Raw genomic sequence first — 108,007 nt, forward strand, 5'->3', positions numbered from 1 at the left:
AGAAAGATTTTGTTGTGGCTGGCTTTTTTGTTTGTGTCATTTGAAATTTCCAGTTTCTTGCTTCTTCAGCACCATCTGGATTACATGTATGAGTCAAAAGGAAAACACAGGAAACGCATCACTGTGTTTTTCCTCAAATCCCAAGGTCTTTAGTCAGTCTGCCTACTCTCCACCTTTCCCTCTTAAGTTTACTTTATATATAATGCCCAGAGTTTTCAGTTATACTGAAGGGGAGGACTGGAGAAAAGGATGCCTACTTAATCATTCCAGAAGTGGAAGTCTGCCTAAAGATCACTTTTTAAAGTTGGCTTTTCTCATTGTAGGTTTTTGGACCACATATTGGCAGGCTTTTGCATCCTAGAAAGGAACAGCTACTTTTCCAAAACCAAGGCTTCTATATGTTTTCCACACCTAAGAAATAGCATTTCCCATTTTACTTAAAAAAAAAAAAAATTCACAGTCGTGCTTCTTAAGTAGGTGAGCATATTCCAGATTTTCTTTTCTTTTTTTAATGAGGATCCTTGCCACAGAATGTTACTGTTACTGATGGGAGGAATCTTTGTCCTCAAGGGTGTGGGGAGAAAAAGATGCAAATCACTGCTATAGAGTCTCAGGTACAATAAAACATTGTTTTTTATGGCCTGTATTTATCACATGTAGAAGTCCAATTCTGATTTGTTAAAATCCCAGAAATTCAGATACTTGAAAAAAAAGTATCATTTTATTTGTACACTTAAAAAGTTGCACATAGAAACTTGTAATACAATTCTGTAAAACTGAAAGAACTGCCAGGGAAAAAGGAGGCTGTTACCTTTTATTGATTTATCATTAAGGAAGTTAGAGAAATAAAACAAAAACACAATAAAATGTTTAAAAAATTAAAGAACATTTTCCAGGTACAAATTTTATAAATACAAAACAAATTCACAAATTACTTTGAATGCTAAATAAATATCTAGTTAATAAACTCGGACTTAATACCTCCAGCCAGCACTGGTACAGCACTTCAAGGATATAAAATTGGATTCATTCATGTGTAGTGTTGAAAGAATGCTCATGAAACATTTCTTAGACGTATACACTTTTTTCTAAACTGTGCTATAACGGAAGATTATCTGTGTAGATAAAATCCCCCTTAATACCACACTTCTAAAAAAAGTCAATGACAAAATAAATCATAGGTGAAAAAATATTTTCTGACATACTGGGACACATGAATGATCTCAAAATGTACAAAAACCTCTGTAAACCAGTACTGTATCCAATACATCTATCAAACTTATTAGATACTGAACAAAACTGTAGCAAAGGAAATCCTTCCTACATTCTCCTGAGTGCTTAATATTAAAGTTGAGAATATAGTGCAGGCCACATTTCAATGTGGTCAATCAGTTGTTATTGCTTCATACATATATATCTGCTTTAGAGCATGATTTAATGTTCCATTTTCATGAACAATTTGTTTTCCTCAAATATATCCTTTAGAAGGACAAAATTAGATTCGTGACTTTTTTGCAGCCGGTGGTGTGCTAACTTGATCCACATTCCCAGGTGTGACATGGAGTCCAAGTTTTTGAGCCTGAATATGAAAAAATGCTTGAAGCCTAGTTCCAGCTTTTGCTTCACTTGTGTTACGAGGGTTGTACTCAAAGCAGTTCGAAAACATTAACTCAATATCATCGATAAACTCAGCTAGAATGGAAAAACCAAATGAGATTAGAAGGAAAGTAAATTATAAATATAATTTTTGTTTGTCTCATATCTGGAAATGTCAATAAGAAAATGGAAGTCCACTTTTTTCTTTAAAAACTGAAGACTGAAACAAGGTGGCAGAAATGAAGTTTAAAATTGTTTAACTACAAATATTTTAAAAACTTTTATTGAAATTTGCAGTTATTTAATTAGATGCACTTTATATAATTATAAAGAATGACTATTAAGATCAGGTTCTATAAAATGTCTTTAACTCATTCAATCCTCATGCATCTTTTATCTCTATATATGCATATATAAGCATTTTAGGGATTTCTTGGGAATGCCATCTAGACAGTTACATTCCTATACATCATTTAAATAAAAACAGTCTCTATCTCCTTAAGCAAAAATAATTATTAGACAAAAAATATAAATTACTCACATGCTAATTTATATTCACATTTGTTCACTTTTTCACGAATTATATTTAAGGCAATGGGCTTTTTGATGATGTCATAATAGTCTGGGACCTGTAAAATAATTCAAATATATCTCTCCTATCGAAAATTTATTGGAGATAAGTAGTCAAATATATGCAAGTTTTGCACTTAAAAGCAACTGAATATTAACCTTTGAATACTATTATTCCATTAAAATTACATAATACATTTCAGTCATTATAATGTTGTGAAGTCTATTTGATAGTATAAAACCCTCTGCTCCATTCAAACTATGCATCATTCCCATATTCTCATTTGTAGGTTTTTAACTTATTGTTTCCTCTTCCTGAAATGTCCTTATTACATCTCTCACTATTGATATTCCATCTTTCTTCAATGACCAGACCAAATAGTCCTTCCACACAAAAAAAGTCCCTAATTCCTGCTATTCCCACCCTCTGAAATGCTCAGATCAATTGCCTGCTCTTCTCTACTTCTGAAAGACCATCGTAACTTCTAGTACAGTGCTGCAGCACTCCCACCTCTGCGGCAGCACGTCATATCCTGCCATACGTGTCTAAGTAACCCAGCACCGTCTCAAATCCCTTAGTCAGGCTATGCCATCTCTATTATTTAAGAGTGGCTATCCTTACATCAATGTTTCTCAAACTGTAGTCTCTGGACCAACACCATCAGCATCATTTGGGGACTTGTCAGTAATGCAATTGTTCCGGCATCATTCTAAACCTAGTGAATTAAGAACTCTAGAATGGGGCCCAGTCACCTGTGTTTTAACAAGCCCTCTGGTGATTCTGGTGTATGCTGAAGTTTAAGAAACACTGTTTAACATAATAGAAATACCAATAACGGTACTCGGTTGAATCAAGTCTATTCCTATTCATTACATAGAATAAAAACAGTCAGGCTATTTCAACGCACCGTCATCACTGATAAGAACCAGTCACAGGGCTAGAAGGGACTGAGGAGACTATGCTGTCTAACTCCATGTTTTTCAATATAGGAACCCACTTTCCAAGTTTTTTTCCCCCTAAGTAGACAGTGACTAAATAAGTATTTTGACTACCTCAAACTTGCCATGCAGACTGAATCAGATAATAGGTATGAACACATTTTATAAAGTCTAGTAATATTACCTGGATTTTAGAAACAAGTTTCAAAAAAGGCCAGCTGTCGTCATGCCGTACCAATTCCACAACAAGCTGTTCAAAGGCAGACAGTTCATGAACTCCTCCCTGTCGGCCTGAACTCCTTCGATTCAGTGTCATAGGGGATGATTCTGAATAAATCATTATATTAATTTTAGGTGATGACAAAGCGAAATATTTGATCACCACAAGCAAAGCAGGGCATATAAATACGAACTGAAAACAGGAAATCAACACTGTACACACTGAGATATTAAACTAACATACATTCTGAGATACACGAAAATCTGGACCAATTATCCATTATTTCCTTCTTGCTCTTAAAAAATGTCTAATTGAAATGAACATTCATTGGGAGCAGATTATAAAAAGGATATAATACAAAAGGAAATTCTAGAACACAAGGTTGTGGATTGTTTTTTACTCCATTTTATTAAAAATGTGTTTTCAACTATAGTAAAATGAAAGCAAGCAATTCTTTGGTATTTCTTGAAACACATCTTTAGATCTAGAAACTTAGACTCTTTTCAGATCTAGAAACTTAGACTCTTTATTACCTTGCATAATAGAAAATATCTCTCAATGATGAACTAACAGATTCTTATATAATTTTATATGGAGCATTTGCTTAAAGCAAAATGTTTTTTTCATAAAATGTCAGGTGTATAATGAAATCTAAGGTGTATAAATTAGTACAAAAAAGCAGTACAGTCTGTATGTGACTTCAGGAGTTTAAATTCCCTGCTTAAGTCAAAGCCCACACTCCCCTCTCACCTGTCCTTAGCACCAGGTGAGTTCACAGATCAATTAACAACACTTTTTTTCTCAGCAGAGGTTTTTGTTTTTGTTTTTATTTTTAATAAAAATGCTTCAGCTGTGCTATTTTTTAAATAGCTTGGAGTTTAGAATTGGGAAAGAGCGAAACAGACAAGGGGATAGGAAAAACTAAATTAGATCTTGGTCCAAAGTTACCTGATATTCTGTCCTCTGCCCCCCCAAACTGGACAACCTGGTAACTGCGTTATGTTCTTTTCTTTCACCAATGAATCACTTAATCCTGTCACGTGTTTGAATAATGCAATATAACTAAAATTCTTCAAGGAACAGTAGTAATATTTTTTATGCTTAACTTTTTTTTTTTTTGAAATATCAAAGGTTTGTTATACTGACAACAAAGAAAAAAGAGGATAGGACTGAAGAGATAAATAAGTAAAGAGATTATTATATGGATAAATATTACTGTAAACAATAATTATCAGAATTAAAGACAGAGCTGGTGATCACTTCCTAATAATATTACTGTTCTCAACTCTTCCTGTCCCTAAATTCAGTATGTCAGATGGGAACCTTACCAAGTATCTAATGTAGCTTGTCCAGGTGATGATGAGTGTGTTTTGAAGGAAGACAAGGTGGAAGAGAATGAAATGTGTTACAGTGTGATATACTGAGGCTGTTCATTGGCCAAACATCTCCATGAAAAACAGAACACTGTTTGCAAATTTCTTACAACTATCCTGCTGCCCTAGTAAAAATACTAGTAATGTGGTTTACCTTTATTCCCCAAATAGCTGCCCCTTCCTTGAATGTTGTGCTTCAGGTCAAGTTGTTCCCTAATAACTCTGCATAGAGACAGCTTTTCAGAAATGATCCAAAATGCCTCAACATTAGATCTTTCCAAATTACTCGATTTTCTTTGGTAAGAATAGTTTAAATAAGACTTCTTCATACCTGTAGATTGTCTTTTCCTTCCTCTTCTCTTGGATTCACTATCTTGGAGAGAAAGTTTGGAAGCAACGTTTAGAGATCTTGACTGCTCACTCGACTTTGTGGCAATGACTCTGAAGTTAGGGAAGCTGGGACTGTTTTCTGGTGTATTATTAGCACTTTTCCTCCCTCTGCGTTTTCTACGAGGACTAAGTAGTTCCACGAATACGTCTGCTTGCAGTGGGCCGTGACTCTGGCGAGTAGAACGACTGGCAATTCTTAAAGATTTAGTTTCTGTAGGAGGAGCAGATTTTATCTTTCGTAGGTTTCTACCAGTAGTTTTAGAGGACACAGTTGTTTTGGGTGTACTCTGCTGACTTCTTGAAGTGTATCTTCCAGGATCTTGTCGTTGGCCACGACTTGAGAAAGAAGAGCTAAGTCTCCCTCTTGTTTTAATTGGCAATCTCACTTGAGGTCTTCCTCGTTTTGGTGGGCTATAAATAGTGTTAGAAAACAATTATTGTACAGAGCAATGATGGACATATGGCTAGTTCTAGTCCCCTTGTTCTACTATTCAGCCAATGAGTTCTACACACATAACTTTTCTATGTTACTGAGACTTATCCCACACTCAATTCTTTAAACTTACGAGCCAACAACTTTTTTTTCCTTTTTTAAAAAATATATTTTTATTGAAAGACAGTCAGTTTACAATGTTGTGTTAGAGCCAGCAAATTTTTCTTGGAAATCTAAAATGTGCTTTCATATATTTCTTTGTAATACAAAGAGAATGTTAAGTAATTTCTGGGTAACTCCAGGACATCATCATAAAAATCAAATCCTAAATTATGATAAACTGTAATAAAATCCTCAGGAGAACCAAATAAATGGACCTAATCATGTTGTAAAACTTAAAATGCAAATCTTCTGTCTCCTTATGCTACAGGAGACTGTCACTTTTCATTACTATTGATACTGAGGTAACCTATAGTTTTGGCCAATGGATGCCACAAAAGTCAGCCTTAGACCTACTGTTCAATACCAGGCCAAGAATCTCTTTGCCATCTTCTGATTCTTACTGTAGGATACAAAACTAGATTTAACCTTTTAATTGCCTTTAAGTTGTAGACAAGGATGAAACAATCCAATTAGGCCCCCTTTTAGCCATCTCCCCACATACCTGAACTTCCAGTTTACCCAAAATATTTCCAAGAATTTTCCAAATTCTTTATCACTTTTATGTTTAAAACAATACTGCTATTATAAGCTACAGGGAAAATGGCTCCTGCTGATTGTGCTATTAAACAATAGAGGGTGGCTCTCTCTAATCATCCTTCTCAGACTGTGGCCTTTTTTTTTTTTTTTGCAGGGGGAGGTAATTAGGTTTACTTACTCGTTTAATTTAATGGAGGTACTAGGGATTGAACCCAGGACCTCATGCATGCTAGGCATGTGCTCTACCACTTGACCTATACCCTCAACTCTCAGACTGTGGCCTTTCTAAGGTGCTGTGTCAGTTCTAGGCTGCCCTTGCTTCACATTTACTTTCTTGATTCCACATGAACAGAGTTCAAATGTTAAAAAGAGGGGAAGGTCTTACGGACAAATAACGGGAGACTGCCCCAGTGCTGCCACAGCAGGAATAACCAAACCTATACAGTAAGCCTCGGCAAGTTGCAGCATACTTGGTTATACAGTAGTACAGAAGTTGGTTCTAGGTGCTGACGTGGTAGGAGTATAAAAATACAATGTTCTTCCTGGCATTTCTCTTTCTTTTTCCATAGATTGCCAAGATCACCAATATTTGGGTATAACCCCGTGAGCAAGCAAAAGAGCCTTTGGGATGCTGCATTCATCTTTATCTCATGAATATCCTATGGATTGTTTATTTGCTGCTTTCGGTAAAAAATTAAGTAGTATCTACCTGGATGTGGCTCTGAATTGACATTCCTGTCCAAACTTGCACTCATACTTGGTTTTATGATCTGCCTAAGTTCACAAAGGGACTAAACTCCCTTGGGAAAAATTTTACATGTTTACAATATATAAAAGGCAAGGGTAACTTTATGCTACCATATTGTATACTAGTTTTAAAAAAATTATGGACCCCAGCTATTCTATTTGTATTTGAAAAGTCAAGAGACTGTCTAGCTAAGACCCACGAATCCTTATTTTATTGCATGTTAGGACTTACCTGACTTCTTCCTCTTCTTGAGAATCATCTTCATCTTGTTCTACCTCATACTCTTCCTCCTCACTTTGACCCTCTTCATCATCATCAACGTCATCATCCTCACCTTCCATACTGTCTTCCATTTCATCATCACTTTCCAAGGATGGTCTCTGTCTAGAGGAGAGTCTTCTAGAACGTTGCTTTGGCCGACACTCTGGACAAAACCAATCTCCTTCAGGCACAGTCTGATAAATCACATAAATAATCATTAATCATCAGTCACTCAAAATCTCAATGTCTCAATTCTAATCTGAGAAGTAGAAGAAGAAAAAAATACCTTGAGCTTTGGTCGAACACAGTAGGTATGATGACCGCGATCACAACCATCACAAAGCACCATGTTTTCAGCATCGCCCTTCTTTCGGCATATCTTGCAACGGGCATTCATTATAGATTTAGACCATATCACACTACGATCCAAGGTGGAGAGGTGAAGAAAGACTTGGGATAGACTAGCAGAAGAAAGGAGAGACTCTCTCCAACGGTCCAGGACTGTTTTATAAGAACGCCCACTGTCACTGGCATCTTAAATGAAAAAGGAAAGCAATTAAAGTTCCTAGGCAAACCCTAGACATCTCCTAGAACTATTTTCTTGGTAGTTTAAATAGCTTAGATTTTTACAGTTCTTCTCCTTAATAAGTCACAAAAAGACTGTGTTGATATTAAAAACAAAAACCTCACATTAAAGAAGATATTTGCTGAGCCACATCTTGTTTATGATATAAGAAGTTACTTAAATCCATAAACCAAATGCTTGGGAATTTATAGTTAAAAGAGAAAAATAACTTAGGCAACATGTTCTTGATCTAGTTCTTCACATCTAAACTTGATCTAAAACTGCCTAAATATGATTACAGGCTAGCTACTATTCATTTGAATCAAAAACATTACTTTCTCATTTTCAGATAAAAGATGGACTGCTCCCTAAGTATCAATTGTATATGAGGTTTCTTTGGGGGCTGATGAAAATGTTCTGAAACTAGAAAGTGGTGGATGGCTGTACAACTGTGAATATACTAAAGCCCACTGAATCATATAATTTAAAAAGGTGAATTTTATATATGTGAATTATATCTCAATAATACTGTTATTAAAAATATTAATTATGTATAAAATACCAACATTATCTTCTATACCTAAGAAACTATTATTTTTAAAATAAGGTAAATTAAAAAAATGTTAATACCCCCTTAAAAAAACTTTCAGCATCAATATTTATACAGAAACATTTGAAATATTCTGTCATTAATCACATCATTTCTTTGTCTTCTGGACTAAAAAAAATCTATTAAGAGTCATTTAACTAGATGCCATCAATCTAGCCAGTCTATCGTTTTACAACGGCATGTAATTCTCATTTTTAATTGACCTTCAATATTGCAATGACTTTTGTTTTCCTAAGACATCATACTTAATTATGAAGGGCCTACACATCATGTCAAAATTCTGCAAGATATATAAGACTCCACACACAGTTTGGTCCTATCATGCCATATTTTCTACCATTCTCAAATAAAACCTCATAGGCAGTAACACAATGATTAAGAGAATGTGGGCTGTGGAGTCAGTCTGTCCTGAGGTGAGTACTAGCTTCCCAAGTGACCTTGGGCAAGTTACTTAACCCTGCTGTCCCTCAGGGGCCTCAGCAGTAATACGCAGTGAGTTTACACCTCTGTTGGGAAGATTAAATGAGATAATACACATAAGATATGTAAACTGCCTCATGGAGTAAATGCTATTGTTGTTATCATTGTTCCTGCATCATACTGTTCCTCCTATGTGCAGTAGTTCAGAAAATATGAAACAAGTCTATTCTATGGCCCCAGCCTTTAAGAAAATTTTAATATAGCTCGGAGGGTGAAGATACACACAATGAACTGAAGTCTTAAAGCAACAGACCTGCCACACTCTAGTGGATCTTGAGCTCCAGTTTGACTTGGGCAGGGAGGGAGAGAGAGGACATGAAACCTAGGGCAATGTTATAATTTATATAATGTGGTGAGTCTTCTCTGAAAAGCTAGGACCTCTAAAGGTTACACTTGTAACGGTGGAAATGGGTGCTGCAAAGGAAGAGGCAGCAAGGAAATCTGCTCATCTGGACCCTGGTGTTGGGTGGAAAGGGGAAACAAATCTACCCTGAGATTAGTTAACTACAAGCAAAGCCTGTTTAAAACCTGAAAAAACACAAGCTAAGATTTTAAAGTGGTCCAGGGTTGGTAGTGACCTCAGGTGAATGGCAGAAACAAGTGCAAATCTTTGCAAAATCTCTCTGAAGAAACCTCCATAGATTAAGTTATGAGGAATGAGAGTTAATAGTCAAAACCCACAAGGCACGTATGGAAACAAAACACTATAAGCAAAAGCTTGCAGAATCTGACCCATAAATACTTAAGACACAGAATTAGACAGAATATAAAATAATCATGTTTAACATGTTCAAAGAAATAAACATTTGAAAATATGAGTAAATAACCAAGCAGTCTGAAAAAGCATCAGAACCTCTGAAAATAATTGAGATCTGTACCGCAATGAGAGAGAGAAAAAATGGATGAGTCAAACGATTCTTTAGACAAAACTAAAGAGAAATATTAGCAAAGAGGGAAATAAAAGCAATAATACAGTCCATTTGACTTATTTCCATGCTTTCATTTTGTGCTTCCTCTTGATCTTGATTTTCTGATATAAGGCTTCCTGAAAAGTTCTGGCTTGAGTGGAACTTCCAAGGAAGAAAGCAACACGAATTGCTAGTTCAAAGATTCTGAAGAAATCTTTCTGGATAAATCAGAGGGTATTCTTACTGGTAAAGGCAAGAAATAAAGTTGCAGAGGCCAATGTGGAAGGGTGGAAGAAAAGTTATGAAGTATCTTTGGAACCTTGAAAGTCAGTTTGAATGGTTCTTAATTCATGGGTTGGTGAAACACTATGGGTTTTGATCAAAGAGGTGCTTTACGAAAATTAAACCAGTGATAGCTCAAGGTCCAATTTTTATCCCACTTACTCCTACCTATTCAAAATATTCTAAATATAAAATATAAATGTAAATGGATGCCCATATTTTTCTATTTTCATATAAGTACTTAAAGATTAAAAAACAGTATGTATAATTGATTCCATTTTTCTGCTAATTGTTTTCTTATCTTAAACCTTGTTTCTTCTCCAGATTTCACAACTCTCAAGGGCAGAAATCTTTTTTTCCCATTATGCCACCACTGATAAATTCCTCAAGAAATTACTAATTGAAAGTATTTTACTAATATAAAATAATGATAGATTCGTATGATCAAATATCACACTGGGAGATCTCATACTGTTAACTGCCACTACACAGTAATCCATGTCACCATGCCATGTAAGCCTCACTAGGAGATAAAACAGTAACATCGCCTACTTCATAATTCTCCTTATGCTAGTAAAGGAAAAAAAAATGCTGTGAATACTATCTGCAAAATAAGTACTATATATTCTGTAGCTGTTCATTCTTTTAACTAATAACTAAGTATACTAAGATTCAACAATGTAAACCTTTTATATACCAGTTTAAAAGAATTTGATTAGCTGAGGTATGAAATGTAGAAAAAAAGTTAGAAAGATAATATTGTTTTATAAGCTTGCCCCCAACCTCATTCTCTTCCAAAAAAATCAAATCTAAGGTTTTCCTTCAAAAGCTAAATATATAAACCAGTATTCAGCAATAAAGTAAAATCATTATTTGTCAAAAAGACAAAATTCTTTAAAAATTTACCATCTTCTCTCACACTAGATTGATCTTCCTCTCTCTTTTTCTTGTCCTTTTTTTTTCTACCTCCCTTTTGATCTTTATTAATTTCTGTGTTACCTGATTTCAAATTGATAAAGTTAGTTTGAGAATTTTTTCATAGCTCAAGGGTTTAACCATAAGCATGACTTTATAAATGATTAAATTATCAATGCAAGCAAACAAGTCTCACATATCTTACCTAAAATCATTAGCTAAAATATTATTATCTTCCCCATGTTAAAAAAGCCTAGATTTATCAATGTGATTGGTCACTAGACTAAAAGGGACATACTAGGGAAGGTGGAACATAAGCAGAAATTTTATTTCTTACTTGCTTCATCAAGAAACTGAAATAACCTCTGAAGCTAAACTGGGAAAATTCCTACTATAGTTATTTTCCTATGTTGAAAATTATCAAGAGAATGGAGAATTTTAATATATATTCTCTCTCAAATATTCATAAAGTGGAACTCTCTTTTCTCTCTTGGATTAAGGATATTCTTGATCACCTTGTTCCAAATCTTTAGACTATCTTAAAACCCTAGAGGCACCTCCATGTCCTGCTATCTCATTCAAAATAGATCATTCAAACAAAGGCTTAAACAGAAAGAGTTACAGACATCAGTTCTTCTATTAACTTTGAGTCAGCTATGGTAGATGGTAACATCCGTATTATAAATGATCAACATTTTACTTTAACCAACATTTACCACCAAAGCAAGTAAGGTAAGGTGAATTTATTTCATTTATATTTTTAAGATCCCAAATTAACAGTTTCTTTTGTATCTCTCAGGATGAAATGAATGTTCTAACACTGCTGTATATAAACAAGCATAAGAAACACCATAGTTCTCAGCTCTTATAAAACCTACTAGATAATAAGTCGAAACATCTCCCAGGGGTAGCTTTTTTCTTTGTCTAAATATTTAATAAAATGTACTGATGAAAATATAGATACACTAAATAATTAATTTGATTATCCCCCTGAATTTATAACTTTAATTGATGGCAATTTCAGAAATGGAAAAATCAGCAGAATTGCATTTTATCCCTTACTTCTTTTGGATCACAGAATTAATAATAAGATCTTACATTTTAAGAGCACTATGACTTACAAACTTTTAACTGAAATTTTAATAGGAGTAATTGTAGATTCACATGTGGTTATAAGAAATAATATAGAGATCTCCTGTATACATAATTTGATTTAGACACAGAAAATAGTAAGAAATACTGAAGATGAAATAAGAGTGATACAGCAAATACAAATCTTTGTGAGCTGTGATCATATGTATTTTTTTCTTACAAGTGCTACTTTCAATCTGAAAACTGAGTTATTAAGCTTATGGTGGAATTATCAATTTATAAAAAATATGGATAGGCTTATTAGAACAATGAGATACTGGCCACAAACTCAATTTAAAAATAGACATTTTACGAATACATTGACATTCCAAAATTGCTCTGATACCACCATATATTTATGAAAACTTTGTTCTTACTACTCAACAAGGTAACATTCAAATCATTTTTAAAGGATTTTAGTCTATTCAAATTGCTCTCTTAATATGAGACCAAAAAGATATGGTTTTAAAAAATTGTTTCTTCTAGTACCCCACTGTTGAGATATAAACTCTCAACATGATGAATTATAAATTAATTCAATATTTCAGAAAGACCACAGGGAAGTAAAGGCAGTTATGACATGAAAATTGATATGGAACTTGAAACACGTATTTTCCTAAAGACATAATGATTATGTTCCTAGATTAGTTCCTAAAAGCATATTAATTTCATAAATTGCTGAAACATGATCCAGATAGCATTATTTCTGTCATTGTAACCATAAATTACAGAGTATTTCCTCATCTGCTTCTCTTTAACATTTGGTATTTCTGATTTAGCACTTCTTATACAGAACTCAGGTTAGTGACCCACATTATGAAACCTTATCCCTAACTGTGGACATTTAAGTACCTTCTTTGAGGTTCTGTTTTAAATAACAACAACCTTATGTATAATCTTTGATTACTCAGGGTCTGGCTAGTCACAGGTTTTGGTAATCTTTCTTTTGATGAAATATTCACAAAAGAAAAGATTGACAGAAATAGTTGAAAGGAATGAATGCCTAGAATAAAATTTAAAAAACCCCAGTATTTAAGTATTATTACAAAAACTCACCTGAAAGAACACATTTTAAAACGGAAATGCAATCTCAAAAATCTTCACATTAGTCAATGAATTTTATTACGTCAGCCCATACAGTTGTTACTTAAAGAGCAATTCAAAAGCATTTAAAATATAACTAATATTTTGAGTTAAAAACAGATACTTACCAAGTGGAGCTTTGAGAAAACGCCGCTCAATGCCCTGCTCTATTTGAAAAAGTGCCATTGCAAGATAATGAACCACGTTGCTCACTGACTGCGGTGTACTTGCATTAGTTGAGACAGTACTTGGAGTTTCTGTTTTTATGCCCAGAAGTCTACAATTAAAACATTGAAGAGTTTATAGTACTTAAAAACACTACTGGGTGAAACTTGAGCCCACTTATTCATCCAAATGCTTTCTTATACCCGTGTAAGAAATAGTTTCCTCAATCTCAGAGAGTTCTCATAAACTAGTAGGAAAGGGAAATAAAAACATGGATCAAGAGCTAACCTAACTATTGAGTCATTTAAGGATGTCAGAAGGGCGAATATCTGGAGGAGGGAAGGTGGATGAGACAAGGCTTGGGGGGAAGGTTTCAGAGACGTGATACTGTGATGGGCCTTAAGGGGTAAGTATCTCAGGCAGCTAATCTCTATTTCTCATGCTCCAACTGTTACTTATACATAGCTGCCTCCTAACTAACTAGTTCGTTGGCCTCCAATGCTACTCCCTTTGCAATAAATCTCCATGCTGCAGCTAAAACAGTCATTTAAAAGTGCAAGTCGGTTCACTCAAAGCCTTTGGTACAATGCCTTCCCTCCCAGTTTCATATCTTCCCCAACTTTAGGTCTCAGGTTCACAGTCACTTCGTCTCGCGCTGGCTTTGCTGTCTTCCGTATTCTACCAAGATAAGAAGCCCTCCTATGTACTACATCTGCACTGGGTGTTTACTTCTACCAGAACTCTGACCCTGTTCTTATAATCTTTTTTTAATTTAAATTTTTTTTGGAGGGGAGGTAATTAGGTTTATATATTTAGTTATTTTAATGGAGGTACTGGGGATTGAACCCAGGACCTCCTGCATGCTGAGCATGTACTCTAACCACTGAGCTATACCCTCCCCCTTGACCCTGTTTTATAATTGCTAGCATCATGTCCCTCCACCATTTCCTTCTAGACAATAAACTTATCCTTAAGGGCAGACAGTATCTAAAATAACTCTGAAAAAGTAAAAGTATCTGTCTGTAGATATATAGCTTCTGATTAATAGCTCAAGTAATAGTTCAGTCTACTACAGTTTACTAAGTTTTCCTACAGAACAGAAAAATGGATAGTATAAAGTTACTTTCTGAAATTAATAAAACTTTAAGCTCAAAGACTTTTAAAAAAACTGAGTAATTGTTATTATCCTAACAAATTGTCTTTGGCTTCATTAGTACTAAGTGGAGTAACAGAGAACCTGAGGTTTAACAAAATCATTATTTCAGTGGTTACAAACATTAAGGTCCTCACAATAAGATTTTAAAACAATTTTCTGAAGAAAAAGAAACATTTATTTTAAAAAATGGAAATGGCAAGGAAAAGTGATGATTACTTTAGAAGAATCCCTTCTGTACCTGTCTTTTACTATGACCTTTGCTTGCTCATCAATTTCCATCTCTTCTACGTCTTCATTCACAGTTTTAATTATCCCATTTTCCTTGTTTTCCTCACTTAACAGCTCATATCGGCCACTTTCTAATGCTGATCTCCAGGTGTGTCGGTCTGTAACCTGTAACAAAACTCAAATTTACTAACTCTGAAAAATGGCATATGTTGTTCCTAAGTATGAGCCTCAATGTACATACGAAAAATTCATGAATATCCTAAAACAGATTGTGAATCAAAAAGGGATCTATTCAATCCCCAGTACCTCCGCTAAAAAACAAAAAACAAAACAAAAAGGGATCTAAAATAAGGTTACTAGGTGGCCAAAATGGAATTCACATCATTCATAAACGGAAGCTTTAATACCTTACTGTCTATGTAGGGAAATCTTAAACAATTCTAAGATTGGTAACCTGATAGTAGCAAAAAAGTGACAGATGATAGCAAAGGAATGAATAAAACACACATCAAGCACGAATTACTTACAGATTTTAAAAAGGTAACAAAGAAACCAATAAACAAACCAGACTCAGCAGAGCAGGCAGGAGCTAGTCAAGGAAGAAGAAAATATCCTTACACATTTCAACATCTCGGATGAAAATACCATAAAACAGATTTTTTTTAAGTACTAAAAATTAGTACTAAAAAAGTCAATTATGTTCAATTAAATTCTGTTTAAGAAAGCAGATAGTCATATAGTACATTTTAAAAGATTTCTAATTATAAATATTTTGATACAAGGGAATAAACTTAGTTTTCATTAAAAATATATATATCTCCCTGGTATTCATTCAGAACACACATGCCCTATATCAAATGTTAATAAACATGACCAAAATTCTGGTAATTAGGTAAATTAAAAATGGGAACAGATACAAACCTTGATGGCTCCTAATGTTCCTTGGTAGATTCTGTCTTCAATATCCAAAAGAAAATCTCTCAGCCTCAATTCAAGCTGCCTTTCTGCAGATATCTGAGATGGATCATATGTATTGGAAGATCTTCCCCGACTACATGTAGGTTTGCTATCAGTTTGAAGTTTGTCTGAAATAATTATCAAATATCTTTATTATGATTTTCTTATTAAAAATACAATTACCCATGTGACTATATGACTGTGAGATAATAAAAACACTTAGTAAATCCTCAATTGCATAAAAAAAGGAGAAAATGCATATCATTTATCTAATAAGGGACTTGTATCTAGAATATATAGCGAACACTTACAACTTAACAAAAAGACAAATACAGTTAAAAAACAAGCAAAGGATCTGAACACACTTTTCTTTAAGGAAGCTATCCAGATGGCCAATAAGACCATGAAAAGATGCTCAACATCACTAGTCATTTGGGAAATGCACATCAAAACCACAATGAGATACCATTTCATACCTCTAGAATGGCTAGAATCAAAAAGTCAGATAACAAATGTTGAGGACATGGAGAAATTTTAACCTTCAATATAGAATGGTGAGCCACTTCAGGAAACAGTCTGGCAGGTCCTCAAACAATTCCTCAAACAGAACTATCATATGACCCGGTAATTTTACTCTTTAGTATATATGAGAAATGAAAACATGTTGGCAAAAATTTGTACACAAATGTTCATAGCAGCATTATTCATAATAGCCAAAAAGTGGAAACAACAGAAATGTCCGTCAGTAACATATGGATAAGTAAAATGTGGTATATACATACAATAAACATTAATTGTTCATAAAAAGGAATGAAGTACTGATATATGCTACAACTTGGATGAGCCTTGAAAACATTATGCTAAGTGAAAGAAGCCAGTCACAAAAGACCATACATTATATGATATCAGTCATATAAAATGTTCAGACAGGGAAATTTACACCGACAGAAAATAGATTTGTGGTTGCTTATGTCTATGGGAGGTGGTAGCTAAAGGGTACAGGGTTTCTTTCTGAGATGATGAAAATGTTCTAAAATTGACTATGTGATGGTTGCAAATAAATATCTATGAAAATATGAAAAACCACTGAATTGTACACTTTAAATGGGTGAATTGTATGGCGTATGAATTAAACCTCAACAAAGCTGTTAAGAAAAGAATTGTGATTTATAGTTTTTAATCCTGAAGAGAACTAAAGCAGTCATGGTAATAATATGCCCCTGAATTTTAGAGTTCTCTATCTAGAGAGTCTCATTTCATAATACAAAACCTTACACCTAAAAATGCCTACTGCTTTCTCTTATCTGTCATCAATAGACCAGTCACCAAATAGGAAACGTTGCTACCTGACTGGCCCTTGCAGCCCATCTCCAAAGAAGTGATCAACTAACCAAACCTGTCCCTGGACCCTGAGCCTCACTCACTATTGGGTCTCAAAAACTGATGGTAACCTTAGTACCTTGGGTATTCAGTCTACTGATCAAGAAATGAGATCAGGAAGAATATATAGCTTCTCATATTGCTAGATATGTTTCTCATAATCCAACTGGAACCCAATGGAATCTAGAAAACCTTATTTCTCTAACTGGCAAACTTTCCCTAACTTAGGAACTAAGAACATAGTCCAAATGAAAGAGAAGGTGTTTTCAATATAGCTCTAATAGCTTGAAAACTGTTTAATCCTGAACCAGAGATTACTGGGAAAGAAAAATAAAGGAAAAAGGTTTCACTGAAAATTTACCTGAAAAATGAAATTTCTCTTCAGAAAAATGGGCTAGCTGTGCACATATTCTGCTTTTCTCTTGCAACAAAGTTTCTTTTAAGGCACTTTCTCTATGTCCTCTAGAATTAAGAGCTTCAATAAGCTGGTCCAGCTGTTCACAAGAACTGTAAAAGCACCACCGATTTGGCTTATGCACTGGTTTTGGCAGCTGCACAGAATCATCACATGGACCTTGGTCAGTGCCGGAGGTAGATTCAGACATCAAAGAATCTCCAGTTTTAGTGGATACCTGAGGACCTTGAGACTGTACATTATTCTGAAATGATGAAGGTCGAGGCAACAGCATGTCTTCAGTGAGACCAGAATAATCTTCTTCAATAAACAATCCAGGAATAGAAGGGAAAATCCAATACCGCCTATACATGCGGTCACGGCCCAAGGGAAAAATATTGGTACATGCTATGGCACTTTGGATTTTTTCCAAGAGCTCTTTCTCTTTTCGTTGGTGTTCTTGTTTTAAAGCTTCTTCCTCATCAGCAGTAAGAGGCTCTCTTGTTACACAGTTGACCTCTTCCTGCCTTGTAAATTCTTTAAATCCATTTTGCCCCCCTTTCCCTATAATTGAAACAACATTTGATCACCATTAGCATATTCTAAATTTTCCTTACAAAAAATACAAGGTACCCCAAGTTACTATATGTTATGGACTAAATTGTATGCGCCCTGCTTCTCCACTGACCCAACCCAGCCCCAAATTCATCGGCTGAAGTCCTAAACCCAATGTGACTGTATTTGGAGACAGGGCCATTAAGGAGGTAATAAAGGTTAACTGAATTCAGAAGGGTGGGGCCCTAATTCAGTAAGACTGGTGTCTTTAAAGAAGAGGAACAGAGACCAAAGTACTCTCTCTATCCACATGTGGGTACAGAGGTAAGGTCATGTGAGGACACAGTGAGAAGGCTCTATCACCAGCTAAGAGAGGCCCCACCAGAAATCAACCCTTTTGGCACCTTCATCTTGTACTTACAGCCTCCACAACTGTCATAAAATAAATTTGTTGTTTAAGCCACCCAGTCTGTGGTATTTTGTTATGGCAGCACGAATAGACTAATATACTATGTTAATAAGAAATTGGTATACTTAGGGGGCAGGGTATAGCTTAAGTGGTAGAGCACATGCTTAGCATGCACAAGGGCCTAGGTTCAATTCCCAGTACCTCGTCTAAAATAAACAAATAAATAAACCTGATCACCCCCCCCAGTAACAACAACAAACAAACAAACAATAAAATTTCATCTTTAAAAAAAAAAAGAAAAGAAATTGGTATACTTAAATATAAGGGGCCACACAAAAATCTTCCATCTCCATACTGGAGAGTGTGGCAGAGTCTGTTAGTTATTCTGCAACATAGATTCATTCCTTCCTCTAAGGCAGGAGTTAGCAAAACACTTCTATAAAGGGTTAGCTACTAAATATTTTAGGCTGTGTGGGTCATATGGTTTCTGTCACAGCTACCCAACGTTGCTACGGTAGCATGAAAGCAGCCATAGACAATGTTCAATAAAACTTTATTTATGGTCACTGAGTCTGAAATTCCTATAATTTTCACATGCCACAAAATATTATTCCATTTTTAATTTTTTCCAACTATTTAAAAATGTAAAAACCCTTCGTAGCGCATGGGTTACATAAAAACAGGGGGCAGGGCAGATTTGGCCAGTGGGCTGTAGTTTACTAACCTCTGCTTTAAGGTAACAGAGCACTTAACTGTTAGCAGGCACCTAGCAATCCAAAAGAAGGACAGCACTTCCCAGACCCTCTTTCCCCGGTAAGCATGGCTACATTAGAAACTTCTGGTCAAAGAGATGGGAGCAAAAGAATTATATGTGACCTCTGGGTTGTGCTTCTTTTTCTTCTTCCCCTCGTCCAACTAGCTAGAATGGAGACAAGGTGATAAATCATTTTGGAACTTGAGGATGGCAGCAAAACCCTAAGGATGAAAGCACCAACAAGACAGAAAGAGCCTGGATTCCTGGTGACCTGCCTGGCCTTCTGTGCTGTGTTGAAGAATTAGACTTCTCTCTTGTTTCAGTCATTGTCAAATTGCTTAAATAGTTGGGGAATGTTTCTCCTTTCTATTTTTTTTGCATGAAAGAGTTTGTACAAGATTGGAATTACTTGCTTCTTTAAAATTTGGTGGAATTCACCATAAAGTTGCCTGGAACTGATAATTTCTTTATAGGAAGGCTTTTAATACTAATTCAAGATCTTTAACATTTTAAGACCATCCACATTTTTTTTTCATTACTCTATTTTTATAATTTCCATTTTTCTAGGATTTTGTTCATTTTGGACTCTATTTTCTAATTTATTGCTATAAAATTGTCATGTTATCCCCTTGTCTTCAAATTTCTTCTCTGTCTGTAGTTATGTTACTCCCGTTTTCAGTCCTAATTTGGTTCATTGTGATCCCCCACCCTCCTAAAAATCAGTTGCAACCAAAGTTTGTCTAGTTTGTGCTTTTTTCAAAGAACAAACTTTTGGCTTTGTCGTTCTTCTCTACTGCGGTTTTATTTTCTATTAATTTCTACTCATATCTGTTGTTTCCTTATATTTGGGGAGATTATTCTAGTTTCTACCTCTAACTTCTTAAATGAATATCTAGCTCAATTTGCCTTCTTCTTTCCTAACATGTATTAAAGCTGTAAATTTTCCTCTAAGAAGAGGGACTGTATCTAACAAGTGTTAATATGCAATATTAATTAGTTTAAAATATTTTCTAATTTCCATTATGGTTTCTCCTTTGACCCATTACTTAGAGATATGTTTTAAAACTCTAATAACATGAAGTTTATTTGTTTTGGGTTTCTAAATCAACTGCATCATAATCAGAGAATATAGCTTCCATGAGGCAGGATGTTTTCTGTTTACTTCTAATAATCATTTAGAAAATAATGTTGGGAAAAAAAGATACTATCTAAATTACAGGAACAGAATAAACTTAAGGATCTCCTTTAATAGTTACCAAATGAAGATGGTAAGAGATCCTCAGAAGCTTCCAAAAAATGTATTTCCTTTGATCTAGCAAGTTATGAAATTATCTTAAGGAAGCAGAGATTTCCATTCTCAGCAATATGACACCAATTATAAGCATTACTGATCTTTGTATCTCTAGCGTCTAAGAGGTATACAATGCATGTTGAATGAGTTATGTTATAGAATAAAAATTTCTATTTGGTCTAACATAAAGTAGTAAATATAAAAACTCAACAAAACTCAGTGACCAACCAAAAGTTGGAAGTGATGAGAAACTGTCCCATTAAAGAGATAAGAATATTGTCTGTTTTCTCTAAAGTATAAATGACATGTGAATAAAGACCTAATCATAAATATACTACTGTAATTTCATAACACCACTTAAAAAACTTATCAAAGCTATGAGCTGGGCACTTAAAAAACAAACACACCTTGGAATCACAAATGGAAGTAATCTATTATTTCAGAATAGTGAGTTAATAAAGTGCCTGTTTAAAAATAAGCAAGCATGCCCTTAAGAAATTCTGTATTACCTCTTCTGCCTCTTTTATGTGATCCTGGGTCATCTTCATCTTCAGTGACTGTATCTTGATCTTGATCTTGTTCCTTTTGCTCTATTTCTTTGCTCTCAGTGCTAGTATCAAAATCTTCCCTTTCTTCCTCCCTTAAAGATAAAAATAAAAATTTTATTTATTAAAGAATATATAATTCCACTCATGAAGTATTTATTGCCTGCCTAAGTAAAGTGCCAGGCATTATGCTCAGAAGTAGTGAGCAAGATGACACACAGTTTACAGTCTTGTAGAGAAAACAGATAATTACATAAACCATTGTAAAATTGAAATATGTAATAAATACTAAAAAAGAAGTTCAAAGTGCTACCAAAGCATTTCCAGGAGAACCAAATCTAGTGTCAGGGATCAAGAAAGGCTTACTTGCAGAAGTGATATTTAAACTGCGAGACTAAGGAGACTAGGGAGGGGTGAGATGACAGACAGGTAAAAGAAAATCTCCATTTCTAGCAGAGGGGATAACATATGCAAAGGCACTGAGCTCAAGAGAAAAGGAAGGAGCTATAGAAGAACATAAAAAAAAAAAAAAAGAAGTAATCTAAGATATGAATGAGAAAAGGCAGGGCTAGATCATACTGAGCCACGTAGGACATTATGCAAAAAGCAATGGGAAAAAAGAGGATGAGTTTAGAAAAGGAAATGATATGAGGGAAATGATTAGAAGCCACTCTGGCTGCTATGTGGAAAATCATGTGGGAGAGAAAGTAGTTGAGGGGAGGCCAGTAAAGAGGCCGCTGTAATATTGTAGCTGGTTGGGAGGTGACTTTGGCTCAGAGCATAAAGGAGATAAATAGACAAGCAGTGAAGGAGAGAACTAGACAAATTCAGAAACAGTTATTAGGCAGCATGAACACAATGTGGATGTTTTACCTAATCCATTATGTTGTCCAAATTAAAAATAACATTGTATGAAACTTGAAATAAATTCCACCATTTATGTTCTACATTCAAAGCAAGTTTTGCAAACTCAAATGTATTTAGAAGCCAGAGAGATAATGTAAATGAGGGAGGCTAGATGAGTACAAAGATATAAAGTGGTGGGATCTATAACATGCCCTATTTTTCCTTTTTTAAAAGTTGAATTATCACAAGGAAAAAAATTGTAACTATGAGAAGTGATGGATATTAACAAAACTGTGGTAATCATTTCACAATATATACATACGTCAAATCATTGTTTTGTACACCTTAAACGAATACAATTATTTTATGTCAATTATACCTCAGTATAATTGGCAGAAGTTTATAAAATGTAAAAACATTTGATATATAATTCACATACCATAAAAAATCACCATTTTCAAGTGTACAATCAGTGGTTTTCAGTATGTTAACAAGGTTGTGCAATCATTGCTTCTATCTAATTTCAGAACACTTTCATCATCCCCAAAGAAAAACCATATAGCCATTTTCATTTCCTCTTCCCCACTGCCCCTGGTAACTGCTCATCTACTTTCTGCATTGATTTGCCTATTCTGGACCTTTCCTACAAATGGAAACACATAATACATGGCCTTTTGTGACTGGCTTCTTTCACTGAGCATATTGTTTGCAAAGTTCATCCACATTGTAGCATGTATCAGAATTCCATTCCTTTTTTACTGCTGAAAAACAACGTTACATGGATTTAACACAGAAGGAGTATATCATTTTGTTTGTCCGTTCATCAATTGACAGACACTTGGGTTTTTACCAGTTTTTGGCTATTGAGAATAATGCTGCTATGAACTTTTTCATGTGTACATTTCTGGGTAAACATAGATTCTTAATTCTCTTAGGTATACACCTAGGAGTGGAACTGCTGGTCATGTGGTAACACACAGTTTAAATTGTTTGATGAACTGCCAAACTTATCCAAAGCAGCCACACCATTTTATACATCCCTGCCAGCAACGTATGAGAATTGTAATTTCTCTGCACTCTCACCAACACATGTTTTATGACTAATGATGTTGAGCATCTTTTCGTGCACTTCCTGTGTATCTTCTTTGGAGAAATGCCCATTAAAATCCTTTATTCATTTTTTAATTGAGATGTCTTTTTATTATTCAGTTGTATGAGTTCTTTACATATTCTGGATATTAAACCATCAGATATGTGATTTGCAGTATTTTTTTCCCATTCTCGGGGTTGGTTTTTTTTTTTTACTTTCTTGATAGTGTTCTTTAATCTTCATGAAGTCTAACTATTTTTCCTTTGTGCTTTAGGTGTCATATCTATGAACTTCCTTTAAGGCATCCAGATTCAATTCCTTAAAGTGTTACTGATGGCCCTGGAAAATACAGCTGTTGCAAGTTTGTGACCTATGATCTTAAGACTTAGGTATTTTTACATGCAAGTATAATCAAAAGTGTATTGACTAAATTTTTATAAGTAAAGTTTTTATAAAATAAATAAAACTTTAGTCAATACATTAAATTTGGAATACTGAGATTTTTGTTTAGAACTTCCTTTGCAGATTTTATTTTAAAATGATTATTTCTGCTAAATTTGAATATAATTTGCAATCTGCAATATGGAGAAATTCCATTTGTCTTCCAAGCTAATCTATATCTCCAATATTTGGAAATGCAATAAAATACTTAGGCAGTCACTAAATTATTTAAGTAACTAAAAACTATTTAACTAAACAACAGAGGATGCTGACATCCTCTCCCTACACCGTCTACCAAAACCTCCTGTCTCATCTCTGTTCCTCAGTAGGCTCCAAGGAGCTCTGTGAAACAGTGTACAACTGTGATGATGTTGGTGGAGGGGGAGATACTACTGGTAATGCTAGAAACTAGTTAAAAATAGCCTATTGAAAGTTTTCTGGGAAATTATAATTTATAACATCAATTACATGAGAAAATGAGTTCTAGACTCCCTAGGAGTACTTTTTTTTTTTTTTTAACATAACACATGTGTATCTGAGGACTGTCTATATGTAAACTTCACAGGCTTTTTGACACTATTATATACGTACAGAAAACTACTTTTCTAAAAATTTTGAAAGCACTGCAGAGTTTAAGATGCTGATTTTTATTCTTTATATAAAGCCAGATGAGCACTGTAATTCAAACCATACCCAATAGATACATCTGCAACTGAACTTCTTTGCTCATCTTCCTTTAGTTTTTCTTGTTTCTCCTTCATTTTCTGTTCTTGCTCCTTAAGTTTTTCTTCCTTCCTTTTACGAATTCTGAAAGTTAAAATAAAGTATTATATAGTTCTGTCCCATACTTTTAAATTTTAGTATCTTGCTTTTAATCATCAAATTATAAAAAATGCTCCAAATGTTATCACAAAACCATAATGTAGTTGTAATCTATTCGTAATTTCTTAGTAAAGCCATCAAACAGCATGAGCCAATGCCACATTGTAGCCCAATATGAAATATGGTTTTACTTTTTTATTTTTAAAAATTTTTTACTAAAGTATAGTCAGTTACACTGTGCCAGTTTCTGGTGCACAGCACAATGTCCCAGTCATGCATATATATACATATATTCATTTTCATATTCTTTTTCATTAAAGGTTATAACAAGAGAAATATGGTTTTAGATGCAAAGAAATAAACAGCTTTTATCAGCACAACTGAGATAATTATCTCTCACCTAGCAGCTGCTTCTTCCCTCTCTTTTCGATGTTGTTCTGCTTTTAACTCCCGGAACTCCTGCTTTGCCTGTCGTAATATGTCAACATAATCTTCAATGAAATCCCTAGTAGAAACCAGGGTCAGCAGTTTCCCACAGAGAGCATGAAGTATCTTCATTTTTTCTCCTGTCAAAAATTGGTAAATAACTTATGGATTATCAAGGACAAGAAAATTTTAAATTTGTGGCTCAGTGTGAAAATGCTTAACAAAAAATAGGGAAAAGTCTCTCACGATTAAACATGTTGATGGTATGTCATTGGAAAAAAGTAACTTTGAATCCAATTTAACAGTAATGTGATATACAAGGCATTTCAAATACTAATGACTATTTTATATACTAGTTAAACAAACATGAAAAATTTTCTAATTGCAAAGAATTATTTTTCAACTTTTAATCTTTAGGATTACGTATAAAGTTCATATCAAAACTAAGTTATTAACCACATGAATTAAAAAAAGAATGGCAATAGGCAAATTGCTACTCTGAAAAGACTACACAAAAGCACTACCATAAATTACAAAAACTATACGAACGTTAGATCGACTATAACTCAATAAAATTTTTTTAAAACTATATGAATGTTAGGAATTAAGATACTCTACTTTCATTGTATGTTCTCTTAAATAAGCATATTAAATTAAATTCCATAGATTTGTACATTATAATTTTTATTTAAAAAAGGAAGTGAAAAACAACTTCATCTTAATTTTATATACTGTTTCTCATATCTCACTTATTCAAGCAAGTATGAGAATTCAGCAGCCTCAGCTATACTAATATGCTAAAGGTGAAAGCTCGCTAATTCTCATTTATGAAATTGAAAGCTCGCTAATAAAGGTGAAAGCTCGCTAATTCTCATTTATCTTACTTAACTTAGTAGATGTAGTAAACTAACCACAAACTTCTAAAATAATAAAAAATCCAAATGAAAAAGAAAGAAAACCATAAATAATTAAAGCTAATATGAGTAACAACAGTAGTTTCAATCTAGGTACTATCTGAATTCCAACAATTTTTTTAGAGACTGTTTTCTCTTTTAAAACTGAATATCATCTAAAACTTATCGTCAGCTACTTAGTTTTCTTGGCATAAGAGGATAAGAGGGTAGGAAGTAAGCAGGTTACACAAGTTTCAACTTGCAAAGTTTACCTGGTGTCAAATCATACACTGAAGTGCTTGACAGTTTCTTTACTAGACCAGGATTACTCAAACGAAGCTCCATACAGGCATCATCTGTAGCATCAAATCCTCCTCGTTTCTGATATCTGTACTTCGCATTTGCTGATGTTACGTCAGCACCTGAAGCTAAGATGTGTAGTCTGAGGATTTCAGAAAGAGTGCAGCTATCAAGATCCAAGCTTTTCAAACTGCAACCTACAGTTGTTAAAAAGGAAATAGTCATTTAGAATATAAACAATAAATCCTCAGCAGTGTAAAATATACCTTTATAAAATTAAAAATAAAAAGCCAATCAAAAAAATAAAACCCACACATACCCTGGTGCAACTGCGGCCATGCAGCTGCCAAAGATGCAACTGCAGACAGTGCAGATTTTGTGGGGTCTGCATCTTCATCCAAAGCCTCTGTTAAATCTTTAAGGAAATAAATACTTTATTCTAGTGCAAATCAAAGCTTGAATATTTGGGAATAATGCCCTTTTAAAATGATGAAAGAAACAGCAAACAGCTTAAAATTCAGGAACCTCAAAAGAACCAACACTAGGTACAACAAGCATCATTCACATTCTGCCCAGTCTCCACCTAAAACTATGAATCCCAAGACATGTACTACACACTAAATTTTCCCTTACTTAACATAGAGAAGACAACTTTCAAGTTACCAACAAGACACACATACATTCCAAAAAAATGGTAAAATGCACTTCAGAATGAAAAACAAATCTCCTTGCTAAATACAAATTTAGAAAATTCTACTTTGAAAATCAGAATCTATTTGAAGATACCCAATCTTTCAAAAATAGTTGGGATTGAATCATAACAAAATAAAAGTTGTAATCATCACAAAACCGGCACAGAAAAAGAGCTAAAAGAACTTAAAGACAGCACTACTGTCACTTAACCATAGATCTATCGTCTTCATTTAAATTGCCTGCTTTCATTTTGAAAACTCTCTGATCCAAGAACCAGTAGGAAGATCTTCCTGTATTTTCTAAGTAAATTGTTTTAGCTTTGAAAATAGTGCTTAGCTTACAAATAGGACTAAAGAGAAAATCTACTGGCACAAATGTATTTTAAGAATTAGTGTATAATTAATTAAAGATTTAATGTACAATTATTCCTGACAAAGATAACAAAAAAATTAAATTGTCACCTATGAAAAAACTTTAAGCTTACAAAAGCTCTTCTTTTGTATCACAGTACAGTGGACACCACTTCAGATTAAGAGTCAGATAATGTACATTCTATTTCTAGCTCTGCCTGTCCCTAGTTCCTAGTTATGTAGCTTTTAGACAAGTCACTTAATCGGCTTCATTATTCTTAAAGGGGTAGTCTGGATCAGCAGTTTTCAAATTCTTCAAATATTTCTTGGAAGACTAATATAAACGAGATAAAAGATGCCCTTATTAACGTAGGGTATGGAGATGATAGACCTGCCCATTCATCCTTCCAACTACCTTGCAGCAGAATGGAGGAATCCCTGTACAACCTGTACACTCCACAGATTAGAGCTGGAAAATCACTGGGCTAACCTGGTTCTGTGGTTCTTTAGCTTTCTACTGTATGATTCCCTCTCCAAAGTTCACAAGCTAAAAAAATGAACCTTAGAGAACAGAACCGCTGTCCTTTACACTAAAGGAAAAAGGCAGCCCTGGGATTATTACTGATTACAATCACTGACAATTTTATGGCATATAAAGCATAAGTAATACCACACAGGAGAAGTGACCTGAGTAAATGTTGCATGTATGCGGTAGTTATTCCTACCAGGCCATGAGTCTAGTCGAAATGACAGGCATTATATTCTTTCTCACCAGGGAAATATTACACCTAAAACTGTTTCAGTTTTCACTGTACATATAAAGCCTAACAAACTTAAAATTAATAGGCACTCTAAAATTAGTAACAGTCCTAGTTGCAGAGCTGTACAAGTGTCCTGGCTCTCTTCCTTTGCAGCAATCACCACATTCAACCCATTTTACACATAGTAAGTTATAGTTTCCTAGGACAAAGGCTATAAAGGCCTTAAGAAATGGACAACCAACAAAATGAGTTTACTTTTAGTTGTGTTAAACTTACATGTTAAAATACGTATTCTTAAACTCAATCATCTACCAAATGGCACACTCAAGAAACTGCAAATATAATTCGAGGATTTGCTGAGAGACAATCACTTTGGTACATCATATCAAGATGAACCATATATGTTATTACTACCTGAGACAGATACATTTATCATCATTGCTATCAAGAATTAGGTACACACAATTTCAATACTAAACAGCAACATCTCAGCAACTACATAAGATTATTCTACATAAGAAGGATGATCTTGTCCCCCTACTTCAAAGGGTGTTTAAGTTCATAATATAAGACTAAAGAGAGGAATTGATATTTTTAATGTAAGAGTTAAAAAATTACTGGTCAAAATTTCCAAGTTTTGATATAAAAACAGAGATTAAAGGTCAAAGAAATCAGATGTTCTTGAAGACAGATAATTACTTCTTTGCCATGTTATAAAGCAATATTAATGTAGTTTAATGAGGCTCTATCTAGACCAGGGTGCCCGAATTTGTATACCATCACTTTCTTATTAGCCATAAGTCTTTGGGCAAGTTAATTCAACTCCTTAAGTCTAAGTTTCTTTATATGTTAAAGGCAGAAAAGAATTACATCTACCTCACAGGGTGGTATGAGGATTAAATGAAACAACAAATATATAGTGTCTTACTAGCTATGTGATCACTTACCATCTATGTGATCATCAGTAAATAACCTTACTGAACCTCAGTTTTCTCATCACTATGATAAATTCATGCTTTTGTCTTCTGCCCAATTTCCCCATTTCTAAAAATAGCAAGAACCACCTTATATAATAAAAGACCAGATAATGAGGAAGTAAAAGAATATTCAAAATCCCATTTGACTATTCAGTTGCTTTTAGGAAGACTATGGAAAAGCTTTTTGTTACTGAGATGGGAAAACATGAAAAATACCCGGGGGAACAGTCCAGGGCTCTTAATCAAATAGAAATAACCATTTACAACATGGCCAATAATAATAGGGAAGTGAGAGAAAGGTGAAAAATTCTAAGTCTTTTTCCCTTCCCTAACATTTAAATAGTTTCAAAATGAGCATTAAAACCTTTATTTAATGGCCAGCTTATTCAGAGGTAGACTTTATAGACAATCCTGTACAGGAGTAGAGCTATAAAAATTACAGATCAAACAAATCATGAGTAGAAAATATAATGGCAATACAAACGTCAACAGTTACATGTATTTCTCCTTTACACTAGCTGATTTTCCAACACAATTTCCTTTTGACCCCAATTTTTGTCATCAGGACTTCCAAAACTACAAAATTCACCTGCTTCCAATTCTGAATTAAAGCTTTATGTCTTGTATTAAGGTCAGAATTTGGTCAATAACCCTGTGATGTTACTGGTCATTAAGACAACCTAATGGCTAAAAGAATGAATATATCTACATTGTCTACCTTAGATAATCTATCTTTAGTGCTGGTACTTTTCATCTTAGAAAATCTTTAGATATTTTATGAATGGATTTACTCTCCTGTCTTCCCTTTAGTAGAGTCACATTTAATTAACTAAATTGTCTGAGATGACAATGAGGATCACACTGCTAAAATGGCCTTGATAAGGGACTCGTGGTGATTAGCAGTCAAGCTAGAGAATATATTTTGCTTGAACTCAGGCTGTAAAATCAAAAAGCAACCAACACTGGATACATACTCATCATTATCCTATTGCTTCAGCAACCAGGCATAAAGGAAATTAGCTCAAATTATCTAAGGCCAACCATACTATCTGAATAGAGGAATGTCCCATTTTTTTGTACTAAGATCCTGCTATCAAGATGTCTCCAAATAGTTATTTCTTATTGTAAATTTTTATGCAATACACTAAAGTATTGTTTAATGGTCCTATCACATATGTAGCAAAATTCAGAGTATTATTCAGGAAGTCATATCCACCTCTTAATATAGATGCCTAACAATTTCTCTAACTGAGATAAATCCTAAATAAAACAGTGAACATACTCTGTATTAAAAATAAAAAAAGGTTTCCCCAAGCATTATTCCTACATTAATATGTACCACATTGACACTAGATACTTAACTGCATAGAATTTGAAGAGCAAAATTTCTAGTTCAAACTAATTAGTGAAAGTAAAAAATTAAATTAAACTTAACTCTGATCTAAAAACTATCAGATTTGAAATGAAAATAGTAGTAGTATTTTCAATTTAAAGTATTATTAACAACAATTAAAGTATTTCCTTAGATGCAGGCAAAAAAAAAAAATCAGTGTTATTTAGTAGTTTCTTGAAGCTACAGATACTAGTCAGTGAAATCTGTAATGCTCCTAAATCACAGATGAAATCTAAAGGAATAAAAAGCAAGATAGAATAGGTGGGGTGAGGGGAGGAATTTTTAAGGTCATCAGAAACAGGATACATTAAAATAAAGTTTTTATAAAGCAACTGATAATGTGTTGTTAGTACATGACTCAAGAATCAAGTAACTTGAACAATCATACTGTATAACTGTAAAAGTCAAGTTAATTTTTTAAAAAACTTGAAAAATTAGTTTCACTACAAAGCTACTACCAGCAAGCAGTAACACTGAACTCTGACCTTTGGTGTCAGCATCAGTTATTTGCTCTTTGGCTACTTCCTCTTCTTCTTCAGCTATCGCCTGGAAGATGGCAGTCAGGAAGAAAAAAAGCAATTCACATAGTGGGCCTTCACTGTCATTTCCTACAAGAGCTTCCTCTAACACTTCTGTGAATAAAATGTTTAAAATGAATTTAAAGTTCTGGTCATGTAGCGAAAAAACAACTCCACTGGAATAATAAACATTTTAATCAACAACAGCCTGTTAACTATTTTCTTAAGTGCCCATTTATCAAAGTAGAGCCAAGCATTATTCAAGGTAAAATTAAAAAAGTATTTTATAATTATTACAATAAAAGACAATAAAAGCATAAGCCAAAATCACTGCATTCAAAGAAAGTCAAATGAGTCTTAGTAGATTAACATTTCATCTAGGTTTCAATTTGAGATGCAAATTAAGGCATATATTAAAAATTATAATTTATTCTAATTTGAATAACAATGCCAAGGATTTGTTATTGTTGTCCCTCTATTCTTATAAGCTATGTAGGACATTACTATTTATCAAACAGTGCACAGAAGAGGTAACTGTCACCATTAGATGTAATCCTCATATTGTATTCAAGTCATAAATGTTTCTCATTTAATTCATCTTAACCTAAAACTTCTTATCTAAACTAGCACTATTTAGGCCTTCCTGATCTGTAAGGCACAATGAATCATGCCTCACTCAGCTCATAAAAGGAAACGGAGGGAATCTGAAACCCCTCTTGAAGAATAAATTCATTAAAATAAGAGTGACATTATAATTCTGTCTTTGAGAGTCTTTATTTGGATATTAAGAAAATTATTTTACTATTTGTCAGCTAAAAAACCAAAATGGTATCTAAAGCCCTTTTTGTTCTAATTTAGCTCTTATAAATGATGTTTATACAAAGTAAAATTATGTAAGTGCAGAGGCAAAACAGAATCACAAATTAAAGTTATGGTGGGGGTGGTTATTGCTCAAGAGGTAGAGTGCATACTTAGCACGCATGAGGTCCTGGGTTCAATCCTCAGTACCTCCATTAAAAAAAAAAATCTAATTACCTTCCCCCCAAACAAATCAATAAATAAAAATTAAAAAAAAATTAAGGTGTGAATACCTTGTCTCCAAATATAGCTGATGTCAATTCCTTCCCTGCCTGCACTTAAATACCATGCCGCCCTCAGGAAGTAAGAGTCTATTCCTTCACCTCTTTGAATCCCAGCAAGCCTAACTAATGGAATATGGCAGAAAAAAGGCTTGGCTAGTTCCAGGCCTGGCGTTTAAGAAGACTGGCAGTTTCTGCTTCCTGACTCTTGGAACTCTCAGCTGTGTATAAGGAGGGCAGGCCACTCTGATGGAGTGCGCTGCTGCTGCCGTGGGGAGGAGCACTGAGGCACCAGGCATATGTGTGTGAAGAAGCCACCTTGAATATCTGTCCAGGTACGCCTTCAGGTGACTCCAGTTCCAGTCGCTATCTGACTGTAACCACATGAAAGACCCCAAGAAAAGACTGGACAGCTAGGTCCTGTGACTCCACAGAACTTCGGGAGAAAATAATTTGTTCCTTTAAGCTGCTAATTTTAGAGTGAACTGTAACACAGCAACAGCACTTGCCTAGGGTTACTCCCTCAGGAAATTCATCCTGAAGATCAAAAAGCTCCCCAAATGCATTAAGGAACTCCAAAACCATCAGAGCATCACCAAAGATTTCAGGAGGTAGTCTAGTTTTCACTGGCGTTGGTTCTGGAAGTTCCTGCAAGATTAAACAATTCATATAAATATTTGAACTAAGTACAGAAAATTGTAAAAGACAGATATGATATACTCTTTACCTAGTAAGAATTATTTCATGTGGTTCTCAACTCTAGATGTTTATCACAATCACCTTTGGAACTTTTAAAATTATAGAGCCTGGCCTTATTCCCACTTCACTAAATCACAGTCTCTAGGATATTTTTCTTCACCAAACTAACAACATAGCTTTAGGCAGAAGTGTATTTCTGACTACATTTTCTAGTTAAGGGGAACTCCTAACCTAGATTCTAAGGTAAAGGCATTAGCTGCATCAATAAGGCCTTCAATGCAGTATTTTCCTTAGAATATGGAACAGAATTAATCCATCCTCTATTGATGTAGAAATGGTTCCTTTTAAACTGAGATGAATGAGTTTGGTTTGGATACTTTGGGAACTTCTGGAGATAGGCAGAATCTATCAACCAAAACTAAAACAAGCATGCCTGGCCCCAGAGGCTACTGGATTATCAAGGATAGCACAAACGACCAACTATTTCTACAGCATAAGAATCATTATCAAAGCTTGTTATAAAATACTAACAATGGAACTCTAAATACAAGCATTTGCTCAATTGGCTATTTCCTCTGGTTCCATAGGTGTGTGAAACATGCTTATACCTTAAGATCATCACATTCCATATCTTCTCTAGGTTTACTCCACTGTTTTAAGTATTCCATATATTTTTTCTTTTCTTCACGTAATTTCTCTCTTTCCTAAAACAAAAGGTTAATAAAAATTCTTATAAGAATTTGGAAGGCAGCATCAGCATCACCTCAGAACTAGGAAGAAATACAAATACTTGAGCTCTACCCTAGACCTACTGAACCAGGATCTCTGCGGTTAGGACCCAGCAACCGATGTTTTAATAAGCTCTTCTGGCGATTTTGATGCACATTAAAGTGTTAAAACCACTGATCAAAACATTGCTTATCTGATAGAACTGAGATAAAAAAGTCTGACACATAGTAGCTCCTGCATAAATATTAATTCAATCTGACCCTGCAGCTCTCCTTTAAATCAATCAGATCCTAACTTAAGAAGTAAGAAATTATTAGAAGACCCAAAATAAAACCTCCCCTTGTATTTGTAATACATTTATTTTCAAGATTCATTTAAATCTGACTAAATAGCCTAGGGACACAAAGAGGGGACAATAGGTAAAAGTAATACTAGAATATAATTGGTGGACTTTTCTTTCTTTTAATCTGTTATTTCTCTTGCTCACTTGGTCTTTTAAAACCCTTACTTCCTGATTCTCGTATTTGAAACTGCAAGATAAATACTAACCTTAAAAAGTCTCTAATAAAGCAGACTGTAAATAAAATATCTTATTGTAATTATTTTCCAATACATATGTTAACACATGTAATAACATATATATTTAATATATGTTAATATTCTCTTTAAAATTTAGCAACACTGAAAGGAAACAGATGTACACTTATCAAATTTAACATAAAACAACCACATAGCAACAGAACTTACTAGCTGTGTTTTGAGTGGTCTGCTGAAATAAGTTCCCCCTCCCCCCAAATAATTCTTGTGGGATGTAAAAAGATGGGTATTTTCACTCATTGTTGCTAAGAGTATATATAAATACAACATGTTTGGCAAACAAATACCCATGTATGTGTATAGAAAGTTTTTAAAATGTTCCTACCTTTTGACCTGTTATTTTACTTCTACAGATTTACACAGAGACATAATCCAAAACCAGGAAATATTTTTATTTATAAATCTGAACAAAGTATTATCATTTATGAGCAAAAATTTATAAACTGCTTACCCATCTCTTTAAGTATTATATGTAGTTACTAAAAATTTCACCTTACTTATTTAGTTTATTTAATAACATGAAGGAATGTTTATAATAATGTTAAATAAAAAAAAAATATATATATACAAAACTATAAATGCTGGATCTTTTTCTTTAAGGCCCGTAATAAAGATTAGAAATAAATTAATCCAAGTGTTAACGCTATCTCTAAATGTTACCATTTAGATTAAAAGTAGTGTTTTTTGTTTTGTAGGTTTTCTTGAGTAAACATGTATTATACACTCCCCATCCCTACCGTAAGGACTTATTTGAAATAATTCAAGAAATACATGTAATTTAAATGAGCACAATGTGTGACATGATCACCTAAGGCCACTTGTGAATATCCAAGAAAACCAATGACAATGACAGACCTTAGAAGAAACCAGCTATAGAATTATCTGAGGAGCATCTTCCACTGAAGATTATAACCCAAGATTTGCTGAAATATCCTATTATCACAGATGATTTATTCTACACAGAGAATAAGAACACTGTAGCAATTCTTAATCATAATTTTATTGTATTTTTCTAATGATGTATTTCACTTTTGAAAGTTTTATGTATATTGTCTTTCCTAAATATGTAAGTCTAAATAATGAAGAAAATCAACTTCAGAATTGTACTTTAGAGAGGCTTTGAGGGGTAAAGGCATGCATATATGTTGAACCTTAAATCATTCATCAAATTTTCCAAAGCATCAGAGAGATAAACCAACACTGTTTATCAGTGCTCTATGCACAACTATAAATGTGAAAGAAAGTGGTAAAAGTATTTGAAAATTAACCGTAAATTTAAGTATGTGAAGCACTATTTACTATTTGTGGAGAGCATAACTAATATACTTGAATAAATACCTTCTCTCTTTCTATTTTAAGCCTCTCTTTTTCTTCTTTCTTCTTCAATCTCTCTTCTTCAACAATTTTCTTCAATTCCTCCTTCTTTTTCTCTTTATCTTCCTTTTCTTTTTTCTTTGCCTCTAGGGCATCTGCTTTTTCTCTTTTTAATTTAGCCTTTTCAAAAGCTGTGGAGAAGGTCAAACTTAGAACTGTACACAGACAGAAAATAACATATTTTGTAATGTAACAAAAGAATCCTTGAAATACCTTAAGGTTAAATGATATCATGAGACTCACAGGGGTTGTAAATTCCTGGAGGGAGTCAGCAGGTGATTAAAATGGGGAGAGCGAGTTGACTGTGTTTAAGATAAACTACTGCAAACATACATCTGCCTTTGAAAGCCTTGCTACTCAAAGTGTGATCCTAAGACCAGCAACAAGGTATTACCTTGTTAGAAATGCAAAATCTCTTCTCCCACCCAGATCTACTAATTCAGAATCTTCATTTTAGTAAGATTCCCAAGTGATTTATATGTACAGTCACATCTGGGAAGCAGTGTTTTATAAGGCTGCATGAATCAAAACAAAATGGCCCAGAACAGTTTGTAAGCCCTAGAAACTCCCAACTGTGTTTTAATGTAGCATTAGGTCAGTTTAACAGGGGATATGCTGTATACCTTGAAATATTATTTTGGGAGATGAACAGAGGTCTTATTTACCATAAAAATCAATTGATATCTGAGGGGGAAAAACTATGCATAAAAAAACCCCCCAGAAACATGCCATTTTAGAAATAACCCCTACGTGGGCACAGAGAAACAATCTTTCCTATAACTAAATAGTTTTCAGAGAGAATGTTAAAACTCACCCAGCGACTTCATTTCTTCTTGTTTCAAAAGTTTATCTCTTTCTTTAGTAGTTTTGTTCCTATAACCTGTGATAGTCTGTTTATTAGCAACACTGTCCTCCTAAAAAAAAAAAAAAAAAAAAAAACCAAGAAACTAAAGTTACAGAACTACAACTTTTACAAAACAATGGTCTGCTTTGTTCTTACAGTAATAATAAAACACAAAAAATATAAGAGCCCTCATTAATTATACTTTCTTTATACTGAGGTTTTTATCCTAAAGTATAACTGAACTCTTAGTATCTCTAATCATAGTAACATACAGAATGTGAGTTAATTCTATTTTACTAATTTATAGAACTAGAATTAGTTCTATAAATTAGTAAAAAAAACTTCCCAGGAAAAAGAATCAGTAATATATAAAGAGAGCCTTAAAAATACGCATTATTAAAAAAATCTTCCAGGCAGAGAAAAAACATGTCAGAGACATTTTTGTGCCTAATGTTAAACAATATCTAAAGTTTATTTTTACTTCATTTCTTGGGAGATTAAGGTCCTTAACCTGTTTAATTGTGACATTATTAACTCATTTTTTAAAAAATGTTTATTTTTAATTGAAGTAGAGTCAATTTGCAATGTTGCGTTAGTTTTTGGTGTACAGCATAGTGATTTAGTTTTTTATATATATATAATATATTCATTTTTTTCATATTCTTTTTCATTATAGGCTATTAAAAGATATTGAATACAGTTCCCTATGCAATTCAGTAGGACCTTGTTGTTTATCTATTTTATATATATAATTAGTTATATAATAGTTGGTATTCTGCAAATCTCAAACTCCCCACACCCTTTCCCCTTTGTTTTCATGTCTGTGAGTAACTTTGTTTTCTATGTCTGTGAGTCTGTTTCGGTTTTGTAAATAAGCTCATTTGTGTCTTTTTTTTTTTTTTTAAAGATTCCACATATAAATGATATCATATAATTTTCCTCTCTTTTTCTGGCTTACTTGATTATCTCTAGGTCCATCCATGATGCTGCAAATGGCATTATTTCATTCTTTTTTTTTTATGGCTGATTAACTCTTATATTTTAAATGATCTTTACATTTCAATTACATAATTTATTTCCTGTGTTTCATACTGCTTTACATTTTACTAATTGCTTATATGCTTGCTTCCACTTTGATATAAAATCCCAGTGGCATGACAGCCATGTCTAATTCACAGCTGAAACTTTTACAAGCCTCACTGCTGAGCAGTCCTATACTATGTACCTTCTTTGTGTGTGAAGGAATGTGCTCCTTCCTACAGGCTACAGGGGTGAGGGGAGCCAAACACTACTCTTGATTTTGATTAACTGTATTAAGAGCCACAATGTAGTTTTTCTCTATTCTCTACTTACCTGATTAACAGATACTCGTTTGGGAGGTCTGCCTCTTCTTCTGTTAGCAGGACTGAAGATAAATGTGGGTGGATCATCAGGGAAGAAATATGAAAAATCTTGTTCTGCTATTTTGTATGTTGAAAGAGATGATGCCTTCATGAAGAAAAGACATATGGTGCAATAACAACACATGAGTAAACCGTATATAGATATGCTGCAACATGTCACACAACTACTGTTAAAGACCAGGTCAAAAACATTAGAATTTCATTTGTATTATGTAGTAATACATCTTTTATTACTTGATCCTTTTAAAAACAATCAGCTTTACCAGAAAGAAAACCATAATTCAAAGGATTACTTCACTATAAAATACTCAAGAATGTTTCAACAGTTTCTTGAATTCTAAAATTTCAAATTACATTTATACAATAATCTTTTTTGTTCACTTTTGACTAATTTTTTATGAGATTCTTCTATGTAAATAATCTACAGATTTAATATTAAAAATCCACTGTATTACCAAATAAATGTTTCTTAGCCATTTCCTAATTGCTGAACATTTAGATTTTCCCCCCAGTTTGAAGTGACAACTTAAAATACTTTTATGTATCAAACTTTAAAGCTAGTCTAGATAAAAGCAGATATATTGACAAATTCCTATAAAGTTTCAACTCAAAATTTAAATTCAGAGAAGTCACCCTCAATTTTACCAGAAGTGGTGTGGTTTTAGGATAATTGCTAAATTCAAGAGTTTCTCTTTTACTTTGTATTCAGAACTTGTTCACCTTTCCCCCATGTCCAACTCTAGACTTTTTATTTTTGATTAGCAATTCTGAAAATTATTTTTTTGTCTAACAGCCAAGATCATAGTTCTTTCTCTCGAAAAAAACAGGTGTAATTTACAGAAATACAGAAAATGTGTAAGAAAATAATGACATAAAATTTTAAACTATTAACAAAATAGGACTACATCCACAGGGAATTCAATTTGCTATGTAATATTTTTATTTTTGGTAGATAACAGCTTTTACCACCTAAAATTCAATCAGTTCCAGCCATCACAATAAATCAAGAATCCATTAAGATTTTACATTAAAGTAAATGCCATTAAGATGGCTGTCTACTATCCCACACACACAAAAAAACCCCTCAATATAGAGACCTGCCCTTTAAGTATGAATGGGTGGTTTCTTCTCAAATACATAGTCGAAAAAGGTAAAAATAGGCTTTAATATATTAATTGCCATGGTGTCTTTATTGACACACACGACACACACAATAAAAAAAATACTACATCTCTGTGTTCTTGCAGGTCCTCTTAACTACAGTCTACACTCACCACACCAGCTATCAGACTTTGTTGCTTTGAGGGTGTTTGTATATGCAAGTATATCAGAATATCCACTAACAACTTTTTGTTTTACTCTAAGAGAAAAGTGTTTACTGTCACCTTAACTTTCATTTATCCATTAAGTAAAGTTGAACTTCTTTTCATGTTTACTGACTGTTTATTTTCCTTGGTGAATAACTGCTGATGTCTTTCACCATTTTTTTCTTAATTGGGTTATTTCTGTTTGTTGATATGTAAGAGATCTTAGAAAATTAGGGGAACTGGCCAACTGGCTGTTTATAACACACACAGGCAACTCACTGCCTAGCACGTGTCAGACACTGTTGCAGCCACTTATCACAAGTGTCTAAATCACTTTTTACAAACATCATTTTACATGGCTACCTGATATTCAGTGCTATAGACAGAAGAATGCTTAAACTATGCTCTCTTATCAAGACAAATATACAGATATGCTCACATTAAAAAATTATTTCTTTCATGGGGGGAGGGTATAGTTCAAGCAGTAGAGCACATACTTAGTGTGCATGAGGTCCTGGGTTCAATCCCCAGTACCGCCTCTAAAAATTAACAAACAAACTGAATTACCTCCCCCCACCAAAAAAATAAAGAAACAAAATTAAAAAAGAAATTTCTTTCAGATGATTCTATCTTATGTTTTCAAGTTTTTATACTTCATTCACTGTGAATTTTGATCATGTCTATTTGTCCATTTTTCTAATAGGGTGATTATGTTTTATAATTGATTGTAGCTCCTCATTGTATTCACTGAAAGTATTGTTCCTCCAGCACTTGCCCTTGAAATCTATTCATCACATTTTAAAACCCACGTGAGTTTATACTGTCAAATCAATCTCATCTGCAGTATTTCTTTTCTACCGCTCCTCCTGATTACTTCAGCATGAAAAACATCATGTCCTTTTTTTTCTTTTTCAAGTCAGATATAACTTTATTTTTTCAAATAGTTAACCAAGTGTCCCAGTTTTATTTATTAAATAATCTATCATGGTCTCTAGAGATTTTCTACTTTTCATATAGAGTAAAATCACATATTCTTTTTTTTCGTATCTTTTCTTTGATGTAACATTTACACATAATAAAACACACCAATCTTAAGCATATAGTAGCTATTTCTGATACATGCATACATCTCTCTAACCCGTTTTATTGCTTTTTTACTTAAACTTTCTCTCCCAATATGAGTTAAATGTTTCTCATTAAAAAGAATTAGTTTTAGTTTGACCATTTAACTTTTTATTTAGTGTACAGTGTGAGGTATCTATACTTGGTACTTTTTCTCTCTGAATGTTTATGAATAAAATATAACCTATCTGCTTAGTACTGGTCTCTGATGTTCATATATATATAATATATGTTCATATAAACATATATATATTGTTTTCCTATCTAGTAGGATCTATTTTAGCATTGCTCTTTGAATCTGTTTTTGTGAGCCAGCACCACACTATATAGTTGTCCTACTCCCATAGCTTTTCTTTTTCCAAGTTTTCCATATATTCTCATCTGTCTTGGTTGATCTTTTTTATACAAGGAAAAACGTGGAAGTACTTGAGGCACCTAGCAATTCTAACAACTGAAAACACAGTATATAATCCAAACAAATACAAATAAAATTACTAAAAATTGGCTCCAGATGAAAAGAGAGCTGTTTTCAACCAACTTTGCAATAACATTTCTGCAGTGTTACAGCTTTATAACACTACTCATTCTTTTTTCTTCTTTCCAACAAATAATTCACTGTTCTGATTACCTTAATTTTAATGACTCCATCTTGTGGTTCACAGTGTTGCTTCAGAAAAAGCTTTAGTTTATCACGGGAAAACAGGTGTTTTCTCCGACTATAGGGGAAAAAGACGGAGAAAGAAAAAAGTGTTAATATCAAAGAATTCAATCTGAACTTCATAATTTCTATAAATCTACAAGCTCAATTTCAAGCCTAGGGAAAGAACAACATTTCATTTCCCAATAGTATTTATTTAGAGATTATGAGAAACTTTATATAGAAGTACCTACGTAGAATGTTATAAAATCTACTTGAGTATATCTATCATAAAAGTCCACTACAAAAATAGCATATGCATTTGTTGTTAGGAACCACTTAGAAATTAAATAAACCTCAAGAAAAGTATACTACAGAGAGTAAACCAAATTTTATAAAATCAGATGATTATTCCTACAAGTATCACCACTAAAATTCTTAAAATAATTAAAATTAGTAGACTACCAGATATCATATAGTACTATGTAAATCAACATTCAAATGAATATTGTGAATAGAGGTGAACATGGGGTTTTTATTAAATTCAAAAACATTTTGTGTTTAAATATCATATGGCAGCCAACAAATTCATAGAATTAAATGTAAAAAGAGTTAGAACCATTAAAATTCTAAAAATATATTATTTTTTATTCTCCCTTGTCCCTGAATTCAAAAACAATAATACAAGTATTTCTAGAAAGGTTCTGGAAAGAAAGCAAATGCTTCAATTGAACTTAATGTATTCCTTTCAAGAAAAAGCCAAGTTAAAAGCTTCTATGAGTAAATAAGCAATATAGGAGTTCTTAAGTAGTGGCCCTCCTAAAATGTATATTCTTTTCCTAGGCTATAGGAAGGACTATATGAAAGGATTCTGGTTCACTGCTGTATGCTAGCACCATACAGTAGCTGACAAGAAGGTAATCATCTTTTGACTATTGACTAACTATACTAGTCCTCAAGAAATGTACTGTCCTACATGGCATCTACTAGCCACGTGTTTTTTTCCTTCCAATAAATAAAATTAAAATTAAAAGTTCAGTTCCTAACTATTACTAGCCACATTTCAAGTGCTCAATAGCCACATGTGACTACCTGCGACCACACTGGATAGCACATATATAACGTTTCTATCACTGCAGAAAGTTCTACTTGTCAGTGCTACTCTATCATATTAAGTCTTCCTTACAGGATTGGTACCAGGTCTTTATTATAGGAATGGTACTATCTTTTGATCTAACAAGGAGCTGCAAGCCATTTAAGTCTTCTATTATCAAGTATAACTTTCCAACCCTGTAATTCTTTGGCTCACCAATTAAGAAAAAAATGAGTTAATAAGACAGTAACCAAGATCTAGCAGAATTGTATTTAAAGTATAAGTCAAAAAGTAAGTAGAAAAGTGAAAAATATTAAATAGGGAATTACACTATATAAAAAACATAACTTGAACTAAAAGAAAAAACTCAACAATGAGTAAGGAAAACACTGGTTGTGTCAACTTTACTTTTCATTAGCCCATAAACTGGACAAATTCAAAAGTTTTGAATAATCCATGAACATTATCTTGGGAAGGCTATTTTGCAATATACAATAAAGTGCAGAATGCTCTGGAGATCTTACATTAACGACGAGCCCCCTCTTAGACAAAAAAACAAAAAATACACACATCCATATAGTATAGAAAGTAGTATATCTGACTCAGGATTCACTCAATACTTGTATGATTATCACTTTTCTTTGGACTCATGAATATATAGGTGGACAACAGGGATGAGAGAGTAAGTAAAATTCTTTCACACCAAATGAAATGTAAGACTGATTCCTAGGTGGCAAACTGCTAGAGGCTGATAATGTAAACGATTTATTTTGAGATGACTAAGAGCCTAACAACCAAACATCAACATGGATTTTCCTAAAGCATATCAATGTAACCTAGAGCCAGGCCTGGTAAATATTACCATTCACCAGCTCTCTCTTTTGATTAGGTCTCAAATAAGAATTTTTTAAAGGTAATTCTGTTTTGTTAATTTTCTTAAGAAATGGGGAGAGACTGATCAGATATTTGTATCTGATGAATATGTATCTGCAAATGTGACATATTTGTAAGCACCAGACTTCTCAGCTTTGAAAACTGAGTTCTTTCAGGAGAAATACTTCATAAATAGGATCCTTCTTAGTTTTTCAGATGTGAAGACTATTTAGGGTTAGTTACTAAACCAAATAAAGAGCTCATGGAGTCCATTAGGATTCACATTATCAGTCTATGAGCATAAAAATATACATCTATTTTAAAAAGGGAAGCAATCACATGCAAGATTACCCATGTGTTCCACATCCAATCTTCTTAATCAACATAATTATCCTACTTTAAACCAACAAGAGAAGATACCGAGTTTTACCTGATCTGTGTTGCTTTAACAATAGCACACTCATACAATTCTTTTTTAGTGGGTTGTACCTTGTACTTGAATAATAAAGGATCAATTGTATCTTTTTTCTTCCTAAAAAGAGCAAAGACACAAGTCAGTTAATAATTTGTTTTGAAATGTGATATTTTAAATGAAATCTAGTTTCTAAGAACATACTATAACAGAATCTAATATATTTTTATTTTAGTTATGATTTTATAAATTACTGATATGCTTCACCATTCTATTAGCCAAAACAATACAAAGCACTTTTTTATGTTAGGTAGGTACTTTAATTACTCATTCAATAAATTTTCTTTGAATGAAGAAATTAACTCCAGATGAATAAGGAGAATACCCAGTTTAGGTCAGACAAATTTATAAACAAACAGCTGTCTGATCTGCTTTTAAATTTTCTTCTTCACAGCTATGTAATCCAAGGGCAAAAGTGTACAAAACAGAGTTTTGCCTGTTTTGAGAACTGGCAAAAAGGCTACACATTTTATTCCCTCCCCAACCAACTTCTTTTTTTTTCTTCCCTTTGAGGGTACATACACTCATTCACCCATCCATTCAGTAAAATAGCTAGAGCCTACAATGTGCCAAATATTAATACAGATTCAGTGGTGAACAAATAGATATACAGTGAGGAGATACAGGTAACCAAATAAACAAAAAAATACACAACAGGGTGGGTGGTGTTATGAAGGGAATACAGTGCAGAGTGGAAAAAGGTCTCTATTTTATATAGGATGATGGTCCCTGATAAACTGACCAGGTAGGTCTTCCAAGAAGTTAACATTTAAGCAGAGATCTGAAAAAAAAAAAAAATGAAGGAGCAATCCATGAGAAAACCTTGGGAAATGAGTTTTTAAAGGAAGAGAGAAAACTGTGTGTAAAGGCTCCGAGGGGGAAGCATGCATGGTTTGCACAAGAAGCAGAATAAATAGGGTGAATGAAAGGAAAGAAGGTTCAGTCAGAGAGGCAGCAGCAGGGCCAGATTACAGGCCATCACCAAGGGCTTTAAATTTTACTCTGAGTAAAGACACTAGAGGATTCTGAAAATGGGGTGAAAATGCTTTAATTTACATTTCAGAAGGATCATTCTAGCTGCCACGTGGGGCATAGACTATGCGGCAAGAGTGCAAACAGGGATACCAGTTAGAATGTTAATGTAATAAACTAAGTGAGAAAAATGATGGCACTACAGACTAAGAGGGTAGTGGTGGCAGTAGAGAGAAGTGGTTAGAGTCTGGGAAAACTGTCTCTGCATGCAAGTGTATATGTAAAGGGGATAGAAGGGGGGCTAGAGAAAAGGAAATGACAGGAAAGGATGATAAAGAGAAGTGCTGGGCAATGAAAGTAAGCTATAGTCAAAGTGATACAAATGCTGTACACACACCGCAGACAGTGCCATTTTATATAGATTTTTCGCCAAGAGCACTCAGCTGACCAATACTGTCAATTGACTAAATTTCAGAAGGTTACAGAGCTTCTTCACCATATGCACCACAAAGTAACTAATAAAGTACAGAATGAATTCTCCCAAGTAAACGAAAGTGGAATGTATAGTATAATTGAATGAAGTGAGCGTCAATTGCTCTTAAGCAGCTGACTAGAATTAACTATTTATATTAAAATAGTTCCAATTTTGCAAACTCTAACACGTGTTGTTGAACCACATTGCTCTGATGCATAGTATCCAGTGTATGACTAGAAAGGAAGAAGGGTGGGATTAAAGAAAAAATTATTTCAATGGGATATCAGTAGCCAATCTGATATATATTTAAAAAATTAATACAAATCACTTACCCATTTTGAAAAGAACTGTTTTGTGTTTCTGAATCATCACTATCACTGATGATAATAGTTTCTCCATCTATACTGCTGACATGTCCATTAGCAAAACCATTTTGGTGAGATGGAGGGAGGACTTCCAAAATCCTACATTGTAACCTGCAAGAAAATGATTCATTTACAAATGCAACTCATCTTTTATTGTGACTTCTGATCTCTGGAAAGCTTCCTATTTACTAACTCTGTTAACCTTATTTTGGCTTCCTTTACCTCTCCTCTCCTCTATTTTATGGGCTGCAATTTCAGACTCACTCACCACAACTGAAACATTTCTCAATCTCATTTTCACTGTGCCAATTTTCAACTGATAAATAATTTAAATTTGGCATATCCATAAATGGAAGATTATTCACCAAAAAAAAAAAAATAGGAATGAAATACTGATACATGATATAGTAGGGATGAACCTTGAAAACATGCTAAATTAAAGGAACCAGACATAAAAGGCCATATAATATATGATTCTGTTTATATGAAACATCCAGGATAGGGAAATCCATAAAGACAGAAAGTAGATGAGTGGTTGTGAGGAACTTGGGATATAGGAGGGGAGGGGAGAGGGTGAGGGTGAGAGGAGAATAATGGGCAGTGGCTGCTAATGGGTATGGGCTTTCTTTTGGGGGTGCTGAAAACGCTCTAAAATTAGTTTGCAGTGATGGCTGTAAAACTCTAAGAATATACTAAAAGCTACTGAACTATACATTTTAAATGGGTGAATTTTATGGTATGTGAAATATATCTTGTTAAAAAAAAGACAGTCACAAGTATAGCAGGGAGTAAAAAAAGAAGAGAGAGAGAGGGAGCATTGCTGGAATTAATCTATGGCATCTCTACAACTCTTAGGCAATTCAGGGGTTTTATTAACTAAGAATATATTAAGCACATATATACTTATCAATGGGTAAATTCCTATTCTCTTAGAAAAACTGGCTCAAGATTAGACAATCTACTCACGGTTATCATTCATTTGGTTATCTCACATCATAAACAAACTCTGATATATTGTGGGCCCTACTCTTCTAGAACTTCATTCTCCCCATACTCCACTTTTTTTCCACATAGTAGGAGTAGAGCTGGTATGTTCCCACAAGACCCTGGCCAGAGTCAGTTGATATCAGGTGGGTACCTTTTTGCTGAGCCAATGCACCTTTCCCAAGATTTTAATATTTGCAATCTAGAAAGTAAAAATCAGTCCTTTTCCTAGCATGAAATCAGTAAGATATAAAATTCTAGTGCTGCTGGCCACCATGTTTTCTGCCACGTGAAACAGGCCAGTGCGCAGTGAGAAAAGAGAGGAGAGATGGCAGGAGTACTAGAGGCAATTTGTTCTCTTATTCCTGTTTTTCAGATTTAACTGCACCTTGCCCTATCTCAGATTTAGCTGTTTAATCTTTCCCTTGATTCAATAAACCGATAATTTGCCCTTTTGCCTACATGTTTTCAAAACAGAATTTTGTCATTCACAATCAAAATAAACAGAATCATATAATTCCAGAAAAACAAATAGTATATTTAGAACTGATTCATTTTGGGAAGCTGGTGGTTTTTTACAAGATAATAGCACTTATTTTCACTAGAGTACATTTTAGCATATGCTTGCTTATATTCTCCTTTAGGAGAACATCTTTAGTATCCCCAACAATATCTAATTTTGCTGTTAGGCACAGAAAAAATCAGGAGTATGGATTTCCTGTTAGGAACTTTGTACTATATACAAATAGAAGAGAGCAACAGCATTATTCCACAGCATCTCAAGGTTCAACAATCAACAAAATGTAGAGTATGTGGGTGAATCCAAAGCCCTTAAAGCATCTTATCTTCTTCCCTCAACTAATTTCCTCATTCTGAAACTTATAAGCATTTGATTAAAAGTATTATATATGATTCCTTAATAATTTGCTCCTAAAATAAAGAATTGAGGTAAGAGAGAGAAGACTCAAATTACTAAAACCGGAAGTGAAAACTGGGAAAGATTATAAAAGAATATCATGTACAATTGTACGCTGACAAACTAGATAACCTAGATGAAATGGACAAATTCTTAGAAACACACAAACTGACTCAAGAAAAAATAAAAAATCTAAAAGGATCTGTAACTATTAAGAAGATTGAATACGTAATCAAAAAGCATTTCAACGAGGAAAAGCCCAAGACCAAATGGTTTCACTGGTGAGTTCTACCAAACTTTAAAAGAATTAATACCAATTCTCAAAATCTTCCAAAAGACTGAAAAGGAGAGAATGCGTCTTGACTCACTCTATAAGGCCAGCATTACCCTGATACACAAACCAGACAAAGACATGGCAAAACATATAAAGAACTCATAACCCAATTTAAAAAAATCCTATTCAAAAATCAGCAAAGGACCTGAATAGTCATTTCTCAAAAAGGATACAAATGGAAAAAATGCTCAGCATCACTGGTCATAAAGGAAATGCAAAATCAAAACTGCAATGAGATACAACTTCATACCTTCTTAAGATGGCTATTATTTTTTTTAAATGGAAAATAAAGAGTGTTGGGGAGGATATTAAGAAATTGGAATCATCATGCATTGCTGATGCAAATGTAAAATGGTGCAGCTGCTGCAGAAAATAATAATATTAAAAAATTTAAACATAGAATTATCATATAACCCAGCAATTCCCTTTCTAGGTATATATCCAAAAGAATTGAAAATAGAAACTCAATAAATATTTGTACACCAGTGTTCATAATGACATTATTCACGATAGCCAAAAGGTACAAACAACTCAGATATCTATCAACAAATGCACAGATGACAAAATGTGGTATGTACACATACAGTGGAATAGTATTCAGCCATTAAAAGGATGAAATTCTGATACATGCTACAACACAGATGAAGAACCTCAAAAATATTATGCTCAGTGAAATCAGCCAAGTACAAAAGGGCAAATAGTGTAAGAATCTACTTATATGAAGTATCTAGGCAAATTCATAGAGGCATAAAGTAGATTAAGGCTACCAGGGACAGGAAGGAGGGAGAAATGGGGAGTTATTGCTTAATGAGTACAGAATTTCTGTTTGGGATGATGAAAAGTTTTGGAAACAGTAGTGATAGTTACACAACACTGTGAATGTACTTAATATCACTAAATTATACACTGAAAAATTATTACAATGGTGAAGGTTATGTTTATTTACCACAGTTTAAAAAAAAATTTTTTTGGTCCTAACAGTTAAGCTGAAGAAGGCCTAATTACCAAGCCTACATTGGTAGCAAACGGAAACGGTGTCAAAAGAACAGCGGGCTAACTTTGGCTACTCACTGACAGAAATAAACCAATGTTTCTAAAGAGGAACAACTGCAGGAAATCATATCAGAACTGGTTAAGCAATTATGTAGTCTAATGGTAAAAAGATTCTGTAATTTAGTGACATATAAACTGCACAAAAATAAGCAAGGAATGAAATGGACCTACTTTTGAAGGGTCTAGGTTTAACATTCAAGAATCCTATGGCTCAGGGTTCAAGGAGGTGATGAAGAAAGCTTTTCAGAGAACCTGTGACAAGGTTCTTCAAGTTAGAAAAAGAGATGGTTTTCACTGGCAGAGCTCATGTGAGTACCTCTAAGTGGCAATGGTGGTGGTCATCAGAGAAAAACAAAGTAACTGGGTCTATGCTGCGCACAGGAATGGTTGGTGTGGTGCCTAAGATGATTTAATGGTCTACTGACAAGAACAGTCTATGATTCCAGGAAAGCCTACAGAGCTACAACAATTTAAGAATTACTTTACTTAAAACCAACAGAAAATTAACAGATAGAAATACAATTCCCTGACAGAGGAATAAGGGAAAGGGAAACTAGTACCAGTAGCATGGAGACATTGCCTCTAATGTAGGAAATATGTTTTATATATAAATTATATTAGTTATTATTGGGTGGAGGGTATAGCTTAAGTGGTAGAGCACATGCTTAACATGCATGAGGTCCTGGGTTCAATCCCTAGTACCTCCTCTAAAACTAAATAAGTAAATAAATAAGTAGACCTAATTACCTACCCCCTCTTAAAATTTATTTTTAATTAAAAGAATATATACTAGTTATTATCAATGCTGTTGCTAACTTTGCACCCAAACCACAGGTAATCTATTTCTTGCTAATCTAATTGATGCTTGGCCTCTCACTGATGCTTAGCTAAACTTCAGGTAACTACAAGATGTCAAATCAACACATTCTAATAACTTCCAAAGAGACATAGTCTATGTCTTTCAAATCCACTTGCTACAATTTCTTGGTTCTAGGGAGTCCAGAGAAGACTAGGGTATAAAAAATGGTTAAAGAATCATGAATTAAGACCCAGTTAGCAGGTCTTGGAGAATACAGAAACTCTAAATTGAAGTTATGCTCCATTATTTGAGGACAGAGTGGAAGTTGACAATCAAAAGATGGTCCTTATAATTATTAGAGTTCCTGTGTGCCAGGTAAGTATATAATATATACATATTTCTCTCCTCATATCAACCCTGCAAGTTATACATTTTTCAGCAGATGAAATTCAGGGTCAGAGAAGTTAAATCATTTGCTTATAGTCATACAACCAACAATGGTACAGCCAAAACTTGAACTGTTTGACTCTGAAGCCCACATACTTTCTAATCTTCCCCTCTATTTATTACTGGAGTTGAGGGGGAACACAACAATATACTGACCCAAGGGAATTTCAGAGCTTTAAGCCCAGGCAGTCAAGAGGCACTTTTGGAGCCTCTCTGAAACACATTTCAAACTTCAACACATTTCATAGTGAAAGGAAGTTTGTGGAACAGCGGCAAGCACTGAATGAGGATACAGCAGAAGTTAGCCATAAATCTCTGATAGTGACCAGCTAAACATGGAAATAGCCTTTTATAAGAATATTCCGGAATGGCATATATCACTTCTCCCAAAAAAGCTGTTTTTGTTTTATAGTCATTTAATAATAGCTATAGTTCAATTTACATCTCAAAATACAAATTCACTAAAACAAAAGCCAGTTCTGGAATTTAAATATATGCAGAATATTTATAAGGCATTTGGGGTAGAAGATAAATAATTAACAGCAAAAGGAAAGAAGACTGGAAACCTGGGGCGACCTAACTGACATAAAGGACTGCCCCTCTCTGGGTCTCTAAAAATGGAATATGCTGAATCTATGGCATGCTTCACACCTGCTCACCCGTGCTGCTGCATTAACCTTTTATTTTCTTGTAATACAGGTGCAACAACATTTAGTTTAAAAATACTATGCTTGGATAATTACTTCAACTTTATGGGTAGAAACAGAGCAACGCTCTTTAATTTGAAGATCAGAGTTTAAAAAAAAAAAACAACTCAAATTAAGGAGGTTAAGTGATACCTCGTTTTAAGTGGAGGAAACTAGACCACTCAACAAGTCTGCTACTTCAAACAGAAAGACTGTGAATTATGTTGATTACTTGTCAGTTGAGAAGAAGAGGTCAGAAAAGGCTGCTTTGTTTCTAACTCCTCACTTTTTAGACAAGTGGATCAGAGTAGCTCAAAGAATGTTTCATTTTGAATTGTTCTGAGACTCTATGGACAGAGAACCATGTCTTATTATTTCTCCAACTGGCATTTGATCTATCATAAGCCTAAATAACGTAAGACAACAAGACTCATTAGATTCTTATTAAAGACTAAATCTATTAAAAGATATATAATATAAATAAAAATCTTTGGAAAGAAAATTCTAGATATAAGATATATGGGTTAAAGCCTACATATCTCTAGTAAGTTTCAAGCACTTGGTTATTATCAGCATACTGTGTAAAATTAAACTCTTTAGTATTCAAAATTATCATCTTAAAGCCACATGAGTTAATTTGGCTAAAATGTCAACCAAATTAATGAAAGCTTTACCAAAATACTTTCAAATTCCTACTAGCACATTCAAATTAATAGGTATTCAAAATGTTTGCAGACTCAGCTTTATGTTGACATGGCCTACTGACGTCAACAGAGTTGATAACCTTGTGCGGAGGCAAGACCAACATATACAGATCAGAGAAAACAAAACATTAAATACAATGAAAAGCCACCACAGATTTAGCAGCGAGTAACTTTTGTTACAAAATGAAAATAGTATTTCAGAACACTCAACTTGGCCTCATGGTGGACGATGGATAGGAAAGGAAGAGAAGCAGGCTCCTTGCCTTTCCTCTATCTCACTGCCATCCTGAACAAGGGAAACAATGGTTACAACCTTGGGATGACTGAGCAGAAAACAGGAAAAAGCCTGGGTTCCTGACAACTTTGTGGACCTGCATACCCAGTCCTAACACTAGAACTTCTGTACTTAGTTCTATATGAGTGAGAAATTTCTATTTTGTTAATGCCACTAAAATTTTTTCTGCTATACGCACCTAACTCAAATCCCAGCTGATAAGGAAAAGCAATATAAGCAATCTATTAGGTATCCTAGGTGTTTTCATTAAATAGTAATCAGTTTATAAACTGATAGATGTTAAATTTATTGAGTCAGAGAACTGTATTCTTCACTTCAACCAATACAAGCTGAATAAGATTTTCAAACTTGAAAGTTTCCTTGTCATTGGCAATACAGATTTTTCAAGTCATATTTGTTTCAGAAAACTGATAGTGTAAAGTAGGAAAGTAAGTTCAACAACACATGATTTGTGGGTGTGGCATAAAGGAGCAGTATGAGGGATATCTGTAGCGATAGAAATATTCTGTACCATGACTATATTAATGGCAATATCCTGGTTTGACACTGTACAACTGGGGGAAATTCTGTATTATTTTACAACTGCATGTGATTCCATAGTTATCTCAAAATAGAAAGTTTAATTTAAAAATGCTAATGATAAGCATTAGGAAAACACTAACTCCAATTAAAAGGATTGATTTCACATATTATGGGAAAAAATCAATAAAAGATGAAAGTAATGTATATGTATCACTAAAAAGCTACAGTAAATAATGACACTATAGTATTGGCAGAAGGATAGCCATACAGCTCAATAGAAGGGAGACCAGAAATAGAAAATTCCATTTATGTTTATATTCTGGAAAGGGCAAAATTATAAGGACAGAAAACAGATCAGTGGTTGCCCGAGTTTAGGAGATATGGGCAAGGGCTGATTACAAGGAGGCAAAAAAGAAGGTAGTAAAAATGTTTACGTCTTATTGTGATGGGTTACATGACTGTGTCAAAAGTCAGAACTATACACTAAAAAGGGTAAATTTTATCATAAGAAAGTAATGTACTTTAATTAAGCTTTATTAGTTTAGACTACTTAGGATAAAGGCCTATCTGAATGTAAGTTATGTAATTTATTCTTTAATTTAAATATAACTAAAAAATTAAGATAATAAAATTATACTTATTACTCCTCGCATTCTCAAATTCAAGCTGGAAGCTCAAATTAACTTGAGTATTTTTTACTATCCTTATGGTTAATAAACATTCTTAATATGACAACAATGAAGTCAACATGCTGAGTGATTCACTGACTAGAAGCAGATAAAGAAAGATACAAACATATCTTTATCAAGATAATTCAAAGATAAACACCAACCCATTCGAATGGCCAATCATAGCACATTATTAATGAAGTACTAAATTAATTTGGCATTATAGTACCTTTTATTCATTCTATTTGAATATTAGTGATATACTCACTAGCAGAGTAAGACTTACCTGTGTCGTTTTCTTTCCAGTTTTATTGAGAAATAATTGACATACATCACTGTATAAGCTTAAGGCATACAGCATGGTCTGATTTACATACATTGTGAAATGACTACCACAGTAAGTTCACCTAACATCCAGCATCTCACATAACATCCATTATCTCATACAGTAAAAAGAAAAAAAAAATTTCTTATGATGAGAACTCTTAGGGTTTATTCTCAACAACTTTCCTGTATATCATACAGCAGTGTTAACTATAGTCATCATGTTGTACATTACATCCCTAGTATTTATTTATCTTAAAACTGGAAGTCTCTACCTTTCGACCACCCAATTCTTCCTCCAATTCCCCTCCCCTCCTTGTCTTCTTAATGCAGTTATCTTACTCAGTTCTTTATTAGTCATTCATATGTATTTCACTTATCTGTGCCCTGTACATTCTATCTCTGCTACCAATAGACTATATAATGCTTGAGAATAAGTACTAATGCTTTACTCATATTTGATTATCCACTTGCATCTAACAGTGGTTTTCAGAGAAAACACTGAATTAATTGGCTATAACAAAAAATGACTCAAACTATCCCATCAAGTTTTATTATCTTTATAGCACTGATCAGTATCTGAAATTGTCCTGATTTGTGTATTTCTCTCTTGCACTTGAATGTAAGTCCCAAGTCTTTGTCTTACTACCCTCTTCCCAATACCTATAACAGCACCGAGCACACAACTTATTGAATTAATCACAGAAAATTGGTTTTGTGTCTACTATAAAGTACTCAGTCAGAATATTCCCTACCACCTCTATGGAAAAAAGTAATAAATAATTGCATTTTTCATCCCTGGAAACTGTGCCAAAAGATAGAAAAAAATAAATTAATTAAAATTCTATTTTCTCCCATGCTTGCAGTCACCTTTTGTTGCCACTAGATAGCATTCTTTCATCTGCAAGCACAATATTTGAAAAGAAGAAAGCTTAAACAGCTTGGAATACTGAAGTAAAATAATTAAGGCATCTCTAATAAGTACAGCCAGGGAACCTGTTTAAATACAGGGTCTTTTTTCCCCTTGAATCAATGATCATAAGATGATGCTGATTTTCAGACACTCAACAATATGACCTGGATCACTCTTAGAGTGACTGAGCAAAAGCTTAAAACTAACCACATTATATACAATCCTATGTTTCTTCACACTTTCACATAAATTATAAAATACTCAAGTAAAGTGAAAAGTAAATACTGAGTGATACATCAACTTATAATCTTTAACTCCTTTTTAAGGGCTATCCTTTCATATTTTTTTTCATACTCATTACTCCTCCCAAACAGAACCACTACCTGTGCTTGAAAACTTTACTACTTGTTACCTTGAGCAAGTTTTAATTAACTAAGCTCTGTGTATGAACTCCTCAGCTGCGAAATGAGTGAATAAGCACCTATCACATATGGCTGTTGTGGGAATTAAATAAGATAGTATAAATAAAAAGCTTAGAGCAGTGTCTAGCATATAATAAGCTCTCAAAAGTTTACTGGTATTGTCATCATCTCCCTAAAATGACATATGGTGAACTCTCAAGAACAGTGACTATGAGGTAAAAAAATTAGGGACCGGCTACCAAAAAAAGATGAGTCATCACAGCTGGCAGGCTCTTCACTTATCTCTGACAAGAGCAGGAAGGATCCAACATTTACTGAGTGCTTTATGTACCAGGCCCTATGCTGGCCTCCTAACAAATATTAACCATTGTGACAGACTGTTGCAGTCATGGTCCCCACTGAGACACACCTCTGTGGTCCCCTCCCACATTAATTCTGAATTTGCTCATGTGACTTGCTTTGGTCAATGGAACACTAGCTAATATGGAGCGTGCTGAGGCTTGATATGCACTTACATGCTGGAGCGTGCCCTCTCTTGCTGCTAGGAACCCTGCTCCCACCCTCGGAACAGGTTCCAATTAGCCTCCTGAAGGATAAGAGACCACATGAAAACAGCCACCCAGTCTGAGGCCCCAGACATGTGAGTAAGGCTAGAGTAAACGACCTAGACAATCCAGCCCCAGACCATAAGAACATTCCTGTTTATTGATTTAGGCCACTAAATTTTGGAGGGTGGTTCATTATGCAGCAAAAGCTAATTAATACAACCACCATATGGATGTAGATATTACTTGTTTTACAGATTAGGAAAGAAGGTTCTCAGAACTAACAAGTCAGTTTGGCGCCAAAGGCTTTTTCTACCATACCAAGCCACCTCTACATGCCGTGCTCTGGGGTTCTAGATAAAAAGGGGATCTCTGGGGATTTTATTCTGTATCTCTTATTTAAGCAGTAACCTTTCCTCTCTACCAGCAGTCAGCACACTGTGGCTCATGGGTTAGATCCAACTCATTGCTTGTTTTATATGGTCTATGAGCTAAGAATGGCTTATACATTTTTAAATGGTTTAAAATAAAATAAGAGTACTTTGGGACATGTGAAAGTAATATGAAATTCAAATTTCAGTGTTCATAAATAAAGAATAGAGCCATGCTCATTCATATACTGTCTATGGCTGCTTTCGCACTGTAACAGCAGAGTTGGGTGGCTGTGATGGAGACCATATGGACTTCGAAGTCTATAATATCTATCTGGCCCTTAATTTTTTTAAAAAAAGTGTGCCAGCCTCTGCTCAGAATTCTCTTGGTATATGTCTTTAATTTAAACAAAGGATTTTGCCTGGTCTTTAGTGATGAATAGACTTTCTTTGTACTTTTATCACTCCTTTCCCTTTCATTGGAAATTATTTAAGTTTATGTCATTTCTCTTAGTTCTCTTTTTTTTCCTCATTTCAGTAGGGTTTATTTATTTTTTAAATTGAAGTATTGTTGATTTACAACATTGTATGGCTTCTGGTGTGCAGCACAGTGATTCAGTTACACATATAAAAATATATTCTTTTCCATTACAAGTTACTACAATCTCTTACTTCTCTTTTATCTTTCCTTGGTCTCTGAATTTGTCCAAGAAAGACAGATAGCCTCATTTTTAAAATAGTTATTCAGAACTATTGTGATCTTATATTGGCCAAGTGGAATAGACCACAAAGGAGGTAGAAACTGATGCAGGAGAGAGATTTTATTCAAAAGACCTTCTAACTTCCCAGACCTGAACTTGTGTAATAACCATATAGAAATAAACTTGCCTTTTATTCCTAAACGGGATTTCAGGACAGAAGTAGCTCTACACAGTCTCCTCTCTTTTGTGAGATGAGCCTCTAATGTTCTCCTGCCATAGGAAGCTAAGAACTTCAGAACTACTACTAGTCTACTTCACCACCCTGCTGCTAACCAGTTCACTGAGACACAAATTGAAGTAAACCCCTTATTTCCTTTTATATTAGAAGAAGTGAACCTCAATTTACTTGCCATTCCCCATTTTTATCATTTTCTTACTATGAATAAGACTCCTACAGTAATGACCATAAGTCTGGTAGAGACTCAGCTGACTCTACACTTAGTGCATTACTGCAAAGGATCAATAAAGAAGTTGCCATAGAAACCAACGCCTTTACCTCCAACATTTACCAAAGACTTTTGAGAAGCATTAGACAGATGCCCCTAATGACCAATGCCATCTGAACGCCCTTAGAGCACTGAACAAAATAAATACGTTTGTTTGGTCAGTCTAAACTTCACTGAACTATTTTGTTAAGCATCAAGCATTTATTTGAGTCCATTTAGAAATACTAAAAACAGAAGCATTATATGTTATTTGAATTAAACATGTTTAGAAAAATAAATTCATTTTCAGTTATGTTGTGACTACTTATTAGGGATTTTTAGGGTATAAAAATGTTTTCCTAGGATGGCCTCGCAATTTATACTATTACACAACTAAATAAGGATTCTAAATTTTAACTCTTAAACTTGCAACGACAAACCAGTCAGTCAGTCAGGTTGTAAGTCTGGGTCTCTGGTACATACAACAAATGTATCTAAAGAAGATGGTTTCAGTCTAACTTAGAATTCCAAAGGAAGGACAGCTGTCCCAAAGAGCCTTTTCTTCCCTATTAATAATTATATCGTCAACACACTAGGGTCATCAGGAACTAAAGATGGAAACTACAGTTTGAGGATGTTGCTTAGGATACTCCTTGGCTGAGAACCTGGAATTCTGACCTCAAAGGGGCAGTCGTGTAAGCTGACCAACAGAATGCCCTCTATCTGAAAGAGCTATAATAAATTTAACTAATAAATGTTGCCAAACTTATATACCATCTTTGCATCTAAGTAAGAAGACTTCCTCTTCAGTCCTTTCTACTAATTTATGCTTTTCTCTGTCTTAAAATTTCTAGTTAAATAACCTTTTCCCCAAAACTTCTTGATTAATTCCACCTAGATCCAGTCACTAATATCCAAGTATGCATATTTAAATCAAAATACCTGTATTCGTTCCTCACTTATCTCTTTTATGTTCATCTTATCTTCTCAATATATTTAGTATTTCCTTTTGTCCACAACATTAGTGAATTTTAATTAATTAGGATTCACTAGTATCATTTAGGTTAGCAATATAAAAAGAGCCCAAAGTTCATTTTCTCATTTCCAATTCTAATATATAATAAGTACCTACTCTCTATATTTTACCTTTTTATGCTAATTTTCTCTTACTTCTTTTAGACTAAAGTGCTTAAAGCATTCCACCAATGCAACATAGAAAGCCATAGGGAATATACTATCAATAGTTGGATAGTTAGCAGGGGAGGGATAGCTCTGTGGCACAGTGCATGCTTAGTATGCACGAGGTTCTGGGTTCAACCCCCAGTACCTCCATTATAAATAAATACAGCTGATTACTTTATCCCAAAAACACAAACACACAAAAAAGAAAAAAATAGTTGAATAGTTAAGAGCTGTAGTTGGTTGGTCACTATTTAATTCCAAAATTGATATGAAACTCTTTGGTGCAAATCCAATTTTTCTATTTTAGAGATTTAACCTACATTGGTGAAAAGGTCTGTCATTAAGTTAAAGGTCAGAGGTTATGTGGAAGAATGCAGTTCATTATTTTTAAAGAGAAAATTCACACAAGGCTGGCAAAAGAAGTAACTTTCTCCATCCTCAGAAAAAGGCAATATTCCAAGTAAGCTTTTTAGGAACACATAGTTTAGCTAGTTTATTCAAAACCAATTAAAAATGATGCACATGCTGTTCTGATATAAGAAAATATCCAAACTATTGCTAAGTGAAAAAGCTACTTGTTATTTTCATTTTTTAATTTAGTGTGGTATAGAAAAAAAGAGAACTATCCGCTAATTTTTTGACAGTGGTTACCTCTGGAGGGAACATTTGGGGAACACACTCCAGGCCTCACCCTTTACTTTTCTCTAATGTATATGAATCTTTATAGGTAAAAAAGAGCAGATTTTTTTAAATTGTAAACTTCAGTCTTAATAAGCAGAGCATATAATTTTATTTTTTAATTTAAAGACTTTGGTTTTTTAGACCAGTTTTAGTTTCACAGCCAAGTTGAGAGGAAGATACAGAGATTTCCTATATACTCCCTACCCCGACACATGCATAACCTCCCCCTCTATCAACATCTTACACCAGAGAAGTACACTTGTTACCATGAACCTACATCGGCACGTCATTATCACCCAAAGTCCATAGTTACATTAAGTTCACTCCTGGTGCTGTATATTCTATGGACTTGGACAAATGCATCCATCATTATAGTACCACCAAGAGTATTTTATACTGCCTTAAACATCCTCTGTGCTGCACTTATTAATCTCTCCTCTACCCTCCCCAACTCCTGGCAACCACTGATCTTTTAACTGTCCCCATAGTTTTGCCTTTTCTAAAAAGTCATACAGTTTGAATTATACTATATGTATCCTTTTCAGATTGGCTTCTTTCATTTAGAAATATGCACTTAAGGTTGCTCCATGTTTTTCATAGCTTGATAGCTCATTTCTTTTTAGCACTGAATAATATTCCACTGCCTGGATGTATCACCATATATTTATCCATTCACCTACTAAAGGATATCTTGGTTACTTTCAAATTTTGGCAATTATTAATAAAGCTGCTATAATCATTCATGTGTAGGTTTTGTGTGGACATAAGCGCTCAACACCTTTGGGTAAATAACCCGGGTTATTTTTTCAAAATTCCGGGTCACCCATCAGTATCATGAAAATTTAAATGAAAGCACCTAGCACACTGCCTAGCATACAAGAAAAGTTCAATAAATGCTAGCATACTTTCAATTCTTCAGTGTCTTCTAAGGTTACCAAATTATATATCTTATATGCAGAGCCAGGATAAAGTATACTATAGTTAATTTTTATTCCATCGCCTCCTTTGCTATAAGGTGCCGTTTCTTGCTGCTGTCAGTATTTCTACTTTTAGAAGTACCTTTCTCACACCTGTTGCTTCAAATCACCTATGAATCTTTCACAGCTCCCAGAACATCTTGACTGTGTTTGTAAAATGGCTGAAAACAAGTTGCCCAAAGCCTACTTTAACTGAAAAAAATTACCAAATATACAATTATATTCTGACTCAATTTTTCAAATTCTCTCAAACTTTAGTTCTTTTTTTACACTGAATAATGACTCAACAGTCCAAAATGTTTATTTGTTATGTGATGTTTACCTCCTTTTCTCCTTTTTCCTGATTTAATTCTCCAGTTCTAGGGTTAGGGAAAGAAGATGGGTTTATCACGCAAGCATTTGATTTCTAGTTCACCATCTTTCCAATCCTTCATTAAACAAACGACTATCAGGGTTGTTAAAAAGAAAATGAGAAAGCTGATTGAAACTTGGGTGCCTTGAAATCTACTCGTGTAGCACTTTTTAGATCACATACAAATGTGGAATGACTATCTTCAAAAAACAACTATGTCTGTCTAAGACACTGAAATTGTAAACTGTGGGATTTCCTTTCAGACCTGCAACTGACAAATTTGATTTCAAGTGACAGTGGCCCAGGCAGCTATTGTAGCCTCACATTACTATTGGCATGTTTCAAAAAACAAACAAACCAAACCAAACCAAACAAAACTCATGGCCACCAATAAACACATTCAAATACTAACAAGACACCTACATCAAAAGGGTAGTATTATACAATACAGCTTAAAACATTATATATGTCCTTTTATCCTGTGAGGCAACCCTGTAAGGCAGGGGTCCATTTAATACATGAAAAAGACTAAACCTTAAAGATTTGAAATTACTTGCTGAGAACTATACAGCTAATCATAAATGGCAGAATTAAAAACTAAGGACACAGATACGGAAAAGTGATTTTGTAAGTCAGCCCCGCCTGAATTTAGATCCTACCATCTACAACTTGAAAGACAGGAACAGACGCCCCATGACTTTTTGTTCACTGCTGTATGTCCAGTGTCTAGAACAGTGCAAGTAAACAGCAGGTATCAGTAAATATATGTTGAGTAATATTACCAAAAAAAGCACTTAACTTCTTTGGATCTCTGTTTTCTTATCTGGAAATGGAAACAGTTAAGTCCTTGCCTGATATCTGCTGATATAATGTATACACAAAGCATCTGGTAGCTATTTAAGAATTAATAGACTTGACTAGCAGTGTTTTTTCCACAAGACCACCCATCCTCTCACTTCTTCCATAGGCTCTAAGGAAGTAGCAGAGGACAAATGTCGGCATGATTGGCAGGCAAGCTGGTGGTAATCAGGATGGGGAGTGTAAAGAAATAAACTGATGTGGCTCAGTCAAGTAGTCAGCTGTTCTCTTTACTACTCTGTCATAGCAATGACAAAAGATCTTCTAGAAGAATCTGTTAGCTGACTGCTAATTTCAGAACAGAAAGTCTTGGTGGGGAGGGAAGCACCTAATCTATACTCATAAGATGCAAAAAAAAAAAAAAAAAAAAGAAAGAAAAAAAAAAAAGAAAAGGGAGGAGGGATATCTAAAGGTAAATGAGACAATAAGAATATTAAGGCAAGAAGACTCAGAGGACCTATACTAATTCAGCCTACAAATGGGCCCATCCATTTCTCTGTAATGTAGCATAATCTTTCCAGTTAATCTAATTCTAATGGATAAAAAACGTCTTTAGGACCAAGGATAAGTACTACCAACAGGGATTGAAACAAAAGGTAGATGCTACTGACAAGTAGAACAAAAGTTAAAAGCAAAGGGACATGGTGCTGCCAATGGTACCATCAAGAATATGAAAAGACAACTCACAGAATGGGAACAAATATTTGCAAATTGTGTATCTGCTATGGGACTTGTACCTAAAAACACAAAGAACACTTACAACTCGGTAATAAAAAGATAAAGAACCCACTTTTAAAATGAGCAAAGGGAAAAAAATAAAATAAAATAAAATGAGCAAAGGACAAGAGTAGACATTTCTCCAAAGAAGGTACACAAATCAATAAACATATGAAACGATGCTCGACATTATTAGTCATTAGGGAAATGCAAATCAATGACATATCACTTCACATCCACTAGGATAAATAAATTAAAAAAAAGATGGACAATCATAAATTGTCCATATGTGAGGATGTGGAGACATTGGAACTCATACACACTAGTGGAAATATAAAATGATGCAGCTGCTCTGGAACAGTCTGGAGGTTTCTCAAATGCTAAACACAGAGTTATAATACAACTTACCAATTCTACTTCTAGGTATATACCCAAGAGAACTGAAAACATATCTTCACACAAAAGCTTATGCACGAATGTTTGTCACAGCATTACTTACAATTGCCCCAAAGTGGAAACAACCCAAGTATCTATCAACTGATTAATGGATAAACAAAATGTGATAGATCCATACAGCAGAATGGATTTTATATTTTATATTTTTTTATTAAAAAATATAATAAAATAAAATATATAAATAAAAAAAATAAAATACTGATAAATGCTACAACTCGGATGAACCTTGAAAAAACTATAGTAAGTGAAAGACACCAAACACTAAAGGGTACATATTTTATGATTCCATATATATGAAATGTCCAGAATAGGCAAATCCACAGAGATAGAAAATAGATGAGTGGTTGCCAGGGGCTGAAGAGAGAGGGTAGTGGGGAGGGCCTGCTAATGGGGACAAGACTTACTGGGATGATGAAAATATTCTCGAATTAATAGAAATAGCCACACAACCTCGGTAATATACTAAAAACCACTGAACTGTACACTTCAAATGAGAAAATTTTACAGTGTGTAAATTATATCTCAATATAGCTCATTTAACCTAAACATCAGAGGAAGATGAAAATGTGGGCACTGTGTAAGCAAACTCTTCTAAATTCACATTCTAACTTTCAAAGAGTGGACAGTCAGAGCAGGAGCACAGATACTTCATGTTGTGGATCCATGGATCCCATGAAGATAGAAAACACCTGCTATTTCTCAGCCACTGGGAGAAATCCATTTAATTCTCTAAATAAGCCCCCTAAGGATAAACCTCATGCCATAGTCAGGTATAAGGAGCCTGCAGATAAAGGTCAATAGGGATACTGAGGAAACTCAACCTGGAGCTTCTCTCATCACTGAAGCTGGATTTGCTCTAGCCGACCCCATGAGGACACCAGAACTTTACCACTACCATCATCACCTCAAAACTGAACTCAATCTCAGAAGCTACACAAGTAGATGTGAAACCAGAAGGGATATATGTTCCTTGGGGACATATTCCAAACGAATAACATCAGGCCAAGTCATTTTTTCATATCGGTGTGATAGATAAGAGTTTATAAGCATGACAGAAAACTAAAAAATCAAAATGGAAAAAGATTTGACTTTTTTTACTTGTTGTTTATTGAACACTTGTGTACCTGGCACTTCATATACAGCATTTCAATCAATCTTCACAATAATTCTACTATATATGCAAAGAAGAGATAAGTGATGTTAAATAACTTGCTAAAAAGTTAAACAAGTTGTAAGCGGGGAGGAGGGGGAGAGGTACAATTCTAAACAAAGAAAATCTAGTCAAGTTTATATATTAAAGTTATTTTAACTAAAATTTAAGTGGAGAGGGGAGGGTATAGCTCAAGTGGTAGAGCGCATGCTTAGCATGCATGAGGTCCTGGGTTCAATCCCCAGTACCTCCTCTAAGAATAAACAAACAAACAAACAAACCTAATTACCTCCTCCTACCAAAAAAAAAAAAGGAAAATTTAAATGAAAAAGGTGAAAGGATAAGGGTGTATGGAGGAACTAGGATCTAATGTTGCAGAAATCTCAAGTCAGGCTTGAAGCTTAATTATAATATAAAATATAATTTTTAATAGAAAAACTAGTCAATAATAGGAGAAAAATACTAAGCCTCTTGGGCCACCAGCAGCATTATTTCCCCAGCAAAATGCCACTATATTGTATATAGGTAGCAATTTGAAATGTGTACAGCACACACACACACACACACACACACACTCTCTCTCTCTTTCTCTCTGTCTCTTTCTCTCTCTCATTTTAGTCTCACAATAACCTGAAAGGACATCATTGTCCAACATGGTCAGTCTGACTCAAAAGCCTAAATAAACCCTTTACTATCACACAATTCTGCCTCCCATAAAACTAGAAATTTATGGCTCTTCTCAAACCATAAACAAAAATCAAAGGTAAAAGTATTCTACTGAAACCAAGTGGTAAATGTGTGTATTATTTACTGTACTTTTTTATTGGTTCTGCCTTAATTCTATTATTATTCTTTATATGTATTTTAAAAATTCTTTTCACATTTACTGCACATTTAAGAAAAAAGCAAAAATTTAAGTGGAAAGATATTTGCAACAACATGAAAAAGAGTTTAACATGCATAGTATCTAATGAAGACCTTTCACAAATCTATGACAAACAAACCAAAAGAAAAATGGGCAAAGGACCTGAAAAGCAGATTAAACACTGAGAAATCATCAGATTTGGCAAAGATTAAAAGACTAAAATAACCAATGTTAGCATGAGTGTAGGGAGCCCAGGCCTAGCCTCTATGGCACTCTGGACCTAGATGTCCCTGAATTACCTCATTCATATGCTTATTTTCATACCTGGCAAATTGACATGTTTGTCTCTCCCTTACCTAAACTCTTTAAAGGCATCTTAATTCTTTTCATATCCCCAGCACCTAACCCAGTGTCTAGCCTCTAAGTGACACTCATGAATCACCTAAGCAACATGTCCACGAAACACCATATCAGAGCAATCAGAAATATCTGGTCCTGAGATAAGAGCAAAGATGGCTAGACTCTGATAGTGTTACTTCCTGAGGCTTCTGCGTCTTACCATCCACACAGGTGCTAAAGGCAAAAAAGTCAACGAGTCTTCCACAATTTCTCCTTTCCCACAAAATGATTAAGAATGGCCAATATGAATTATGAAAATTAAGCAAAATTGTGACTCTCAGATTTCCCATTTCTACAACCCTAATTTACTACTGTCATTAAAGCTACAACTATCTGAAGCCTATTTTTAAGGTACAACAAAAAAAAGCTGTGCGAAAAACACTGAACCACTACATTTCTAGATGGAAGCGATATTCCTAATGTTAAAGGTTAAGGTATCCCAATGATTTGTAAATTAGAAAATACTTTGGCATAAGTCAAATAAAACAATGACTGTAAGGAGAAAAACACTGTCCTGGTCCCCAGACATGGCCGTATTATTCTTGCTGGTGGTACACATTGGTATGTTCTTGGTGGGGTTACTGGTGACATACCAATCTTATCTCTTGAAAATAAAAATACAGTTTTTTCCAAAAGTCACTAGACATATAAAAAATCCTTCAGTTTTTACCCTAGTTGCTTTCACAATTTAAAAAAGGACTTAAAAATTTGATTCTTTACCAAAATGAAATCCAAACAAATTTAGATCTTAAAATAAACATCTCTTGGCTTTTTAAGATTCATGTAGAGTAGCAGTTAATAACTAAAATAGATTATATTAAGATATTATTCTGAAATTACACATAAGGGGGAGAGGGTAGAGTATGCACTTAGCATGCACAAGGTCCTGGGCTCAATCCTCAGTACTGCCATTAAAAAATTAATATATAAATAAACCTAATTACCTATCCTTCCAAAAAACAAACAAATGAAATTACATACAATTCATGATGATTCTCCAAAATAAGATAATAAAGAATATAATTACTTATGTTTGTTATTATTTACTTATGTTCTTTATTATTACACAATTACTTATGTTCTTTACTGTAACATAATATACAATAACTTTTGACTGCTGAAGTTTAAAACTCAAAAAGAAAAAAATTTGCACTCAGGTTAACAAAGAGGAGAAAAAAGCATCCCAAAATAGTCACTGTCTCAAAAGTGAAGAGGCTGTAAAAAGCTTTAATGCAAATAAAGATTACTGTAACAAATATCAGTGACTAGCCTATCATAAATGCTTAAGATTTCAGGAAAGCACTGATAATTTTTAACTTAGTGCCATAGATAATGTCATTTAAAATTTTCATATGTGAAAAATCTGCTTTTTTCTTGAATACCTGGATAAAAAAAGAACTTAGTGGAGTATATAAAACTCAGTCCTTATCTTATCAAAAGAACTACTAAAACCCAGCAAGAAATACAGGCATGTTTAAACTATTAGGTAACATAATGAGAACACAGTAGATATCTAAGATATATCTAAGATTTTTTTATTCTTAAACAGAGACAAAACTTTGATATAGGAGAAGTTATAAAGAAAAAAGAGAAGGAATGTGGTTTTTAAAGCAGTAGACTAATCTTCAAGATACTTTAAGTGAAAAAAGGTATAAATCATAATATGTTACCTTCCACATTAAAAGGGACAGGAGGATGTGTGACTCTGTGTGTGTACGTAACGTTTCTGTATATAAAAATCAGCTCTGGAAAAATACACAAGAAACTATTAACACAAGGATTACATGGGGGCAGGGGGGTAACAGGGTAGCTGGAAAATAGTAAAAGGGAAGCTCTCCTCAGTTCACTGTTTTGTGTATTTTGAATTTGAGCAATGTGACATCAAAAGAAAAAATTAAAAAGTACCTTACCTTGCACCATTGTTCCTAATGACTTCCACAGTTTCTTCAACAAAATATCGATCCTTGACATATGCAAAAATATCATCACAAATTTCATGTAAGCGTGAACGATGTGTAAGGTTGGTCAAGTATAAAACTGGAATAATTAGTGGTTCTGGAAAACTCTGAAGATTCTGTCTTGCTTTTTTTTCTGATTCAAGTGCTTCCTGATAGGTCAGTCCAGGTCTACCCGTCACAGCACAACTCCACACAAGACTGTTGCACAGAATGGTTCGTTCAAAAAAGTCACTGATTAAAAAACAAAAACAAAAATCCATTACCTATCATTTCACAAATTTTACTTTAAAAGCTTACTTTATTGCAAAATTTCACATAGAATTATAGAACTCAAATAAGAGTTTAGTGACTGGTCAACTTACACATTAATACAAACCTAAGAAAAAATACATTTAAACTGGAAAATTTACATTTTACAATTTAGAGGTACATTCAGCCAAAATTGGACTTTGATTTCCATAGTTTTGAAACTGGGAGTGAAACAAAATAAACTCAAACTTTCCCTTTCCTTCTAATTTTTAAGCTTTTTGTTCCAAAGCAATCAAAACACTGATTTAATTCAAGGACTCAACTATGAATTTTAAGAAGCTTTGACATAATACTAGTGAAAAACTGGGGAATCTAAGCAACTATCTCCAATAAGGGAAAGGTTAAGTAAATTACAGTACTTCATAATTAAAAATCAGTCACTAAACAGCATAAGGAGAGTTCTTAAATAACATGCAAATAAGAAAAACAACATTCCAGTCTGCTTCCCTCTTATATTCTTTCAAAGTAAAAGCTTACCAAAACAATACATATAATATGGTCCTACTTACTTTAAAATAAAAAAAGAAAGAAAGAAAAAGGGAAGAAAGGAAGGGAGGAAAGGAAGGAGGGAGAAAGGGAAGGAGGAAAGAAAGGAAGGAAGGGAGGGAAGGAGAGAAAGATAATCTGAGGAAGTATAAAAAACTTCTGGAATGTTATACAAAAATTAAGGTAACAGCTACAGAATGGGGATGGGACTAAGGGACCCAGTGCTTTTCTGCATTGTTGGAATTTCTTAGTATGAGTACTGATTTCTTTTTAAAAATTCTGTTCAGTCATTTTTAAAATGCAAGAGATCTATAATATGGAAAGACTTCTAAGGTATATTAAGTAGAACAAACTCAAATCACTGAATGACATAGTTCCATATGCATTAATTATAATAATAGCAAAAATGTGCGAATATTTGTATCTATACAAATATAACAAACAGATGTTCCCTATGGAGAAAGGGAGGGACTGGGAAGGAAGGAAATAGAAAATTTTGTTCTAAATATTTCTATATAGTTTGAATTTTTACAATGAGCATGTACTCATATTATTTTTATAATAAAAATATTTCTAAAGTAGAAAAGGTTAGATGTATGAAAAAAAAGTTAATAGAGTTGCCTCTAAGTGGTAAGATATGGGTAAATACTTCCCTCCTGAATAATGATATGTAACCAACATAATTCCTCCTTCCTGAAACCCCCCTTTCCTTCTCCTATCATTCTAAAAATTATTAAAACTGTTACATAGTTATTTCCTTGTTAGTATATCTGTATAGGTTATCCTTGTAGCAGTTTAATCTGCAAAGATTTGGGGTAATTCCATTAAGACAGTTTCATTTGTATCTTTGTCTATAGATTCTACAACAACAAAAAGATGAAGTCTATGGAAATAAAGAGAAACTAATCATACCTTAACATAAATGAAATCTAAAGAGATAACATACATATGCCAAGTTGCATGACTAATTCAGTACAAAGAAAATCCTTTTGAAGTATGTACCCTTTAGTAAAGGAGATAATGGATGTCTATCATTAAAATACAAAGTAAAAAGTGATTATTACAAGACAGAGGCAGTTATCCTTCGGGAATTCAGAGGAAGGGAAGGAGAGGCAGGCAAAAAAGACCAAGAAATACTAGAATATTTTTGGGAGGAAGTGGCATTAAGGTTCAGGACTTAAAGGAAAAGTAGAGTTGAGGGGAAAAATGCCAGAGAGAAAAAAGATGAGTATAATCTGTTTCTTATAAGCAAGAAAACCTATGTCAGATAAATAATTTATTAGCTAAGAGAGAGGCAACAGACATACCCAATAGGTGGTTATCAACAATGTGGAACAAAATGAATGAAATGGATGGATGGATTTTGAAAGAGTTCTTATTCAATTTTTACTGCCTAAAACAGCAGTACAGAGAAAGACAAATACTGTATGATATCACTTAAATGTAGAACATAAAAAATACAACAAACTAGTGAATACAACAAAAAAGAAGCAGACTCAAAGATAAAGAGAACAAACTAGTGATTACCAGCAGGGAGGGGATGAAGCGGCAATATGAGGGAAGAGTGAGAAGTACAAACTATTGGGTAAGACAGACTACAAGTATGTACTGTACAACATGGGGCATATAGTCAGTATTTTGTAATAACTGTAAATGGAGTGTAACCTTTAAAATTGTATAAAACTAAAAAAAAAGCTTGCTTAGAAAGCTTTATAAAAGTTTTAAACTTTTCCTATAGAAACAAACATATCTATAAGACTTAGATTCCCAAGCCACATATGGTTAGCACATAATGAACATGAGGTATATGTCTAATAATTTCAACTCTATCTAGTACTACAGGTAGCCTCTGATCAATGGCGAGGAGAGGGAGAGGGGTGCTAATCAAAAATCCATTATAACTTTACAATCAACCCCCTTAACCACACTCAACTGTAAGAAAAATATACTTCAAATCTAGATATCTTACACATTAACTAGTCTCTAAGCCAGTGCTAAAAGAACTAGAATGCAAGCCACACAGATAATTTAAAATTTTCTAGTAGTCACATTCAAAAATTTCTAAAGAAATAGTAATGAAATTAAATTAATACATTTTATTTAACTCAACATATTCCCAACTATTTCAGTATATAATCAATATTGAAATATTTTACTTATATTTGTACCAAGTCTTCAAAATCCAGTATGTATTTTACATTTACTTCACATCTTAATTCTGACTAACCACATTTCAAGTCCTTAGTAAACCCTGTGCCAAAGAATGGCTCCTGCATTGGACAGCACAACTCTAGCCATAGCAGGTCACTATTTGATAGCCTGGGGTATTTGGTGCCCCAGCAGGGGGACAGACTCTACACTGAGCTGCAAAACAGTTTAAATTTGTTACCATTGTTTAAAATACCAAGGGAAGCAATGATAAAAGTGTTACAAACCTCCAGGAAACATGTGGGATAGTCAGTAACTGGTGACGTACCTGCCCTTCACACAGGTTACCACCATCCTCTAGCAAAGTCTCTAGAAAAGTGTTCGTACTGTTTGTTTCCTTTGTGTCCATCTTCTCTACAAAGTTCTTATTACATTATAGCCCTGCTGTGCACCAAGATCTACCCTCGGGGGAGGGAGGCAGAGGACACTACCACAGCGGCCATATTTAAGCAAGGGAAAAAAATCCAAGGTTATTTCTCCCTATTCATTATCCCCTACCAGCATGGCACCATTTCTAACATTACATACCTTCACTTACTTCCATTTCTATAATTCTGCTCTTCATTCATTCATTACACACATTCAAATGTGTAGGATTTTGTTACTAATACTGAACTCTAGGGGATAAGTTACAGTGCCTCTTCAATATTTATATTATAATAATGTAAAATGATGAAACTTTTACAAGGAGCACATTTTATTATTGTGAGCAAAAATTTACAAAATACAAAGTACTATTTTATATCAGTTTAGATGAATATAGATTATTATGTCTCCCATTTATTACTACATTCCGTCAACAATCCTCTTTACCAGAGATGGGTATACCTACTGGCCCAGAAGTCAAATGCAGCCTTTCACTTGTTTTTCTAGTTTTATTGGAACACAACCACACCCATACCTTTATTTAGGTAATGCCCCTGACTGCTTTCTCACTACATTTGCAGAGCTGGGTAGGTATAACAGACACCTGTTTTACCTACCTACGTCCTATAAAGCCTAAAATATTGACTATCCAGCTCTCTAAGAGGAAGTTTGATGACCTCTGCTCTTTATCATTATTTCCTAAGGAAAAATTGCTTCTGAGTTACCAGGTAAAGTACTGGTAAGAACACACTTCTAAAATAAAGTCAACCAACCCTCTAATGAACAAATTAAGGAACAAAGGGCAACATACTGTTGACTTGCTAGGTATTTGGAAAACTTAAAACCTAGTAGAATAAAATGAAAAATGAAGTGACACAAAAACCAGAATCTAAATGCAATTCAGAAAAGGTCTATGCAAAGTGTACTCTGTTTACTTAATGGCCCAAACTATATTAACCAAACATAAAACAAGGTAAGAACGATCTAGCAGAATACTGCAGAAAAGATCTAAGGGACATAAGCAAACTCCCCTGTCCACAGAAAAATTAGCAACTGAGAAATGCAGCCATAGGTTAAAAACTAACATAATTTCTAACTTAAATAGCATATGGTATGCAAGAGATGCAAAGTATGTTTATAAACTCAGAAGAGTGGTAACTGCGAGAAGACAGCATAGGTTTTTCTAACAATTCCCTTCATTGAAGGGGTTATAAGAGCAGGAGATTAGGTGATCATGAGCATGGTGGGCTATACATACCTTACACTATATAGAGAAATAGTAGCTAGATGAAAATTACATTTATTACATTTATTCATAAATGGTCAGGGAAAGTTCAATTAATTAAAAATAAACTTTAGTTTAAAAAAACACTAATGAAATACTACTTTGCACTCTACTTAGTGCTGCCTCAAACAGACTTAGATCTAATAACGTACATGGCAGGCTCCTAAAACCTGCAGATACCAAGCTGGTATAGTAATGAAGTTTTTTTTAATCTAAAGACTAAAACCTTAAGTAGAAATCAACAAAGGTGAAACACTCTAGCTTCATCTTTCAGGACACAACTCATATGTTATCTCCTATTTGAAGGCTTCCTCAACTCCCCAGTAGTTATCAGCTCCATTTTCTATGTTCCCACTACACTGGCTCCATAGCACATATGTGATTTATGCCATTGTGTTATTGACATACATTCATCTCTTACTAGAGGGACAAATTATCTCAGCCTCTCCAAAGACTTTCCAAAGTACAGAGTCAAGAATAAACAAATACATTCTCACTGGCAGTCCACATTCACTTTTATGTATATCTGAAAAGAGAAAGCGTACATGTCAATGGGAAGAAGAGATTAAAGTGTTTGAATCTCAGCTTTACCACATGTACAATATGACTTTGGGTAAGTTACACAATGAATCTGGCTCCCCTTCTGTACAGTGGGAATGATGTCCATAAACAGTGACTATGAAAATTAAGTAAGATAATACAGTATGCCCAACATACTATATGTGCTAAGTTTAGTAAATAATATCAACTCTTACTGTTCAGGTACCATATCTGCAGAGGGCTCTTAGAAAAATACACAGAAGAATAACCTATATGGTAGAGGAATAATGTCAGAGGAACACATATAAGACTTGAGAATCTTCAAAGAGAAAGTTTGGCACTAGGAAGGAGAGTGAGAAAAGGGATTAACTGCAGAGGGATTATCAGCGAACACCTAAAATCCAATCACAATGACCCAAATATAAAATCTTTTATCTATTGCTTAGTGGTAGACTATTTGCAAAGAGGGTTAAAGGTGTGCAGGTTCCTTAGACATGACTCTAGTGCTCTTCTCACAAGACATGGAGTCTATTTCACCCCTCTCCCAATCTGGGCTGGCCTTGAGATTGGCTTTCACCAACATAATACAGAAATGACATTGAGAGATGTCCACACTTACCCTCCTGGAACCCTGAGACAAGCATGTGAAGAAGCCCAAGCTAGCCTTCCGAGGATGAAAAACCACATGGTGAGAAATGCCATCCCAGTATATTAAATCATCACATAGTACACTTTATATATGTTACAATTTTGTCAATTATACCTCAAAAAAGCTGCGCGCACACACACACACACACACACAGAAAGAAAACCCATCCCAGCTGAAGTCCCTGACATGACTGAAGCTGCCTCTTACCCATCTAGCTTCAGCCAAGCCTCCAGCTGACTACAGCTAAATGAGTGAGTACAGAGAGACCAGAAGAAACCACAATGGCAACCCACAGAATAGTGGGCAAATAAAATAAGTGGTTGTTTTGAGCCACTAAGTTGTAAGGTGGCCTCTTATACTACAATCACTGATATACATATTCTGTCTAAAGAACAGAAACATGGTAGCCTGCTAAGGAGATAAAAGGTTAAAACTCAAAAAGGAAAGTATTTAGGAATCTGTTATACCACCCACAGAAAAAGGATTCACAGACCCTAATATCTGGGTCATGTGGCAGACTTATTCCTAAGGAGGAGCTGGACACCTAATTTGAAGACACTAGTGATCAAGATCAACTTTCCTTGAAAACTCTATGCTTACCAAAGGGCTTTCTGATAATAAGATTTCATACATAGCTGATTATCAGTTTGGGAACTGGTCTATGTATTTACATTTTTCCCCACTGTAAATTGATGGCATGCTGGTTTGTATATATCTAGAACTTAATCACTTCAGAGTGTAGCAAAAAAGTCAAATGTCTGAGCAGACAGGAGACAGTTGTAGCTACATAAAGATCTAGGCAGGCAGCTTGAATCCCAAGTAATGCCCCCATGTTTTGAGTGCATACTTATTGCAAACTTTAATAATAGGAAGAATTCTCCATAGTAGGTATCATGAGATGGTAAATAAGAACACAAACTTAGAGTTTTAGGTATGTGAGTGAGAATTCTAGTGTCACCAATTGCTAGATAGATGGTTTTTGACACTGATCTTGGACTTACTCTCCCTACCTCAATCCCAGCTTCCTCATCTGTAAAAGAGGGTTGTTGAAAGGACTGAATTTAACAAGTGAGGGGCTGATGAACAAAACAGGATGCCTTATAAACTAGTCAAACACTTTTCACTGGAATGCCAGGTTGAAACAGAAGCTGGTTTGTCAGAGATGTTGTGGAAGAGATTCCCACACTTTATATGTATTTCCCATCACTCAAAGATGGGAAATACATGTCAATTCCAAGAGTCTAAAATGGCTAAAAGAAGTGATTTTATTTTGGAAATTAAATTCACTAGGTAATACAACAAATCATTTTTCTGTTCCACAAATCTAGAATTTCTGGTATTCAGACCTGACTATTCCATTTTTGAACAATCCAAAGACAAAAAAAGAAAAAAATTAAAACAAAATTGTTGTGAGCTAAGTAAATTACAGGATAAATTTTTATCTCATTTAAGAGATTAAGTTTTGCACTTTATTCTTTTTATCTATGAGCTTTGTTTTTCTTGTGTTTTTTCCCTAGGTTCCATGTATACGTGAGATCATACAGTATTTGCTTTTCCCTGTGTGACTTACTTCACTTAGTATAGTGCCCTCTAGGTTCATATGTATTATTGCAAATAGCAAGATTTCATTCTTTTTTAAGGCTGAATAATATTTCATTGTGTATATATACCACATCTTCTTCACCCATATATCCATCAATGGACACTTAGGAATACATACCTTGACTATTGTACATAATACTGCAATGAACATGGGATGCACATATCTTTTTGAATTAGTGGTTTCATTTTCTTTGGATAAATACCCAGAAGTGGAATTGCTGGATCATATGGTAGTTCTGTAATTTTTTGAGGAACCCCAATACTGTTTTCCATAATGGCTGTACCAATTTATAGTTCTACCAATAGTGCACAAGGGTTCCCTTTTCCCCACATCTTCCCCAAAACTTGTTATTTCTAGTCTTTTTAATAATAGCCATTCTAACATACGTGTGGTGATATCTCATTATGGTTTTGATTTGCCTTTCCTTGATTAATGATGTAGAGCTCCTGTTGGTTCTCTGTATACTGTCTGTGGAAAAATATCTACTCAGATCTTCTGTTCATTTTAAAATCAAATTGTTTTGTTTTTTGCTATTAAGTTGTTTGAGCTCTTTATGTATTTTGAATTTTAGCCCCCAATCAGATATAAGATTTACAAGGGGGAGGGCATAGCTCAAGCGGTAGAGCACATGCTTAGCATGCATGAGGTCCTGGGTTCAATCCCCTGTACCTCCTCTAAAAATAAATTAAAAAAAAAAAACCCTAATTACCCCCCCCCCAGTAAAATAAATAAATAATACAATATATGTGGCAGTCTCATTTAAAAAAAAAAAAGATTTACAAATATTTTTTCCCATTTAGTAGGTTGCCTTTTCATTTTGTTAATGGTTTCCTTCACTGTGCATAAGCGTTTTAGTTTGATGTAGTCCCACTAGTTTATTTTTGTTTTTATTGCTTTTGCTTTTAATGTCAGAGTCAAAAAAACCACTGCTAAGACCTATGTCAAGGAGCTTACCACCTGTGTTTTCTTCTAGGAGTTTTATGGTTTCAGGTCTTACGTTTAAGTCTTTAATCCATTTGGAGCTAATTTTTGTGCATGGTGTGAGAAAGTGGCCCAGTTTCATTCTTCTGCACTTTAGCTTATGCATTCGCCAACAGTTAATGTACTATTTTTAATGAGTCTTCTTTACTTATGGAAAACAGGTCAAACAAGAGTTAGCAATTAGTTAAAGAGAATACAGTTCAAACAAATAAAGGAGTTGGTACTATGTAATCAGTAAGAATCCATCTTTGTCATAGTCCCTGCCTCAAAGAATTCAGAGTCTAGAAAAAGACAAAATGTGATGCAACAAACACACTGCATTACAGTGCAATAACTGCAGATGTTAACACTAGCTAAAATGGAGGGGGTGACCACTGCTGCTAGAAGGACAAAGGAGGAAGTGTTAGGCTATAACATCAAGTAAGATAGACAAGATGGTATTTAACAATTAAAAGGTCACTGGCAACCTCTAATAACCAGAGTTAGGGGCAAAAGTTACTTTGCATTGTGCTGGTAAGTGAACAAGGTGGAGACGTGCAGTGAAACTCTTTGACACTGATTAGAGAAAGTTATATTCAAGAAATCAAAAACCTGAGCAAATAGGTGAGCATAGTGATCTTCAAACAAATACAAAAGAAAAATGTTCAAAATTATGCACTTAAAGGATAATCTTCAAATTCACATAGACCAATCTGTGATTTAATGAATTAGTGAAAACAGAAGTTTCCTTCATAGTTTCTCCAGACTTGTGGAAAAGGTCCGAATACCATAATCTGCAGATCACCATAAACCATCCATTATGAATGCATTTTTAGAAAGATCTCTTTGTAATTATCTAAGAGAAAGTAATCCAAATTTTAACACAATTAAATGGCAGTCTTCTTCCAATTTTGCCAATTCAGGGTTATAAACATTAATACCCAAGAACACCAGTAGTTCTGCTTTGCTCAGAAGAAATGATTAAATACCTTTGCTCTCAAACCAATCACTTCTCTTAAACTGCTCTTGATTTCCAAAAATATAAACACTTCAGCGCAGAGAAAACAGAAAATTTAAAAACTAGTTTTTTTTTTTTTTAAGATTTTAATGTCATTAAGACTACAGAGGACACAGTTCCTTAAAATTAATGGAAGGTTGGTATGGAATACCAAAAATCTCTCCCTTTATTTGGCATTTCAGATTTCTCCACGATTATAATAAATCATTAAGAACCTAAGTATCTAGGAAGTGTTTGATTCAAGAAGGATAATGGCTATATTCATGCTCCCTTCTAAAGTGAAAAGAGTACCTCAAAAAGGTAAGAGTGCTTATATAAAAGGAGATACGTTTGAAATTTAAGTCCACATCCTTATTTTGTTGGCACTTTTAAATTCATTTTTTGGAAAAAAATCAGAATTATCAAGGATTTTAACTTAAACTTTCTTTAAAAATAAGACAGCATCCTTATCAAGTTACCTAATCCAAGTTCACTTAAGTAGTTACAAGAGTGAACTCTATTTGAGTAACAAAACAAGTCTGTACAGGAGCAGAGTAAGATGTGCACTCCTATTTAAAAGTACTGTCTGCTGAAAAATCTCTCTAGATATAACATGTTTGCGTGTAACTCCCTCTGCGGAGCTGAAGAAAAAGAAGGCTTGCTTAAAATAAAAGCTCAAAGGAACTGTCTTTTCTAACTTCAATACTCATTTCTCAGACAGGTGCAGAGTTTGCCTAAAGCCCTCTCTTCATCAAACCCCCACTCAGAAAAGGTGCCTCCTACACACAATTTATTTGGTTCCTATAATACTTGGTTTCTAAGCCACAAAGGGATTCCTTCTGAGTGGAGAGGATAAAGCGTAAGAAAAAGGGAGGATCAGGCTGTTTCAGTGATTGATCAATTCAGGTTCTCACTTGGAGATCCTGTTTAAACACAGAGCTCTAAAACACCCCGTTGTTTGGTGTCACGGGACAAGGGGATCTCTTGGGATAAACCAGGCGAGGGACTAAAAATTTAGAGGGTGAAACTACACACGCAGCAGCTCCGGATTCTTATCAAAACAATAGCGAGTGGCACATGTCAGGCGGCCCACATGCGCAGGGGGATAAAGGAGAGGCTGGCTGGGGCTGCAGTTGAACTTGTCTTAACCCCCTCCCCCAACTCCCACCGCTGCCCTGCCGGCTACGCGAAAGTGAAAACGAGGGGGCGCCCGGGGCCCTGCTCTCTCCCCCGCCCAGCCCCGACTTCTTCCTCACCCGGTCTCCCGGGGGCGGAGACGCTGAGTTCCCCGGGGCCGAGAGTTAGTCACCAAGAAGAGGCGGTGACAGAACGAACGGCTGGCTCCGCACACTCCGAGGCCTAGCCGCACGGGACCGGAGGCGGCCGGCGGAGTCTCTGGTGTCCTGGGTCCCCCGGCCCCCGGCGAGCCCCCTTCTTCCCCGAATCCCAGCTCCGCTCCCCACCCCACCCCAGCCCCAACCCAAGGCAGCTCCAACGTCAGGCTCCACTCCCGACCGAGGAAACGACGCCCAGCCCGGCCGTTTCCTGCCCCCGGGGGCGGGGATTCCCTCCCCGGGCCGGGGGACTGCGGCTCCGTGCCGCTGACCCGAGCGGGGATCCCCTTGGCCGCCGGGCGGGGATCCCGGAACTGGCCCCGGAGCGCGCGTGTGGCCGCGGCAGGGAGGGGCAAGGCGGGGAGTTTCCGCCGCTCGGCGGCCGGGCGGCAGCCGCGACTACAAGCGATCCCCGCGGCCAGCGGGGGACCCCAGCCTCCTCCGCCCAGGCCGGCTCTCCCCACGCGCGCCGCCGCCGGTCGGACTGCCCGGGGGCCCCGCGCAGTCACCGGGTCGGGCTGGGGGACCAGAGAAACTCGGGCCCGCGGCCACCCGTCACTTTCTAGTCGCCCCGCCAGAAGCCCAGGGCGAGGAAAAGAAGAGAGACAAAAGGGCTCTGGGGAGGGAGTCCCCACACTCCCCCGCACCCCCCGCGCCCGGCCCGGCCCTTACTCGTAGTGGCGGAAGATCTCGTTGGTGACTTTACAGTAGAAAACTTCCTCGTCGGGCCGCAGGTCCGCGGGCGGCTTCTGTCTCACAAACGGCTTTCGGTGTAGCAGCGGCATCTCGTGTCTGCCGGCGGGCTCACCCGGACCCTCGGCCGCCCGCGCCGCCCCGCTTCCCTATCAAAATTGGAGGGAAAGGAAAGCCGGTAAGGTGGAGAGCGCTCGGCGGCGGCGTGGGCCGGTCCGCGCGCCGGGGGAAGCTCGACTGCCTTTTGTGTGACTGACGCGCCGCGGCTTCTACCGGAGCCGAGGTCGCTCCTGTCGCGGCCAGGGTTCTGAGAGAGCGGAGCCGCCCCACCTCCGCTCGCCCCGCTGCCGGCTCACAATGGGGCCGGACGCCCAGCCGCAGGCCGGCGGGCGCTGCGGGAGCGGCGGCGGCCCCCTCCCCCAGCGCCCGCTCCCTGTCCGCCGCCGCCGCCGCCGCCGCCGCCGCCGCGGGGCTCACAACGTGCTCGGCGCGCTGCCGGCCCGCCCGACGCCGCGAGGGAGCTCGCTGCGGGCGGACCCCGGCGCCGCTCCGCTTTGTTCCCCCACTCGCCTACACTTCCCTGCCGGCGCTGGCCGGCTCCCGAGCGACCACACCGAGCCCCTCACCTGCGAGCACGCCGGCTGCCACTTATCCACCTTCTCAACTATGAAGGCGGCGAGGGGAGGCTCTGTCCTCCCCGGGGGTCGCTTTTCGCCGGCCCCGCCGCGCCGTCGGCCGCCGCTTCTCCCGCTGCCACGGCCTGGCTCCGCGCGGGGGATCGCGTCCCACCGCCACTTCCCCGCCTCTCGGAGCTCCTGGGAAGTTTCTGATCTACTTTCGGCTCTGAAGGAGGAAGAGCTGTTGGGAGGAGCTTTACACTTCTCGCTTCTACCTTTTTATTGGCTGCTCGATGACTTTTACAGCCTGTCACTGATACAGGAAGAGACGGCGGAGAGCTTGGGAGAGCTACATTATTAATTAATGGAGCAACCCCTTGTGAAGAATCAGAAGCATCCTCCATGTTTGAGATTATCAGCCCAAAGATCTAGGAAGAGCGCTGGGGTTTCATAAACACATGGCTAACAAAGTAAAGCCTTCATCTTCCAGTCTGGCACCAGCGCTTGGTTCGACGATGGGAAAAGGATTCTAATTAAGACTTAACTTGTATTTTAAAGATGGGAAGAGAGATGAAGAATAAGAAATGAACAGTATTTTGATATTTTCTTCTTTTAAGTTAAAATTCTCATGTCTAAAAAAACTTCGCTTGTGTAAACAAACGTTCATCTTGAAAAGAAAATACCTTTCTTGACAGCAGTTCTCTTTAATAATTAGGACAATTCAGTCAAAGACTTAGCAGGGGAAAAGACAAAAAAAGCGTATGTCAGAAAATGTCATCATGCCTATAGGACCCCCCACATATTTAAAACTAGAAACACCTTTAAAAAGTAATATTCAGAATACGGGGCTGAAAATATTTTGCAGAGGATCAGCATTTAATTCAATCACACAGAATTTTAAAGATTATGGATTTACTAGTGACGTTTCTCCTAAGGCAACTTTCCCATATCTATGATTTCCATTTGTGAGAATAATTTTAATGCATATGATACATGTAATTTTTGAATTAAAAAGAATTTTGAAACTACAAATAACTCCAGATATTTGCCAGCTTTGTACTAATTTTTTTTTTGCTACTGCCCTTTTTTGCTTATTTGCAGATTAGCATCTAAGAATGGGTCTAAAAGTAAATTTGAAGACCCGTCATTCAATGAAGGATGTAACTAATTACTATGAAATGATCTTAGTTATAGAAAGTGTGGGATCATCTTTGTATCTTCAAATTAAACACATATGTACGTTGGAGCAGAAAATGTTAGTAATCTATTCAATCTCAAGAGTTATCATTTTTAAACTTCAGATACTTTTATGGTAGGTAGCAAAATAAAATTTTGTGATTCAAAAATTATTAATAAAATTAATACCTGTAGTGGACAGACACAGAAATCAAAGAGGCTTAGAAATACTCTCAGTAGCAAAAATATTTTTTAGCCTGGATAAACTCTTCAAAAAAATTATGCATTCAAAGATGTGGTGTTTCAAACTTACCTCCAACTAGTACACTGAGTGACAATATAGAATTTCCTACCTAGAAAATAATTTTCCAGGTGAAAAATTTAGAGCCCACAAAGATAGACTCAAAGAAGGGACAAGGAGGATGGATAATTTTTAACCCATCCTGAAGCATCACTCTCACAATTCAAAATCCTAACTTAATTGTTAAGATGAAAATAGATGAAATTTTATCTTATTATATAGTATTTACATTTCTTAGATCTCACTATTTGATAAGCTGCTAAAATAATCTTGTTAAAATTATGATCAAAAATAGTAATCTTAATTTTACTTTCACAAAATACAAATTTTTAAACAATTGGATTCTTTTTCTTTATACTAATCTAAGATTGAAATTTTATTCTACTTCAAAATACCATCATCTCAATTTCCCCACTATCTTACTCAGATTTCAGTACCATCATAACTTATTCTCTGAGTTACATACATAGTATTTATTTTAATTTGTTATATTTAATAAATGTTATTCTTTCAGAACATGTTTAGTAAATTACAATTAACATGTTTAGTTTTTTTTTTTAATTGAAGTATAGTCAGTTTACAATGTGTCAATTTCTGGTATACAGCACAATGTTTCATTTATATATATACATACATATATTCTTTTCATATTCTTTTTCATTATAGGTTACTATAAGATATTGAATATAGTTCCCTGTGCTATACAGTATAAACTTGCTTTTTATTTATTTTATATATAGGAGTTCGTATCAGGAAATCTGAAACTCCCAATTTATTCATTCCCACCCTCTTTTCCCCTGGTAACCGTAAGTTTGTTTTCTGTCTGTGAGTCTGTTTTGTAAATAAGTTCATTTGTGTCTTTTAAAAAGTTTAGTTTTTATGTTTATAATGTTTGATCAAATTGATAGCATTCTTAAGCTACCTGAAAATAACACTTCTCTTTAAGTTATCCTACACATTTACTACTAAAAGCTTACCTAATGTATTATTTATTTCATATTTTGGTATTATGAACACCTCCGTGCTTTATTAATTACTACTTCTTGGCTTTTGAGGAGTAAAAAGCTCACTGTTGTATTCCGAAAGTATACTGTCATGATACTGTCATGAAATATGACTTTGTGTAAAAAAAAATTGCAAATATTGCAAAAGAAGCTGTGAAAGTTAAGGTATCATAAAGAAAAAAGAGAAAACAATGACGTTAATTTAAATTTTTAACAATTTAATTCTGTTAAATATTTGTACTCCTTGTATGTGCCAAGACACTGTACCAGCTCATGTAAAGGATACAATATAAATGTATCTTGGTCTCAAAAAATGTGCAGTATTGTAGGGAAGGGATGATGGAAAGACAAACAATTGAAACGAACTGTGTGAGTCCTAATGATCATGAGTGATATAATGCAAAAAGAGAAGTAGAAAAGATGAAAAGAAAATGTGGACAGGGGACCTAGGGTCAGTCCTAAATGAAGTCATCCACAGGGCGTGATCTGAAGGGCAACAGAAAGCCCATGTTCCAGCACATCTTCCCCAGTCTCAAGATGCAATCCTCCACCCTCTGTCACCCCTCTGGTTGAAGACACCAGTAGCCCCCACTTGAATGCAAAATGTAAATATACTAGTTAGACATGACATATATTCATCTAACTTCATCAAGACCTAGTTTAATATTTGAGAAGGTATACTGCCTTAGGTAAAAGACAAAGCAAGACTATGAAAAAATATATATGTTTAGGGGGTAATTAGTTTTATATATTTGCTTATTTATTTTAATGGAGGTACTGGGGATTGAACCCAGGACCCTGGGCATGCTAAGCACACACTCTACCACTGAGCTGTACCCTCCCCCCTGAAATACATAGTTTAAAAGCTTGAGCCAGAATACTTTTCCTGATTAAGAAAGGCTTTACTTAGGTGGTTTTGTGATACAGTAATTACTTAGAACTGAAAGGAACATTTGAGAACTCTTAATTCTCTCATTTTGCAGCTGAGGAAACTGAAGCACAGGAACTGAAATCTAGGCCTCCTGACTCTAGTCTCCAGACCACACTACTCTTTCTGTGGATTCAACAATATCTAACTTTCTTGTATACCCTAGTCACATTGTATCTATAAATGAGCTAAAATGCCACTACAAATCCTTCTTAAACTGCTAAAATGTGTAGGGGACAAAATATTTCACTCGTGATCAGAAATAATACTTAATTTTTGAGAATCATCCAGGGAAGCAATAAGGGGTAATAAGAATCTTAAATCCATCTACTTGAAGAGCTGGTGAGTTCCATCTCCATGCTTCAGTTAACACATCTAACAAATACAAACACTTCATGCCTCTTACCTCTAAGTAGCAGTTATAAAAGTATTTAGAATATAGCTGAGAAAGATGTCTTACAACTATATGCAAGGAATACCTTCAACTTCATAACTCCTTCCCTCAGTATCTCTATCTGACACCTATCTCAACTTTTCTATGTTCTTTCTCTCTCTTTTTTTTTTTTTTTTATTGAAGTGTAGTTGATTTACAACATTGTGTTAGTTTCTGGTGTACAGCATAGTGATTCAATTATACATATATGTATATTCTTTTTCATAATAGGTTATTGTAAGATATTGAATATAGTTCCCTGTGTTATACAGTAGGTCCCTGTTGTTTATCTATTTTATATATAGTAGTGTGTATCTGCTAATCCCAAACACCTAATTCATCCATCACCCTTTACCCTTTGGCAACCTCAGGTTTGTTTTCTGTCTGTGAGTCTATTTCTGTTTTGTAAATAAGTTCATTTGGGTCTTTTTTTAGATTCCACATATTCTCTTTTTAATGTCTCTCTAATTCATAGCATCTTGCCTATTAAAATATTTTTATATATTGTTCTTTAGAAGCAATAAATATGTTTCCCTTCATATCTGAAACCATCGGCCTAGTATTAGGATAGTGGTTCTAGACATTAGCTGCCCATTGAAATCACCGGAGAGATGTCTGAAAGATATTAATGCCTGGGTCATACCCTAGACCCATTAAAACAATCTCTAGGTTAGGGACCCAGGCATTCCGGCTTTAAAAATCTACTCAGGTGATTCCAAGGTTGAGAACTACTATGCTTTGAGGAGATTGGATTGTTAATACTAAGAAATAATGTTAGCAAATTTGGAATTCATTTTTTATTCAACCCCTTGTGATTAAATACATGGATTATGGATGTAGTAAGGATTGAAAGAATAGTCTATGGCCATCATCATCATCACAGTAATAGTTAACATTTAATGAATGTGTCTAGCTTGTCAAGCATTGTGCTAAGGGCTTTAAATGAATCATCCATGCAGTTCTCACAACAAAGTTCTATTTATCATTTCCATTTTACAGATGAAGCTGTTGAGGCTCAGATAGGGTAATTAAGTAGCAAGCCCAAGGTCATACAGCCTAGAAGGAGAAAAGCCAAAACTATCAACTCTGGGGTCCAAGCTCCTTACTGCTACTCTGTTTCCATGGGACTGATTTGCTAATCTAGTTCAGATATAAATTAAAACAGGGAATTTGAGCCAATGCACTAGACAGTTTAGAACTTGCAATGATTAAGAATGCTCATTAAAGGAAACCATGGAGAACTTTAAAAATTATCTCAGAGTGTGGAAAGCCTAAGTACTATAACACAAAGCCCAGAATCCACAAAGATAACTTTGTAAAATAAAAATTTTAAATTTCTGCATGACAAGAGTGCCCACAAAGTTGGAAGACAACTATCAAACTGGGAAAATAACTATTTGCAACTCACTGACAAAGGGATAATTTCCCTAATCCCTAGTATATAAATAATTTCCTATTTCTCTATCATATTAGTAATAATAAATCATAATAACCCAAGAGAAACAAAAAATATATAAATTCCTTTTAAAAGATATGAAGATTCTCAGCCTCACTCATAATAAGAGAAATGCAAATTAAGACTATATTGATCACTGAAACATGCTGTATACCAGAAATTGACAACATTGTAAACTGAGTATACTTCAATTTTTGAAAATGATTTAAAAAAATTACACCGAGAGGACATTTTTCATCCTTCAGATTTGTAAAGATCACCTTAAATGTTGGCAAGTCTGGGGGAACAGGCACAACCTCTATAAAGGTCAAATTGGCAATATTTATCCAAAATTACAAATGTACATAAAAGTTCCATCTCTGGGAAGATATGCTACCAGTATCTTTGAACTAAGACTCTATTTTGGCTTTGTTAGGAATAGCATGATATTAAAATTAATGGAAATGTCCATTATTAAATAAATCATGATATGTCCATACAATGGAATAGTATGCAGACATAAGAAAGAATGAGAAAGCAAAAAAAAAAAAAAAAGTGCATTAAAATATGTGTGGAGGCTTAATGTATACCCACATTTGCATAAAATGTATCTGTAAAGATATATTGGAAAACAACACACTGGTTGCCTTTGGAAAAGGAGTTGCTAGGGGACAGGGATCAAGGGAGACTTTTCACTTGTAGAAAGATGAGTACAAGTTTTTAAAATACAGAGATTAGATGGCAAAGCAGCAGATAAGGACAGATAGATGATGTAATAAAGTCTTTCACTTAACAATTGGAAATAAGTTTAGAACTGCAAATAAAAAGTAAAAATGGCTGTGTTAAATATTATACAGGGGCTAGAATAGTGCTTTTCCCATTATAGGAGTTCAATACATATTTGTTGGGTAGATGAATGGTTAGATGGATATATAAAATAAAAATGTAATTTGATCATAGTGAAAGAAATAGAATCAGATAGATAGCTGCTTTCATCTTAACATGGAAACAGAATTTAGATTACATGTTTCCAAGAAAGTCTTTCTAGACTGTTTAATTATTAGTTATATATCAATTTACAGAACAAGGCATACTGTATTCAGCCAAATAGATTTATTATTTTTTTTTAAAATAAGACATACAAGGAAAAAGTAGAAGTTTTAAAATTTTGAATTACAGGGTTCTTTTTCTTATTCTTATCAGCTTCAAAACTAATTTTTAAGTTTTAGTTTATCTATATAGTAAAACAGCTACTAGATAAAAGTTGCACTAATATTTGCCATCTCACTAACTTCTGTTAATACTGTGTATAAAATACTGGAACAAACTACTTTGTCCTCTTTCTCTTTAGTGTTCAAGCTATAACCTATTATCAGATATCATTTTAGATATTACTGTATAATTTTTAAAAATTTTCTTAATAAGATTTACTACCATGCTTGGAACAGGGTAGGCTCTCAGAACCTATTATAGAAAAGTACTACGTTCTGTTATTTTTCTTTTCTTCTAATATTTAAATAATTACTATTTATATTTATGACTAGAACCATATCTTGTTTTTTTACCAGTCAGCTCATGCGGTTGAAACATGGTATTATCAATATAAATACTGCGAGTGTGACACCAATACTAGCCCCATATTGCAATGCATCCATGGACTATCCAGCAATTATGGAGGAAGAGATAGAATTAACAGCTAAAATTCAGAAACCAGTTTTGAACATATTACCACTAAATTCTAATCTAAGAGTTCCTGATGAAACATGCGCTAATGCTACAGGCACTATAAAATGAAGCCTTTAGGGTTTTCTCCCTTCTATTTCTGTTGCCATCATCATATCTAGAACCCAGGAGTCATGCTACTATCCTATTTTCTTTGGTCTAAGGGTTGGTCAAAACACCTATCTCTTATTTCCTTTGCAAAAATGAAATTTATCTTTTTTAGCTACCAGTAAACTGTTTCACAATAACTTCTTAGCACCTAAGCACCGCATGCCTGACATCAAGGGACCAGTTTACCTACCAGAACAAGCATCCTGCCGATTTCAAGTACAAAAATGAAATTCTCCAGCACTAAACACCTTTCCCCCAACCCTGACCATTTCAAACTTTCTTCTTAAAGACCTCACTCTCAGTTCCAGTGTGGTAGGCAAAATAATAACCCCCAAAGCTGTCCAGAACCTAACACCCAGGATCAGTGAATATGTTATCTTACATGGCAGAAGAAACTTGGCAATTATCATTCAGGTTAAGGACCTCGAGATAGGGAGAGCTGCCTGGATTATCCAGGTGGACCCAGTCTAATCACTTGTGTGCTTAAATGTAGAGAGGCTTTTCTGGGTGTGGTCAGAGATAGATGGGAAGACTGACTAAGGTTAGAGAGATACGATGTTGCTGTTCTGGAATGGAGAAAGGGAGCCACAAACCAAGGAATGCAGTGGTCTGTAGAAGCTGGGAGAGGCAAGGGAACAGATTCTCCCCCAGAGACCCCCAGAGAGGAACATGAACTGGCCTACACCATTATTTTTGCCCAGCGAGACCTCACTGGACTTCTGACCTACCACTAAGCTTCCGGTAATTTATTAGAGTAGCAATAGAAAACTAATACATCCAGTATGAAAATATTCTTAATTCCCAGCTGATTTTCATGGAAATAGTGAAGATACCTTTGAACTTGAAAGATTTAGCTCTTTCAAGCTAAGGCTATTAGCAACTCCTAGACTTTTCTGGAATGATTCAACCAACTGCTACCTCTTCAAGTTGCAAAAATTCATCTAGTCATTTCATAATGCATCATTACCTTAACCATACATAACCATAACATATATCCAGTCAGAATTAGTATGTACATGGTAAGAGGATGATTATAAATGGACAAAGACTTTCCCCCCTTCACTAGTTTCTATGTCTTCAGACGTTCCTTAGGGAACTTGCTCCATCAGTCCATCTTCCCTCTGATATCAAGCTTTCCTTCACCACTGAGATCTCTGCCCTTAGACTGTAATCTAGTGCAAGCCTCTCTCATTGGTGGTGGAGAGGATTAACTACATCTTTCTTTGTCTTCAGCACTATTTCTCTTCTTATCCAACATTTAGAAAAGGAAACCTATGTTCCTTGTTTCTACTTCTTTATTTCTCAGCCCTCTGTAGCCTCCTTATACTCCCTGAAAACTGCTTTTGATTCTGACTCCATAAATGCTAAATCCAACAGACTGTAAGCAAGGAAGAGTCCACCTTATTCACTCCGCTCCTTGACATTCTCTCCTACCTTGGCCTCTGTGACACACTCTCCCCTGGTTCTCCTCCTACCCCTCTGAACTGCCCCAAGTCTCTTTGGCATCACCTCTTCCTCCTCAGCCTATTCCCTAAATCCTGGTGTCTCCCAGATTTCTTCCATCCATTCTTTTCTCCTGTCGCTCCTCAGGGAAGCTGTCTCTAAACCAGCATGTCCTCCTGACTGCCCCCATTCTCATTGGAATATGAGATCCTCTAAAGTCTTCTTGTTTCCTTAGGGACTATACCACACCTCCTGGAAGATTTTTGTTTAATGGGTGATTTTAAACCTCTTTAAACAAATTTTTATTGAAGTATAGTTGATTTTCCTTGATTTTTGAGATGAAGAATGATTCATCAAACTGACATTTTATAAAGATTAATCCAGGTGTGGTATGTAAGACTGACTGCATTGGGTAGAGCCTGGAGGCAGGGGAACCAGTTGAGAAGGCCTAGGAGAAGTACAAGTATGGAATGACAACAGCCTGAATTATTGCTTTGGCCATGGAAAGGAAGAAAAACCAGGAGAAATATTTCAGTTATGTCATCAAGACCGAACTTGATGACACATTAAGGAAGAAAGAGGAAAAGTCAGAGATGACTCACAAATTTCAGACCTGGGAGACTGGAAAGGTCCTAATGTTAACAAAAATGGGATAATCGGGTATAGGAAAGAAAAGAAGAAGGAAAAAAAAGAAAAAAAATCAGGTATAGAAATGGTTTGGGGAGGAAGATGAAGCATTCGATTTTAGATATGGAACATCAAAGCAGAGATGCCCTACAGGCACTTGGAAGACTGGGCTCTGAAATCAGAAGAGAAATCAGGATTGAGGCTACAGATTAGGGAACTGTTTCCAGAAATCTGATTTTAAAAGCTACTAAAATTGATGGGTATGCAGTAAGTAATTAATATTTGGTAAATAAATAAACCTCCTGATACTCTTTCCTCTGTTCAAGTGCTCAGCGCAAGTACCAGGATGCTCTAGACACTCACCGGCACTCCAGAACTCCTCACTGGTATTGCCACCATGAGTAACCCCCAGCGTTTGTTTTCAGTTGCCTCTTGCTGACTGATCATTGCAAGGTATTACAAAAACGTGCTCTCTAATCCTAGGGCCGCATGGACACGCTAGCCTCCTTTTAAGTCATCTCATGTTGACATTCTATTGAACACCCTGCAACAGTTTTTCTAAGCCTCTTTTCACTTTTCTCAAGTCCTCAACCTGATCTTCCTTAGCCTACCTTGCTCTCAGCACACACCTTGCCTCCTAATTTATTTACAAAATCTGGGCCATTCAGTATGACTTCTGTTCTCAACCCAAATTTCCTTTTATTTTCACCCCACCTTTTTCCCCTTCCCTAATGTCTTCTTTCCAAGGCTATCGCTGTGCCTTTGATCATATTTCTTTCAACTTCTAGGATCTTACTCCACGATTGACTTCTCTAATGTCTCCCCACTGCAGTTGCTCCTTTCTTTTGGCCTCCTAACAAATTTAAGCCCACCTTATCCTTAAAAAACCTTTTTCCTTCAGTTTGATTCCCTCAGAGCTACCATCTTATCACTCTTTGTTGGTGTTATTGAGTAATATAAACTGCACCACCATGTGTAGTCTTGATAGTGGTTTGAATTCTTGCTCGAGCAGGTTTGCTTGTGTTAGTATGTATGTCCTATATGTTTGTGTCACAGTCTCCAAAATGTCAGTTCCTGTAGGGCAGAAATCATGTGATAAGTTAATGATAAAACATTTTCAGCTGTGACTAATCAAGAACTAGTTACGAGATTTGGGGTGCTGACTTCTGAGAAGCAATAAATAATATAATACTACTTTGCCTTTATCTGTTTTCAAGGAGTTAAAATTGTAAATGCACTTAAGAGTTGTCATGTGGTGGTTCTCTCTTAGTCATAAGTCAGGATTTTTCTGATGTCTGTAACAATAGCAATTATACTCATTTAAGGCTGTAAGCAAGAGTCTTGGGCAATCCCTGTGCCAGCAAATGTAGATGTTAGCATGAGAAGTGGGCAGTCAAGTTTTGAAGTTAGAAGGCACTGGGAGAACACTAGTTTTTTCCATTACTAATTTCGATACAATCAATCTTACTTCATAAAAATTATTTATGTCTTAGAACTTTCTAGGAGGAAGGTTGACAGTGCCTTTCCCTCTGTACTCTTCACACCTACATTTCTCCTTCTCTCATAAAAAGCTACCTTTTTGCCCTGGTTAGCTATAGCTGCCTTCCTAATTGTTGATGAAGTTAGAGAAGCTGCCAGAATGTATTGCTAAATATTTGGATTTAAGGGCTAAAGAACAAAATATTTAAAAATTGACATTTATAACCAACTTTTTAAAAAGTTATTTTTATAATTTCACAAAAATAAAATACGTATTTTATGTCATCCCAACAAAATTAAGGCCCCACCACCAGAAAACTTCTGAAAAATATTTTAAGATATCATGATCTATAGTAAAGCAAATTTATGCCTCATAATTGAATATAAAAATTAAATTAAAAGTCATTTAGAGAGCAACTACTAGGTATAAAGCACTTTACCAAGCACTGAGCTTAATATTTAAGTATAACATAAGAAAGTCATAATGGCTCAGATTACAGGTCTATGTTACAAACATGTATAGAAGAAATACATTCCATATTATTATTCTTGTCTTACAGATAGTAAGGCTGAGGTATAGCAGGGTAAAGAAATCCTCCAAGATCCACAGTATACAAGTGGAAAAGCTGGGATTCGAATTCAGACTGATTAGATGTCAAAGTCTATTCAGTCAACAGATATTTCCGAGTGCCTTTTGTATGTTAGACACTGTTCTGGAGACTTGGGCTACATCAGGGAAGAAAACAGAAGACGATCCCCGCACTCTTGGTGCCACATTCATTAGCTGACCACTCCTCTGTTTTCTCCCCTGCCTCCCATCTACACACAGAAAGAAAAATTTACTTACTCAAGATTAACCCTTCTACCTAGGTTGTTGATTTTATCACCTTTATCACAAGTTTCCTTTGAAACCTGGCTTAATCAATTATTGCCTCTTCCACTGGATCTATCCAACTACATAAATATCCGTGGCTCATCTTGAAAAATCACTCTGCTTGTCCCTATTTCCACTCCTTCTTCTCACTCTACAACATATCCCATATTCCACGGCACTTTTCTAACCCTCTGCTACCTCGTTTTCCTTTTGCAGTCCTCATGCCTTTCAATTTGTCTACAACATTTAACCATTCTGACCACCCCTGAAAACTTCCTTGACTGATGAGAAGTCACCTTATCCTGGCTTTAAAAGAATGGTGTTTTTACATCCATAAGATTATCTTTAAGAAAAATGAATAGGACCATCTCCTGTGAATACTGTCATCACAGTAAGAAGTTGAATAAGTCAGAAAATTGGCTAATTTTTTCTTGAAATCATCTAGAGGAATTTGTTTTCCTTTCCTGTTTTTAACATCTATCTAATGCAAACAAGATGATACATATTTATATTTATTCTATCATGTATTTCACTGGAAAGTAGAGATAACTACAAGCTAGTATAAAAGTCAGACATCATTTTTACCATTTAGAAGGTGACTCAGAACTGCTTCTGACTCAAGATACACACTCAGAACCAGGTATAAGAATTTTAAAAGCATGGATTTGAGTCATTTAATGTTAGGGCAAAAAGTTCCACATAAACCAAGTTATTCCAGTCCAGTAATAACAACAATTTAGTGCCTCTAAATCATTAAGAGAAAATTATGTTCAACATACTATTTAACAGTCTGAGCATGTGTATACTATATGTACAATATACTCACTATACAGACACACACACATATTTTTAACCCTTTCCAGTTACGAATTTCATGGAACAGTGCATAAAATAAATATGCAGATCAATGACTTACCACAAAAAAAAAACACTACCCAGATAAAGAAAGAGAACATAGGCTGCACCCCAATGTTTCTGAGACTCATCCACATTGTTACACATACCTGTAGTTTATTCATTTTCCTTACCATGTGGTATTCTAGCATATGCATTCACCAAAATCTACCCATTCTTCTGTTGATGAACATTGGTTGTTTGCAGTTTATGCTTATGAATATTCTTGTGCATGTCTCTTGGACAAGTGAATGTATAGATAGGAGTGGAATTGTTGGGTTATAGGATGTGCATATTTTTAGCTTTAATAGATAGTCAGACTCTTCCAAAGTGGCTATGCAAATTGGTACTCCCACCAACAGCATTATGTAAGTTCTATCCTCACTATATATCCTTACTAGCACTTGGTACTGTCTGTCTTTTTAGCCATTCTGGTGAGTATATAATAACTCACAATAGCTTAAATCTGCATTTTCCTGATTGCTAATGAGGTTAAATATCCTTTTATATGTTCATTGGCCATTTAGATTTTTCTTTGGTGATACCTTCTTGACATTTAAAAGATTTTGATATTAAGTGGTTGAAATAAACAGAGCAAATTTTTTAGGTGGAATGAGGACAGAGAACAGCCATTAAAATGCTTTAATATTGCTACAGGGCTCTCTGAGCAAGGCAAGAAAAGACCAAAAGTTGCTCTGTACAATAACAGAGAGTCATTGTTTCTATGGACTGAGCTTGAGGCCAGCAAATACAGAGAAAATATTTTCTCAATAGGCTTTAGGGAAATATATCTATGTTTCAAGGTTTAATGTGTAAGTTTTGTGAAGTCTAGAGCTAGGAGGATCCTGCTGTATCATATTCCCTCCTAGGCCTGAGGAGAGAGAAGGTATTATCCTAAAAAATGGACTTCAATCCGTTTCTAGTGGTTTTTGTTAGCAGAAGAGAGTCTCATGACCAGAAAGAATATTTTCAAGAGAGACAGTAATCCTAACCAGTCCTCACTCAGAGGCAAAAAGTGAAGCTGTGGTTGGGGACAGTATGGGAGGGACAGCTAACCACTGGGTGATCATATATGGGAAATTCACAAATACAGAAAGGTTTCATTTCCCCTCCACGTCAGATTATTGAAGCTTTTGGCAAAATCGTTACTATCAAATGAGAAGAATCCCTTATTTGCCAGATATCCGTATAACAGTTAAGGATAATTAATCACACTAGAGAAACAGTAGGGTGCTATAGAAAGCAAATGCCTTTGTAAGACTGGGGTTTTAAATTTTCATGTGGCACATAAAGCCTTGAGAAACGAAGTTTCTTCATCTATCAACAGTGAGGGTAGATTCCAGGTTCGTAAGTGTTTCTATTCAAATTCAATCAAAACTTTAAGGCATACATACAATATGATCAATAATATCTAACTTATTCCAGAAAATAGAATGCTATGGAAAATTTTATTATTATTAATTTTTAAAAGTTGGCATAACCTGAGAATGAAACCTGAGGCACACAGCACAGAAAAAAAGAAAACCACAGACTAACTACATTTATGAAAACTGATGCAAAGAAATTCCAAATAAAATATTAACAATCAAATTCAGCAGTATATTAACAGAATAGCATACCCTGACTAAGAAGGGCTTCTTCTGAGACTACCCAGATGGTTCAAAGCATTAAGAGATCAATAAATAAATTTTACCACATTAAATGGTCAAAAGAGTAAAAATCCAAGATTGCTTTGAGAAAGAACAAAAGAGAATTTGATCAAATTCAATGTCTATTCCTGGCTACATTTCCATCAAAATCAAGAACAATAAGAAATCCCCACTATTGTTGCTATTATTCAAGTCTGTGCAGGAAGCGAGCTAAGAAATAGAAAAAGAAACAAGAGGTATAAGTCTTTAAAAAATAAGAGAAATTTATCACTGTGTGGATATCTAGTTATCTAGAAAATCAAGAGTCAACTAAAAAAAATATTACTACCAATAAGAGAGGTTCAGAAGGATATTTGGTCACGAGATAACATTCCTATACAGTAGCAGTAATCATTCAGGAAATAGAAGAACGATCCCATTCATAAAGAGCCCAGACTGACGGTGAAGGATACATGGGATCTCTCTGTACATTTTAAAAACAGCTTCCTGTGACTCTAGTATCATTTGAAAATAAAAAGTTTAAAATGTTACATAGCCCACAAGTGGAAGCTAAGAAAATGAACTTTTAGAGTGCATAGTATGCCAGACCTTTATTGGATCCATCAAGTATGCTCTTTCTAGTGATAAACAGGTCTTGAGAAAAACACACACAGAGATACATGGATGCACTGTCTTACCGGGAATGCCAGTTTTCAGTTCTGAACTGAACCATCATACCATCACGAACTCCCTGTTTTTCTGCCACAAACAGACCACCCTTTCTACACAACAGCAAGATCAAGGTGGTCCATGTTTTTGTCCACCCTCGCACCAAGAGTGGGACCAAGCATCCCTTATCTCTGCAACCTGAGAGATCTCTTTTCCACTTTAAGGTGTTGGGCTTCATCTTAACTTGATATTACCTTTAAAAAAAATGCTGGGCAGGGACCCAAATTAACACGAACTGGGCCCAACCCCCTCTATAAATTGTCCTAATGTCCTCCCCTCAAGGTTACAGCCCCACCCACACATTTCACCTTCGTTCCTATGCTGTTTCTGTTCTTACCCAGCGTTCATGTAGGCCTCTTGATCTAACTAACTAAAACATCCGCTCTGACACCTCTACGCTAAAGCAACAGACACACTTTGCTTCTCTAGGAAGGTCCCTGGGTCATGTGGTGGCTCAATGCTGCTCACTTCAAAAGTAAGATTCTTTGGGACTTGCTGTGTCTGGAGTATTTAGTCTCTGTCTCTCATAGGACTTAGCTTCCCCCTAAAAAAACATATTCTCTGCTCTAACAAAGTAGCAGGTTTTGTTTTAGCCTGAAAATTGCTTCTCTGTCTTTTGAATGGCTTCAGTCTTACAAATCATCTATTAGTAACAGAACTCTCTATGCATGTCCTCAAGGATAGCCTAAAATTTAATATTCTGTTACTCTGTTCTTCCTAATAATGGGGTTTCGCAATTAGGTAAGCTCCTGTGTCTTCTGAAATCCACTCCTATTGCAGGCTTGGGCCTTGTAAAGTATATTCAAATGTTAAGATTCCCAAGAGGCAATCAGCACAGAAGGTTCTCTGTAACTTGCACTTATCTGTTTTTTGCATTATCTGTGTGTACAGTTTAAAGTTTGAAGCAAAGTAGCTGATCTAATAAAAAGCAAATTTTGGACTGTAGCGTTTTTGTTTGTCTTTTAATTTTACAAACACATTCCAAATCTGTTGCAACCAGTCTGTTGAAGAACAAAAGCTCATTAGTATGTCTCAACAATCAGAGAAAACATAAATTGCAATAAGTAGGGCTAAAATTTCCAAAATAAGAAGGACCCAGGAAAGTTCTTCCATAAATTTAATTGGCCTGAATAAAAACTACTATTGCCCCCCAATTTTGTAGAAGTCAGATATAATTACATAGACCAAGACATGGTTTTGCTTGCATAACAAATACATACTAGACTAAGCACATATCTTCTCAAGAAGCACTACCTGTACCCCCACCCCTAAACACCCATAATACTGAAAACCTCTTTCTTGTTGCCCTTACTCCCTTACATAGTTCCTATAACACATTGTATCCATTTGGTTATATGTCAGTAATCCTGGGATGGGCATGGGCAGGGACTGTACCTTCCTCCTCTAATATAATGCCTGACATACACTGTAGTTCCTTTCATACAAACTTGAATGAAGGAATATGAATGAATGAATGACTGAATGAATACTAGGAAGAATCTGGACTGTGTTTTTTTGCATCTCCATTGTATGAATATAAAGAGATTTGGAATAGTTTTTCTGTTCTTGAATCATGAACAATAAATACATGTTTAAAGGTGGGATGCAAAGAAGACCAACGGAAGCCAAGAGATTTAGTCTCTGCCATTAACTCTATTCACTAAACTTCTGGTGGGAGGGGGCACTCAATTTTCTTCGTGGTAGGTTAATATATCTGTAAAATCAGAGGTTTAAATTAGATGCGTGCCACAGCACCAGATTATTCATAGATTTTGTGAGCCCCCTCATTATTCCAAAGCACAGACATGTAGATTTGTGCTTTAGAAAAACTGGTATTAACAACACAGTCTTTGTAGGAGCGATTGTTATTAATTATAGTACGGTATTTTGCCTTTTTACATGACATTGTCCTTGTGCATTAGTGGAACAGCACTTTTGTAAACACCTCTGTTACAGCACTTGTCACTCTGTATTGTAATTATTTGCTTTCTTAATGGTTTCTCTCATTAGACAGCTAGCTAGCCTCTCAAGGACAGATACCAGAGCTGCTATGTTTAATGTATCACTGTATAGCTACCTCTAGCACATTGCTGATACACAGTGGGCCTCAAAAATATTTTTTGAAGAATGAATTAATTTTTAATATTTTAAGTCCGCCTTGAACTAGTTCAAACATAAGGTTTCACATATTTATAAAAGAGATCTATTTTTGAATTTAGGAGTATTCATGGGTATTTTAAACTCCTTTGTATTCCTCTGTGGCTTGTGCCATTATTGTTATTTAAATTTTTAAATTTCATTTTAAATATAAGACAGCATATTAACCAGGATCTGATTCATGTATCAAGTGGGTAGATCACAGAATTTAATTACCTATAAACTGTTTGTCAGAAGTGCTGTGAATTTTAATATCTGCCAAGGCTTTTACCATGCTGGGATGAAAGACATTCAAGAGTAATGCATCATTATCAACAGTGCAACCACGATCTGCACGCACGAATTTGAAAGTACATCTAAAGTACCATTTCAGATTTTGTAAGAAGGTGTGTAAATGTGCCATATCACAGCTTCCACCGAAATTAGAAATAACTTCGATTTTTACTAATGCTTTCTACAGTCAATTATTTCTAGAGGAAATACCTTAGCTTTGTTAATAGAACTTAATCTTCAGCTACATTTTAGGAGGGTTTTTGTTTTGATTTATTGCTGTGGTGGTTGTTAATACAATTAGCTCCCAAATTACTTTATCTCCGAAGCATGCCTATATTTCATGGTAAAACCACTCCATTCTCCCTTAGTTCCCATGATCCAATCCATAAAAGTCCCTTTTTTTCTTTTAAATATTACTCAAATTAGTCTAATTTTCCTTCTATTACCATCCAAATGCAAACCAGTCATCTCCTACCTAAAATAGCTCCATGGCCTCTTAATCTACCTGCATTTATTCTTCCTTCTCTCTAGGCTACAGATAGTTGTTGTTTTTTTTGGTTTTGGTTTTTGGGTTTTTTTGAGGGGGGGATAATTAGATTTATGCATTCATTTATTCATTTTGATGGAGGTACTGGGGATTGAACCCAGGACTTTGTGCATGCTAAGTACACACTCTACCACTGAGCTACACCCTCTCCCCAATATTTTTTTTTAAGTAAGACCTAATTCTGTCACTTTCAACACTAAAACCTTCAGCGTCTTCCCTTTGATCTTAAAGCCCGTACTCCTTAGCATAGCCTTCGAAATCCTGGACATTCTGGTCCCTCACCTACCCTTCCGGTTCCTATTCCAATCACTCTGCCAGCTTCCTTCTCCACCACCATCACCTGCTTTCAGGCTTCTGAGCTTTCCTAGGGCTACTTCCCAAGCTGGGAATATTCTTCCCACTGTTTCTTGCTAGTTACTTGTGCTCATCCTTCAGAGCTCATCTGTCTCTTGAAGCCTAGCATGACTTCCTTGACTAAGTTAAATCCCTGTTTGCTCTAATCTCTCATAGCACCATGGGTGTCCCTTCATAGTCCTCACCACAAGCTTTACACTTATTTGTGTGATCATGTTTGATTCTTCTGCTTCTCCCCTCGATTGTACACCCCATGAGGGCACCATCTGCTCATCATTAGAGCCCCACTCAGCTCCCAGAACAGTGCCTGGCACATAGACGCTCGATAAATTTTTGTTAATTCCTATTCTATTAAATGCTTCATCTAGATTTACCATAGGCACTAAAGTAATAAATAAACATCGTAAAAAAGGGAATTTAAAAAGCAGAACCATAGAAAATGAAATCATTTTTCAGGAATTATTTTATTAAATTATTAAATCTGGTAATAGAAAATCACATGAGCTCAGAAGATTTACGTTATAAAAATTTTCACCAGAAATAACATGTTTACTTTTCACCAGAAATAACATGTTTACTAACATATATCAATGTCACCCTCTCCTTTGAACTGTTACCGTGAAATAATCAAAAATAACAGATAGCATTTATTGAACTTTTACTGTGTGCAGGCACTGTGTTAAGTGTTATACATGTATTATTTCATCCAATTCTCATAACACCCTTGATGTAGGTATTGTTAAACCCATTTTACTCATGAGAAAATTAAGGCTCAGAGAAGTTGACTTTCTTAGTCAGACAACCACTAAGTGGCAGAGACTACATAGCCAATAGTCAGCCCAGACCTATCTGACTCCTGATTCCCCTCCCCATCCTCTGTTAACCATGAATATCAGTGTCCTAAGAGAGAACAGGACATCATAGGCTTTGATGTCAGACCAGCTCTGACTTTGAGACTCAGCTCTGGCACAGACCAGCCATTTGATCTTATACAAATTACATAACCACCTCTCTCTCACCAGCTTCTACAAGTATAAAATGGAAACAATAGCACCTACTTGGCAGGGTTGCTGTAAAAATTAGGTATACTACACTGTATATAAAGTGCCTGACATACAATAGATATTCAATACATCACTTTTTATTATTGCTTCATATGATGTCTTTATTTTTTTCACGGAACTTGGATTTAGCAGCATTGTGTTTTAGATTCTCTAGGATAGTCCCCATTTCTATGATTCAGAAACACTGTCACCACAGATTTATTTGTCAGAGCATGGGTCTTATTTTGGGGTTTACAAAATAAGATCATTATACTCAAATGTCATTTAGCTGAGTGCTATGCCAATAAAAAGATACCTAGTAAGTCCATGTTAAATAACTGAATGATTATTATACAGCAAATGTATGAAGAATTCACAGGTAAACAGAAAAATCTACCTAAAATGGATCAGAAAAAATAAGTAGCATTCACAAATTACCTCTGAGTTTTATCTCTGATTTATTAAGTTCTGAAAACACCAGTCCAATTTAATTTTTTACAATTTGACGCAATAATGAAAAATTACATCACTGTCTATACATTTAAGTCTATAGTTACTGATTAGTCAGAAAGTTATGATTCACTATTCTTACAAGCAAATATATTTGTTAAAGTGATACACAATATTTAATCACGCTCATGTGAAAATCCAAAAAAAAATTTAATTGAAAGAAATTCATATGTTTCAAATTGTCCACAAAAGCACTGAAAATTAATTAAACTATCTGGATGATGGTAAACATATACAAGAACCTTTCAACATAATGACTGAAAACAATTTTGCTTTCAAAGCTATGCCGATTTTTTTCCCAATTCTGAAACCTTAGAGAGAAACCCAAATTAGGTACTCTAGTTTAAAACCAGATTCATGAGGTTTGCAACTGAAATAGTACTTGGATTACATACTGTGTGTGAAATTTAAAATTATAACTCAGTTTATATCAAACAGCAGTATTGATTTAGAACCTATAATTAGCATTAATGTAAAGTGCCAACTGTCTTCCATTTTATTGACTTGCCTACTAGGAAAAAATTTCACACACACAAAAATTAAATTCTTTTTGAGTGTTTTAACACTTCCAAAGTTTTATCTATCCTGATGTAATATTTATACAAATTAAGACTGCACACACTTTTTAAATGATAATTTTATAATGATATATTTAATCCTGTGTATTTCATAAGTGGTAGTATTGTAGAAAACCTCAGCATTATGATTTTAAATCTCATAATTATTATTTATTTATTTTATATTTATAATATAATGAATAATCATTCATTTCCATGACATTTCTATGAAATATGACCATTTTTTATTCCTATTTTATAAAAGATTAATATAAGAATGCATATAGAATTCTAGTAGTAACAAAGCTAGGAAAAAGATGAGTTTCTGCTAGGTGATTTTGGAATTAGTTTCCTAGTTCTCACTTCAATTCTGGATGTTAAAAAAAAATTCCCACATGGAAGACACAATTGAATCTAAGCAGTAGCTCCTTAATAAAGAACTTTCATATTTAAACAGTACATTCTTTCCAAATGCACAGCACCTGTCAATTAATTGGGTTAGGAACAAGACCACTCTTGGAGAAAAGCTAATGAACCTGCTGCCCAGGTGGGATCTGAAAGCCACAGGGAGAAGCCTTTCCCAAGCCTCTTCCCCAGATTCCCAGGGCAGCTGTCAGCCATTAATATATTGGTTTGAATTAGTTTATCTGTCACCAACCTGAGTAAGACTTGCAGGAAACAGGAGCTCAACTGCCAAGCTAGTGAGTCTGCAGTGGAGACAGCAGGCAGTTTGGGGAACGGCAGCAGCAGAACACAAGTCCCTGGAAGAATGGAGAATGCAGAAAGATGCCACCAAAAAGGAGATAAAAGATTCATGGAGAACAATGTCACCTACTTCACAGTTTTTCAAATAAGCAGGAGTATTTCATTTACACACTTGATTCCAAGCAGTACTCAAAATAGTCAGATCTTAAATATTAAATGCAGTTACAGATGAAAGTTCTAAACAGCTAAGAAATACTTAAGTAATTACCTTTTTTTTTTTTTTTGGCATTGGAAAGCTATAGGCTGAATTTCATATTGCTGTGAATGGATTCTATTTATTCTACTGGTTTTTTCCTTCTAGCAGTTAAAAACCAGTAACCTACAGGGAAACAGTAGTATAATTTCAACATTCTATTAAACCTGACCATAATCAGTAACTGAGCTGATACTGAAGTGGTAAGGTCACTTACTCTCATTTATAGTGATGTAAAGATATACAAGTGTTTTTAATCTCTTTTATTAGAAAAGATGAGATTACTCAACATTTACGTTATTGGAGAAAAACTTCTATTCTTCTTTCTCAGTTATTCTCTACACACAATTCTATAATCAGATGTTGAGTCCAAATTTTGAAAATGCAACAGAGATAAAGTATTTGGAGGAGTGTATATATCCATATTTCTGTCTGTTTCAGATATGAGCAGGGAGGCCAAAGACAGAAAAGGAAGCATATATTCAAATAGGTCCCATGGGCACTACTGAGTCCATGAACCTCCCCTCAAAGAACAGAGCAGAGGGGCTAGAAAAGGACCATCCCCCTGCCCTTCTTTTTTTTCATATGTCCCTGAAGGAAAGCAGTGTTTTATCAAAAACAAAACAAAAGACAAAAAAACACCCCCACAGACACACAATAGGGATGGAATCAACAAGACAGGAAATTACTCAGTCAGCAGCCTTCAAGCATCATTTCAATTTCGAACCTGTACTATCCCACAGACAACTTGAAGGCAGGCTTTCCCCACCAATATAGCAAAGAACAGCAGCATAGAAGACAGCAGATTGTGCGGTGGCTCCTCACTTATGCCCTGAAGTCAGGCAGGCTTGGGTTTGAATTCTAACTCTGACACTTATTGGCTGCAACTAAACAATGACTGTCCATGTTTATTTCCTGATCCTGTGCCTATTTCCTGATCTGTAATGGGAGTTAGTACTTCCTCAGAGGGTCGTTCTGAGGATCAAATAAAAGAGGTGTCCGGCATGGAGCAAATATTAGCGGTTCACTCGTCATTAACTCTCACCCCTACCACTGTTCTGAAGTCGGAAAAGGCATATTTTGAGGCAGATCATAAAATATGTTATGAGCAACTCATTGGTAAATGTCTGTTGAGCCAATTCTGCCTTCAGCACTCTAACTGTATGCCCCAAATACCAAAGTATTAAATCTCTGCCTTGATCACACATTTTCTTTATCTTTCACTGGCAGATTCTCTTTAGGAGTTTGTGGGAAGAAATAACTTCAAAGAAGAAATAGGCCTACTGCATGAAATGGTCCGACTTTAGCAGCTGAACAAAAGAGTTGGGCTACTTGATAACTATATTGCTTCCATCTTCTAAGCAAAATAGAAATATTTTCCAGCTGGAAAAAATTTACCTTGGAGGGGTCTCCAAGATTATCCACACCCCTAGGGTAGACTTTAAAAATCTGCATCTATAATATCAGTATCAGAAATTCAGAATATTCAGACCAGCTGCTTTCACACCCAGAATTCCATCTACCCCCATTCAATCTACTTTATTCACACAAGAGCGTGTGTTGGTTGGGGACATACACATCGTCACCTCCAAATGGAGAGTAAACTCCCTGATTTTGTTCACTTCTGTCCAAGTTCAGCACATTATAGTGCTTCATTCATGTTTGTTAAGTGAACAAACCTAAAGGCAGACTAGAAGCCCACAATACCTGAAGAAATAATAAGAATTAGCCACTCCAACAGAGTTCAAGTCTCCAGGACTACTGAGAATCATACATTTAGATGCTGAAAATTCTTGCCTTTTGATTTCAGCATCAGTGTTAGTGATCTCTGAGAAATAATATTTTTTAATGGGGGGAGGTAATTAGGTTTGTTTGTTTGTTTGCTTAATGGAGGTACTGGGAATTGAATGCAGGACCTCATGCATGCTAGGCATGCACTCTACCACTGAGCTATACCCTCCCCGCTGAGAAATAATATTTTAAAAAGGGATAGGGATGAGCAGGTTTCTGGAAAATTGTAGACTGATTACTTTCCAAATTTTCAATAGTATATAGTCTAGTAATTACTCAGTGGAAAGCCTGATTCTGACTGCCTACAGCATTTTATAGCAATTTATTAAATCTTGGCTTACAAGCATGTATGAAAGTACACAGTGATCAGTAGAAGCCAAAATGTATTCTCTCAGAATGCCATTTAAATTGAATCCCCTTTCCTCTTTTGCTACGTTGCTGGGTTGGTACATCAGCAGAATTCCACAGCCTACCTCTGCTAATCACCACTCTGAATAGTAAGATGAGCTGACCACTGCAGCTATTTATGAGTATGGAATTTTAACTGTACAAGGAATTAAAATCGTTAAACCAAAGCTGGAACTATTAGGCAGGAGTCAAGTTGTATCAGGTTCACGAACAGGAATATTTAAAGCAGTAGGACAGAAACATAGGAAGGAGCCAATCTGTGGCTGCTTATTAGAACAGGCAGACAAGTCAGAAAGCTTTAGTGGGTGTCAACAGAAGGATGAAGAGGTAGTTATCAGGAAGCAACAGTCATTTATTAAGGAAACCAAAGAAATGATGAGGAGAAAAGCCAAGCCAGGCAGGCATGACAGCTAAGTTCTTGGGAATGCAAGTTGCATGGATAATGCTTTTGGATCACAGGGTTTTTTTCTAATGACACCCCATCAGATGATAAAGGCATCTTTCCTGGTTTTTAAGTAACCAAGACCCTAGCAATGACAAGCTATAATTCTAGAGCACTGTGTCTCAACCCTGGCTGCAGTTAGGGGTTTTGAAAAATACCGGTGCCAAGGATCCCAACCCCAGAGCAATTAAATCAGTCTCTAGAGGGTGCAGCCCAGTCTTCAGTATTTTTTAAAAGCCCTCCCAGGTGAATTTAATGTGTAGTGAAAGTTGCGAATTACTATCCAATGGGGAAATCTCTATTGTACACTGCTCTCAAACTTAACGTGTGTACAAATCATTTGGGGAATCTTGTTAAATGCAGATTTTGAGTTAGTAATTCTGGTTTAGGGTCTGAGATTCTGAATTTGTAACAAGTTTCCAAGCAATATTAGTGGGTTGGTCCACAGACCATACTTAGAGTATGTCCCAGTAAGGCTCTGGGACAATGCTATAGGACTCTATTTCTAGCCCTTTTCTGTTGAAAATTTTATATTAGATTAAGGTCTATAGGCATGGTTATCAAATATTATGATCATACAAAAAGAGAGGTAGCAAATAGTTTACCTCAGAATTAGATTCAGAAATATTTTCACAGGTTGAAATAAATAAGATGAAATTTATTCCTTAACAGGAATCATTTCAAGTGTATCATATCAGCTAAGACAATTCTGAAAAAAAAAAGGTATTAAAATATAAAGCAGTAATCATTTCACGTGGTGGTAATACCTTATGAGTAACTAATTAAACTGAACAGTAAGTAAAAAAAATCTATTTTAAAATGAGGGAATTTGGAATATGATAAAGTATCTATTTAAAATGGGAGGGAATTAGTCAATTAATCAAATTGAAACAAAAGAAAAATGTCTGGCTTATGTCACTTAGCATGATGTCTTCAAGGTTCATCCATGTTGTAAGCATGTATCAGAATTTCATTCCTTTTTAAGGCTGAATAATATTCCATTATATGTATATATAACATTTTGTTTATTCATCTGTTGATGGCATTTAGATTGTTTCTGACTTTTGGTTACTGTGAATAATACTGCTATAAAAATTGGTGTACTAGTATCTGTTTGAGTTCCTATTTTCATTCTTTCAGGTATTTACCCAGAATTGGAATGGCTGAGTCATATGATAATTCTGTTTAAATTTTTGAGGAAATGCCATGTTGTTTTCCAGAATGAACCATTTTACATTCCCAGCAGCCATGCATGATGGTTCTAATTTCTCCATATCCTCACCAACATTTATTTCCTTTTATTTTGTTAGTAATAGCCATCCCAACGGGTGTGTAATAGTATAATAGCATCTCATTGTAATTTTGGTTTGTGTTTCCCTAATGACTAACATCTTTTCATGTGATTATTGGTCATTATCTATCTTCTTTGAAGAAATGTTTACTCAAGTCCTTTGCCCATTTTTTAATTGGGTTGTTTTTTTTGTTATTGAGTTCTTTTTTTTTAATTGAAGTATAGTTGATTTACAATATTGTGTTAGTTTCAGGTGTACAGCAAAGTGATTCAGTTATTTTTTTTCACATAACTTTTCATCATAGGTTATATTCAATATACAAGATTTTGAATATAGTTCCCTGTGTTATACAGTAAATCCTTGTTGCTTACCTATTTTTATATATAGTAGTTTATATCTGTTAATCCCATACTCCCAATTTATCCTTCTCACCTCCTGCATCCCTTTCCCCTTTGGTAACCATAAGTTTGTTTTCTATATCTGTGAGTCTGTTTCTGTTTTGTAAATAAAGTCATGTGTATTATTTTTTAGATTCCACATATAAGTGATGTCATGTAATATTTGTCTTATTATTGAGTTCTTTATATATTCAGGATACTGATCCCTTATCAGATATATGATTTGCAAATATTTTCTTTCATTCTGTGGGTTATATTTTCACTTTCTTGATAGTGTCCTTTGATATGCAAAAGGTTTTAATTTTGCTAAAGTCCAATCTATTTTTTTCCTTTTGTTGCTAGTAATTTTGTTGTCCCATCCAAGACAACCTTGCCAAAGCCAATGCCATAAAGATCTCCCCCTATACCTTCTTCTAAAAGCTTCATAGTTTTAGCTCTTACATTTAAGACTCTTACCCATTTTGAATTAATTTTTGTATATGATGTAAGCTAAAAGCCCAACTTTATTCTTTTGCATGTGGGTATTACTATGCCTTTTAATAATATTTATTTTTCTCATTTATAAATAGGATTGTAATAGCTGCCTCTTATATTCTCTTTTAAACCTATTATATATAATATTGTATTGTTAATAAGGTGACTACACTGTGGGCAATTTAAAAAGTAGATTTTAATTCAATAAGACTTTTTTTGTTGATTGTAGTTCATAGGCTGAGTACACTCTATACAACAAAACCTTAGGAGCCTATAAAGATAGGTATCAGGCTTATGGAAAAAAGAACTGGACCAGAAGCTGACTTTAAACAAACAAATAAGAACAAAACCAGATTGTTAGGAAGAGGAGCCACTCTAGAAATGAGCGTTGTGCTTCAGCAATGGGTTTGGGGATAACTGGTGTCAAGACCCCAGCCCTGGGTTATAGCATTAAGGAATTTTATAATTAGAAACTGAGTCTGATATCACTTATATGTGGAATCTAAAAAATGATACAAATGAATTTATTTACAAAACAAAAACAGACTCATAGACGTAGAAAACAAATTTATGATGGAGGAGGGATAAATTAGGAGTTCAGGATTAGCAGATACAAATTATATAAAATAAATAAACAACAAGGTCCTACTGTATAGCACAGGGAACTACTTTATACCTTGTAATAAACTACTATGGAAAAGAATCTGAAAAAGAACATATGTATATAATACATATATGTTTGAGTCATTTTGCGCTACACCAGAAACTAACACATTGTAAATCATCTATACCTCAATTGAAAAAAAGAAGAGTCTAGGAGAGCCCTCTAATGCTCTTGTGGAATAAAGGCACTTTTTTTTTTTTTTTTTTTTTTTTTTGGTTTTTAACTTTAAAAAAAATTGAAGTACAGTTGATTTACAATGTTGTATTAGTTTCTGGTGTACAGCATAGTGATTCAGTTACACATATATATCATTTTCATATTCTTTTTCAATACAGGTTACTACAAGCCATTGAATATAGTATCCTGTGCTGTATCTATTGTTTATCTATTCTGTATACAGTAGTTTGTATCTGTAAAGGCATTTCTTGGTCGTTTACAGCAGATAAGTTTTGTTTTCTGCGCTGCGTTATCCGGAGGAACTTTTACTCACCAGGGTAGGCGGCGCGGCCGTTCTCCCGCCAGGCCCGCGCTCACCCCTCGCATCCGGGTCGCCCGGGCGGCGGTCCTCGCATCCCCCCCGGCGACCGCCTCACCTCTGCGGGCCTTGCCATCCTCCCTGCCCTCCCCGGAGCCGGCTGGGGGACTCGCGCACCTCGCCGCTGCCGGCAGCCACCGCCCTGCCGCGCAGGCCAGCGTTCGACCCCGAACAACCCCGGAGCGAGGATGCGCTGTTCCAGCTCCCGCAAGGCGAGCCCTTAGGCGGGGGCCCCGGCCCTGGAGGGTGGCTGGGACCCGAAGAGACCTTTAGCTCCCTTCACCGTCTAATTGTCAAGACAGGATTTCTGCAGATAACATTTGGAGTGACTCTCTCCAAAAGCAAAACAGAACACTTGAGACGCTGGAGGCTTAACTCTGCCTTTACCCCCAGCAGAGCTTCGGAAGCGGGGGCAGGTCGTGGGCAAGCAAGGGAGGCTGAGTCACTGCGGGGATGGGGGTGGGGGCAGGCAGACGGGACCTGGAAGCGTCTACAAATCCAGCCTCTTGTGAGGTTATGAATCGTGGCCTGGTCAGACGGTTATGACCTAGCGAGACAGTTACCTACCCGGTAATCTACGCAGTACTGCCTTTGAATGATACCTTCTAAGAGCGGATACTCTGGCTACCTCTCTGTTAATGTGTTCATGCAGGGTAGATACCGTAAGTCACAAACGAGTGAGAAGTAGGCGGATAGTAGTTGAAAAAGCGGAAAAGAACCTCAAGATGATTATGCCTAAGAAGTCTGCTTACAGACTGGATATAATGATATAAAACGTATTCTCTTCCTGAGGATTGCTAAGAATGGAGATTCTGAAAGATTATTTACAGGGTTAAGTTCTTCAACAGATTTAAATGTAGCCCATCTACCATTAAGGCAGCGTGATATAGTGGGAAAAGTCTGGGACTTGGAATCAGGACAAATATAACTGAGTCCTGGTTCTGCCTCTTTTTAAATTGTGAACCTGGGCAAATTACCTAACCTTTTCCCCATTTAATTACCTCATCTTTAAAATAGGGACAGTAATAGCATCAATATTACAATACTGTTACAAGAAATAAGTGGGGTAGAGTATATAAAAAGTATATTGTAAAGTGCTATGTAAGTATTAATTTTTCAACAAGTGTATGTTTTGTACACAACTTGTACAAAAGGTCATCCTTTCTATAGCCATTTATTCCCATAACCATTTATTTCTATTTTTTTTATCTTTATAATCGACACTTTTCCTTTTTTCTACATCCCTGTATTGGTCACTGGGGCACCACTTTAAAATGGCTTTTTGTCATCATGTTATAGATTTAACTTTGGTAAGGCCAGCCTTATGAAAATATATTATTTTCTGTGAGCCATTATATTTACAATTCAGGTGCCACCAAGTGGATGGTGTGCCTGTCTTATGGTTGTGTGAGCTTACTGTCCAGCCTATTCTCTGATTTGGATAAGAGAATATAGATTATTCCATAACCTAGCCAATTTTTCTATCATATCTGTTTATTAAAAATAATAGTCCTAAAGTGTGACCTATTTAATTACTAATGGCATATGTTGGACATCATATTCCGTAAACTCTGGAGAAGCACAAACATTTATATTCAAAGCTCCTCACTCACTCAATTTCAATCCATTTAAATAACAACTTGCAAAACCACCAAAGCTCTTTGGAACTGAAGTCAGAGCTGGAAGGTTGCACCTATTAGAATGGATGAAAAGTGAAGGCAGTGGAGGGCTACTGGAGTGTGCATTCCTGAAAGCCCTGAAGAACAGGTGAGTCGAGTTGCCCATGTAGAGCAGGTAGGGTAGGAACCAGAAAGGAGTTATAATATGTTCAGAATTAGTCACTGGGATGTCAAGGAGAATGCTGACATAAAATCAGAACCAAAATGAGCCTGCAGTTAGGACACCAAAAAAGATGCCTTACCGGGGCAGGATTTAGGGACCAAGATAAACTGGGCTGCCAGGGAAGAAGCCAGTGTATCCTAGGATTAAGTTTTGTATGCAAGCAAATGCCACCTGGAAACTAGAATCTCCCTTGGGGTTGATGTCAAGAGTTTTCCATAGTTGTGTTCCTTTAAAAACAATCTGTTTATTGGGCACTTGTATGTGCTATCAGTGTTCTAAGCACTTTGTGTTCTCTCTTTTAATTTTCACAACAACCCTATGAAGTAGATAATCTGTTTATCTGCATTTTATAGAAGAAACTTGGGCAAAGGAGGTTAACCAGCTAGTCCAAGGTTACTCACCCAATAAATATTAGAGCAGGGACTCTATTTCAGGCAGCCTGACCCCCAAGCCTGTGCTCTAAACCATGATGGTACATGGCTCCCTGCAGTTTTAACTCATGCTTATCATCTGTTGTTTCACTGAGCTCAGCCTAGGCTTGAGAGAGATGGCTGGAGACACGCATATCAGGTCCAGATAATATTTAGTCTAATTTTTCTTGTTAAGAATGTAGTATTTAAAAAATTTTTACAGACGTGTAACTTAAGGGAAAAAATCTTTAACTTTGTTCCCTTTGAAGTTAAAAAGCCTCTGTGTAGTTGGCTGCACAAAAGCACTTGAAATTTTGTCATCAGAATTCTTCATGGTTGATTTTGCTCAATTTTGTTCATTTATGAAAGACAAGTTGGCTTTATTTTTACCTCCTTCAAGGAAAGACCACATTTACCTCTCTGCATCCAAACTCTCAATACATGCATCTTTTCTTTTGGGAGGCATATTGAATTGAAAGGAATTTCAGGATGACCAGATAAAAATGTTAGCTAATGAGATATGTGGGATCAGAAGTAGTTAGGACTAGAGTTATGAATTTGGGTGTTATTCATAAAGAGGTTCTATTTGACATTATGGGGAAAATATTCAACAATTAAAAAGAGAGCTCAGTCCAGGTGAAAAAGACTTTATCGATCATTCTAGTTCAATCCTTCCCACAAATCTCCACTCCTCAGAACAGAAAAGCCCAGCTCTACTGCTGTGCCTGTGATGATAGAAACTCATTACTCCCTGCATAAGTTTCCTCTTGTCACTGTAACAAATCACCACAAATTTTGTGGTTTAAACAACACAAAAGTATAGTCCTACAGTTCTGGAGGGCAGAAATCCAAAATGAGTTTCCCTGGGCCCAAATCAAGGTGTTGCTAAGGCAGGATTCCCTCCAGGGATTCTATCTCTGGGTAGAACCTGCTTCCTTGCCTTTCCCAGTGTCTAGAGGCTGCCTGCGTTCTTTGGCTTATGACCCCTTCCTCCATCTTCAAAGCCAGTAACGTAGCATCTGCTTCCACCATCACATCTTCTTTGATTCCTCTGCCTCCCTCTTTCATCTTTTTTTAAAATTTTTTTTGGGGGGGAAGGTAGTTAGATTTATTTATTCATTCGTTAATATTTTTAATGGAGGTACTGGGGATTGAACCCAGGACCTCGT

General features: G+C 35.3%; 1 protein-coding gene and 1 pseudogene across 3 annotated transcripts; both read right to left on the minus strand.

The window, feature by feature from the left end:
• Nucleotides 1-699: 699 nt before the first annotated feature.
• BAZ1A (bromodomain adjacent to zinc finger domain 1A) lies at nucleotides 700-77,646 on the minus strand. 3 transcript variants are annotated; one of them, XM_032481864.1, is made up of 27 exons: nucleotides 77,409-77,646; nucleotides 76,762-76,931; nucleotides 65,305-65,583; nucleotides 44,556-44,699; nucleotides 42,735-42,836; nucleotides 40,330-40,417; nucleotides 37,223-37,357; nucleotides 35,840-35,939; nucleotides 34,990-35,156; nucleotides 32,934-33,029; nucleotides 32,136-32,274; nucleotides 30,515-30,661; nucleotides 26,175-26,270; nucleotides 25,828-26,052; nucleotides 24,637-24,802; nucleotides 24,108-24,221; nucleotides 21,002-21,132; nucleotides 17,451-18,047; nucleotides 15,674-15,837; nucleotides 14,763-14,917; nucleotides 13,332-13,480; nucleotides 7,516-7,763; nucleotides 7,200-7,423; nucleotides 5,030-5,499; nucleotides 3,290-3,432; nucleotides 2,138-2,225; nucleotides 700-1,692 (listed from the first exon to the last, which is right to left on the minus strand). In XM_032481864.1, exons 2-27 carry the CDS (start codon nucleotides 76,872-76,874, stop codon nucleotides 1,496-1,498), a joined length of 4,677 nt encoding a protein of 1,558 aa, XP_032337755.1. In that variant the 5' UTR covers nucleotides 76,875-76,931; nucleotides 77,409-77,646; the 3' UTR covers nucleotides 700-1,495. The 3 variants fall into 3 exon arrangements, with proteins under 3 accessions (XP_032337755.1, XP_032337754.1, XP_032337756.1); XM_032481863.1 differs by having other exon boundaries at nucleotides 34,990-35,180; nucleotides 77,409-77,540; XM_032481865.1 differs by lacking the exon at nucleotides 26,175-26,270.
• LOC116664441 lies at nucleotides 76,894-77,803 on the minus strand (annotated as a pseudogene).
• Between the last annotated feature and the right edge of the window lie 30,204 nt (nucleotides 77,804-108,007).

The sequence above is a fragment of the Camelus ferus genome, chromosome 6, assembly GCF_009834535.1.
Source record: "Camelus ferus isolate YT-003-E chromosome 6, BCGSAC_Cfer_1.0, whole genome shotgun sequence".
Classification (NCBI taxonomy): Eukaryota; Metazoa; Chordata; class Mammalia; order Artiodactyla; family Camelidae; genus Camelus; species Camelus ferus.

Excerpts from the sequence above, each read along its gene's own strand:
- BAZ1A (XM_032481863.1), bottom strand. The coding sequence starts at position 76,874 with ATGCCGCTGCTACACCGAAAGCCGTTTGTGAGACAGAAGCCGCCCGCG. Across the intron at positions 40,418-42,734 it reads GTTAAAGCAACACAGATCAG|TCGGAGAAAACACCTGTTTT; the intron begins GTAAAACTCGGT and ends TTTCCCCTATAG. Across the intron at positions 1,693-2,137 it reads ATGTGAATATAAATTAGCAT|CTGAGTTTATCGATGATATT; the intron begins GTGAGTAATTTA and ends TTTCCATTCTAG.